The 131,701-nt window shown below is 35.2% G+C and overlaps 8 protein-coding genes and 1 pseudogene across 11 annotated transcripts; 4 read left to right on the top strand and 5 right to left on the bottom strand.

Annotated features, from left to right (window-relative positions):
* Positions 1–25,705: 25,705 nt before the first annotated feature.
* Positions 25,706–27,543, bottom strand: LOC131638472 (uncharacterized). Its single transcript, XM_058909030.1, has 3 exons — positions 26,719–27,543; positions 26,145–26,629; positions 25,706–26,072 (listed from the first exon to the last, which is right to left on the bottom strand). Exons 1-3 carry the CDS (start codon positions 27,541–27,543, stop codon positions 25,706–25,708), a joined length of 1,677 nt encoding a protein of 558 aa, XP_058765013.1.
* Positions 27,544–27,556: 13 nt separating this feature from the next.
* On the bottom strand, positions 27,557–28,714 carry LOC131638471 (uncharacterized). Its single transcript, XM_058909029.1, has 2 exons — positions 28,616–28,714; positions 27,557–28,404 (listed from the first exon to the last, which is right to left on the bottom strand). Exon 2 carries the CDS (start codon positions 28,397–28,399, stop codon positions 27,557–27,559), a length of 843 nt encoding a protein of 280 aa, XP_058765012.1. The 5' UTR covers positions 28,400–28,404; positions 28,616–28,714.
* A 1,464-nt stretch (positions 28,715–30,178) lies between these two features.
* LOC131638461 (uncharacterized) lies at positions 30,179–37,304 on the top strand. Of its 2 annotated transcripts, XR_009294676.1 has the most exons (12): positions 30,179–30,471; positions 30,576–30,638; positions 31,460–32,087; positions 32,190–32,369; positions 32,451–33,039; positions 33,282–33,710; positions 34,078–34,348; positions 35,062–35,114; positions 35,205–35,312; positions 35,397–36,626; positions 36,770–36,865; positions 36,967–37,304. XR_009294676.1 is itself a non-coding variant. In XM_058909022.1 (10 exons), exons 3-10 carry the CDS (start codon positions 31,476–31,478, stop codon positions 36,521–36,523), a joined length of 3,369 nt encoding a protein of 1,122 aa, XP_058765005.1. In that variant the 5' UTR covers positions 30,179–30,471; positions 30,576–30,638; positions 31,460–31,475; the 3' UTR covers positions 36,524–36,745. The 2 variants fall into 2 exon arrangements, 1 of the variants encoding a protein (XP_058765005.1); XM_058909022.1 differs by lacking the exons at positions 36,770–36,865; positions 36,967–37,304 and having other exon boundaries at positions 35,397–36,745.
* A 6,077-nt stretch (positions 37,305–43,381) lies between these two features.
* Positions 43,382–44,017, bottom strand: LOC131638469 (uncharacterized). Its single transcript, XM_058909028.1, has one exon. The coding sequence runs from the start codon at positions 44,015–44,017 to the stop codon at positions 43,382–43,384; it is 636 nt and encodes a 211-aa protein (XP_058765011.1).
* A 21,618-nt stretch (positions 44,018–65,635) lies between these two features.
* Positions 65,636–77,794, bottom strand: LOC131638468 (uncharacterized; annotated as a pseudogene).
* Positions 77,795–77,953: 159 nt separating this feature from the next.
* LOC131638467 (uncharacterized) lies at positions 77,954–93,223 on the top strand. The gene is made up of 15 exons (XM_058909027.1): positions 77,954–78,189; positions 82,970–84,945; positions 85,306–85,728; positions 86,671–86,852; positions 86,982–87,424; positions 88,044–88,096; positions 88,187–88,294; positions 88,368–90,079; positions 90,247–90,355; positions 90,780–90,957; positions 91,451–91,515; positions 91,591–91,706; positions 91,782–92,642; positions 92,773–92,869; positions 92,975–93,223. The coding sequence occupies exons 1-15, from the start codon at positions 77,954–77,956 to the stop codon at positions 92,989–92,991; spliced, it is 6,576 nt and encodes a 2,191-aa protein (XP_058765010.1). The 3' UTR covers positions 92,992–93,223.
* An 8,321-nt stretch (positions 93,224–101,544) lies between these two features.
* LOC131638458 (O-fucosyltransferase 29-like) lies at positions 101,545–106,318 on the bottom strand. Its single transcript, XM_058909019.1, has 9 exons — positions 105,912–106,318; positions 105,529–105,613; positions 104,288–104,364; positions 103,738–103,826; positions 103,448–103,637; positions 103,084–103,265; positions 102,669–102,771; positions 102,207–102,535; positions 101,545–102,095 (listed from the first exon to the last, which is right to left on the bottom strand). Exons 1-9 carry the CDS (start codon positions 106,119–106,121, stop codon positions 101,756–101,758), a joined length of 1,605 nt encoding a protein of 534 aa, XP_058765002.1. The 5' UTR covers positions 106,122–106,318; the 3' UTR covers positions 101,545–101,755.
* Positions 106,319–115,663: 9,345 nt separating this feature from the next.
* LOC131638449 (protein NONRESPONDING TO OXYLIPINS 2, mitochondrial-like) lies at positions 115,664–119,010 on the top strand. 3 transcript variants are annotated; one of them, XR_009294670.1, is made up of 4 exons: positions 116,058–116,089; positions 116,796–116,856; positions 118,450–118,489; positions 118,792–119,010. XR_009294670.1 is itself a non-coding variant. In XM_058909011.1 (2 exons), the coding sequence occupies exons 1-2, from the start codon at positions 115,766–115,768 to the stop codon at positions 118,815–118,817; spliced, it is 288 nt and encodes a 95-aa protein (XP_058764994.1). In that variant the 5' UTR covers positions 115,664–115,765; the 3' UTR covers positions 118,818–119,010. The 3 variants fall into 3 exon arrangements, 1 of the variants encoding a protein (XP_058764994.1); XM_058909011.1 differs by lacking the exons at positions 116,058–116,089; positions 116,796–116,856; positions 118,450–118,489 and adding an exon at positions 115,664–116,027; XR_009294671.1 differs by lacking the exons at positions 116,058–116,089; positions 118,450–118,489 and having other exon boundaries at positions 116,795–116,856.
* Positions 119,011–119,862: 852 nt separating this feature from the next.
* Positions 119,863–122,895, top strand: LOC131638448 (WAT1-related protein At5g47470-like). Its single transcript, XM_058909010.1, has 7 exons — positions 119,863–120,246; positions 120,340–120,405; positions 121,266–121,382; positions 121,468–121,714; positions 121,842–122,003; positions 122,098–122,252; positions 122,451–122,895. Exons 1-7 carry the CDS (start codon positions 120,056–120,058, stop codon positions 122,560–122,562), a joined length of 1,050 nt encoding a protein of 349 aa, XP_058764993.1. The 5' UTR covers positions 119,863–120,055; the 3' UTR covers positions 122,563–122,895.
* The last annotated feature ends 8,806 nt before the right edge of the window (positions 122,896–131,701 follow it).

Raw genomic sequence — 131,701 nt, 5'->3', positions numbered from 1 at the left:
GGAGAACGTGTCGAAAGTGGCATTCAAAATGGAAAAATTCAAATAGGTTCCTCCTCTGGTACTACAAAAAGGCCCATCAGCGGGAGAAGTGAGGTCAATGCAACACAAATTCAGAAAAGTCGCAAAAGTGAGCAGCATCAATCTGTAGGGGCAGTTCTGATCTCCGCATCTGCACCTCAAAAAGATCAACAGCCAAAATATACGCATCGACCAGATGCACCAAGAAAAAATTTCACCAGAATCAACATGTCAATCTCTCAGGCATTGCAGCACTTGCTAAAAGCAGATCTGATCACATTAAAAGGTCCTCCAAAGAATGTCAACACTTCCTCTCCGAATTATCGCCCTGATGCAACATGTGCCTATCACTCAAACTTTCCAGGACATGACGCAGATCACTGCTGGGCCTTGAAAAATAAAATACAAGATATGATAGATGTTGGGGAAATTGAGTTCGATCCTCCAGAAACTCCAAATGTCATCACCGCACCTATGCCAAAGCATGACAAAACTGTTAACGCTATCCTGGACACTATTTACATCTATGATGTGAACAAATTATCAACTCCACTCTGCGAAGTCAAAGGAAAGCTAATCCGAGCTGGTTACTTCCCAGGATGTGACCCCGACTGCTTTTACTGCTCCTGCCTGCCCAATGGTTGTGAAAATCTGAGGATGGGAATTCAAAAATGGATGGATCGCCGTATCATTATGTTTGAGAGGCTCCCTTCTATGGACGTGTTGTGCAAAGTCTTTACAAACGGGATGAGAATGGAGGATGCCTCAGTGATCTCCAGCTTACCATTCAAAATCTCTGCCAAGGCTCCATTCAAAATTTCTGCTACACTCAAAGTGGCATCAGTAGTCATTACTAGTCCAACTCCATTTCCATACTCCTCAGACAAAGCTGTCCCATGGGGATACGACACTAATGTTTATGTCCATGGAGTTAAGCAGGGTACCTCGACTGAAGAGGCCGCAAAGTTAACTACTCCAACTGTGGGTAATATTGTGGGTACCAGCAAGATCACGAGAAGTGGAAGAATCTTTTCACCAGAAATTTCTCCAAATGTTGCTGCTGGTCCAGTCCGAGTCCCAGTTCCTAATCAAGATAACAGCGCTCGAGGCAAAGAGCCACAAGTTGAACAAGTTCAAACCCCGGTGGAGATCACTGCTGAGGATCCATCAAAGCAAGAAATGGAGGAAATATTGAAAATCATCTGCAAGAGTGATTACAATATTGTTGAGCAACTGGGGCACACCGCTTCAAAAATCTCAATGCTATCCCTGCTAAAATATTCAGAAGCTCATGCCAAAGCTCTGATGAAGTTCCTTAAAGCTGCGCATGTGCCTCAAGAGATCTCAGTCGACCAATTTGAGAATTGTGTTGCCAATCTAACCGTGAACAATGGTCTCGGTTTCTCTGATGTGGAGAGAACTTTTGAGATGGCAGTCACTTCTTCCTTTTGGTAGTCGCAACATTGTGTCGTTCAGGAATTTATTGACTTCTCTTTTTTCATTTTTTTTGATGTCCCTAACTTTTGCCCGAACTGTCTATTTTGAGCTTACAGTCAGCGGGATGCCTTGATTTTTGCCTAAGTCATCTTTTGATTTTTGACTTAGCAGGCTTTTCTTTGTACATATGTTTTTTTTTCTTTTTTGAAAGATATTGACTGCCTCGCTTAATGATTGATGAACCATCGTTGGCTTTTGATTGACATCTCCAACACTCCTTTGATGTGCGCAGATGAACGTTTGTGATTGAAACCTTTGTTGAAAGGTGTACTGAATGATTCTCTTAAAATAGAATGCACAGCCAAATTAAACTGAGAACTACCCTGCCCCAGGTTATGATCAAGGGTTTTAATTAGTACAAGAAAGAACTTCTATTTCTTAGGCTCAAAGGGGTTGACGAGGGATTAACATCCTTATATCTCCACTGTTTAGGAATTGAACCAATGCCTGTACATCGTCAGCATAGTCCGCTCAAAAGCATACTGTATGAGGTTGCGGTATCGTTTTCGTCATCCTCCCTTAAAAGGTATACAACTTTAGCAGGGGTTGAGTATTATAAAACATATGCAAAGTAAAGATGCAGTTTAGATGAGTGGTAGCGAAATAATTTATTCAAGACAAACATATGCAATGTACTGATGATGATTATTAAGACAGATAATGTCTATCATAAGACGAATGTTTAAACAAACAGAAAAGAAATATGCAAATGAAAGTAAATCTAATGATCCAAAAGTTCGTCCGTCTAGACATCAATCAATCTTGTCATGACTAGGAATAGGAGCAGTGATCACCACGGGGGTTTCAGGAGGGTTGGATTTGATTTCTCCTTCATTGATCAGATCTTGAATCTTATTCTTTAAAGTCTAGCAATTGTTTGTGTAATGTCCAAGAATGTTGGAAAGGCACGCGCACCTCGCATTGGGATGATAGTCAGGAATGTAGGTGTTAGAATTCGTTGGCTCGGTTGCCCCGAGCGTCTAGATCATATGAGTGAATTGATTGTTGTGACTCAGTTGTCGTGATTTCATTATCGTGACTCAGTTGTCATGATTCCATTATCGTGACTCAGTTGTCGTGATTCCATTATCGTGACGCAGTTGTCGTGACTCAGTTGTCGTGATTCCATTATCGTGACTCAGTTGTCATGATTCCATTATCGTGACTCAGTTGTCGTGATTCCATTATCGTGACGCAGTTGTCGTGACTCAGTTGTCGTGACTTCATTGTCGTGGTCTTTTCTGATTTGAGTATCATGATTAAATCTTTAATGGCACGCTTCAACGGTCTACCATCCTTTACACCATAACCAGGATTGTTCGAATAATAAGCGCATCTCGCATTGTAATTGTACCCCAAGAATAGGAGTGCCTTTAATTCTTCTTGCCCCTTGGTAGGTTAAAGATCATCTCTTGGAATTGGTTGTTCTGTGCTTGGAGATTTTTGACTGATTGTTCAAGGTCCATGATGCTGAAATAAACAGCGAGGGAGGATGAGAGACCTATTGTAAGAAACCTGTTATGCGATGTTATGAATGCAAATGCAATATTTTCAAGGATCTTTAGGAATTTAGTTAGCAACTTTAGAAAATGATTTGGTTGCGTCTTTGTTTGAAGAACTCTGATTTTTGTCTTTGAACGTCCTTCTTCGAGAAATCAAGCTCACCATACCGAGTGGGTCATAGCCTCTAATTCGGGAACTTCTGAATCTGAAGGTACATGGCTAGAGGAAAATAAATCCTCTTGCCCCTTGATAGGTATGAGTCTCTGAGTTGGAAGGCATGTGGCTAGAAGAAAATGAATCCTCTTGCCCCTAGATAGGAATTCAGTCCTTGATAAAAGTACCTGAAATTGCACGCCCTAAATTCCTAAGATCCTTGAAAGGGTTAGTTAATTATGTTATGCTTATGATGTCATGATGTCATGATGTTATGCGAATGCAATTCATTAGGTATAGTGAAATAGTAAGGGTAAATAAGTCTTTTAACAAAACCTGCAAGGAAACAAAGGTTAGTATCAAACGCAAACAAGTCACACAAGTCACACAGTTTTGCCTTATGGTTAGGCTTGCACGTGGTCCAAAGGTATGTACCCTCCCCCTGAAGTTTAGTTGGTTCAAACCTGTCCTATATAAAGATCGGGTTCTAGGGAGCTCATATCATTGACCTTTCTCGAAGGCGCTTATCTCAGTTCGGCAATCGAATCACCAACCGAAAAGGTCCTGAAAGTCCAGTCCATATGAGTGTAGCTTCGAGTATCAACCAACTTCAGTCGGAACCAAAGCCAGCCATCTCGCTACTTTCTAAAAGGCCAAAGTCAAGTTCGACTAAGGTTCTAAGGGCGAATTAGTGCTTAATGACACCACGCGGCAGCCAAGCATTTCCTCAGGTCGGATCCCAAGGAACACCAGGACAAACCAATGTGTCACACTAACGATGGCCATCAGATCAACCACATCAGTATACGCTGTGCAGTCTCATTGATCTCATGCCATTTACCTAAGGTACTCAGATCCGGGTTAGGATCTTTCACACAACAAAATACCCAAAACAGCCCTGCAAAAATAAAGCAAACAAAGCAAACAATAGAAAACATTTAAGTGATTCCTAAACTTTAAGGTAACCCCTCTTTTATCGAATTTAGTCCCCAGCAGAGTCGCCAGTTCTGTAATACGGTGAACTGACTTTATTAATCGAAAAATGTCGCGGTTAAGCAAGAGTCGCCACCGACTTTTATTTTATCCAAATTAATTAGAAAGGCTAAAAGAACAGAAAAAGACCTTTTAAAAAGATTTTGAGTTCGGGGGGTAATTTATGCAAAGGGAAGGTGTAAGGCACCCTTTACATCCATGGTTTTCCATGGGCTCTTAATTGCTTTGCTCGTTTTGAAAAGAAATATAGAAGAAGAAGAAAAGTGGACTTTAGCTCGTAAATGAGCGTAGCCATTTTTGAAGAATTACGAGAAAGAATATAGAAAAGGTTTTAGAGCAAGACAAAGCAATTAGGGGCAATTACCTTATAGTTTGAAAATCAGTTCTTTTAGCCTTTCAGGGTGAAAGGGTCTATCCTTGCCATAAGAGGGCAGGAAGCCTTTCATTTGGAGGTAGAAGGGTCATCGCATTGTCGTTCGCCACAAGACTGACCCATGCCATAGAGAGACAGGTAGTCTAAGGGAAGGACCAGAATAGCCTTTTCGTAGGCAACCAGAGGATACCTCAGCCTTTTTCGTAGGCAACTTCCGAGGGTCGATGTCATATTAGTGAATCGAAGGCAGCATCATTAGGGACTTATGACCTTTATTTGTATCGAGGCCACATGGCTGAGGTATCCTCGTATTCGAGGGACATGGCTATTCTGCAAAAAACACAAGGCAACAGGCAACAAGGCAACGGGCAGCAAAGAGGTTACCCCAAAAGTGTGCGTTGGTGCAACAGCGGAGGAAAGGGAGATTGAAACCAGCGGGATAATAATACTATAGGTCTAACACGCAATAACATAAACAATAATAATGGGGGAAGGGAAATTGTAACCAGCGGAGGAAAGGGATATTGAAACCAGCGGGATAATAATACTATAGGTCTAACTCAAGTAATAATTAAGATCAGGGTTTAGGGTTACCGACTATTCGAAGCTTTGGCAATTGGCAAACCCTGAAAAGGTGGGAAAAAATAGAAACAAGAATAGGGTGAGTGCATTATTAATTCAGTAACAGGTATGGTTAACCCTAATCAAAAATATAAAGATAAAAGAAAAGAAAGTTGTATAAATAACTTAGCTTCGATTGATGAAGGTTGATAGTCGGAGGTTGCCTTGAGCATTGACTCGGATCCTCGGAGAATTGACAGAAGAATAAAATACAGTGAGTGTATGGCTAATTCAACGACAATTAAGGCTAACTCTAATTTGATGGAAGAAACAAAATAAAATAGAATGAATATTTACAATAAATATGAAATAGGACTTAACTTTTGATTGGCATGGCGCATGGCTGAAGGATTCTGGTTAACCCTGCGATCTTGTGTGGTTCCCCTGTGAAAGTGCATGGTAGAGATGCAGCTCTTGGACGTTAGATCTGAATTATTGAAGATCTCGTGGCGAGAGAGTGAGGATGAATTTGCGACTATCCACGAGAATAGATGAACAACTCATACGTACCTCGCAATAAACAAGAAAAAGTTAGTATATTTTTATAAAATAATACTATATAATTAAAATAATATGAATAGTAAAAAATTGACAAGAGATAACAAATGCTATAACCAAGATTAGTTTTAAAATTCTAATAACTAAACTAATTATCAAAAACTACATGGTTTATATAAATGTTTTTTTTATTTATTTTTATTTTGGGATATCTTGTTCAGTTACAAAATTAATGTATAAAAGCTAATAATGGTAAAGTATTTAGATGCAGTGTCGAGACCACTTCCGTCTCGTTGTAAACTACGCCCACGTGAATTCTTTAAAGGATTACAACCAGTACACAACACTATTACACTCTAAATCATATACTCCCTCCGTCTCATAATAAGTGTCCCATTTGAGTAATACGCGGTTTTTAAGAAAATGATTGGATGTGTTGGTTTTAGTAAAAAAGTTAATGTCATTTACTAGAATACCCCTATTAATAGTAGTTGAAAAACGTGAAAGTTAATAAATAGGGGTATAATAGTGGAAAAATAATAATGATTGATGCATTGGAATTGTAAATGGACAATTAATTTGAGACAAGAAAAAACTACAAATGGGACACTTATTATGAGACGGAGGGAGTACCATTGATAAATGACTAACCACATTAAAAAAACTAAGTAGAATATTATATAATGGTTAACATCATCAAAAAACCATATCATATGACATGCAGAGTTATATATACAAAGAAGGATTGAATCTTCACCATGTAAAATAAGGTGTGCGTGTGTGTGGTCTAGCGGTGAATCGCTTGGGTCTTGAGGGTGTGCTCCTCTCAAGGTCTCAGGTTCGAAACCCGCTAGGTCCAAATTGCTTATTAAAAAAAAAAAATGTAAAATAAGCAACTTTCGTTTTGACTTTTCCACCCTTGTCGTGGATGCTGTTGCGTTCGTGTTGATGATGTTCCGAGGTCGGTTTGATTTGATGGTGATGGCGAATAATAGCGTTGTTGTGTTGTTGTGAATCGATTGTCTGGATCTGCTGAAACTCGACGACGACGATTTCGCGGTGATGCTACTGAAACGAATGGTTCTGATTCCGTCGATTTCAAGTTGTGATCCATTATGAGTTTGAAGGCTTTTGCGCTGCGATCTTCAATCTTGTGCAGGTTCTGTTTGTGTTGCGAATGGGAGGGAGGGCCTCGTGAAGAGTCTGAGGTGAATTCAGACATGGTTCAAAATCGGATCTCCAACATTGATGCTTCCGTTTTTTTTTTGCAGTTGTTCCACCTTTATTTTATCTGTTATGAAAACAAAAGAGAGCAAATTGTTGTTGTTATAGTAAATATATGATATTGGACACGGTGGGTTTTGGATCGGAAGGGAGTTTGTGTTGGTTGTTAGTTCCGATTGTGAGTCGCGATTGTGAGGCTGCTTGTTGTTGTGCGATGATGACGCTGAGCGTTGATGACGATGGTGTGCACGTCGCCGCTAGCGGATCGGCTTGTTATCACTGTGGATCTGTTCGAATTAGTAATGTTGATGAAGTATTGATGCAGCGGTTTTACACTTCTCTGTTTTTCATTCCGCTTTTCTCTGAGGTTCTTTGTTGTTAGTAAATTGGATGGGTGATATTTGTTGCTATGGCTATGGACATGGCTCTGTGTAATCCAGGATTCATGTTGTTTGTAATAGTTGAATTGGTTCTAATTTTCCTTTGAAGTATGATTACGACGCTTCCATAGCTTGATGGTTTTTTGATAATAAAGGTTGGATTTGAAACTGTGGAGAATTTGACTTATAGTGAAGTGGTCAGGGTTGTTGTATCGTGATAGTGATGATTGATGGTAGTATTATGTGATAAAATTAGTATGGTTCATGTGAAAACAATGAAAGCTCTGCGTCTCGGTCTAAAGCTGGAGAAGATGCATATGGTTCATGTTATGTGATATGTTCTTGGTCTCAGTGTGAAAACCGTGGGACAATGTGAGTGAGTGGGAAGTTCTACACGTGAAAGAAGACAAACAATATGGAATAGGTTATGAACAGATGACTCCTCGTGTAGAAAAAAGATGGCAGGGGTTTTGTATGTGAATATTGTGTGGAATTTTGTGAAAGGGTTTTTGGATGTGTGAAGTTCAGAAAATAGGGTTAATTGTTGGTCTATTTATAACAAAAACTTTAGGTTTTTTCTAATGTCCTATTTGGGCTTTGGGTAATGGACCTTGAAAATTCTTCTGGCATTTGCACCTCACCTAAAAAAAGTAAATATAACAAAACTAGATAATATGAGTTAGTAATACTATCTTTTTAACATTCAATTCAAATTGAATTAAATTAAATTTTAAAAAGATTAGTAAAATAGGCATAAATCATTATTAATTGAGTAAAAATGCGCATGATGAACACATATACTTTTTGAATGAATGCAAAGATATGTTAATGTCTTAACGGAAAGATGCACATGAATGTAAAGTTTCAGTCAGTAAAAGTAAAATCAAGAGGGCAAATTTTGGGGTATGACATGGTGAAATACTCCGCTCCTCCGAGCTCACAAATTGCTATGGAGGACATTGTCCCAACTGGATGGGATGAACAGTACGATGACAATTTCGCTTTTGAAGAAGCCAGGGAAATACCAAATAACGAGGGTTGCTTTCTGTCAGCATACACTCCTCATCAGGATGCACAAGTCTCTATTCAAAACATCATCCCGACTGCATGGGACGACCTTATCGAGCACCTTGCTCAGCCAACAGAGATATCTCAGCCTGGGCTCTCGTATCCAGCAGAGTATATCCCTTATCCCGAAGGATCACCGGCTCATTTTCCCACTAATGAAATCAATGTTGTGGAAGATGAAGAAGACAACTGCAACTGGAACAGCTGGATACTCCCTGCTCACAACAGTGGATTGAACAACTGGAAAGCTGAGGATGTGATCTCCTTTGACCAGGAGTAAATGCCATTTCCTGTTTTCTTTGTGTATATTGTGCAAAGATAAAAATGGTTCCTGAACAATCGAACCATGAGCTTGAAAGCCGTGTGCCTTAGCACACTGGTCCTTCTATAAGGGCTTATCATATCATGATCATGTGCATTCAATAAAATCATGGGACGCTTGCATATTTAAATTTTGTGATCCTTTTTCTTTCTTTCTTCGCTTTCAAATAGCTATGTTTTTTCTTCACACACACTCACATAACTAACATGCAGATTCACATACACTCTGGATCCAGTCAACAATGATTCTGCTATTGCCCGTCATGACTTTGAAAGTTCGATCTACCAAACTGAGGACGAAAGTGAGGAAGATTGTGAAGTGCCAAGAGAACTTGCAAGGCTGCTAGAACAAGAAGACAAGGCCATACAGCCTCACGATGAGCCAATTGAGGTCATCAACTTGGGCAGCAACGAAGAAAAGAAAGAAGTCAAAATAGGGGCTGATTTAGAACACAGCATCAAGCAAAGACTGATTCAAATGCTGCGAGACTACGTCGAGATATTCGCCTGGTCCTATGAAGATATGCCAGGCCTTGACACGGACATTGTAGTTCTTCGCCTGCCAATCAAAGAAGGCAGCATTCCAGTCAAACAGAAACTACGACGGAGTAGGTCTGATATGTCAAAAAAGATCAAAGACGAGGTTGAAAAACAGTTCAATGCCGGATTCCTAAAAGTTGTAAGTTATCCTCCTTGGATAGCTAACATCGTGCCTGTACCTAAAAAAGACGGGAAAGTCAGAATGTGCGTGGACTACAGAGATCTGAACCGGGCAAGCCCCAAAGATGATTTCCCTTTACCACACATCGATGTACTGACTGACAATACCGCACAATGCAAGGTATTCTCCTTTATGGACGGATTCTCAGGGTACAATCAAATCAAGATGGCACATGGAAAAAACAACCTTCACAACACCCTGGGGAACCTTTTGTTACAAAGTAATGCCCTTTGGTTTGAAAAACGCAGGAGCAACCTATCAACGTGCAATGGTAGCGCTATTTCATGATATGATTCATCAAGAAATAGAGGTGTATGTCGATGACATGATTGCAAAATCCAACACCGAAGAAGAACATTTGGGTCATTTACACAAGTTGTTTGACAGACTCAAGAAATACAAGTTGCGACTGAACCCAAATAAGTGTACCTTTGGAGTAAGATCCGGCAAACTCTTAGGTTTCATCGTCAGCAGCAAAGGTATTGAGGTTGATCCCGCCAAGGTTAAAGCCATTCAAGAAATGCCTATACCTCGTACCGAGAAACAAGTCAGAGGATTCTTGGGACGTCTAAATTACATCGCCCGATTTATTGCCCACATGACTACTACTTGTGTGCCGATCTTCAAACTGTTGAAGAAAGATCAAGTGGAAAGGTGGAATGACAAATGTCAGTTAGCCTTTGACAAAATCAAATAATATCTCCAAAAACCTCCAATCTTGTTGCCACCTGTGGAAGGCAGACCTCTGATAATGTACCTAACGGTGTTAGAAGACTCAATGGGGTGTGTACTAGGACAACATGACGAATCCGGCCGAAAGGAGCACGCAATCTACTATCTTAGCAAAAAGCTTGCCGATTGTGAAACAAGATACTCACTACTCGAAAAAACTTGTTGTGCCTTAGCTTGGGCGGCTCGCCGACTAAGACAGTACATGCTAAATCACACCACTTTCCTAATCTCCAAGATGGATCCCATCAAATACGTGTTCGAAAAACCTGCTCTCTCTGGAAGAATAGTGTGGACCGTCCTTTCGGGCCATACCCCTCCGTGGGTGGGATACGTGAACTGACTCTTTTTTGTCGATCGGACGCTTTCGCGTCACTTTTGAAAAAGTTTACAGAGTCGCCACCGACCTTTTATTTTATCCAATGAAGGAAAGGTTTATAAAAGAAACAGAAAAAAGACCTTTGAGAGATTCTGGGTAAGGGGGTAGGTTATACAAAGGGAAGGTGTTAGCACCCTTTGTATCCATGGTTATCCATGGGCTCTTTAGTTTGCTTAGCTCATTTGCTTTACTTTTCAATTAATTCGGAATGCTTTACCTGTGTTTTTGAAATACCTTTGCAAATAGAATTTGTAATGATCCTTGTGCGGATATATACAAATGCTTGTTTATCTTTCGAAAGATGTTTTGAAAAGATCGTTAATTTTGTAATGATCCGTGTTTGGATGTATACAAAATATTGTCTTTTGGAAAATTCGTTTTAAAAAAACAACAGTGTATGAGAATTTTGTTTGTTTTGATTTTGAGCAAGCAAACTAGGAGGTCTACCCTGAGTTGTAAGGTCTTTATCCTTGTTCCCTTTAAAAATCTATCCTATCATCGGATATAAACAAAAGGTTCGATTTTGTACTCGAAACAGTAGAGATGTAACTTTGATTTTGAAAAGAGTGAAAAGGGATTACCCTAGGAGGTGCAAATGTGATTGTGATTGAATTCAGATATTTTATCTTTGGAGTTAGTGATCTAACGATTCAGTTTTATCTTTGACATACACGCAGTTTATAGGTGTGCTGGAAATTAAAATGCGGAAATGTAAAGTGCGGAAAGTAAATCTACGCTATTACATCGATTGTGCGGGAAATGTAAACTAGCCTATTTACATGAATTTGACATCCTATACATTTATCTAGGAATTTTAAATTGCAAGAAATAAAAGGCATATTTTTTTGGATTTTTATGATTTATTTTAAATATAATTAATGCATGATTAATTAATTTTAAAATAAAGAAAAGATGAAAAAATGATCAAACTTAGAAAATAAGTTTAGAATATGTACAAAATGTTTGTTAATTGATTTTAGAACAAAACTAATTTTTTTGGAATTTTTGAAATTGTTTTTGGATTTTTTAAGTTAATTAAAACATAATTATATAAATAATTACACAAATAATTAAGACTTAATGATAAAATTATCCTAAATATGTACAAAATTAGTTTATGATATATAAACAATATTTAACACAAAGAACAATTTTTTTATGATTTTTTGACTAATTAAAATAATTAATAAGCAAATATATAAATACATACTAATTAATTATGAAAAATATTGAAATTTTGAAGAAAAATAAAATATTTTTATTTCAGAAAATAATATATTATTTTAGAAGTTTAAAATATTTTTTGGGGAATTTTTTGAATTTTTAAACTATTTTTAATTAATTTATCAAAGAAATTAAAATAAAATAGAAAATAAAAAAGGATACTTATTCAGTGTGGAAGTTGACTGAGGGAGCATGGTGTAGCTGCGTGTGTGAGGCGTTGGATTGGAGATTGAATTGATCCAAGGGTTCAGATCTGAGGTCACATGAAGCACATGATTAAAGCAAGGCATGGGATTAGTGGGAGACCAAAGTCAGACTGGTCCCCACCCTCGCCTGCATGGACCAATGGAAACAGAGGAGAGAAGGTTGAAAAGTTGACTGACGAACCACGCTCGGACGCGTGGTCGTCTTCAACCTCCGTCCCATGCACTTTTTCAGACAGATAGCGGGGGTTTTTAACCCCCTCTATTTCACGATACAAAAACGTTATTTTCGGTAGCTTCCCAAACCTGCAAGAACACACGTTAGCAACATATGAAAACAACCCAGATCCACTAAACATGATGCCCTGAATCCAAATATGTCATTAGTTTCGTGGTTTGATGCTCATAGCTATAGGTTCGAAGATGTTAAAGTATGAACACTCATAAGCTTATGTTAATGGCATATGGCTATCCTCACGTGGGAGTTGGCATGTTAAGGCCCAGATCATTTGCATAGGACCTTATGAGCATGATAGGATGGTTGGTTAGCATTGAAATCAGTTGCATATACAAAAACGAAAATAAAATTCATATGTACATGAAGAGTATTATATGCTTTATACGACTCTCATGGGCCTGTGTTTAAAGTTCAATCTTACTCTATTATCTTTGAGAAGATGATTAGAATGCTTGGTTTGTATTAATATTGATTGGAAAATTGATTTTGAAAATTACAAAGTATGGAGATTTTTTTGAGAATTTTGAGAGGTTTGTGGCTATTCTCTTGCTATCTCTTCGTGTCCTCTTGTTGTGGAGGTATGCTACTCCTTTTATAGCCCAAAGGCTGCTTGGAAGTGAAGCAAGAAACTTGGTTGCCTTTGTTGAAAGTTTTGGTTCTTTAATAATAAAAAACTTTGAATTTTTGACCAAGCCTTGACTACATTCAATGCTCTTGCCTTGGGCATCAATCTTCTGCAGAAAATTGAAGACTTTGGAGGTGAGTCATGCTTGGAGATCAAGCCACCAATTATCCATGCAATTTTCCTTTAATTTTAATCTTAAAATAAGATAAAATTATGTCAAAAATGGATAATATAGATGTGGGTTTTGTATTGGTCGTGGGAGGCCCATAATATCATGGCAAAGATGTTTGGACCATAAAAACTTGGCATCTTTTGGAAAAAAAACATTTTTGAGCAATGTTGATTTCATGCATTTTCCCAAAATTTAGCCAACTTCAACAAGGTGTAAATCCTTCAATTTTTGTCATATGAAGGAGATCTTGCACTTTTTGGAAACCTCAAAGAGTCCTCTAACCAATGTCTTTGGTTTCATGTCAAAATGATTTTTGGTTCTCCTTGTGTGTCCTTTTGAAAAAAGTGTCTTTTTGTTGACTTTGAAAATGACCTGTAATGTCTTTGGCCATATTTTTCAAATGGTGAATGCAATGACCATGGGATCAATTGCATTTGAAAGATAATTGAATTTCCTTCAAAATGAGCTTTGGTTGGCATTTTTTGGATGTAGGATGAGAGAGTTATGATCAGTCAAAGTTGAGTTGACTTTTCAGGCAAAAACCCTAATTTTGAATCTTAGGGTTTTGTTGATTTTTGATCTTTCCTTGATGAATTGTGATCATCCAATGATCAAATGTTGAATCCTTTGACAAAATATGGACTTTGGCAAAAAATTTCATTTTTGACTGTCAGTTGACTTTTTTGGTCAAACGGGTCGTCTGTTGACTGTTTGAGCTGCTGACGGTGCGTCTGAGTGAATTGAAGTTTGAAAATTTGTATGATGGTACTTTGAGATGTATGGATGTATATGAAATCCATTTGAGCTCTCAAAACTTGTTGCTCCTGTTAAAACAAGAAAAACCCTGATTAGGGACTGTCTGTATAGGAGGCAGTTAAGCGTACCTGATTTTTGTGCAGTGTTGAGTTTCTGCTAATCATGTGATATTCAGAAGACTTCTAACACAAAAATCTTGGAAATTTGAATTGTGAATGATTGATTTGATTGATTGTACAAATCACTGTGAATTGTACTGTCTGCAGTTTGTCTGTCAACTGACTGTTCGTGTACTGAAGCAGCAGTTAAAGTGAAAAATCAACCGTCAAAGTTAATTTTCTTTTTTTTTTTTTTTTTGTTGTTATTTTTGTTTTTGTTTGGTGTGAAGCATGAAAATTTATTTACATGACTTGTTAGAAAACAGAAACATAATAAATAACTGATATTTACGGTATGCGGGCAAAATTACCGATAATAACCTGAAAATTGTTAAATGCACAGAAATAGAAATATTTGACTGGCAGAAACACACAAAATATTATCTTAGTAATTAAGCAATATTATGACAAATAGTACAACATTTAATACTGACAGTATAAATATTACATACTATTGAACAGTACGACGAATAGACGGTACGTTTAAGAAAATAAGAAACACGGCAAACTTTAGAAATGACGGTTGATGAACCATGCTATGATCAATAACATGTAGAGGATTGGGAATGCAACCATTGCAGGTCCACACTTCTCAGGACTGTGTAGGCAGAAGAAAGTCATGATCACCGTAGCAATGGTGATGACTGTAAGAAACAGTGTCTCTATCCATTTTGCCATTCTTGCTAGGAAAGAAGAAAGAAAATGGATGATGAAGTAGAAATTTGAAAGATGATTTAGAATTTGATGTGAGATTTGTGGGAAGAATGAGAGGTATTTATAGAATGGAAAGATGATAGAGACGTTGGGGAATGATGTGATTCCGTACAAAAGGAAATTTGAGTGGTAGTGAGATTTGAAAGAAAGTGTAAGGTATTGTTGGGAAAAGAGAGATGGATAGAATAAAGTTGAGATTTGAATTTGAAAGGATAGATTTGAAAAGATTTTGAAAATAATGGAATATAGCACAAAAGTTAGTGGGAAAACAAAAACAATTGTTACCAGTACAGTGTGAGTTTCCTGCTTTTGCGCCTGCAAAAAGATTTAACCCTGCATGAACTGTGTTAGTACTATTTATCTGTAAAATAAATAAATAGTATTTGTGAAGTAAAGAACAGTATTTGGCGTTTGCGTAAGAATAAATTCCACTGTAAGCCAAGTTACTGTGTAAGAAAAATTCTGAAAACCAAGTTCTTCATATGTCAGGATATTTTGAAAAAATCCATGTTTATATGAGACTCTTAATTTTCATATTGAAACTTTCCTGAAAAAAGAAGTGGGCAAATTTTGGGGTATAACAAATAGCGAGATGGCAAATGATCTTAACAGAATATGACATTCAATACACTTCACAAAAAGCAATCAAAGGAAGTGTGGTAGCTGATCATCTGGCTCATCAAGCAGTGGATGATTATCAAGCATTGAACTTTGACTTCCCAGACGAAGACATTATGCTAGTCAATGACTACAAACAACCAGGACCAGAAGAAGGACCCGAGCCAGGATCCCGGTGGACTATGGTTTTTGACGGAGCTTCTAATGCACTTGGCAATGGCATCGGAGCTGTGATCATTTCCCCCGCAGGAGGTCATACACCATTCACTGCCAGGTTATGCTTCAATTGCACTAACAATATAGCCGAATACGAAGCATGTATTCTGGGTCTTAAAGTTGCAATCGATCTAAGAATCAAATTCCTGGAAGTCTACGGAGACTCGGCCTTGGTAATTTACCAAGTCAAAGGGGAATGGGACACGAAGCACCCAAATCTAATTCCTTACAAAGAATATGTGCTGAGTTTGATTCCTTACTTCGAAGAAATCACTTTCGAACACATCCCACGCGAGGAAAATCAACTAGCTGATGCTTTAGCTACCATGTCATCCATGTTCAAAGTCAGGTGGGACAACGAGGCGCCTATGATCACCATTTACAGGCAAGATGAACCATCCTATTGCAATGAGATCAATACCGAGGGAACAGAAGAAAAACCATGGTTCCATGAAGTAAAAAGATATCTCGAAGCTCAGGAGTACCCTGAAGGGGCATCCATTAACGACAGAAAGTTTCTAAGGAGATTTGCTGCCAAATTCTTTCTAAGCAATGGAACCCTATACAAACGCAACCATGACTCAACTTTACTTCACTGTGTAAACAAGAAGGAAGCAGAACAGATCATGGAAGAAATACACAATGGTGCCTTCGGTACTCATTCCAGTGGACATACAATGGCTAAAAAGATCCTGAGAGCAGGTTATTACTGGTCTACCATGGAAACAGACTGCCATCATCACTCCCGAACATGTCACAAATGCCAGATATACGCTGACAAAGTACATGTACCTCCAGTTCCATTAAGCGTCCTGACGGCTCCTTGGCCTTTTGCAATGTGGGGTATTGATATGATTGGAGAAATCAAACCTACTGCCTCCAACGGACATCGCTTTATCCTGGTCGCTATTGACTACTTCACAAAGTGGGTAGAAGCAGCTTCATTTGCTTCTGTTACCAAGAATGTGGTGGCCCGGTTCATCAAATACAATCTCATTTGTCGGTACGGCATCCCTGAACGGATTATCACGGACAATGGCACAAATCTAAACAACAGAATGATTACTGAACTCTGCACACAGTTCAAGATCAAACATCATAATTCTTCTCCATATCGACCAAAGATGAACGGCACGGTGGAAGCTGCCAACAAGAACATCAAGAAAATCATACAAAAAATGACAGTAACCTACAAAGACTGGCATGAGATGTTACCTTTTGCTCTTCATGGTTATCGCACATCTGCGCGTACTTCAACAGGGGCAACTCCATTCTCCTTAGTCTATGTTATGGAGGCAGTTCTTCCAATTGAAATTCAGATTCCTTCCCTAAGGATTATGAAAGAAGCCAATCTAGACGAAGACGATTGGATTCAAACACGGTTGGACCAGATAAACTTGATTGATGAGAAAAGGCTGGCAGCTATTTGTCATGGTCAGCTATACCAAAAGCGTATGATCAAAGCCTTCAACAAAAAAGTCAAAAGTCAAGCATACCAAACTGGTGGCTTGGTTGTCAAACGCATCGTCTTACCACAAGGTGATCCCAGAGGCAAATGGACTCCCACCTACGAGGGACCATTCATAATCAAGAAAATATTCTCCGGCGGAGCCATGTTGCTTACCATCATGGATGGCGAGGATTTCCCACACCCTGTGAATGCTGACATAGTCAAAAAGTACTTCGCTTAAAAAGAAAAAAAACAAATCGCTAAGTTGAAAACCTGAAAGGGCAACTTAGGCCAAAAATGAGCGTCTCGGTGGATTGAAAACCCGAAAGGGCGGTCCAGGCAAAAATTAGAGACTAAACGAATACTATCCCGGTAGGCTGAAAACCTGAAAGGGCAGCCTAGGCAAAAGTTAGGGAATGAAGCATACAACTATGTTCCGTTCAACTGCCTACTCACCATCAAGATTCAACACCTCAAAGACACCGATCAGTCCAATCACTTTCTTCCAACAAGTGAGGGATGAGATGCTCGAAGACAGATTGGCAATAGCAGAATTGAAACTTGACTGGATTATTTTCACATAGCTATTTATCTTCATAAATATTTTCCAAAGCTTTCTGACAATTTCCTACTTCTAGGATTGTTGTCTCCCTGTGCGAATCAGCCTATCATGGCTCTTTTTCAAAAATCAATGCAGCTTAGGCTCAAAATCACTATTTTCACTTTTTCTGTTTTAAATACATAAACATCCCAATGATAATTTTGAATGAACATGTGCATTTGAATATGATTGATGTTTACCAGGAAAAACAGGAATAGCATTCAGGAAATGTCCCAATTATCTGGACATCATTCCATCAGAAGAAAATCCCCAAGAGAAACACATTTCTCAGCAAATTCCTCAAAAAGATTTTCTCTTCAAAAGAAGTCTTATCCCCCAGCAGGGTTGTTCCAGATTACTATCTTTAGAAGGTGTGATCCCCGCACCCGGACTTGGTCAGATAGTGCATCAGAGGATTATACATCTCCCTCATTCCCATTTGAAAGGGCATCAGAACTTCCAGCTACCTTTCATTCCCAAGTGATAGTCAAAGATCCTTCAACAGAGTACCGTGGTTCTCAAAGAATTTCCCCAGCCGAGGGTACTCAAACAAGACAAAAGATCATCAACAATCACAATATAGTCATATCCAGATGACTGACGGAAATTTATTTTCCCAAATAGAAGCTTGACATCACATTCATACATTCATGCATTCATACATTCATACATCATACATCATACATTCATACATTCATACATTCATACATCATACATCATACATCATGCATCATGCGCATATTCATACACAACATAACATGCCTATTTCTCCTTTAGCTCACATTACATGCATCATAAACATTGCATATCGCTAACTTGATTTTTTCAGGTAGACAGATATCTTCAACAAAGATATTCTCAATCACGTGCAGTATTCACCTGAGTTCCATGAACGATTCTCTCAGATATAATCAAGCCGAAGATTCATTCTGATCACTTATCAACTCAAAAACAAACATCACAGATCTAACATTGTTGATACCTCAGACGGTTCCAGAATGATCTAACATCGCAGATCTAAAGTTGATACCTCAGACGGTTCCAGAACGATCTAACATCACAGATCTAAGTTGATACCTCAGACGGTTCCAGAACGATCTAACATTGCAGATCTAACATTGTTGATACCTCAGACGGTTCCAGAACGATCTAACATCGCAGATCTAAATTTGATACCTCAGACGGTTCCAGAACGATCTAACATCACAGATCTAAGTTGATACCTTAGACGGTTCCAGAACGATCTAACATTACAGATCTAACATTGTTGATACCTCGGACGGTTCCAGAACGATCTAACATCGCAGATCTAAAGTTGATACCTCAGACGGTTCCAGAACGATCTAACATCACAGATCTAAGTTGATACCTCAGACGGTTCCAGAACGATCTAACATTGCAGATCTAAAGTTGATACCTCAGACGGTTCCAAAACGATCTAACGTTGCAGATCTAAAGTTGATACCTCAGACGGTTCCAGAACGATCTAACATCGAAGGTCTAAAGTCGATACCTCAGACGGTTCAAGAATGATCTAACACCAAAGATCTAAAGCTGATACCTCAAACGGTTCTACAATGATCAACTTTCGAAATCTAAAGCAGGAAAAACTTTGGACAAGTTCCGTAGCAATCATCCTCCTAGACTTAAAGCGGTAACCTTGGACGGTTCTGAAACAGTCAACACAAAGACTTTCAAATCCTTCATCAAGATATAATCAATGGATTCATTCTGATGAACAAACCCTCAACCCATTTACCAGGTGGCATCTGAAAGCCCATCTCAGGTAATGTTCCAATCTGCCAACAACATTTCGCAGACGACATTCAAATGCAACTTCCAACATCTCTTCTGATCAAGGTAAGTGCAAATTTTCAGGGCATCTAAATATTCAATCATCTTCTACCTTCAGATTTCAGACAATCTCTTCAGGTTTAAGAAGATTGAATAGGGGCAACTGTTATACCCCAAAATTTGCCCGCATCTTTTTTCAAGAAAACTCCAATCTGAAAATTAAGAGTCTCATATAATCATGGATTTTTTTCAACAAATATCCTGACATATGAAATACTTAGTTTTTAGAATTTTTTCTTATACAGTAATTTGGCTTGCAGTTGAATTTATTCTTACGCAAACGCCAAATACTGTTTATTACTTCACACATGCTATTTATTTATTTACAGATAAATAGTACTGACACAATTGGTACAGAGTTAAATCTTTTTGCAGGCGCAGAATCAGGAAACTCAGACTGTACTGGTAATAAGTAGATTATTATTATCTTTTGTTTCCCACTAATTTTTGTACTATATTCCATTATTTTCAAAAATCTTTTCAAATCTATTTTTCAAAAATCAAATCCTGACTTTATTCTCTACATCTCTCTTTTTCCCAACACTATCTACACTTTCTTTCAAATCTTACTTCCACTCAAATTTTCCTTTTGTACGGAATCACATCATTCCCCAACGTCTCTATCCTTCTTTCCACTCTATAAATACCTCTCATTTTTTCATAAAAATCTCACATCAAATTCTAATTCATCTCTCAAATTTCTACTTCATAATCCATCCTTTCTTCTTCCCCGACAAAATGGCGAAGCGGTGGGAAACGTGTTTTCTTATGGTCATCACCATTGCTACGGTGATCATGTCTTTCTTCTGTCTGCATAGCCCGGAACACTGTGGACCTGGGATGCTTATGCTCCCAATCATCTACATGTTACTATTTGTAGCATGGGTTATCAATCGTCATTCTTAAAATTTGCCGTATTTCTTATTTCTTAAATGTACCGTTTATTTGTACTGTTCAATATAGTATGTAATATTTGTACTGTCAGTATTAAATGTTGTACTATCTGTCATAATATTGCTTAATTACTCAGATAATATTTTATGTGTTTTCTGCCAGTCAAATATTCATTTTTCTGTGCATTAAATGATTTTCAGGGTTATTATCGGTAATTTTGCCCGCGTACAGTAAATATTAGTTATTTATTATGTCTGTGTTTTTTTAACAAGTCATGTAAATAAACTTTCATTGTTCACATAAAACAAAAACAAAAACAACAAAAAAGAAAATTAACTTTGACTGTTGATTTTTCACTCTAACTGCTACGTCAATATCTGAACAGTCAGTTGACAACCAAACTGCTGGCAGTACAATTCTCAGTGTTTTGTACCATCAATCAAATCAATCTTTCACAATTCAAAATTCCAAGATTTTTGTTCTAGAAGTCTTCTGAATATCACGCGATTAGCAGAGACTCAACACTGCACAAAAATCAGGTACGCTTAACTGTCTCCTACACAAACAGTCCCTGACTAGGGTTTTCTTGTTTTTACAGGAGAAACAAGCTTTTGAGACCTCAAATGGATTTCATGCACATCCATATATCTCAAAGTACCATCATACAAGTTTTCAAACTTCAATTCACTCAGACGCACCGTCAGCAGCTCAAACAGTCAACAGACGACCCGTTTGACAAAAAAAGTCAACAGACAGTCAAAAATGAAATTTTTTGTCAAAGTCCATATTTTGTCAAAGTATTCATCATTTGATCATTGGATGATCATAATTCATCAAGGAAAGATCAAAAATCAACAAAACCCTAAGATTCAAAATTAGGGTTTTTGCCTGAAAAGTCAACTCAACTTTGACTGGTCATAACTCTCTCATCCTTCATCCAAAAAATTCAAACCAAAGCTCATTTTGAAGGAAATTCAATTATCTTTCAAATGCAATTGATCCCATGGCCATTGCATTCACCATTTGAAAAATATGACCAAAGACATTACAGGTCATTTTCAAAGTCAACAAAAAGACACTTTTTTCAAAAGGACACACAAGGAGCATCAAAAATCATTTTGACATGAGACAAAAGGCATTGGTTAGAGGACTCTTTGAGGTTTCCAAAAAGTGCAAGATCTCCTTCATATGACAAAAATTGAGGGATTTACACCTTGTTGAAGTTGGCTAAATTTTGGGAAAATGCATGAAATCAACATTGCTCAAAAATGTATTTTTTCCAAATGGGGCCAAGTTTTCATGGTTCAAACATCATTTCCATAATATTATGGGCCTCCCAAGACCAAGACAAGGCCCACACCTTTTTTTTATCCATTTTTTGCTTAATTTTATCTTATTTTAAGATTAAATTAAAATAAAAATGAATGGATAATGGGTAGCTTACAATCCAAGCATGACTCACCCAAGGAATCTCTGATTTTCTGCAGAGAATTGAAGAGCAAGGCAAGAGCATTGAAGAGAAGAAGACTTGGTCAATAATTCAAAGGTTTTTAATATAATAAAATCAAGAATTCCACAAAGGCAACTAGATGCTTCTTGGCTTCAATTCTAAGCACAACATAGTCTATATAAAGGCTATAACACTTCACAATCAAAAGGGACAGAAATCAGAGCCATTCTTATGCTTGTACCATGCTTGTAACCACTTAAACTTTTCAAAGAAATTTCAAATTCGAATTTTTAATTTCAGTCAATTTCAATACAAACTAAGCATTCAAACATCATCTCTGAGCTTCACTGAAACTATTCCAATCAATTGCAAGTCTTAAACCTCACTGAATCGAGCTACACAGGTCACGATTTGCTCAAACTAAAACTAACTTGTATCTCATAACACAAGCATATCTAGCACGATGTAGACATATATTTGAACTTGGTGTGGTGTGTAGATCATTTCTGGAACTTTAATTGAGTTTTAGACGCTTACACACGAAGTTACCATTCTAGGGTTCATAATCTCAAAATTAGGGCTTTCTGAAATAGGCAAAATTAGAGGATCTAAGTGGTACCATTGAGTTCGTATGGATCAGACGAGTTGAATGGATAGGTCGCGCCAAATTTATTTTTAGGTTTACCCCTATTCGTTATTTTGCAGGTCTGAAGCTCATCAATTACAGCGCTCTTTTCATAAAAGCGCTGTAACAGGTCCTAGCGAGAGGTTGAAGATGATGAGGTGTCCCTACCTCATTGGACAGCCAGCGCGCGCGTTCTTTTGAATTTTCCACTAATCCAGTGCTTTGCAGGTGTATTGATGGCCATGTGTCTCAATATCTGAGCCTTCAGATTCACTTTCCAGCTCATCCAACGCACCTGACACGCCAGTCCATACCATGGACTCTCCAATCAACCACATCTGATTAGTATCCTTTTATTTTCTATTTTATTTTAATTTTCTTTGCAAAATTAATTAAAAATAGTTTTAAAAATCCAAAAAATACACAAAAAATATTTTTAGACTTCTAAAATAATATATTATATTCTGAAATAAAAATATTTTATTTTTCTTCAAAATTTCAATATTTTTCATAATTAATTAGTATATATTTATACATTTGCTTTTTAATTATTCTAACCAATCAAAAAATCATTAAAAAATTGTTCTTTATATAAAATATTGTTTATATATTATAAACTAATTTTGTACATATTTTGAATAATTTTCTCTTTGAGTTTTAATTATTTGTATAATTATGTATTAATTAGCTTAATCCATTTCAAATCAATTTCAAAAATTCCAAAAAAATTAGTTTTGTTTTAAAATTAATTGACAAATATTTTGTACATATTTTAAACTTAATTCCTAGGTTTAAATCTATTTTCATCTTTTTTCTTTATTTTAATTTAATTAATTATGCATTAATTATAATTAAAATCAATCATAAAAAATCCAAAAACATGCCTTTTATTTTTCTTGCAATTTAAATTCCTAGATAAATGTATAGGATGTCAAATTCATGTAAATAGGCTAGTTTACATTTCCTGCACAATCGATGTAATAGCGTAGATTTACTTTCCGCACTTTACATTTCCGCATTTTAATTTCCAGCAAATATAAACTGCGTGTATGTCAAAGATAAAATTGAACCATTAGATCACTAACTCCAAAAGATAAAATATCTGAATTCAAACACAAATCACATTTGCACCTCTTAAGGTAATCCCTTCACATTCTTTTCAAAATCAAAGTCAAAATTCCACTATTTTGAGTACAAAATCGAACCTTTTGTTTATATCCGGTGAAAGGATAGATTTTTAAAGGAAATAAGGATAAAGACCTTACAACTCAGGGTAGACCTCCTAGTTTGCTTGCTCAAATCAAAACAAACAAAATTCTCATACACTGTTGTTTTTCAAAACAAAACTTTCCAAAAAGACAATACTTTGTATACATCCAAACACGGATCATTACAAAGTTAACGTTCTTTTCAAAACATCTTTCGAAAGATAAACAAGCATTTTGTATACATCCGCACAAGGATCATTACAAATTCAATTTACAAAGGTATTTGAAACCACATATGAGCATTCTAAAGCAATTGAAAAGTAATCGAAAAACAAGTGAGCTAAGCAAACTTAAGAGCCCATGGATAACCATGGATACAAAGGGTGCTAACACCTTCCCTTTGTATAACCTACCCCCTTACCCATAATTTCTTAAAGGTCTTTTTTCTGTTTCTTTTATAAACCTTTCCTTAATTGGATAAAATAAAAGGTCGGTGGCGACTCTGTGAATTTTCAAAAATGCGAAAGCATAAGCGATAAAAAAGAGTCAGTTCACGTATCTCTCCCGCTCAGAGGTATGGCCCGAAAAAAAACGGAGGTCCACAACGTGGCACATGACATGGATCTTCTATTTCCTTCTCCCTTGTTCCCCCAAAATTTACCCTAGCCGCGTCCAGAATTGTGTTTAGGGATAACATCAATTGGTTTCTTCTTTCAATTCGTCCTCCATGAAACATCAAGTTAGGGATTTAGGGATAACATCAAGTTTCAATTCGTCCTCCATGAAACAGAAAAGCGAAGATAGTATGAAAACCAATTCTTTTACGGGGGAGATTCTTCCATGGAAACCAAGTTGTCACTGTGGAGATACAACTACTATTCGCAGGTCATCAACGTCGAAGAGTTATGGAAAATATTTTTGGGGTTGTTCTCATTTTAAGGTATGTTTGTATTTTCGGGGTTGTTCTCATTTTATCTCCATTGTTCATTTCCAACTGTCCTTTGTAAAATGCAGGGAACAAGGCAACCTGGGTGTGGCTTTTTTGAATGGTTTTATGAGGATGTTCAAGATGATAAAGGTCAAATTATAATGTCCAGATTGGAAAAGTTATCAAAAAAACTGGATGATGCAACAATGGAGATTGAAAAAGTAAAGCTGACAAATGAAGAATTAAGGAAGGAGATAAACAAGAATATAAAGTTGAAAAAAATCTGGATGTTGTTTGTTATTTTAGGTGCAGCATTTGTGATTATGATCATGATGAAATGAAATGCTTAATTTTCAGTTACAATTTTGTGAGAAATATTGTATTGTAATTCTTCATCTATTGTAATGTAATGTTTAAGCTATAATGAAGTGGGAATTTTTGTTAATTTCAGTTGTTAAGTTCAATCCAATTGTTGTAACATTGCAACACTTAGTTTCAGTTTAATTCTGTATTTACATTGCAAAAGTAACAGAAAAGAAGAATTGTTAAAGTAACACACTTAATTTCAGTCAATAGTGCCTTAACATTGCAAAAGCAACACAAAATACCATTACACAAATTGACTTTCAACATGAAAATAAGCAACACTTAAGATAACCTTATTCAACATGACATTAGCATTGCAAAAGCAACACAAAATACCATTACACAAAATTCAACCTTGTTCAACATGACACAAATTCAACCTAAGATACATAAGCATAACATTAGATGGTTCCTTAACATTGCAAAAGCAACACAAAATACCATTACACAAAATGACATCAGTACAAACTAAGATACATTAGCATAACATTAGACAGTCCTCCTAAATTTTTTTCTTGGGTGTTGTCCTATTGGTTGGTGTTGTTCTCCTTGTAGTTGGGCCAATCATATTCTTGGCAGCACTTAGTCTTGTAGTTGGTCCAGGGGGAACAAAAGGTGTTGTTGGTCTTCTAACACCCAACTTTGCTGGCCTCATAGTTGTCTTCTTGGATGATTGAGTAGATTTCTTGGATCCTTATGCAAATGCAGGCTGAGACAGGTTCACAGCAGGTTAAGACACAGTTTGAGACAAGTTCACAGTAGGTTGAGACACAGTTTGAGAAGCAGGCTGAGTTGCTTGAGTGTTTGGTGTCTGTTGAGTAACACTGACATCATGAGTACCTTGAGTACTCTGAGTAATCGTACATGTTATTTTTTTGTGTCCCGATTGCTTGCACCTTGAACACCTGATTGCCAATCCTATTCTCCTCATTTTTTGTCAGAACCATCTATCTCTCCTTGCTCCAAATTTCTCCTTTTCTTAGGCCTTCCAAGCATCCTCCTATACTTAGGAGGGAGCACATCTGGATATTCAGTTCTGACCCATAGATTTGATCCATTCAAAGGATAAATTATAGATGAATACACTTTCATGTACATTGACTTCCTATAATAGGCAGGGATGTATTCCTCAACCTTGAAGTTCCTACTTTTAATGCTAGCCAATGCATGAACACAGGGAAGTCCAGTTAATTCCCACCTCCTACAGGAGCACACACATTCCTTCAAATTCACAACAAATTTATCTGCAGGGTTTTCTACATGATGAACCTCAAATATGTGTTCAGCAGACATCCTACACAATAATAGTAAACTTAGAGACATAAGCATAATGATAAAGTAGAATATTACAATAGATAACTCATACCTCACAATCCATGAATTTGTGTAAGTACTCGTTCTATCAACCTTCTTTTTGATGTTAGGCAACACATCATCATCGGCCAATTTTTGAAACCTCATTCTATTTGTTGCCCATTTTTCCATACAATATGTCCTGATCTCCTCCACCGTGGTCACTAGGGGTTTGGACCTTGACTCAAGAATAATACTGTTGAAAGACTCAGACATGTTATTCACTACAGCATCACATTTATTAGTCCCTCTAAAATAAGATCTACTCCAAAATCTTGGAGGTGTCTTCATCATATGTAGGTATGCTTCTTCATTTATCAGCCTCATCCTCTTCATCTCTCTTTCCCAGGCCTGAGCATAAGTAGTCTTAGCAGCCCTCCAAATTATTTCCTTAAGTATCTTCCCAGAATATCTTTTCCTGAAATTGTTGTACAAGTGCCTGACACAGAATCTTTGCTCTACATTGGGCAACAGTTCATCCATGGCTGGCAATAATCCCTGCAAGGCAGTCAAAGTAATGGAAATCAAAAGTCTTAAATCAATAGAAACCATAATCAAATTAATAGAAATCAAAAGAAAGAAGTTACCTTTTGCTGGTCTGACATGAATGTGTATGTGAGGCACTCATTTTTTCCACCAAGGTCATCAATCAATAACTCCAAGAACCATGTCCAACTGTCCCTATTTTCTCCTTCTACCACTGCAAATGCTATAGGTAGCATTTGATCATTTGGATCCCTACCTATAGCAGCTAGTATTTGCCCTCCACATAGCCCCTTGAGAAAACAACCATCCAACCCTATTACATGCCTAGAAAACTTAAAACTTTGCTTACATGATGCAAGGCATATATACAACCTTTTGGAGTATGGAAAATGATTTTGTGAGCCTTCTTGAGATGGTTCAACACCAACCTTCACTGTGGAACATGGATTTGTTCTTAGCAATTCATGATAATAATCATAGATTCTAGTGTAATCCCCTAGGAATGATCCATCAACCATATCTCTTGCTTTAACCCTTGCCCTAATTGCTTTGGTTTTGTTCACACCTACATTCCATTTCTTTTGTGCCTTTGCCTCGATATCTTTGATTTTCATCCTAGGATTGATTTTTAAGGAGTTTTGTAACCTCTTGCTCAGCCACTTGGTAGTCATCATTTTCACATTATAATCCCTACTGCAACTATGTACATCATTCACCTTCCTTAATTGCCAAGTTGCTTCCCTTGAGGATTTGGCACAATAGGCTTCCCAATCACATCCATCCTTACACTTTACCCTCACTCTTACCTTATCATTTTTGGTAAACTTTAGGTTTCTTCCACTGTGAACATCATATGATGTGATTGCCTCTTTGAAATCATCCTTTGAACTAAAGTAGGAACCCACCTCCCATTTGAAATCAGCCATATTCTTTTGAATCTTAAACATAGGGATATGTTTTTTTTTGCACACCATGACTGTCATCACTGTCACACCCATTCACTAAACCTTCACTCTCACTACCACTCCCAATTTTAACACCCTCATCTCTGTCTTCATGTTGTTCAACTAGATTGTCCAATTCATCTTCATCTATATCTTCATAATTACCAGAAGAATCATTAAACTCAACATCAAGAGCACTGTCATATTTGTATTCACTATCATCACTACTCATGGAATCATCCACTTCACCACTATCAGAACTGTCATCTTTCTCATTTTCCATACAATCTTTCTCAGCCTCCAAAACAACATGTTCAGCCTCCAACACAACCTTCTCAGCCTCTAACACAACCTTCTCAGCCTCCAACACAACATTCTCATCCTCCAACTCAGCTTCATTAGAGTTACCATTTACTTCTTCATGCAACTTAGAAAGCATTTCTTCAACTACCCTCTCCTCCTCATTTCTTACATGCTCCTCAGTGACACCTTGCTCCTCAACTACAACATTTTCTAACCCTGTTGGATCTACAAACTCAGGCTGCCCAATTGTGTGTTTAATAAAAATGTCTACACCTAAATGAACCTTATACAAATCGGCTATTTCAAATGCTCCTGCATCATCAGTCAGTTGTTGCATCCCAAATGTTGGGTCTTTGTAATAGATTTTCTCAAAATCCCTATACCCTAAACACTTGAGTGAACCTGTCAGCTCAAAGTAACTCCATGTGTCAACATCTATTTTCAACTCAGAAACTTCCCCTCCTTCATAAACTCTAAGATCACCATCAACAAATTCACCACTATGGTGAATTGTGAGTACGATATAATCGTCCATTTCACCTAACATCATAAATATGCAAAACCCTAATTACTCAGATTAAATACATACATGCAATTAAACGATTTACAATGAAACCCTAATTTATCAGAAGTAAAAACATGGATTTGACGGATTTAGCAAAATAAAACCCTAAATTTCTAACACTGAAACATGGCAAAAACCCTTATTTCTACCACAATCAGGCAAGGCACATATCATGAACTTACTAACCTGATTGCAAAAGCTTTGAGGATGGCCTTCCTCACTGCACGACGATTCGCCTTCAACGTTTTTCTCTGCACCACGAGGTTTTTCTTCACAAAGGGTAAGTACTTCAAATGTTCAGAATGAAGTGTTTTGTTCCCAAATGTTAAGAATATAACATTTAAATGCCACGTAAGACAATCAAAATGCCACATATGCATTTAATTTGAATGGTCACTAACAGAGTCAGACGGAAGGACAAACGTGCTCCGTTTTTAAAACTTGAAGGATTGATTTGCACTTTTTAAAAGTTAAGGGACCAGAATGGACCCCGAGCTAAAGTTAGAGGACGAAAAAGGGTATTTTCCCTATATATATATATATATTTTATTTTTTATATTAATGAATTTATATCTGTTACAATTTAAAACAATCATACAGGATAATATTCTTATTAGATTTTTACATAATTACGTGACCCGTGCGGACGCACGGGTCCTTTACTAGTATATAGTAAAGTTTTTTAGAATTGTACCATTTGAGTAAAAATTGTATGAGTTTTAAAATGACGTGGCTCAATGGATCCCATAAAAATATTATTTTATTTAATATAAATAATATATATATATATATATATATATATATATATATATATATATATATATATATATATATATATATATATATATATATATATAAAGTTCTTTTGAAATGTATTATTGGAGTAAAAATTGTATGAATTTCAAAATGATGTAGCTTAACGGATCCCATAAAAAATAGAAAAATGAATAATACTATTAGAGGTGCTATTAGAAGGTTTCTTATTGCTAAAAGGACTACAAATCTCACCATTCTCCTCCTAAGATTTATATAATACTCCTTTTGGTCCTATTTATAAGAGACAATTCACTTTTTAGATACATTCAATAATTAATGTATCTGGACTACATATAGACCAAATACATTAATTTTTGAATGTATCTAAAAAGTCAAATGTCTCTTATAAATAGGACCGGAGGGAGTATTCATCATTTGTAGCTATAAGAAAACTATTTATGAGAAAAAAATTCTTAAAATTTAAAATAACTTGATTAAAATTTTATTAAGAGGAATTCTTGATGGACACGGACATAAAACCTTTTTCTTAGTCACAACCAATAGAAATAAGACAACTCATTATGAAGGAGAGAGAAAATTTAAGATTTATTTAAATTTTAATTTCTTTTTTAATTGGATTCATGAGTGGTTGTGATTATGAAGGAGAGAAAAAATTACAATTTTATTTTTTAATTAATTAAAATTTTATGATTGATTGTGTGTAAAACTATTTCTTAGAGTTGTGTCTACCTAAAAATTTCTCTTTTATTAATATTAAATATTTTTGGAAATTGTGCACGAACACGTACCACACCAACGTACGGGTATATACTTTAGTTTTTAAAAATCTGAAACGTACGGGTATATACTTTAGTTTTTAAAAATCTGAAGTACGGTATCCTCGGCCAATGAACGAGTGGGAAGTTGAAAAGTGAGTAAATTAGTAAGTATATTGAGTATTGTTTTTAAAAATGGGTATGCGAAGCATTCCCCTCCATATTTTCCTCTTTTTCTGATTTAACCTCGTCACTCTCCTCATTCACTCCGCAATTTTCCATTAAATTTGAGTCTCCTCGTTCTCTCGCGTGCGCCGTTTCTTTGTCTCTCTTCCAAAACTGATTGATCTCATTTACTGCTGCTATAAATCTCGATGGATTGCTCACTCTCTCTTTCTGTTGGTGCCATTTCCATTTCTACTTTTCTCTCACTACTCCATCTACCGCTCTTTCCCTTTCCTCGCCGGAACCCTAATTCGATCCGCCGGAACTCAAAAAACCACCGCCGAGGTATCATCCACCTTTTTACTATTCTGTTCTATTTTTTTAATCAAAATATTGTTTTTGTTTGAGTGGTTCATTTTACACTCGCAATGAATGAATTGTTGATGCAGTAGGTGATTGGAGAATAGGTGATAGATCAAAAGAAGCTGGATTTCTTTGCCGAACGGAGAGAGGTTGCATCTCTAGACTTAATTATTCCCATATTAACGTTGATGAAATGTCTAATCCTTTGGGGGCTGTTTGGGAGTTTGTTTTTAGAGAGTTTTGGAGGGGAAGTTTTTTAGGATTGCATCTATATCTTAAAATGTGTTTGATATTTTTTTTTTTAAATTTAAAAAACAATATGATTTTATATGCTAATGTAATACATTGTTTTTTAAAGTTTTTAAAAATATCACACACATTTTAAAGATATAGGCATAACCCTCCAAAACCTTTCCCTCCAAAACTCTCCAAAAATCAACTCCCAAATAACCCCTCTGTATACCCCTTAGTGTACTTACAAAGTAGGAATATAATTTTCATATGAGTAATAGGTAATTACGATTATTTTTGGAGAATATTCAATGTCCAAATCAGTTTTTTTGACACATCAACTGTAATTTATGATATTTTCTCACATTCAGTTGGAAATCTGTGAATGGAATCTATGTTTTATGCCACATTGTTAACAAACGAGATTATTCATCGAGAAAGAGAAAAGGAGGTTATAAGCCACCTGATAGCTGAAAAACTAGCCGATGGCTTAGCTTATTTAAGGAGAAAATATTCTTTTTAAAATTTTAAGGCATTACATGCACTACTTTCAAGATTATAGTATCATTTTTGTTTCCTTAATCATTGTCCAGGGGGCACTGTTTAGCATTTCCCAAGTGTAAATGATATAGACTAAATAACTTATTTAGGGGTCTTAATTGGTCTAATTTGCAATATGCTTAATTAGAATCTCTAAAGTTGCACGACTTTATTTTAATGTTGTTTTTCATGATTTCAGATCCATCCATCAAGCAATGGCAACCAAAGGATGTAACAAGCTACCGACTATTTTTTATCTAAACAAATCTCTTCAAGACATCATAGAGGAGGTCAAAAGAAGAAATATTTGTCTCTTTGACATACTACCAGTTGTTAAATCAGACTTGCTAGTTCCATTAGTGGAGGAACTATTAAGTTACTATGATCATGAGAAAAACCTTTTCGAAATCAACGGGCATAAACTTGCTGTTACTTTGGAAGACATTTTATACATAACTGGTTTGCCCATTCGGGGCAAACCAATTATGAAAGCTTCTAAAGAAAATGGGGCTTTCGAACGTGTTTTTGGAATCAACAACAAAAAGCCTTGCAGTATTAAGAGGCTGAAGGAGCTGGCAGGCAATTCAAATCTTGATATTGATACTAGAGTGAAGGCAGCTCTACTGGTGTTAATTGCCTGCGTTGTTATACCTACCGGTGACACGCACACTATAAGGGGAGATTTTGTCAGTTATGTTGAAAGACTTGAGGACGTTGACAACTATGCATGGGGAGCAGCTCTTCTCGCATTTTTGTACAGTGGTATTTGCAAATGGAAGGTTGGTAGGCAAAAAAGTGTAATCGATGGCAACCTTTGGGTTGTATTGGTAAGTTGACTTTTTTTTTTTTAATTAAATTGTAGAAAATGTTAAACCAATTTTGCCGTACTCAACTGCAGTTTAAGTTTTATGAAATTTTACCTTTTGCAGGCGTTTTTTCTTATCCGCATTCCAGACTTGGTAGAAGCTATTGATCTCAATCTAAACTTGGATGGGCAACAAGTACCTTTGCTGCTTCCAGTAGTGGAGGCGGTAAGCACAATTTCCCACAACCACAAACCCACTTACATAAGCAAAGTACAGAAAATGCTAGACACTCTTACTGAGGAGGTAAGTCAATTTTGTTGTTTTCTTCACCAATAGAATTTCAAAGGTACTGTACATAGTTTAACTTTTAATGGTTCTCATTAGCAAATATGTTGGAAGCCGTACAAATTAGATCTTCATCGTCCTATACTGAGGGATCAGGAAATGTACAAGCTGCTTCTGGCCCCAATTTGTTGTATGAGTGCCGTACATTACCATACACCTCATTATGTCCACAAGCAATTGGAAGAACTTGAGGTCGTAGATGTGAATAAGATAATGTGGAAACTACCCAAATGCAAGAAAAGAAAAGGAAATAGTGGACCGACTCCCCAAACGTTTTTATCTGATTTCGAGCTTCAACAATGGAATGAAGGGAGACTGGTAATCAACTATCTGCAGGGTCATGAAGATGATGGTATGGTTTATCAACCCGGGAGTCATGTAGAGAATGTTATGGTTGATAAACCTGAGGCTTCTAACGCTAGGGATGTATATTCCTTCATACATGTTGTTGATCTATCCGAGACAAGTATGGTTGATCAACCCAGGAGGAATGTAGAGAATGTTATGGATGATCAGCCCGATAGGCATGTAGGTATTGTTATGGTTCATCAACCCGAGACTTCTAACTCTAGGGATGTAGATTCTGAAGTACATGTTGATGATCAACCCGAGAAATCTATTCACGCAGGTATCCAATTTGAACCTCATCGAATTAGTATTATCTTCAATAGAAGATCATTGCTTCATATTTTTCTAACTTTTCAAACAAGCTTATTAATCTATCTTGTTTTAAGGTTTATTTTCAATGTTTCGTTGCATCTTATTTTTAAGGTTCAAATTATATGTTAGAAAGCTTAGGTGAATCACTACACCAATTTCACTCAATAAGATACTCAAATTTCTCTCTCTGGTTTATCATTTTCCTAACAGATGACCATGAGCTTAAGAGGATGAAGCATGTTGGCTCTGCTTCTGTTGATGAAAAGGAAGATTTTGAAGTCCAAATAGTTGAGGAAGCAGGCATTTCTTTTCCTGATGGGTTTTCTAAACTGGAAATTAATCCTTGTCCTGTTGCTGGAAATGAAAATACAAAAATATCCGACTATACTAGACAGTTATTATGGGAGACACACAACAGCTGTCTGCATGATCTGGATACTAGTGCTACTGAAAGTATTGATGAACCTCAAAAAATTCAAAGTGGTATGGTTGATCACGAGTGTACAAAAGAAGCTAGTGTGGTTGCTGTCCTATGTGAATCAATAGAGAAACAGGGTGATGAGGTTACTGTTTCTTCTATTAAGGATGATAAGGAGGCAATACAAGAGCATCATGACAAGCCATACTCGAAATTATCAGGTAATCATTAACATATACTTATGGTTCCTTTCCAATTTTGTAGTTTTTGTAGGTGTATTCAATTTTTAATGACTCTGTTTATTGAAAGTGCTTTGTGCACCTCTAAGAACTCATTGCCAACATGTAACTATTCTTGAATGTTAGAGCATCTCGTTACACATATTAAGCCTGCCACCTTATTTATGGTCTATGCATAGTGTCTGTGAATGAGGTTGTGGCATCTGATTCCTGATCAATTGTCTACTTTTTGAATTTTTCTTGTTTACTCTTGTTTCTGCTCAGTGTGTGCATATAACACATTAACTTCTGGGTGTAATATTGGAAAATGTTATAATTTATACTCCATCGTTTCATAAACGTACACCAGAACCTCCTAGAAATGGAAGCAAAGGTAAGACTCCCGCAAAACGGTCAGAAAAAGGGGATAGATCAACCAGTGTACCTCTGAGCCCATCATCTGGTTTCCAGCTGTTGCAATCCAACGAGGCACATCAGTATAGGAATATTGATTCCATCAGTACAAAGCCATTTTCAGATTTGAATGCCTCTGCTTCTCAGTCTGTTATGTTTCAACAGCCTTTTATGGATGTTCAGCAAGTACAGCTGCGTGCACAGATCTTTGTCTATGGAGCTTTGATGTGAGTTGGCTGTTATTTTCATTTGTAAATGTTATGGCTTCTTAGATGTGATGTTCAAGTGTGCTTATGAATATTATATTTTCATCCGTTCTCCACACTTATAACCCTTAGTGTTAAAAATGAGACCAGACTAGTCGATCCTACTGGTTGAACTAGGAATCAGTCAAGCATTCTGTTCCTAATTGATCTTAGATTCAGTCAAGCATTATGTTCCTAACTAATCTTAGAATTGGTGAGAACAATAAAAAAGCAAGCTTTTAATGTTTTTTCTTTCTTTTCTGTAATTTCTATTTTTATCTCATAATTTTAACTAATGTCTAGTGATAAAAAGACATTTTTATGGGGTTTAACTATTTTACCGTTCACTATAAATTTTCTTTGATATTAATTAACATTAAACTTTCTTATATTTTAATATTTTAATATTATTTACTATTATATAATATAGTGTGTGTATCTATGTGTCTGACTTCCGGACCATTGACCGATGAACTAATATTTTCAGCAGCAATGGGATTATTTTGCTGTTTTGGTGGAATTCTTTCAGTTCAATTTGGTGTGTTGAACCTTAGTCATTTTCTAAGATGTTCCCAACTTCTGATAACCGTTATCTGAATCCAATCCAAAGCCTGTTTGCATCTTTATGAGATAGGATTTTGTTTAGCCAGCATGATTACCAACCGTGTTTATCACTTTTCTTATTGTTATTGCAGTCAAGGCATAGTACCCGAGGAGGCTTATATGTTATTGGCTTTTGGCGGTTCAGGTTTTTGTCCCCCTCAAAATCATGATCTCTTTGCTTATTTTTTCTCTTGCTTGCAATAAAGTATTAAGCTCCTAGAAATTGTTTTGTTAGATGGTGGACGGAACTTTTGGGAGAAAGCCTGGTCTTCCTACTTGGAAAGGCAGCAGAGTCACAAGTCTAATTTAATTAATCCAGAAACACCACTGCAATTACTATCAGGTATGTTTATGATATGTACTTATATATGTGTTTAGATTTTCCGCTGGTTTCATCGTGTAACTATTGTGAGATGAGATCCTGCAGGTACTAGAACCCCTGATTTGGCAGTTAAGCAAAGTGAACTGCACGGAACAGGTATTTCTTCCCCTCTTGGCCTAGCAAGTAGCAAGGGCACTCCAACCATTGTAAACCCTTTCATTCACCTGTCATCTCCCCTTTGGAATCTACCGTCTCCCTCACAGGCATTTGTTTCATTGCATCCTAATCAAACTCCACCACTGAGAAACTTCCTTGGGTATAATACATCTATGATATCCCAATCCCCCCTTTTTGGACCACAAATTGCTTCTGCTAGTCCTCCACCTGATAACAGTTCCAATCTCTCTGCTTCTCCTCTGACTCTTGCTGATCGCCTCAAAAGTGGCTGGAATGTTGAGAAGAGGATTATGTCAGACGAGTCTCTTACAAAAATTGAGGAGGCAAAAGTAAATGCAAAGGAAGCTTCTGCTTCTGCACTGCAAGCAAAACTGATGTCTGATGAAGCATTGATCTTTTCTGGTCATGAGAGTTCTTGCGGAACCTATTTTACGAAGGGTACGAGTAACTTGAGAAAAACAACCCCTGCTTCCATCTTAAAGGGTGCAAGTGAAATCAATAAAATGTTCAATATTGATAAGAACATCAAGAATGAAAAGAACCCAGATGCACACAGATTGGCAAGGTCTGGTCTTCGTAAAGAAGTTCCAAAACATTATGTTGCAAGGGGGACAAGTAGGATTAATGATGGAAATGATTCAGATAAGACTGCAGTTTCTTTGATACCACATGCTTCAGGATCACGGGGATGGAAAAATAGTTCAATAAAGGACACCAAAGAAAAATTCGGAGCTGACTGCAAGCCCACTTCTAAGTCTGGAAAGCCACAGGTTTTGAGTAGAGTGATCCCATCAAAACAAAAACCGTTGTCAAAGTCTCGTAACCATGATTTGACATGTCGTACAGAAAGGACAAGGGACTCTTCAAGGCATGTCAATAATGCAACTCAGCGTGAAAATCAGATGGAGAGGGCATCCTATTCTGAATCTTCAGGAGCAAGAAAAACCTCAAATTCCTCACGTGCATCTTCAACTGATTCTCATCCCACCAAGAAGCCATTAGGGTCAAGAGTAAGTAAAGGAAAACTAGCACATGCTGATGGAAGGTGGGGGTAAACTTGAAGTGGCAAAGGACTTCAAAGGAAATCCTGTTAAATCAACCTCTGAAGTAGTTCTTGATCCTCGTAGATCAAATCGCAAGATCCAGCCAACATCAAGAGTAAGAATATGTTTGAGAACAACTAAAATTGATTGTTCTAAAGTTTTGCATCTGCTGATTTTATTTTATTTTCAAAATGATAAGAATGTGTAAAAACTTAGCCATTTATTTTGAGCCTGATGTTGTTGACTCTGGTTTGGCAGCTATAGAAAGGAATCCAGAGCTCATTAATTATCACAAGACTCCTTCGGGTCCACACGAAAAAGGTTATAAAAACTATAACCGGAATACTCCTTTGGGTAAGAATCTGTTTCTATAATTCTAGTCTCAGCTTTTCTCCTGCATTTGTAAGAGGGTGAGTCTATACTTAACATTTCAATTTAATGATTAACTTTGACAGGTAATAACCATGGTTTAATGAAGGCCGCAGTTGGTTGTCTCACATAATTTGCATAAATTTGTATATTATATATAATAGGGGACATAGCTAAGGGAATTCTTGCTATATATAAATTTGTAGGCTGGCTGGCTGTACATGGAATTTATCCATGTTGACTTATTTATAGAAGTTTGCTGATATATATCAAATGGTAACATAGTACTTCCTTGGGTATTATAGTACACAACTGTTTTTGCTCCCATTTTCTCCTTTGCCTATTGTCTGTGCTATAAATATAGGTTGGCAAAATCTGGGATAACAATTGCTGTGGCAATCATCAGCACTGTAAAAAAAGACTTAGTCACTATATTAATATTTATTGTTTTGTAGATTATATTTATAATTTATGAATCTTGTCTATATTTTGTTTTTTCTTTAAAGAAAAAGGCCTTTCTTTCTTGTTATTAGAAGTGGCCTTTCATTTTTGTTTGTTATTTTATGTTAGCTGTGACAAAAAGTAAAATGATTTTTTTTTACTCTCTCTTTCAAAGAAGAGCAAGAAAATGACATAAATCATGCATTGAAGGTTATTAGAAATGGTTTTGGTTATTGTACATGGATAATTAATCTTTTCAAATTAAAAAAATTAAGTAATTTAATGTTAGTTAGTTATAGAATATTAATTGTTAATGAATAAATGTATAATTTTTCCGCTTTAAAAAGTATAGAATGACCTTAGAGGCATAGAGAAACATTATTGTTTTTTTTAATTAAATAGCACACCTTAGAAAATTTATGTAAGGTGTTCACAAACGCCAAAAATTTTGTTGGAATTCATCTCTAGCAAATATTTTGTTAAGTTTCTTTAATTTATTTTCTTTTTAAATGATTTTTATAATATTATATATTTGGTTCAAATTTATTTTTGGTGGTTCTATTTTTTTACTTTAAGTTTATTAATTTAAAATTCAATTTTTTGGTTTTCTTATTTATCATGACAATTTTTTTTTGTCCCCTATCACTTTTGATTGACGTGTGTCTACCGGATTACTTGGTGTCACAAGTCACAACATTGATAGCATCTAGCAGGATTCGAACTCAAGACCTTGAGAGGAGCACACACCGCTAGACCAACCCTTAGGGGTTTTATCTTATTAAGTGAGATCAGCAAAATGAATCAACTGTTATCATGATATTTTATTCAAGACCATGTTATGTTCAAATTGTTAGATCTTGAAATCTTTTTAATAATTTCTCTTACAATTTTTCTAGGTCTACATCTATTTTTAATTGTTTGATCTCTCTCTCTCTCTCTCTCTCTCTCTCTCTCTCTCTCTCTCTCTCTCTCTCTCTCTCTCGCTCGCTCTCTCTCTCTCTCTCTCTCTCTCTCTCTCTCTCTCTCTCTCTCTCTCTCTCTCTCTCTCTCTCTCTCTCTCTCTCTCTCTCTCTCTCTCTCTCTCTCTCTCTCTCTCTCTCTCTCTCTCTCTCTCTCCAGTCCACTTATAATCTAAATTAAGCGTCTTAATCCCCCGGTAAGCTTTATGCTCAAGTTCTACCGGCAGGTGACACGATTTACCATAAACTAACTTAAATGGCGTGGTTCCTATTGGGATTTTATAAGCTGTCATATACGCCCACGGAGCTTCGTGTAGCTTTGAAGACCAATCTTTTCATGTAGCAACTGTTTTTTCTAAAATTTGTTTGATTTCTCAATTTGAGACCTCTACTTGTCCAATAGTTTGTGGATAATAGGGTGTTGCTACACGGTGTCGAACTCCATATTTCAAAAGAAGTTTTTCAAAGATTTTTTAGATAAAGTGGGAGCCTCCATTGCTAATTACCAATCTAGGCACGCCGAATCTAGGAAAAATTATGTTCTTGAAAAGCATGATTACTAATCGTGTGTCATTTGTAGGAGAGACTACTACCTCGATCCATACATAGTCTACAACAACTAGTATGTATTTGTTGCCAAAAGACGAAAGAAACGGTCCCATGAAATCTATTCCCCACACATCAAAGACTTTTATTTCTAGAATACCTTTCTGAGGCGTTTCGTCGCGTCTAGAGACGTTTTCAGTGCGTTGGCACTAATCGTATTTTATAACAGCGATATGGACATCTTTCCATAGAGTATGTCAAAAGAGGACATCTTGTAGGATCTTAGCACAAGTCTTTGAAGTGCTCGCATGTCCTCCATAGGGAGCGGAATGACAATGAGAAATTATATTCTCTATCTCATCTTCGGGGACACATCGACGGAAGATACCATCGGCTCCTCTTTTGAATAGAAGTGGTTCGTCCCAGTTATATTGTTTTACATCATGAAAGAATTTCTTCTTTTGTTGATAGGTTAGATATGGTGGTAACACTCCAGTGGCTAGGTAGTTGACAAAGTCAGTGTACCAAGGTAGCGTGGTTTTAGTATAAATTGCTTTCACAACCTCATTTGTTTCGGCGTCATTATATGTTAGAGAATGTTCGATCGAATTACTTTCTAACTGGGCTAAGAGTCTTTCATAGGGGAAATCGTCGTTAATCGGAACATTTTCAGGTTGGATACCTTCCATTCTTGATAGGTGATCAACTCTTGTAAGAGTAATAATCAATCTATGAAGTCTTGGTTAGGCATCTTTCTTACTTAACATGTATCTAATTGCGGCGTGATCGGTATAGATGATTATTTTTTCTCATACCAAGTAAGAACGAAATTTATCTAAAGCGAACATGACAGTTAAGAGTTCATTTTCTGTGGTGGCGTCGTTCATTTCCGCATGGTCTAAGGTTCTACTAGCATAGTAAATTGCATGAAGCTTTTTATCCTTTCGTTGTCCTAAGACTGCGCCTAGAACATAGTCACTTGCATCACACATTATTTTAAATGGTTGGTTCCAATTTGGAGGCTGCATAATAGGTGTTGAGATTAATGCTTGTTTAAGAGTTTGAAAGGCGTTCAAGCATTTTTCATCAAAGATGAATTCAGCGCCCTTCATTAACAGCTCAGTTAGTGGTTTGGTTATTTGAGAAAAATCTTAAATGAAACGTCGATAAAAATCGGCGTGTCCTAGAAAGCTTCGTATTTCTCTAGCAGTTTTCGGAGGTTGAAGGTTTTCTATAAATTCGATTTTTGCTATATCGACTTCAATCCCCCTATTAGACACAATGTGTTCAAGCACAATTCCTTGCCGTACCATGAAATGGCATTTTTCTCAATTTAGCATTAGATTGACACTTACGCATCGTTCGAGTAACATTTCAAGGTTCGACAGGCATCCTTCAAAGATCTCTCCACCGACAGGGAAATCGTCCTTAAAGACTTCCATCATGCCATCCAAAAAATCAGTGAATATCGCCATCATGCACCTTTGGAATGTTACTGGTGCGTTACAGAGTCCGAATGGCATTCGTCGGTAAGCGAATGTACCATAAGGACATGTGAAGGTAGTCTTTTCTTGGTCATCAGGGTGGATATGAATTTGGAAAATCCTGAGTAACCATCTAAATAGCATAAATGGGAACGTTTAGCCAGACGTTCAAGCATTTGATCTATGAAAGGTAAAGGAAAATGATCTTTACTGGTGGCTTTGTTTAACTTCCTATAGTCGATACACATTCTCCATCCAGTTTGAGTGTGTTGTGCTACAGTTTCGCCTTTTGCCTTGGTAATAACAATAACTCTTCCTTTCTTGGGTACAACATGTACGGGACTAACCCATTTACTATCGGATATTGGGTAAATAATTCCTACTTTTAATAGCTTTTGCACTTTTCTTTTGACTACATCACTTAGAATGGGGTTGATTCATCTCTGATGTTCTCTATAAGTCTTACAGTCTTCCTCCAGCATAATGCGATGCATACAGGTAGAAGGACTTATTCCTTTTAGATTTGAGATGTTATAATCTAAAGCGGTTGGGTATTTCCTTAGGACATTGAGTAGTTTTTTAGTTTCTATTTGTCCCAAATCAGCGTTGACTATGATAGGTCGTTCAAGTGCTTCGTCTAGGAATTCATACCTTAGACAAACACATGTTTGGAAATATTACTATTATGTTTGGAAATATACAAACATGTTTTATAACATACATATACAAATTCAGTTTTAAATCTATTATATATGAACAAAATAAAAAATAAAAATAAAAACTGTTTTTATTAAATATATCATATACATATACATATTTTGTTTTCATTATATATATATATATATATATATATATATATATATATATATATATATATATATATATATATATATATATATATATATATATATATATATATATATATATATATATATATATATATATATATATATATATATATATAACACATATAAAAATTCTTTCTAAAATATATAAATATAATATATATTCTATTTTTTTTTTAAATATAGTATAATATTACTCATTATAATAAATAATATATATAATAAAAATTAAAAATTAAAACTTTATAATATATAACTATTATATTAGTTTTGAATATATTAAATTTGTTTAAGTTATAATAATCTATTTTTTAAAGTGAGAACTTTATAATATATATCTATATTATATTCTTAAAAATGAAAACTTTATAATATATATAACTATTATATTCGTTTTAAAATTATATTAATATTTATAATAATTTATTTTATATATTGTAAAATATTAAAAAAAATCGTTTTAATAATAATAATAATATATAATAATTTTAATAATAGTTTTAATATATCAGTTTTTTTCTAATAGTTTTAAAAGTATTAATAAAAGATATATTTAATTTTTGTTTTTATTTTATTTACTATATTCTGTTTTATTTATAAAATAACCTAATTAAAAAATAACCTAATAAATCTATTAATCTATACAAAAAACAAAAATCTATTAAAAATATCTTAATACATCTATTAAAAACAATCACATTATAATCTATAATAAAACTTATCTCTTTAAAATCTATACAAAAATAATCTAATAAATCTATTAAAAATATACTACATTAGAAAAAAATAACTTACCTCTTCTTCAATCTACTCCTCCTTCTTCAATCTACTCCACCTTCTTCAATCTACTAAATCTATACAAAAAAAATCAAAAATTAAAAACAGAATATAGAATGAAATTATAAGACAATACTGATGCAACCTTAATTACCTTTGATATAAGAAAAATATTTGGATTGAATTAGTATTGCAGTTGGATTTTGGAAGAGAAGGTTTGGATTTTTGGTTTTGGGAGAGAAGGTTCTGCATAATTGAAACGAAAATGGTTTCTTTTGTTCTGATGAATGGTGGTGGAGTGAAGTGAATTGCTTACATTAATACACAATGTAGCGACGTGAATTTAACCTCGCTATTTGCCACGTGATAAACACGTCGCAATAAGAAAACGGTAACATTTAATTAATGTCTCTGCCATAAATTATGTCACCTAGTCATTTCAGTGTAACATTGTGTTTTCCTTTTAAATGTTGCGACGTGTTTGTAACGTCACAACTGAATTTTTTAAAATTTGAATCTTCCCCCATGTGAATGTTATAGCTTTTTAAATTTTAATTTATAAATTTAATGTAGCGACGTGTATCCCATGTCGCAACTTTATTCACGTAACCCAATGCCTGACTTCTGATCAGGGCTGGTGAACAGCATGTGCAAGCTGTGCAATGGCACAGGGCCTCTCCATTAATGAGGCCTATTTTTTAGTGTTATCTATTATTTAAAAAAAAAAACTAGGTAATATAGTAATACATAATAGAAATTATATTGTATATGCTTAATATGTTTGTTATTTAAAGTTTTTTACCCATATCTCGTTATGACAATTCTCTAAATGATATTAGATTGTATATTATTCTTTGACAACAAATAATATTAAAATAGTAGTAACTTAGAACAGTATGAGGACGTGTGACAAAATTGATGATAATCATTCATCAATGAAACAGGATTTTTTTAGAAAAGATATTAAACATATATTACTCAACAACACTTTGTATCATAAAATTAAGACACGAGTTAAACAAATTAAACTCAATAAATTAAGATAAGTTAAACAAATTCAGACAACAAAAACTCAACAAATTAAAAATGTTTTTTGAAAAAAATCCAATACATACCGAAAATAAAATTGATTAAAGTAAAAATAACTATAACTGAATTTATTTTTGATTAATATAAAATTATATTTTTTATCTGTCATTTTTAATTATTATAATTGTATGTATTTTTATAATTTAGGCCCATTTTTAAAATAGAACGGGGCCTCCAAATTGATTGAGCCGGCCCTGCTTCTGATTACTTTATGGCTATAAAGTTATTTAAAATTTAAAAACAGGTTGCAATGTGTTTTTCATGTCGCTACAGGCAATAATGAGCCACGTGTTTTCCACGTTGCTAAAATATGTCGCTGGGGAGAGGATTTCTTGTAGTGTTTGGGTAGTGTTTTAAGTTCTACAACATGTTTCTTAGGGCAAGGAATATATGATCAGGAGTTAATGTTAGGCATTCACTTAAATTGTCATCTTGGTACTCCTCACGCCAATTATCGTCATCGAAGATAGGTGGTATTGGAATTTTCAACACTTCAGAATAGGTATTTTGTTGTTTCTCCATTTCTTTAACGCAATCATCAATAACATATAAGAAACAACATGAATCATCTATAGCAGGTGCTTTGAAGAATTGGGAGAGGATAAACTCTACCTTTTCTTCACCAACCTCAAAAGTTAGTTTTCCTTTCTTCACGTCTATAATGGCTCCAGCGGTGGCCAAGAATGGACTACCTAAAATAATAGGGATGTTGGAGTCTTCCATAATATCCATTATTATGATGTCGGTAGGAATATAGAATTTTCCTATGCAGACAGGAACATTTTCAAGCATACCTACGGGAAACTTAACAGAACGGTCAGCTAGTTGCAAAGACATTTTTGTTGGTCTTAGTTCACCTAGTTTGAGTTTCTCGCAAATGGATAAGGGCATTAAACTAACACTTGCTCCTGAATCACATAGGGATTTGTCTATGACAAAATTTCTAATTACACATGGTATGGAAAAAATACCAGGGTCTTTTAGTTTAGGAGGCATGTTGTTTTGGATTATAGCACTACACTCAGCGGTTAGCATAGCAATTTCGTAATCTACGATCTTTTTCTTATTAGACAGAATATCTTTAAGGAACTTAGATTACGAGGGCATTTATGTAATGGCTTCTGTGAAATGTATAATAACGTTTATTGTTTCAGAAGTTCTACAAATTTCTTGAATTGCCCTTCATTTTAAAATTTAGCGAGTCTTTGAGGATATGGAATTGGTGGTTTGTATGGTGGTGGAGGTACATAAGGTTTCACTTTTTCTGATGCCTCTTTACTCTTGTCTTCCTTTTCACTTTCAGGTTGTCCTTTCTCCTTCTCAGTTTCTTTAACTGGTTTTTGATATATGGTCGGATTTTGAAGTCTCGGGTCAACTGGTCCATCTAATGCAGCTCCACTTCGATGTGTAATAGCATTAGCGTGTCCTTTAGGATTTGGTTGTGGCTGTCAAGGAAAAGTACCAGCAGGTGCAACAGTACTCGCTTGTTGTTGTGCCACTTGAGAAATTTGATTCTCTAACATTTTGTTGTGGGTTGCTAGGGCGTCTACCTTTTTTGCTAATTGCTTTAATTGTTCACCAGTGTGAACATTTTTATTAAGGAACTCCTTATTCTGTTGACCTTGAGTAGCAATAAAGTTCTCCATTATGATCTCGAGGTTAGACTTCCTAAGAACGTTAGGAACATTTGCAACGGGTTTTTGATACCCTGGCGATACAGCAGGTGCTTGGCCAAGTGCGAATAAAGCGTTGTTGTTCTTGTACAAGAAATTAGGGTGGTTCTTGCACGTTACAATGTGTGTGCCGAGGGGCACACTTGACATCTGTGCCGGACAAGGTAGGGGCTATGCACCTGTGTCGGGCGGCACAGTACTCTTTGTTGCAAATTAAGTAGACACTTCTACTACTTTAGCAAAAGTGTAATCTTTTAGCCATTTTCTTCCTATTTCTTCCTCTTATCTAATTAAAGCCTAGACAAATGTAATTACCTGAAAACACACTGAAAATACCAAAGTGAAGCAACATAATAGATGAAAACGGTAAATTAATTCATTTAAATTAAGCCTAATACGCAGTATATTTTCGTGTTATCATTTATCTCAAAATCTCACAATGTTAGAAAACACATTCTTCCATTAATGATTTAAAAACTCACAAATTACTTGTTCTTTCTTTTGTTAAAAGAGTTTGAATCCTTAGTGAACACTAGCTAACGATTTATTTCATCTTCTATCTCATCGGTTTCATTGTTGCATAGATTTGAATCTCATCTTATAAGATTCATGATTGATTGAGGAGATTCGTTATGAATTTAACATTTCTTCGAAGATTAATTTGTTTACGATTTTCGAGGATTACAAGATTATGTGGTTTTGAATATGGTTGGGACAATTCCAAAGAAAAAAATAAGGATATTCTTCTCTCAATGTAGACCTTGGTAGTACTACATGGAACTCTACATATGAGGTAAGAGTTTTTTTCAATCTCTAGACAGTCCAACGCTCAAGATACTGACGGAAGTTTGTGGAAATTGCCACAAACCTAGACTTAGGAGCAGATTGTTGGATCTAGAAGGTTCAAGAAGCAAATTTGAGAAAATATTTTGCATAGAGTTCAGTTTGTGAAACTGTGTACAAGTCAAGATCTAAAACAAAGAATTTTATCTTTTTAGCATTTATTTTTGGATAAGTGATTGTACGAACTCTTGTAATATTGTTACAAATTATTTTGGAAGACCAACAAATTTTCAGTAGAAAGCCATTGGAGATATGATTAAACACAAAGTGAGGATGAACTTGCCTAGCCACTATAAACCCTGGTGTACATTTCTCTCTCTCTCTCTCTCTCTCTCTCTCTCTCTCTCTATATATATATATATATATATATATATATATATATATATATATATATATATATATATATATATATATATATATATATATATATACATATATATATATATATCACACATACACACGCACGAATTTAAATTTGTAGTTGATCACATGATTAGGTTACTTTTACTATTTTCTAGAATCACATGTTGATATGATTTATCTTATTGTAAGTAGTAGGTTTTATCAGAACCAACATTTCTAGTCTGTCTTATTATGGATTAAGTCATAATACTTTGATTGTTGAATCTTATGTGTATTGAAAGTTATTCAATAACACTTTTTCGTGAAAGTGAACAATTGTGAAATAAAATTATTTTGTATATTATGGTGAAATTCAATAGTTCATCTTATATGTATTGTAAACTGTTTGAGTAAACTGATATAACTTCCAATCGATAAGCATAAACTCTTTTACGCAAACTTTGCTTTTATCGGACAAAGCATTTTGAAAATGAAACTCTGATTAAAACATTTTTCAAATTACTATTCTATTTCATGTTCTCACCCAACATTTATCTCTGCTACACTTGTTTTATTCTCGTATTGATTCTAAACCGCCAAACATTATGTCTCGTACAACATCGTAGGTCTTGTTGCACTATAATAAAATTTTCCTTTCATCTTGAGCAATACCTTTGTGTCACATAAAACCCCTGAAGTTCTCCTCCATTTTAGCCACCGAACTTAAATCTGATGATTTATATCCCTTTCTATTTCTATATCATTTTGTAGGATGGTCCCAATATAATTAAAACACATGACTTGTAGAATGATATGGTCTCCTGCTTTCACATTTAGGTTAGAAATGATTATCATTTTTTTGAACTTACATTCCATATACTCTATTTTACTTATGCTAAGGCAAAACCCAAGTGTTTCTAAAGGTCAACTCCAAGTCTCCATCATCTTAAAGTCATCCTTTAACTCACAAGTAAAACAATATCATCTGCAAAAAGCTTGCTTCTCGGTGCTAGCTCTTGGATGTGGTATGTCAGTACATCCAAAATTAAAGTAAAAAGGTAGGAGCTTATGGTTAAACCCTTATACAAACATATTGTAATAAGCAAAAGGTTTTTCTTCCCACCTTGTTTCAGCACACTAGTTGATGGACTTGAATATTCGATGATGACAATCAAATGAAATATAACCAAAACCTCATCTCAAGCTACTCAAGCAAGTGTCTACCAAATAGAAAGTACCTGGAATTGTCTTGAAGCTCTAAAGAAGCCCTCCTAATTTAGTAGTGAGTGAACAATTTGTAAAGCATAAGGGCTTTATCATAAAAGCGCGTGGCTAAAGCACACACACTAAAATATTATTCAAATTGTTGTTATCCAAGAAAATATTTTCAAAAACATATTGAAGTTGTGCCAGATGAATTAGGGACTGTCAAAATAGCTATAGGAGAAATTTTGACTTATCTAATTAATTAGCAGTTTTGTCTAATCAATTAGCTTTGCTCAAACTTGAGCCCCAAGAAATTTGGACAACACCTTAACGATTATATATATTTTCTTACCTGTTATAAACTTATAATTGATTAAATTTCAAATTTCTAGTCGATTGTAAACAAGTTCCAGTCGATAAAATTGCCATAAAATACATTTATTGGAAATTCTTTTTTGAGCGAACCTTTAGCCTATAAAATCGGTACCTTACCTCATTTCATATCATCCAGAATCTTGTTTTGACACACCTCTCTCTCTCTCTCTCTCTCTCTCTCTCTCTCTCTCTAAAAGTTATATTCTTCACTTTCTCTCACAATTATTTTAGCTTAAGCGCTTTTATGAGAAAAATCCTTTTGTGAGTGAGTTATAAGTGAAATTATGGAAAGATAAAATTGTAATATTCACGAAGGTTTTATTTTATACCTTGGTTGAATAATATCCAATTAGGGATTTTTGTTTGGGTTAAAAGCTAAACTCGTAAAAGCTTTGGTTTAGAGATTGTGTGATTCAGTTCTAGTTTAGGTTTGAGATAAGCCCGATATAAAATTTCATTGGTTCTTGGTCATCCCAGTATTAAAACCAAGATAGGTTCAAGTTCGGCCCGGTATTAAATGCTTGGTAGGTTCGAGATCAGTCTGGTATTAAAATCTCGCAGGTTATTGATTATCCCGTGTAAAATCAATGTATAAGGTTCGTAAGCTCAACCCGTGTAAAAACTTGCAAGGTTTGCAAAACTTGAAGACTATCTGCTTTAAGGTTCTTGTTTATGGAGAAAGGACTAGTTGCCTTGATTCACTGTTTGGAAGAGAAAACTCTAACTGCCATATTCTAAGTCTTGTGTTATTTGGTTGAGATGAATCATAATTTCCTTGTATAAGGGGGGGTCATAATTCTTTCCTACAAAAAGCTTATAGACAAGATCTTGTAATATTGTTACAAATCATATTGGAAGACCAACAATTTTTTTAGTAGAAAGCCATTGAAGATATGATTAAACATAAAGTGAGGATGAACTTGCCTAACCACTATAAATCCTGGTGTACATTTCTCTCTCTCTCTCTCCCCTCTCTCTCTCTCTCTCACACACACACACGAGCATTTAAATTTGTAGTTGATCGCATGATTAGGTTATTTTTACTATTTTCTAGAATCGCATGTTGATATGATTTATCTTATTGTAGATAGTGATTCGTTGTGTAAGTAGTAGGTTTTGTTAGAACTTACATTTCTATTTTGTCTTAGTGTGGATTAAGTCATAAGACTTTGATTGTAGAATCTTAACTGTATTGAAAGTTATTCAATAACAATTTTCCATGAAAGTGAACAATTGTGATATAAAATTATTTTGTATATTATGGTGAAATTCAATAGTTCATCATATATGTATTGTAAATTGTTTGAGTAAACTAATATAACTTCCAATCGATAAGCATAAACTCTTTTACACAAACTTTGTTTTTGCCACACAAAACATTTTGAAAACGAAACTCTAATTAAAACATTTTTCAAATTACTATTTTACTCCATGTTCTCACCCAACAGTTATCTCTGCTACATTCATTTTATTCTTGTATTGATTCTAAACTGCCAAATATTATGTCTCGTACAACATCGTAGGTCTTGTTGCACTCTAATAAAATTTTCCCTTCATCTTGAGCGGTACCTTGGTGTAACATAAAACCTCTGAAGTTCTCCTCCATTATAGCCACCCAACTTAAATCTGATGATTTATATCACTTTCTATTTCTTCAACATTTTGTATGATGGTCCCAATATAATTAAACCACATGACTTGTAGAATGATATGGTCTCTAACTTTCACATTTAGGTTATAAATGCTTCTCATTTTGTTAAACTTACACGCCATATACTCTATTTTACTTATGCTTAGGCAAAACTCATGTGTTTCTAAAGGTTAACTCTAAGTCTCCATTCTCTCAAAGTCATCCTTTGACTCTCAAGTAAAACAATATCATCTGCAAAAAGCATGCTTATCAGTGCTAGCTCTTGGATGTGTTCAGTCAGTACATCCAAAATTAAAGTAAAAAAGTAGGAGCTTATGGTTAAACCTTTATACAAATATATTGTAATAGGTAAAATGTTTATCTTTCCACCTTGTGTTTGCACACTAGTCGAAACTCCTTCATGTGGAACCTTGTTTTGCAGGTGATATGCTTTCAACAAGGATATTTTTTCATGATGACAATTATTGTCTTCTGACAAGTCGAGCATAAACAATTAAGCGAATAAAGATGCAAACCTAAGTATTAGGCTTTGATGGACTTGAATATCCGATGATGACAAACAAATGAAATATAACCAAGTTACTACAAAAGATAAAGTGCCTGAAATTGTTTTGAAGCTCTAAAGAAGCCCTCCTAATTTATTAGTGAGTGAACAATTTGTAAAGCATAGGGGCTTTATCATAAAAGCGCGTGGCTAAAGCACGCACACTAAAATATTTTTCAAACTGTTGTTATCCAAGAAAATATTTTCAAAAATATATTGAAGTTGTGCCAGATGAATTAGGGACTAAAGTTAAGTGTGATAAAATAATATTTAGCCAAATTTTAAGTGTATTAAATATCATCTTGTAGTTATAAGTGTTAGAGATAATTATAATTTAGAACATATAAGGTAAATGAACACATAAAAAATAGAATATGAGTATGGGGTTTTTAGACCTCCACTGAATATAAAAGAATATTTTCATTAGGAGTCTCAGACTTCCATTAAATATAAAAGTTAATAACTGCAAATGGGGTTATAAACCTCCACTAAGATATAAAAGTTAGTAACAGCATATGGTGGTTTTTAAACCTCCACTAAAATATAAAAGTTAGTAACAACATATGGTAATTTTAAACCTCCACTAAATATAAAAGTTAGTAACAGCATATGGTGGTTTTTAAACCTCCACTACATATAAAAGTTAGTAATTGCATAAATATAAATGTTAGTAATTGCATATGGGGTTTTATACCTCCACACAAAATTTATAATAAAAATAGTCAGACTTATTATAGAGCACTTGACAAGTTGTCAGTTTTCTATAACAATGAGTAAAGTAGTAACGATAATGAATAGCCACTTTAGTTATAAATCACTTGACTGGTTGCCAGTTTTCTATAATCGGGGCAGATGAAAATATTAATAAGATTAAAGAGTTAAGTATAAAATATATACCTAGTGTACTGGAAACTTCTGATAGAACGACCATGCTCATAACGTGTTAAGAAAACTGAATACAGAGAGATAAGATAGTAGAGACTGAATACAGAGAGATACCGTGCTCATAATGGTTTTTGTGTGTGACATTACATATACCAAGGAGTGGTATTTATAGAGCTAGAACTTCACTACTATTAAATATAATGATACATGCTACTATGCAAAGTTTGAAAATTTTGTAGATAAAAGATATCCACTATTCACAATATATTTCAAAATAGTAATAATAATAATTACTCCCTCCATTCCTATATATAAGCACAAAATTTATATTTCACACATACCAATAAACTTCATTAAAACTCAAAGAATTATTTTACTTCTATAAAAATTAGTTACGTATTGACAGAAATACCCTTTACTATTAATTAAAAAAAGTATTTATAATAATTATCAGCCACCCTAATAATAGCTGTCTGAATTAATTGGTGGTGTTTACAACACCATATTTTCATCTCTCTTACGTGTTTCCCAAAAAAAAATTCTCCTGCTTCTTTCAAAAAGTTTGCCAAATTTTTCGTTTTGCCGCCTTATGTGTTCTTTAAATTGAAAACTAAAATGAAGTTATTTTCTTCAATTATGAATATGCCTCTAAATCTTGATTTAAACAAATCTCCTAAAGAAATTTTGGCTGATGAAAGTAGTACAGCTTCCATGAATTATTCTTCAAGTTTGATTATGGATAACAACCAAGAAAATCTGAATGTTTTTCATGATGACAACAGAACAACTTCTATGAATCATTCTCCAAACATGGAAATGAATTACAACCAAACACCTTCAAACTTTATTGAAGATGGAAATGTAGCAGCTTTCATGAGCTATTCTTCAAACTAGGAGATGGATTACAACACAACAAATCAAGAATTGCTTGATGATTATAACATGTACCCTCCTTCAAATATGAATGATTTATTTTCCGATGAAGATGATAGCGGAGAAGATGAAGAAAGCGCTCAGATTATATCTCAAGAAGGTATATCAATTTTTAGAATTTTTTACGTTATTTTTCTAAAAGTTATTGGTTTGTTTATGTAAAAGATTTTGTTTGTTATTTTTTTGTAAGATTTGATAATATCTCAAATTATTTATTCTAATTGAAGCGTTGATTTGTTTCACATTATTGCTTGTTTCTTTATATAAAATTTATGTTTTCTTCCAATTTTATAGTTGCATATTTGTTTCTTTATATAAATGTCACGTTTTTTTATTCAAGTTTTTGTTTCCTTATACAAAATCTTTTAATTAAATTAATTTTGTTTGATTTATTTTTAGAAGGAAGCACCAATATTGATGAGACACATTCATCGGGAAAAAACCTCATTTCCTTAACAATAATCAAAGAAAATTAATTTCAGAATTATTGATGCATTCAAGTTTTGATGGAAAACTTGAAAGAGGGACGGTTAAAAAGGTGACTACTTCATTTTCAGTATCTATAGATGTTATCTATCGGCTTTGGAGACAACTATGTGAAACGGGAGATGTTTTTCATAAGAAAACAAAATATTGTGGGAGAAAAAAAGTTGAGATTGATTATGAGAAAATGTGTGACATTCCATTATCTATGCGTAGAAATCTTCTATCTTTATCTTGTGCGTTGGGCATTAGCAAGACATCGTTGTTTAGATATGTAAAAGAAGGAGTTTTGCGTCGTCATTCAAGCGCATTAAAACCACACTTGAAAGATGATAATATGAAAGAACGGCTTAATTTTGTTTATCTATGCTTGAGGAAAGTAGCATTCCTCATGATACAAAGTTTAAGTCTATGCACAACGTAGTGCATATTGACGAAAAATGGTTTTACATATCTAAGAAATCTACAAACTATTATCTTCTTGCATATGAGGCTGACCCATATCGTACGTGTAAAAACAAAAATTACATTGGTAAAGTCATGTTTTTAGCTGCAGTTGCTAGGCCTAGATTTGACAATGAAGGTAACGAGATATTTTCAGGAAAAATAGGTGTGTTTCCTCTTGTCAATAAAGTACCGGCAAGAAGGTCCAGTGTTAATTGAGCAGCAGGGACACTTGAAACCAAACCGATAACTTCCATCAATAAAGAGATTAGTCGAATGTTTTTGATTAATAAGGTTCTGCCGGCCATCAAAGAAAAATGGTCATGAGAACAAGCTTCAGAAACAATTTACATACAACAAGATAATGCACCTTCCCATGTCTCTATGGATGATGAAGAATTTTGTCGAGTAGCTTCGGAAGGTGGTTTTGATATCCGTTTAACTTGTCAACCTCCGAATTCTCCTGACTTGAATGTTTTGGATCTGGGTTTTTTTAATGCCATTCAGTCTTTGCAACAAATGGAAGTGACTAATTCAATTGATGAGCTTATGCAGGCCGTGCAGAAATCTTATGACAATTTTTCTAGCAAAGCTTCAAACAAAATTTTTCTCACACTTCAATCGTGTATGATTGAAATCATGAAGGTCAAAGGATCCAATAATTATAAAATTCCTCATGTAAAGAAAGATGTCATGTTTCATCAAGGAAGACTACCTGTTGAACTAAAATGTGATGGTGAACTAGTTCACGAAGTTATGGAGTATTTAGAGAATTAGATTGTTGAATTACTTTGGCATACTAGGTTGTTGAATTACTTTAGTAATGTCTTAGCTTGCTATAGTTTGATATTTATGGAATAACTTTGTCATTGCTATTGATGTAAAATTAAAGTTAATCACATTGAAACAAAGTTATCCATATTAATACAAACTTGCTTTTGTCTTCGTGTACCATTTCCAAAACCTCGTTTTTTTTCAATTCCTTTGGTAAAATATAGGATTATATTATGGACATCATAATCTAAATGTCTTTGATAAAAATATTGAATTATAATGAACTTTATATAATGAACCTCATATTCTAAAGTGCATGCAACGTAAGAAAAAGAAAAACATCACCAGAGAGCTAAAAGTAATAATGGTTATGGTGTTGAATGAATAATTATTCTTTAACATCAAATGAGTATTTGTAATAACATTCAAATATTCAACATTAACACAAAGACAAAATAGCATCAACACATGGAGACCATTCATAACAAGAAATATGAAGACATTAAAAATAGGAGAAACAACTTTCCTTAGAACATGAGACAATACAATCCAAAATGAAGACACTAAAAATAGGAGAAAGAACTTTCCTTATAACAAGAAACATGCAGACACTAAAAACAGACGTGAGATATTGGATCGAACTCTAGTATGGTCGAAGGGTAGCTTCTTTGTTCGACAGTTCGACAGGGTTAAGCATGACGTCGAAGGTTGCTCACATGCTGGTGTCGAAGTGTGCATGCTGTAGTCGAAGATGGGTCGAGCATGCAGGTGTCGAAGATGCTAGGGTTGTTAGCATGTTAAATTAGGTTTTAGTGTTTAAACCCTGATTTGTTAAGTTAGCTTGTTTATTAAGTTGGCTTGTGTAATGGGCCTTGCTGAAAAAGCCCATTAGTTAGTACGTTAGGTTTTATTATAAATAGCATACTAGTCTCTCATCATTGCTAAGCTGCAAATCCTAATTTAGGGTGAGAGAGGTTATTTGTTATTCTTGTAAACTTGTAATCTTGTTTTAAGAGAAAGTAAAAGAATAACAGTTATAATCAATTCTTGTGTTCTTCTTATCTTCCCTAATTCCCTATTATACTTTGTTCTTGACATCGTTTTTCACAACAAATTGGTTCGGTGAGCGTGGAGAAGATGCCTTCAACAAAGTATGAGATTGAAAAGTTCTCCGGAGTGAATGATTTCGGTCTGTGGCGCTTGAAGATGAAAGCCCTACTGGTTCACCAGGGTTGCTTGGAAGCGTTGAAGGGAGAGGCAGCCATGAATGCAAAATTGACGGCAGCGGAGAAGACGAATATGATCGAGAAAGCACACATCGCAATTTTGTTGAGCCTTGGTGATAAGGTTCTCCGGCAGGTATCAAAGGAGACGACAGCATCAGGGTTATGGGTGAAACTTGAAAGTTTGTATATGACCAAATCGCTGGTAAATCGACTCTACCTGAAGCAAGCTTTGTATTCACTCAAGATGATTGAAGACAAAGTGTTGGCTGAGCAGTTGGATATGTTCAACAAGCTGATTCTTGATCTTGAAAATATCGATGTAAAGATTGATGATGAAGATCAAGCGCTGTTACTATTGTGCTTTTTGCCTTGATCACATGCTCACTTCAAAGAAACTCTCTTGTATGGAAGGGAGTCCCTGACGTTTGAAGAAGTTCAATCAGACTTGTATTCTAAGGACTTGAATGAACGAAAGGAGCATAAACCTTCGACTATTGGTGAAGGTTTGGCCGTTAAAGGAAAATTCTTGCGAAAGAATGGTAAGTTCGACAAGAAGGGCAAAAGCCAGTCGAAGTCTTATAGTGGCGAAGCATCTGGCATTCGATGCTATCATTGTAAGAAGGAGGGTCACACAAGAAAAGTGTGCCCTGAACGCCTGAAAGATCATGGAGGTAAGGATAATGGAAACGCTGCCATTATTCAAGATGATTTCGAATCATCTGATGTTCTTGTGGTTTCAAGCAGTGACTCTAGGAAGGAGTGGATTATGGATTCAGGTTGCACTTAGCACATGACTCCAAACAAAGACTTGTTCGAGGAATTATGTGATCAAGATGGTGGATCAGTATTGCTGGGAAACAATAAGGCTTGCAAGATTGCAGGTGTTGGATCTGTGAGGTTCAAACTCCATGATGAGTCAATAAGGTTGTTGACTGAAGTCAGGTATGTTCCTGATTTGAAGAGAAATCTACTTTCTCTTGGTGAATTCGACAAGAAAGGATATGTTTTCCAAGGAGAGAAAAATGTCCTAAGAGTTATGAAGGGGTCGAAGGAAGTCTTGAGAGGCGTGATGAAACAAGGCTTGTATACCCTTGAGGCTGAAGTTGTAAGTGGTTCGACAAACGTTGCATCCACGAAACCATTGTCGAAGACAGAAATATGGCACATGAGATTGGGCCATGTCAGTGAAAGGGGTCTGGTCGAATTAGGGAAACAAAATCTACTTGGTGGAGACAAAGTCGAAAAGCTGAAGTTTTGTGAACCCTGTGTACTTGGAAAATCTTGCAGAGTGAAGTTCAACAAAGGCAAACAAAGAATACATGGATCCCTTGATTACATTCATGCTGATCTTTGGGGGCCTGCAAGGTGTCCATCACATTCAAGAGCAAGGTATTTTATATCCATAGTAGATGATTATTCCAGAAAATTATGGGTATTCATCCAGAAGACTAAGGATGAAACTTTTGAGAATTTCAAAAGTTGGAAGACTCTGGTTGAAAATCAGACTGGCAGAAAGGTCCAGAGGTTGAGAACCGACAATGGCCTTGAATTTTGCAATGAGGCATTCGACAGTTTTTGTGCTGCCTCTGGTATTGCAAGGCACAGAACTACTGCAGGTACTCCACAGCAAAATGGTTTGGCTGAAAGGTTTAATCGAACTATTTTGGAGAGAGTCAGATGTATGTTGACTAGTGCTGGGTTAAAGAAGGTGTTCTGGGCTGAGGCTGTTTCGACAGCAACATATCTGATTAACAGATGTCCTTCGAAAGTGTTAGATATGAAGACACCTGAAGAAGTTTGGTCGGGACATCCACCAGATCTCGACAAACTGAGAGTATTTGGCTGTGTAGCCTATGCTCACATTAGGCAAGACAAGGTCGAACCTAGAGCTCTGAAATGCATGTTCATGGGATACCCTGAAGGAGTCAAAGCTTATAGGCTATGGTGCCTAGAGCTAGGTCACAGGAGGTGTATCACCAGTCGAGATGTAGTTTTCAATGAAGCTGAAATGGCTTTTAAGAAAATTGATAATGTTAATCGAAGTACAGAAACATCTGACGAAGAGCTGAAACAGGTAGAGATTCCTGTTGAGGTGGAGCATGTTGATGCTGAATTGCATATCCCTGATGAAGTCGAAGAAGCAGAAGATGCTGAGGAAGTTGAGGAAACTGACGATGACTACCTATTGTCGAGAGATAGGTCGAGAAGAGTCATCAAGGCACCTCAGAGACTTGGGTATGCAGATCTTATAGCTTATGCCTTAATCTCTGCAAGTGAAGTTTTAGATGAAGAACCTAGAGACTACAAGGAAGTTATGAGGAGTCGAAATAAGACTGAATGGCTGAAGGCCATGGATGATGAGATGAAATCTCTTCGTGATAATCACACTTGGGAACTGATCAAGAAACCTGTTGGGGCAAGGTTAGTCAGCTGTAAATGGATTTTCAAAGTTAAGGAAGGAATTGAAGGAGTGACGTCGAAAAGATACAAAGCAAGGTTAGTTGCAAGGGGTTTCACTCAGAAAGAAGGTGTCGACTTCAATGATGTGTTTTCTCTTGTTTTGAAGCATAGGTCCATTCGAATGTTGCTTGCCATGGTGGCACAGTTCGATCTTGAACTGGAACAGATGGATGTGAAAACTGCGTTCTTGTATGGTGATCTAGATGAAACGATCCTGATGAGGCAACCTGAAGGGTATGTCGAAAAGGGGAAGGAATATTGTGTGTGCAAGTTAAAGAGATCTTTGTATGGGCTGAAACAATCTCCTTGACAGTGGAATAGGAAATTCGACAAGTTCATGGCACACATAAGTTTCATTAGAAGTCAGTTCGACCACTGCGTTTACTTTAGATTTCGACCTGGTAATTCATTTGTTATTTTGTTGCTTTATGTGGATGATATTCTCATAGCAAGCAACAATGTTGAAGATGTGACGAGGGTGAAGGCTGAACTCAATAAGGAGTTCAATATGAAGGATTTGGGAGCTGCTTCCAGGATTCTTGGAATTGACATTCAAAGAGATAGAAAGAAGTCGAAGTTCTTGGAATTGGCATATCTACGAAAGATTCTCGAAAAGTTTGGTATGTCGAATTCGAAGCCAGTTGTGACTCCAATATACCCTCAATTCAAGCTGAGTATTGATCAGTGTCCCAGTACTGATGTTGAAAGAGCCTATATGAATAGCATTCCGTATGCTAATATAGTTGGTTCTTTGATGTATGCTATGGTCTGTACTAGACCCGACATAGCATATGCAGTAAGTCTTGTAAGCAGGTACATGGCGAATCCTGGAAAGGCTCATTGGCAAGCATTGAAGTGGATTTTAAGGTACATAAATGGGTCTCAGAACAGAGTCCTAATTTATGGTGGAGCCTTGGGTGAAGATAGTAAAGCAGTAATAGAAGGATATGTCGACTCTGATTATGCAGGTTGTATGGATTCTAGAAAATCTATTTCTGGATATGTTTTCACTATGTTTGGCACTGCAATTAGTTGGAAAGCAACACTTCAGAAGGTTGTTGCTCTATCAACCAATGAAGCGGAGTATATTGCCCTAACTGAAGCTGTGAAAGAAGCATTGTGGCTTGAAGGATTTGCGAAGGAGCTGAAACTTCAAGGTCGAGGTATCACTGTTAAATGTGATAGTCAGAGTGCAATACACCTGTCGAAGAATTCAGTCTATCATGAGCGAACTAAGCATATTGATGTGAGGCTGCATTTCGTTAGAGGAGTAATCGAGCGTGGAGAAGTCCAAGTGCTGAAGGTTTTGACTGAAGACAATGCTGCTGATATGATCACCAAGACATTGCCGAGTTGCAAGTTTTTCCACTGTATGCAGTTGCTAGTTTGTTCCCTTGATGTAGTAGAGTTAGATCCAAGGTGGAGATTTGTGAGATATTGGATTGAACTCTAGTATGGGCGAAGGGTAGCTTCTTTGTTCGACAGTTCGACAGTTCGACAGGGTTAAGCATGACGTCGAAGGTTGCTCACATGCTGGTGTCGAAGTGTGCATGCTGTAGTTGAAGATGGGTCGAGCATGCAGGTGTCGAAGATGTTAGGGTTGTTAGCATGTTAAATTAGGTTTTAGTGTTTAAACCCTAATTTGTTAAGTTAGCTAGCTTGTTTATTAAGTTGGCTTGTGTAATGGGCCTTGCTGAAAAAGCCCATTAGTTAGTATGTTAGGTTTTATTATAAATAGCATACTAGTCTCTCATCATTGCTAAGCTGCAAATCCTAATTTAGGGTGAGAGAGATTATTTGTTATTCTTGTAAACTTGTAATCTTGTTTTAAGAGAAAGTAAAAGAATAACAGTTATAATCAATTCTTGTGTTCTTCTTATCTTCCCTAATTCCCTATTATACTTTGTTCTTGACATCGTTTTTCACAACAACAGAAAAATAAGCACTTGTTCTCCATACAACCCAAAATGATGAACATGAGACAAAATCTTAATCAGAAACTCTAAGATGAATACTAATATTTTCCTTTCATTTTTGAGATACGCCTAATACAAAGTGTATAATAAAATCTTTAACATGTCATAAACCTCTTTTCCCAACTCTTCATTCTCTAAGTCAAAGACTAGCCCCTCATCTGGAAATTTATTCAGATCCAAAACAGCTTTGTTGAGGTCAAAAATTGCTCTCTCAAAAGGTTGAACAACTTGGTTACTCACACTTGAATTCTTTTCATCTTCAGAGCATGCATTCATTGAGTACACAACTTCATTAGGGGGGTTGTTAAGATCAAACTGTTGCATATACTTGTCTATGTTTGCAGCACCTTCATCCTTCAAGTCATCATCAAAGCCTAGATCAAATGAAGGACCATTGAAGAGCTATTGTGAAACATCCATTTTTAATACTCCTATCAAAATAGATTTCGTACGGTAAATATTCTTAAAGAAGTGAATGAGTATAAAATGAGGGAGTAGTTACTTTTATATATAATCATGTGACCTTTGGTATATCCTACTACCAGTATTACTACGTATCCAAGCTACTACTATTATTGCCACTAAAGTGGCTTTTCCACTAAAAGGCATTGAAAATTGTATAAATAATTAATGTTATTGAAACAATAAAAACTAATGAGTAATGAAGGGCATTATTGGTAAAATAATATTATATATAATTAATGAGGGGTGCTAACACACTCTCTTTTGAACACTCTCTCAAACACTCACTTTTTTATTGATTTAATCATGTGTAGGCCCCTCACTTTGAAAATAGATCCCATATAAAATAGTAGGCCCCACACATATTTCAACCAATAAAAGAGGAAGTGTTTGAGAAAGTGTTCGAAAGAGAGTGTTGTTAGCATTTCTCATAATTAATATAGCCAGATTTGCTTATATTAAAGAACAAAAGGTATTGCAATTTTTTGCTTATATATAGGAATGGAGGGAGTACTTATTATTATAACATAAAGTAAAAATTGTATCAATAGTTGTTTGTGGTGTAGATATGGTTATCAAATAGAGGTTTTGGTGTTTTATTTTAGGCAATGAAGTAGTAGGTTAATTGGTGGTTGTTATTATTTATTTCTTTAATTAATGTGTAACTGGATAGAGGTGGTAAGTTGAATACAACTCTATCTTGATAGAGGACTAATGTGATGGTTTAGTGAAAAAAATATTATTTAATTGATTTTAAAAAGAAAAAAAATACAATGAAGTAATAGAATTAGTGGGAGGTGATTTAATAAATTATTATTAAATTAAAAATAAATTTTGTAAAAAAAAATTAAAAATAAGTTGGAAACAGTAATATTAGATATTTTAAGATTTATTGAATTTTTTTATTATTTATTTATGAGATTTGGAGATAGTATTTAATCTCACTGAGATACGGATCAATAATATCACTAACTTGAACGTTAAACATGTATACTCAAATGTTACTAAAATATAAAAAATTATAATGTTTTAGCATCATCATTTTGCTTTGAAAAATATTTAAAATATGGAAATGACTTTTAAAAGTGGATTAATTTAATTTTATTCTAAATAATTATGAAAATAGAAAATATATAAATACTACTAATAAAAGATAGCTTTTATTAAATAATTAAAAAAGTAAATGAGTATAAAAATTTAGTGAAAGAAATAAGTTGTTACTCAATAATTCAAAATTATAATAAATGAATATAATAATTTAGTTGGAAAATATTATTTTATATAAAATGAACATATGAATTATTATATTAAAATATTGTAGGTAAAAAGGTAGTATGGACATATAGAGCATACATAATGGAAATTGATGGGAGAAGTGATGGTTAGTAATACTAAGAAATTAGTATCAGTCTTATAAAAATATGTTCATTAAAAAGAATTAACAAAATTAATATTGAAAATCAAGAAATTAATATTATTTTTAAATTTTATGTCAATAAATAGTGTGAAAATAAAAATGAGTGTTAATCTTATAAAAATATGTGAATTAAAAAAATCTAACAAAATTAATATTATAAATTAATAAACTAATATTATTTTTAGCTCCAAATTATATCGGTCACACTATTTCTACTTTATAATACCTAATTAAATAATAATAATGTCTGGCATACATAAATTAAGTATACTACTGATTATAAATATTTTAAACATGGTTAGACTTAAAACTAAAAATCACATACATAAATTTCACAAATAAAAAATGATTAATTTTATTTCTATCTTATAATACCTAATTTAATAATAACAATGTGCATGATAGATATAAAAAAAATTAATATAAATAAAAAAGAAGAAATGAACTCAAAAATTAAATAATCAAACAAAAGTTAAAAATAGTCGGATAAGAGATATCATAATGATAATGCAACAAAAGTAAGTACAGTAAAAACTCTTTAAATTAATAATGTTAGGACCGGAGAAATTTATTAATTTAGAGAGTTATTAATTTATCGATAAATTAATAATTATTAATTTATCGATAAATTAATAATTATTAATTTAAAGAGTTCTTAAGTAATTATACTGTACATGTTAAACAAAAAGGAAAATTAGTCTATGCCTCTTAGAATTACGTTGCAGCGAACCTTGGGACTCAAGGTGAATTAGTAACTACTGTGTTCATATCCATTGGAAATCAATAATGACTTTTGAAGTATAATAAATGTAAACAAGAGGAACAAATGTGTTCAATGTATTCTTAAAGGAAAACAAACAACTATTGAATCATATTTCAATATAGTGTAATATATTTTTTTTAGTTTCTATGAATTATTAATTTAAGATTTTCTTGGGACCGGAAATTATAAAGGGATCTCCCGAAAATTTATTATCTTATTATTTTATCGAGTTTTTTAATTTTTTACATTGGCCCAAGTCAGGATTGGACAAATTTATTATTTTAGAGAGTTTATTAATTTACCGAGTATTAATATAGAGAGTTTCTACTGTAGTAAGTACAACCAAGAGTAAGTGTTCAACACTTACTCCAAATCATAACCATTGATTTTCATTAATCTAACGGTTTTAATTAAAATCTTAATCTAGTTATTTTTGGAAATATTTTTCTTTATAAAATTTTAATTAAAACCGTTGGATTAATGATAATCAATGGTTATGATTTGGAGTAAGTGTTGTACACTTACTCTTGGAGTCAATATAACTCTCCTCATATATATATATATATATATATATATATATATATATATATATATATATATATATATATATATATATATATATATATATATATATATATATATATATATATATAATCCTTCAACTTCTCTCCTCCAAAACTTCCCGCCAAAATTTCTACCAATTATAATTAATTCAATTAAAATAAAATAATTTTAAAAAAATAGTTTAAGTAAAATAATTAACATCCCACTAACTCAAAACTACCCACCAACTCACATCATTATAATTTAAATTATTATTAATTAATTAAAAACAATTATTAACATTCCTCATTACTCAACTTCCCACTCACACCACAAAAAATGTATTTCCACTAATAATAACAAAAATAATAATTAACCCATTACTCACAATTATTAACCCATTACTTAAATTTTCTATTAACTCACATCATCAAACTTTAAATTATTAAATTAAGAGAAAATTACTTCTCAAATTAAATTAAAAAATAAATATTTCTCATAAATAGATGAAATATCTAAAATCACATTTTAAGAATAACTATTCAAACAAAATCTTTATTTGAAGTTTTTATAAAAAGTTTCTTTGTAATTTTTTTTCTTCATAAAATTATGTAACACTATAAAAATCTTTTTTTAAAAAGCAAAACAAACGGGCCCTTTTTTTTTCAATCTATGAAATCATTTTCGATAACTATTGAATTTGATTATTTAAAATTTTAACTTTTCTATTGTTGTTATGGTTATTTTCCAATCTTTGAATTTTAGGACTTTTTAACTAGCACTGCAATGACACAGTTGCATTCGGTTTTATTATGTAATTTTGGGATAATCACTCATATTGAATAATTTTAATTTAGTTTAGGTTTATGTTTAGAAATTCATGGTTTTATCATTTACTTTGCAGGAAAAAAGAAAATATCTTGTTCTGAAAGAGATTCCAGAAAGTGGAGTTACTGAACTTAAATTCATGGTTCTATGACCAAGGTGTAATGTTTGAATTAACTCTAAATCTTGTTATTTCTTTGTAAGTTGGATTAATTTTTATTATTTTATTTGTACTGGCATTATGTAGTTTCTATTGACGAATTAGTTCAAATTTAAATATATAACAAGAGGTTATTCGTCTAAAATAGACTAGAAAACTAGGGGACATGTTAAAAATGAAGTTTAGTTTAGTACTTAGAATAAATCCATGTGAAATCGAAACCGTCCGAATTGATTTCATTATGTTACAATTTCTTACTAAATAGCTTAGAATAATGAAATGACTCAATAATATACTAGGTGTTGAGACCCACAAGTTATGTTGAAACTTGGTGCTGGTGTTGATGCTTGTGGAGGTTGAACTGGTGAGAGTTGCGCTGAGGTGGTTGTGGAGTAGAAGAGGGTGATAGTTATTAGTAGTTGTAGAATTGGAGAAGAGAAAATAAATTGTTGTTTCTTCATTGTTGAATGTGTTAAGATGAGATTAATGCGTGTGACACTTTGAAATTACTACTCGATAGCAGTTTATTTGTGTCTTGGTGTGAGGAATGAAGAATAAAGGATCGGATTTTATTGAGGATGTTAATAGGTGTAAGGTTAGTTTAGTTGGAAAGAAAATTGGAAGTTATAACTTTTTCATCATATCATATCATATGATTGATCAATTGTTTGTTAGAGAGGAGATTTGACAGTGGAGTTATATAACTATTAAAGAGATATATAAGTATATTAAAATGTGTATGCATGAGTTATTTGGCTTTCATCACATCATAGAGTTATGATATCAATTATTTGATGCTGAGGATATATGAAAATATGGTAGGAAAGTGGGCTTTTGATCTGTTAGAGGTTGAGGATTTCCATCTGCCAGAAAGAAGAGGAAATAATTAGATTATAATTTATCTTCCCAATGTCAGATAAAGATTTCTTAACTGTGAAGCACATACCCCCTAAAATTAAGCGTGAACGGTTTTGGATACGTGTCGTTATCCAACACTTGAAAATGACACTTACAACACATGTTGGAAAAGTCAAACAAGTGTCGGAAAAATCAGACAAGTGTTTAAAAAAAAATCTTTGTTTCGACACTGAGTTATATCAGTATCCGGCCCCGTATGACACTCACACCACATGTATCGGACAATTCACACAATTGTTTCAAACAAAGTTTGTTTTTTTCTTTGCTTGAAGACACTTTTATACAATTATTTTTTAACAAACCTACAAACATAGAAGCAATGTTTCGATAAAGAATTAAAAACGTTAATTTTGACTGAAATATTTTAACTCTTATAATAATAAATGTATAAAAGAAATTCAAATACTACCATATGTATGTAGTTGTTGCAGCTTCAGTGTCCTATATTTTTTACATTATTAATGTTGAAGTGTCCATGTCATGTCGTCGTGTCATGTCCAATTATTTGTGTTGAAATCTATGCTTTATTGTTTGTTAATAAGGACTGAGGAGCTAAGAAGCAAACGTTAGACCTACCATACTCTCATATTAGTTTATACTGTTTTTGAAGCTAACAATAGAAATCAAATTCACTGTGCAATTAGTTTATACTGTATTTGATGCTAAAACAATAGAAATCCAAACAATATGCTGGAAGAGTTTCCATTATGGAACCATTTTTCGGCCAAAGAAATCGGAATAATTCCAATGAGGAAGAGTGTCTATTGTGTCCATTAATTGAACTTTAAACTTTTTGATGATTTTAGGTGGTTAGATTGAAAAGTGTATTTATTGTTCTTTTTAACTATAGAATTTGAGATTGTGTTATTAACTTGAGAATTTGAATTAGTATCAATTTTTTCTAAAGGTTAAAGAATGATAAGTCATCTATTTTATGTTCATGTGTGCCCACTGATATGGGTTGTGCATATCTATTAATGCTTACAAACTAAGCTATCACACAAGAATGTTATAGAAACTGGGGACGTAGGACTGCAAACTGTTTTAGCCAAATGGCCTAAGCTTGTATGCATATCTAACAAAAATAAGAAAACTAATAACTTATCTAAATATATAAAAAGCGGGATCACCGTCTTCATGTAAAAGTACAAGCCAATAAAAAGGGAACAATCAGTTCCAGAATATCAATATTTTGGTTCCAGCAATAGGAGATGCTGACAATATTGTGTAGCTTAATTAGATTTTCTAGATAGCTTATATGTTACACCAGAGATCACTAATTTTCAAATGATTAAGTTTTGTTTGTATTATAGTTCTTTAGATTGACAATGCTAGTTAGGAATAAGGAAGTTATTATGTTCTTTGCACTTTACTTATTATTTGTTCTGGAGTACCAACACTTAAGTTTGTTACTTTTTCATGTGGTGCAGACAATAAACGCGACACGAGTGACGATTGTAAAGTAGACATTCAATTCATAAATATTACAAATTATGTAGCAAGCATGAATAACGACAAAGATGCTAATGATGTTGAAGTGAGCAATGGTAGTTATGAGGATAATGAAGAAGGGAAATAGGACTTGATCCGTCATCATCTATTCATTGGCGCTTTAAATTTTTATCTTTGACCATACATGAGTAGAAAAAGCACATGCATTACTTTTTGTTGTGTTCCTATAGTACAAAAAAATGGGTAAGGATGATATTACCTATAGAAACAAAAAGTGATGTGAATAGAAGCAACAAATTATTGGTTCACTTTGAAGGGCTTTCTCAACTAGCTCAGCCTGCTCCTTATGGTAAACCTTGAGGAAACCAGTAGCTGTGGCTGCAGACAGAGCACGACCAACATATTTGATATCATCATAACGTCCCCTACCTAATGACTTTGTCGAGGTTATAAATTGTGGTAAAACATAAGTGTATCCACTCATGTTCATTGGTTCTTCTTGACACCAAACAACTTCGCGTTTAGCACAAACAAAACAAAGTAAAAATATTTAGCACAAAAGACTTAACATGATTAATATTGAGTCATAAAAAATTCAATGATTCTTAAGAACGGTTTGAACAGACATACTTGGATATCGTTTGAGTTCTCATCGGACAATATCATAAGGGAAAGGACAAATTTGTTCCACCCTACATATTGCAACATCTTTTGCATGTACCTTTGTTCGTTTATCATCAAGTTCGTAGTAAACCTGAGATGAATGTAAGACATTGATGATCATAAGAAGCATATTTAGAAAACAACGAGTTTAACAGATGAACAGCCAGTTCCAATGAGTATCAAACCTTTTGAGAACATAATATTGAGCATTTGATACCCTCCTTGACATTTGCGTGGTTGGTTTGGTCTTTTAGGAGGCACTTAAATCTGGTTCCTTGTGTTGTCAAAGCTTGGATGTCCTTGAACATCATCAAACTCAGATAAATTTGATCTGCAAACCTTATTGCAAATTAGATTCTTAAGGGATATTACAATGAGAGGTTAATGGAATTCTCTATGTAATGAGAAATTTACGGAATTCTCTATGTATCTGCGACAAAACAAAAAACAACTATGAGAAAATTTGACGATACATTACAACTTCAAGTGAAAAATCTAATATTAATTGATTATTATACTAATTACAAACATGCTGCTGTAAAACATGGAAATTTTTTTCTTGCGTTGTGACAATCACAATATGTCAATTACATTCTTGAACTTGTTTTTGTAGAGTAGGAACCATCTCAGGAATAATATAAGGATGATCATCAGCCATCTGCAAAGAAAGCAGTGTTGCACCCCAAAATTTGCCCTCTTTCTCTATGCTATAAGTTATGGATGGCGTTTATTTCGCCAGTCAAAAATTGAAGAAAATAATAAAAGGGTTTCTCATCTTTGTTCAAGTTTGTTTCAATCGATTCTTCGGTGTGCATTGAAATGTGAAATAGGATTGGTTCATAGACTTCTTCTTCAAGTTACAGGTTTGTCTACATAGAATGACTGGATTTCATGTTAAGAGGTGTTTCTATGTCTCAATCCTTATCTCCATTAAAGAGGTCCTCAAAGCATCATGGTTATGTTAAAGTCATCTATTGAGGAAGACATTTTGTCAAAGCATGATATATGACCTGAAGATTCATTACAATTGAGACATCAATGTTCTTTTAAATTGATCGATTGATTGAAGTTCAAGTCACTTACGGTTCGAAAATTGAAGACAAGTTTTCATTAAATAAAAGATTCGAATTTATTGGTGAGTACTTGATGCCACGAGTGCAAATTATTCGAGACCATACAAACGTACATGTTTGTCAAGAAAATTTGGAAGTTCAAAACAAGTGTTATTTTTACTACAAGATTCAAGTCCATACAATATTCATATACTCATTTCAAATCCCTTTATCATTTATCAAACTCCAAGTCTAATCCATGTCATACATTACATACAGTCCAAAGCAAAATACAATTAAAACAACTCAAGCATTTGTGTACAGTTTGCGGTCCTAATGCTGCAGCACCAAGCATGACTTCAATAAACCAAACCGTTACACAAGATCAAACCGGAAAATTCTACACTATTAAGAAAACCGATCCTGCATCACATAATAAATTGAACCGGTCCGTTCACCAGATTTGTCAAAAAAAGGAAACGCTGCAATACCAAGAGAAACCAACTGCACTTCGCAGCTGCAAATAAACTGATACCGGTTCGAAAATTAACCAGCAGCACAAGGAAGAAAAATCAGACCCAAAGATATCACAGAAACAAAAGAAAAGAGGCATAACAGAATGAAAAAAAAAAAGGAAGGAAGAAGAAGAACGTAACAACCTGTAACAAAAAAGGCTATCAATCTTTTCTCCCATCTTTATCATCTTCATCATCTCTGTTCTTCATCATCTTCAAGAAAACTCCATCGTTCTTCTTCAACCTTCAATGGCAAGAACACTCTTCAATCTTCAATTCAATCACCAGAAAATATAACAGAAAAGAAAAAAGATCTTCTTCATTCTTCGATCGCTCTTCTCCACAAACAAAAAGATCTGTAACAGAAAAATCATGAGAATTCGACCAACCTTTCCAATGGAATCGATTCAACAGAAATGAGAAGAAGATATTTAACAGAAAAGATCAGAGAACAAACCTGATAACTGAATCGTAACAATCTCTTCGGAACTTCAACACTCTCTGAAGCTTCCAATCATCATCGCTCAAGAAATTCCAGGGAGAGGCTCTTGAACCTTCACTCTTGGATAATTCTCTTTTGCTCTGAAGCTTTATCTTCAATCTGAAGAACTCTAATCATCTCAGTCCCTCACAAATCCTGCAGAAAATCACAGTTAGAGAACAACCTTCAACATTCTCGATTCATCGGAAAATTACCGAAAACCTTGAGTCAACAATCTTTGAACGTGATTCAATCTTCTCAGCATCATCTTTCACAAACACTTCACGTTCATCATCAACTTCCGATAAGCTTCAATCTGTAAACAAGATCATCTTCATCTCGCATTGAATCACCTTATTTCTGCGCAACGCATCATCTTCTCCGCCGCGTCTGTGCGTCAACAACTTTGCATCGTGTTCATCATCACCGTTCTCGCAGAATCAATATCTTCAATTTCTGCAAATCTCATCAAACCACGATTCAACTATCATAACATCATCATCACCAATGGCAAAAACGCAGAAACGAAGAGGGAGAGATGAGAGACCAAATCGAAACCGAATCAAAATCGAGCGAGAGAGAGAAGCGACGAAGAGCTGATTGAGACGGAGAGAGCGTGATTTGAGTGCTCAGACGGGAGAAGGTTGATCGGGGAAGAACTCCGCTCGCCGTCGCCACTTCGTGAGAGAGTGGAGTTCCGCCGCGGCCATGGGAGAAGAAGAGAGATGAAGTTCAAGCGTTGCTTCTCACGTAAATCCCTAATCCCTTTTTAGCTCTCCTTTTGATTAATGCGTAATTAAGTGACAGTAATTGAGATTAATTTGAATTGAATGAGTAGTAAATCTTGTTCAGTAGGTTAATCGTTTGATAAGAATAGAAGTACAAAATCGGATTTAACCTAATGAACTAATTGAACCATATAAAATCTGAATTCTGATCATGTTCATTGGGCCATGCCTTGTCCATACGAGAAAATTATACCCTGTACCCCTACGTTTATCCCAATACCCCGACAATTTTTTAAAAATTCCAATTTTATCCTTTTTTACTTTTAATTTTTAATTTTTTTTTTATTTTTTCATTGTTACTGTTTGTACGGACGGTAAGGAGAGAAAGGAAGATTGTTACGTCGTCTGAACCGGATAACCAGACATGCAGTTTTCCGGTTTGTTTTTTTAAAACTTTCATCAACCGGATATCCCATGGATGGGTATTCCGGTTTGTTTTATTTCAACTTTTACCAACCGGATATCCCATGTATGGGTATTCCGGTTTGTTAAATTTCAAGTTTTCCCAACCGGATATCCCCTTTGTGGGTATTCCGGTTCTTGTTTTTTTTAATTTTTTCCTTTTTTTTTTAAATTACTTTAATTTTAACTTTTTATTTTTTTTTTAATTATATATGAAACTAAATTAATTATATATATATATATATATATATATATATATATATATTTATGTGTGGATCCTCCTTTGAAGAAATGCGATGTAACTCAAACATGTGTGGATACAACTGATGTTTTTGTAACTGGTCAAAAATTTGCTACAAGAGAAGAGGCGATAAGTTGGATTAAGGACGTTGGAATCAGGAATAAAGTAACAGTTATAATAGCTCGTTCAGATATCAAAACAGGCAAGCGAGGAAGAAGTGATAAATTAATATTTGGTTGTGATAGAGGTGGAAAATACAAAAAAACAGATAGCGAAACCCAAAGTGCTAGTAAGAGATGTGGTTGTCCTTTCAAAATTAGGTCAACACCGTCGAAAGATGGTTCTGGATGGAAGATCGATGTAAAATGCGGAGTACACAACCACGGCTTACCTGATAGATTTGAAGGTCATGCTTTCGTAAGTCGACTAAATACAGATGATAAGCAACATATTGTTGATTTGACAAAACGCCATGTTCCACCAAGACACATATTATTGTCATTGCAAGAGCGTGACCCGGAGAATGTCACTCGGATCACGCAAATATACAAACATAAGAGTAAGATACAAAAAGACATAAGGGGTCCTAGAACAGAAATGCAACAATTGCTCAAGTTGGTTGAAGAATCAGGTTATGTTTACTGGAGTAGGAAAAAGGATGAGTCAGAAGTTGTGAGAGATATTTTTTGGGCACATCCAGAATCAGTGAAGTTGTTGAATATGTTTCCTATTGTATTGATTATGGACTGCACATACAAGACAAACAAGTACAGGCAACCGTTGTTTGAAATAGTTGGTATGACATCAACTAAATTAACATTTGCTGTTGCATTTGCCTATATGGAATCTGAGCAGACAGAGACTTTTTGTTGGGTATTGGATAAGTTGAAACAGTTGTTTATCAAGCAGGATAATTGTCCTCAAGTAATCTTGACTGATAGAGATCTTGCTTTAATGAAAGCCATTGAAACAATATTTCCAAAGACAGCTAATTTGCTTTGCCGATTTCACATCAAAAAAAACGTGAAATCAAAGTGTAAGGAACATGTTGTGGATGATATGCGAGAAACAGTGGAGAAAATGTGGTTTGAACTGATAAAGGCTAGTGATGAGATGGAGTACCATCAACGGTTGAAACAACTTGAGGATGCATGTGTTGACTCCAAAGGTTTTATTGATTATGTGAATGACACGTGGTTGACACCGCACAGACATCGATTTGTTGAAGCATGGATCAATCAAGTGTTACATTTGGGCAACACAACAACAAATAGGTATGTTTATGTGATTTTATCGACATTGTTTCTTTATATTAATATTACAGATAATTAGTTGTTTTTTTTAATTTAAAGGGTGGAGTCTGCGCATTGGAAACTTAAGCAAATGTTAGAGAATAGCTTAGGTGATTTATGCAAATGTTGGGAGGCTATGAATGACAACATCAAGATACAAGTGGGCAACATTAGAGCTTCATTTCAGAAGAGTTTTTATGAAGTTGAGCATGCACATACTAGTCCTTTTTATTCAAATTTGCGTGGTTCAGTATCAAGAGCTGCATTGAGGCAGATTGCTGAAGAGTGGTTGAGGATTGACATGGTGGGTACCGATACGCAAAAGTGCGGATGTACTCATAGAAAAGTACATGGGTTACCATGTGCTTGTGAGTTAGGGAGATATACATTGAGTGGTGATGCGATACCAATTGAGGCTATTCATATTCATTGGAGGAAACTAAGTATGGAAGGGAATCAAGATATAGATGCAGATGATGGATCAGAAATAGACATGACAAATGCAATCGATGAAATTTGGAAAATGTGGAGGTCATTAGATGTTGTCGGAAAAAGAGCATTAAAAAGCAGAGTGTGTGAGATTGCTTATCCAACTACAACAAAGATGTGTCCACCGCCTGAAAAAATTAAAACCAAAGGAGGGGTTAAGAAAAAAGGGAAGAGACCTGTGGGATATGATGTTTATCGTGATCCTTCAGGATATGAGTATGTTGATCAATCACATTTGAGTTCTCAAAAATCTTCAAAGAGGTTATATTCACAACTATCTCAAACCTCAAAAAATAGAGAATTTGATAAATACATTGTACAATTTCCAGATTACATCAGACCATTTATTGATGACATTGTTGATGTAATGGATGATGGAAATTGTGGTTTTAGAGCCATTGCATCTTTGCATGGTTATGGCACAGATGGATGGTCAATGGTTCGTCGGGATTTGGAGAAAGAGATTATAGGTCCTAGAAGCAAGTTGTATGAGGATTTATTTGGTCAACGCCTTCCAACAGTGAGATCATCGTTGGTGATAGAAAATTTAGGTCAACAACCACCAAATAAATGGATGACGTTACCTGAGTTGGGCTATGTAATAGCTAATCGGTATAATGTTGTTCTCGTCTCTTTAGGTCACCTTAGTTTGAGTTACTTTCCTATGACGAGTGCACATTCACCTAATGCATCCATTTACTGTATCGGCTTTGTCAATGGAAATCATTGGGTTCAGGTAGTTAGAAACACATTTTTCGTACATTCAATCCCTATTCGTGTTTTTCTGATATTTATTTTATGTGCAGGTAAACATGAATGAAGGATTCCCGTTGCCACCTGTCACAACTGATTGGACGAAATATCGCACAAAAGATGCAACTTCTTGGATGGTAGGATTTGTCGGGCGGTTACAACATTGGCAACGGCTAATGCCTATACTACCAAAACATGTCAGCTTAGATTGATTTTATGATATTACAACATTAGTACTATTGGATTTTAATATGTTGCCAAATGGATTATAAATAATTAATCTCAAACTATAAGTCTTATAATAACACAGACGTCTACAAGTCTCATAACAATACATAAGTCTCAAACTAAAACATAAATATAAACATAAAATGTGACATCAATCAGACTCATGGTCATAAGTAATTGGACCTTCCCTAGGTAATGGTCCGCCCTGTGCAAGTCTGAGTGCTCTAAATATCTCCAGAAACTGTTCGTCTTCAGGAACAGCCTGATGACGCTGTAAGTAATGATGAAGCTCATGAGATATATATGATAATCTCGGGTCTGACGGTCCTTCGTCATAGACAGGCACTGGTACCTCCATCGGCTGATCACCTCTTGGTGCTCTCAATATAGGATGTGACACCGTATAATACCACGCCAAATAATCATCGTCTGTCTCATATGGTATGGTGGCAAACGCAGCTGGGGGATCATCGTGGGATCGGGTCACCTGCAACACACTCTGCCTATATGTAGCCCACTCAACATCCACATCAAGTGTGTCTACATTAGGAGGAACAGTCGGTATGTACTGTCTGTATCCAAACTGACGCAAGCATCTGTCAGGTAAATATAGAACTACAGTACCAAACCACTTCAAACCACCCCGATACAAACAGATATCATCAAAAGGACGGTGCACCCGATGATCCTCAAAAGGGCGCCAGGCAATATCGTGAGGAGTCAACTGATCTAACATAGCTCGGATGTCAGCCACTTTTTGCGTCCCCTGCCTATATTCCCATTTCATCGCCCTAGCCATCGGACTATCAATGCCAAATAACCCAGAAGTACCTCTCTTTCCAACAGTTGGAAAGTACTCATGAATCCAACACTGAAACAAAAGTAAAAGTTACTATTATAAATTAAACTAAATTATAATAAACTAAATTAAACTAAAATATTAGATATTAAGTATAATTAAATAATAAGTAAAATTTTAAACCTGAAGAAGAGAGGCATAACCGCCAAGCTGCTTGCATGAGTAAAATGAGGCATCCCCTAAGTATCTATACAGAGTAACCAGTGCAGCTGCCCCCCAGCAATAGCTTCCACAATTATCCAAATCTCTCAAAAGTGGAAGATATTTTGCCTCGACAAGAGTAAACGTCTTGTCGGCAAGAATGGTACAACCTAATAGCAACATCATGTATGCTCTCATAGCGCCTGTAAAGTTATCCGCAGCTCTTTGTTGCTCAAAAACTTGCTTCAACCAATCTAATTTATAGTAAGGACCCCTTACAGCAGAAGCCTCCTCAGTTGCATCACTCAGTGAAACACCAAACAACTCAACAGCTAGATGGATGGCATCATAATCGGTGACAACAACATCGGGGTCAACCAGCTGGCCCCTAATCGGTACATGAAGAAGACAAGAAACATCGTCTAGCGTGATGGTCATCTCGCCGAACGACATATGAAATGACGATGTTTCAGGATGCTATCTCTCAACAAAAGCAGATAATAGATGCGTATCTACCCTCGACAAACTAGTATGCTGCAAAGATGAAAGGCCAGATGCAACTAACCAATTTTCCATCTGCCTTGGGAGCATTGCCGGAACCCATCCTATTAATTTGCTGCCATGTGCAGCAACCTTTAAGGTCGGCTTTGGTCGTCTCTCCTGAAAATAATTTGTAATATATGTTAATATATAAGTACATGTAATTTAAAAAAACATTTAAGAAAATATTTACGTACCTCGCCCAACCATAAATGATATGCAACGTGCCTCTGATATCTAACCAATAATGATGTATCCGTAGGTCCTCCGGGAAATGCCGGATGCTGCGGATCAACCTCAGGAGCAGCTCCCTCGCCATCAGCCTCTCGACGTTGTCTTCCTCTTTGACGCATTCCGTCGATCGCACCTCCTCTTCTTCGAACCACTAAAAAACAAAAAATAAAATAGTTAACAATTAAATAAAATGATATTAAAAAAAAACAAAAAAAAAAACAAAAAAAAACAAAAAAAAAAGGAACCGGATACCCAAAGACTGGGTTATCCGGCTAAGGTCCAGAAGAACCGGAAATCCACTTGTTGGGTTATCCGGCTGAGACAAAATGAATCGGAAACCCCATCAATGGGTTATCCGGCTATGTAAAAGAAAAAAAAATGAACCGGAAACCCCATAGCTGGGTTATCCGGCTGAGATATTTTTTAAAAAAACTTACTTTTTCCAAGTCTGTTGAACCGGAACTCTGATGGCTGGGTTATCCGGTTTTGGGCAAGAAAATTCCAAAACGTGAAAATGAGTGAAAAAGTGAAAATTTGGGTAATTTTCACTATTTATACAGGGGTAATTTTGTCCTAAATTTTTTTTGGTAGGGGTATTGGGATAAAAGCAGGGGTACAGGGTATAATTTTCTCCATACGATATGCTAGCCACACCCTAGTTTCGGCCCAATCACACTCTTTTTGCTGCAGAATTTGAAACCATAAAACATCCCTCTTGGGCCTCTCACACAAATTTAATACTCATACACTCCTGGCCCGATGCACTCTTTTTTTTGGCATAAATTTCTGAATAAAAATCACCCTAGGCCTCAGCTATAAACCTGCGCCTGAATTCACAACCATACCCCTGGTTTCAGACTCTCACCCCCTTGTGTGCATAAGTTTTCTATTTTAGATTAGTTTATTTTCTATCTCTTTTAGTAAGATAAATCATTGATATTTTTGTTATATTTTGATATGATAATAGAATATAAAATCCTGGAGTTTTTGTTAATTTTTAGATGATAAAAATAATCAAAAACATGTATTATTTTCTTGTTAGAATTTAATTGTTTTTTGTACATAGTTTTGTTCCATTACTTTTAGATAAAAATGCCATAATAAACAATTTAATTTTGTTAGATTTTATTTTAGAATTACTTAGAATCTTTTGCTAGTATTTTCTATAGTGTGTTTCCTTGTTACTACTGATTTGTTTGTTGAGATGTGCGAGGTACTTCGAGAGAGTCTTCGATTGCGATTCGACTTGCTTCGTGTTCCACTTTACTTGTGGGACACGAATTCGCTTCCGATGCGACTTGATTTGCCTCGTGTTCCACTTTATTTGTGGGACACGAACGTATTTCCGATCGATTCATCTGATCTCTCATTCATTGAGATGTATATTCCTGTATTGTCTGGCTTGTGTTTCTCTTGCAGGTTGCTTGTGTGGTTATGCTCGACGCGTACCACATGTCGCTCGTGATTGATTTTCACGATGATGCATTTCGACTTTGCTTGATGTTGGCTTACGCGAAGTACTCCGGACTTCTTTGCTTACACTTGCTAGCTCATTACGGATTTGCTATCCGTTCGGTATTGTCTCCTTGTCCCTTTTACCACTTTGCGCATCATCCTATAACATGAGAAGTAGGACTTAGACATGCATCTGGCCAAGCCCTCGAAAGAGGCTCTGTTTTTGTTGGTGTGTTTATATTTGTGCTTTGCGGCAGGGAGTCACGGTGTAATAAGTCCTATATGGCACTCCGTTAAGTCCTCATGGAAGGCACGCGGAAAGGGTTAGCAATCAACCCCCGCCCAGTCTCATCGAGTCTGTTCAGTATGCGCACGCTACGCGTGGCTCGCTTCCGAACCAACACAAGATCATGTTATCGAGTATGTCAGGGAAAGGGTTCATGCAGCCGGACCCCCGCCTTTCCTATAGCTCGCGTCGCCCGACGTTGATGCTCGGTGTACGCACGCACCGTTTTCCTTTCAGATCCGTGACGGCTTGGTTGCTGAGGGGGGTCCGCCCTCTTGTCTATGGCCGATCATTTTCGCGAGGTCTAATGCTTGGTTGACTTGGGTTGAGCTGCTCCCCTTGGCTATGGCGGGACCGCTTTTCTACCATTCGGTCAGTACCGTTGGTTTGTTTGCTTTACGAGCGGATGCTCGTTTGTGTGATATTCTTGTGTGTTTCCCCTTTTCCTCGTAGGTTGCTAGTTTAGCTTAGACTCGTACCCTTTGTATGATAACATTAGGTAGCAAGCTTTCCCCCTTAGCTTAGGTCTTCCTCATGCCTTCTTTAAAACACAAACCACACTCTTTGATTTTCTTTTTCTTAAGAGCTTGTTATTTCCGCTCTATTCCCAAGCATAAGTCTCCAAAGGTCGAGCAGCGGAGTGTGAATGTAACTCGTTCACCTAAAAAACACAAAACAAACCAAAATTAGTTAGCCGAGCTACGGTAGCTCTGATTCTGCAAAACAGATACGTAGGCAGCGGGGTAGGGCCCGTGCGAGCACAATCCTTTCTTTTCCCTACATTCTGCATTCATTTTAGCCTAGATTAGCGTAGACTTATTGCACACCCATAGTTTTAGACACAAGCGTGGATACCATCGAGTACGATGGGCGCGAGGGGTGCTAACACCTTGTCCTCGCGTAACCGACTCCCTTACCCTTTTTCTCTGGTCGTGAGACCGTTGTTTTGTTTTGTGGTTTGCTGGCATCCCCTTCCTTTTCAGGATAAATATGTTAGTGGCGACCCTGTTAATTTTCGCGGTAGCGACAAGCAGCAGATACGCCATTTAATTATTGCATCGCGCTGTAACATTGAGAGATCAAAAATGAATGTAGAAAGAAAAAATGCTTTAAAGAAGTTTGAGGAAATCAAAACATAGAATTTTAGTATAGCACCTAAAGAAAGCGTTCCAATCTCTCACTTGAATGTTCCGGGCCTTGGCCATCTTAACCATGTGGAAGTAACACAACAAGCCCCGCCGGACGGAGCCACTTAGACTCACCATAACTCAAGACATTGTCGAATATGACTTGAGCACCATTAGCAAAATCGCCAAATTGTGCCTCCCAAATCAATAACACGTTAGGAATTTCCTTTGAGTAACCCAATTCTAGTCCAAGAATACCAAACTCAGAAAGTGAGCTACACAGCATATCAAATGTTACTTGGTTTTGAATTCATTTTTCAAATGTTCAAGGAAGAAAATTACCTATTGCTAACAGTGAACATCTCTTCATTTATGTTTATTATAACATGGTCTAGGGGCAATATCTTTTCCAACAGTTTTCAAAATTTCCAATTTCACCCTGCACAAGATTGATCACAGATTTCAACTGTTATACCACAAACCAAAATACTCAAACAACATTAACATTAAATTTACTATACCCAGTGTTCCGGATACGTGAAACCTGCTCAGGTGACTTGAAACCAGACCAATACGCTGGAAGCCAGTCTCTCCTTTTCGGAACATAATCTTTGCTCGCCAAAAACTCATCATTTAGAATTGATACCTTATTGTGTGTCTTACCAATGTCTTCTTTAGTTAAATCTCCTAATTCCAAAAGTTTTGTCTACTAAATCCCAAATACTGAAGGATGATTCCGAACGACATATACATGGCCCAGAAAATTGAAACTCTGAGTAACTTATGGAAGCAATGTATATGTCGTTGGTAGCACCCGACACTTGAATTGGCTTGGTAAAAAGGCATTGTTGGTTGTCGTGTGGTGTAGCCATATTGTTGGGTGCTACAATCAAGTGAGAATTGCGTGATTATTGAGTCGCTTGGGTCGTATTCCTTATCTAGGCTCATGTCGGGGCTAGGATGGAATATGGAGAGGCCCGACTCGTGGCATTGGGAGTATTGACTTTGTTGTTGTTGTTGGGTGTAGCCATATGGTTGTTGTTGGTAAAGAGTTTGATAATCTGTTTGGTAAGGGTATAGATATTGGTGTTCGGAGGTCGGATGGTGTTGGTACTGAATTTGGTATGAGCATTGTTGACTTTGTTGGCTTGGTTGGTTTTGTTGGTGTTGATGACTTTATTGGCGTTGTTAGGGTGGTTGTTAGTTGTGTAATTGTTGGTGAGGGTCGTGCAAGTAGTACGGGTCATACACACACATTTCAGGGATTGTAACCGATCTATACCAACTCATGTATTTTTCAGTTGGATGCATTGGAAATGGGGAAATAGGGAACCGAAGAACAAATCGACGGCGTTCCTTCCACATCTGACAAAATTCGGGTGCAAATGATTTCCAATCTTAGACATCCCATTGGTGATTCACTATTTTGATATGACATTCGCCCAAATCAGTTGGGGGAATCGGAATCTCTCCACGCATGCCAAATTAGAGTTTCACATGGTCAGTCTGGTGCATCTCCTATAAAACTGCATAGGAAAAAAGAATACAATATATTATTTGGAATATCGTTGGTAATACATATATGATTCATAAAAAGTTTAGTGGTTATACATCTTGAGGTCGCAGGTGATCCAAAAGTTGTCGATACAACAAAATATTCTCCCTCGGGTTCTTGCTGTATTCCAACCTTATACCACAAAACCTTAAACGAAAAAAGTGGGAACATGTTATTTCTAATTTTTTTCTAGAAAAGAGCGAGAAAATTAAAATAGAGTTATAAACTTACATTGTTGCATAAGGGAATGTGCAGTTGTCGTCGTTTGCAGGGGTGAGTGTGGGCATTCTCCACCAACCCTATACTTGGAGTAAGAACGTGCATCTACAAAACATGCAAGTATTGTTTTTGGCGTTCTTATAGAGAGATTGATACAACATTGCCAAAACGGCGGACCCCCAGCTATACTTTTTAATCTTATTAATATTGTCAAACAAACTTAAATAAAAAAATTGATAGTGTTACCTGTCGACTCTGGAAATAAGCGGTTACCAAACAATTTTTTGGAGGGTTAATAGTAGTTCACCCCCCTGTAATGTTAGCGAATTTTGCTTTTCCCCCCTCCCTACCTTTTGGCAACGATTTTTTCAAAAAAAACGTTGCCAAAACCTGCCTTTGGCAACGGTGGGGGGTAAACCGAAACACGCTCATATTACAGGGGGTAAACTACTATTAACCCTTTTTTGGAAGAATAAGAAATTATATATATTTCCAAAAAGAATATTTACATAGTGACCCAGAGGGTCCAACTAGGCTCCAAGAGCACCAAACAAAACAAAAACCTCACAAAAGGAGAGGAGCAATCCTCCCTCTATATTCAGGTTTCCTCCACATCCTATTGACTATACTATCTATGATCTCACTATACACATTCTTGCCATTAGTATTGCTATCATTTTTCCTATATATTTTCTCATCCATATACAGCCAACATCTATAAACAGTTTCAGAGAAACCAGTTTTCAACAAGCTAGTACTCCAGTCCTTCTTCTTACTCTTGTGCTCCAACCAAGCGATCTATTGATCCCATCTCTGAGGCATATGATCTATTTGCATCCACTTCAGAATCTCCTGCCAAATGGTGCTCATTTCTCTGCATTCAAACAATAAATGCTGCAAACTCTCATCACCTCTACAAAACACACACGCAACATTATCCAGAATTTCAAAACGAGCTAACCGATCCTTAGTTGCAAATCTTCAATGGCATGCCATCCATGTCGTGAAAATGGATCGAGGACGAGCTTCATTACCATACATGATTTTCCTCCAAGTGACTGGTTGTGTGTTACTGCAGAGTCCATGATAAAACTTCTTCTTGCAGAATTTTCCCTCATTTACAGCATCATGCCAGATTCCCAACTCTTGAGCCTCGTGCCTTTGATTAAGAACTGCCCGCAGAATCCACGAGCATGTGGTACCAATTGTTGCAGTCAATTGGTGCCCTTTTAGAGTTTACTTCCTTGCCAGTCCATAAAAATGTTCGACACATGCTCTCCATTTTCTTGGTAACTCCTTTAGGTATGGGAATACAATGTAGCCAGTAATTAGCAGTGCTGAAAATTACACTATTAATCAACTGCAACCTTCCTGCATAGCTAAGCATCTGAGCTGACCAGTGGTTGATTTTCTTCCCAATTTTCTCTACCAACATTGAACATTGATTATTAGTTAGTCTCTTACTCTCCAAAGGGATCCCTAGGTACTTAAAAGGTAAGCATCCTACATCAAACCCAATGATAAGAGTATTATGAGGTTACCAAACAATATCATAAGATAACACTTTGTTTTAAGGAAAATTTTGTCCTCGGTTGAATTCTCATCCAACTTAATAAACTCATAATACTCTTTAAAGGTCTTAATATTGATACCTTGACCCCTCGAATTCTGGTCCGCCTCAATCATATCTACCCCCAGTACCTTATCACATAGTTCATTTGCATGTTGGGCACTCTCATTAATTAACAACCTTCCCATCAATCAGAAGACCAAACAACATGTAAACATCCTCCAGAGTGATTGTACACTTACCTATTGAAAGATGAAATTGGCTTAGAAGATTTCTTTACTATTATAGTTTTTTTTAATTAATCGATTTAATTGGTTTAGATCAATCTCAATTTGTTTTGTCCGTCTCATTTTTTTTCCAATCTAGTCTAGTTATTAGAAAAAAGGCTAAATTACCTCTAGGGTCCTTTAAGTTATTTAATTGTAACGATTTGGTCCTTTATCTTATTTTTGCTACAAATAAGTCCTTTAAGTTACCAAACATCTTCAACGTTACCCTTCCTCACAGATTCCGTTCCAAAACGGATGATGTGTTACTAACGTTGCTGAGGTGTCCGTTAACGTTGCTGACACAAAATTTTTATTTAATTATTTTAAAGATGCTGACATGGAATATTTTTATTTAATTATTTTAAAGATTTATTTCAAATATTTAAAATGAAAATTTTGGGCCTTTAGCCCATCAATTGCAAAGTTACTTCATTCTAGTCCATAATTTTTTTAATCATCTAGTTTGTTTAATCAATATATACACCTGATTTTTCTATACACAAAACGATGTGGAACTAAATGGAAACTGATTTTCCCCTCCATGAATAATTATGCAGTAGCTAATTGGTATGCTCTTTCTTTCCAACAATAACACCCTTACAAGACCAACAACATACAATTACAACATTAATACTTACAACATTAATACAAGAACAAGATTATGATGATCATAATACTTATACTACTACTGATCATATTCATCATCAACAGCTACAATTAGAAAATAGCAATAACAGTAATACTCACAATTTCTTTGGTTTGCAAAATATCATGAGTATGGATTCTACTTCCATGGATAATAGTTCTGGTTCAAATTATGTTGTTTATGACAACTAGTCCAATTCCATCTCCATCATGTGCGCCCATGGTTGCTTTTCCTACACAAAATAAACTGTTTATGATACTCCCTAAATGTTTTGTGTGTGATAGGATCCCTAATGCGAAGGTGGACTCAAAGGGACAATCTGAATGTGTGTTGTTTAAGCCTATATTGTGGAGAGTTTGTGTTAAGATAAATAGAGAAGGAAAAAAATAGGAACATACATATGGTTAGGAGTGATAAGAGGAAAATGCATATGTATAAAACTCACCAAGTTTAGTTTATCACTTGAAGAGAATTGATTAAATGCATGCATAGCATGAGGCAGCTCTAGCAGAGCAACTGGGTCACACGAACCTTTTTTCGGAAGCATTGTCATGAAGAGATTTCTCGAAATCAACTCGTAATACACATGCGTGAACCATTAACAAATTCTGTGCTAGACCGTAAAAGATGCTTGGTATTGAAAAACCGCCACTGGATCCTCTAATCATTTTCACAACATACTTGTGTCGGGATTCATGAAGATATATACATGCATAAAAAGAAGCATTCAAATCGTCTAGGCCAAAGATGAAAAATTGTTGATTCGTGATGATGATAACGATCTGCAAGATAAGAAGAAGGAAGCAGGAAGCAAATTGCCACAACCATATATTTCATTTAGTCCCACATCGTTTTATGTATAGAAAAGTTTGGTGTATATATTGATTAAACAAACTAGAATATTTAAAAGGTTCTGGTCTGAAATAAAGTAGCTTTGGCTATGAATAGGCTAAAGGCCTAAAAATTTTAAAATAAATTTTTAAAATAATTAAATAAAAAAATTCTATGTCAGCGTTGCCAAAGGCAGGTTGCCAAGGCAGGTTTTGGCAACGTTTTTTTTGAAAAAACCGTTGCCAAAAGGTAGGGAGGAGGCAAAAACAAAATTCGCTAACATTACAGGGGGTAAATTACTATTAACCCTCTTTAAAATGATTAAATAAAAAAAACTTGTGTGCGGCGAGTGGATGTACGAGGAAATGAACCCTGCCTTTATAATTTGGACACCTGTTTACACGTTTTCCCTATGTTGAAAAAGGCCAAAATTCGAAATAAATGAATCTATTCTTATCAAAATAAATATAAATTCCACTTGGAACTCGGAACAAGTACCCACACACTCTCTCTTTCCGTTCTGTCATTTCCATTTCTACTTTTCTCTCACTTCTCTACTCCATCTACCGCCCTTTCCCTTTCCTCGCCGGAACCCTAATTCCATCCGCCGGAACTCAATAAACCACCGCCGAGGTATCATCCACCTTTTCACTATTCTATTATTTTTTTCAATCAAAATTTTGTTTGAATGTTCACTTTACGCTCACAATGAACTAGTTGTTGATGCAGTAGATGATTGAAGAATAGGTGAAACCGAAAGAAGCTGGATTTCCTCGCCGAATGGAGGGAGGTAGCATCTCTAGACTTTATTATTCTGGTACTTTCATGTCCAACTTTTTTTTGGTTTTGGATATAGGGTTCTCACAGTGTAATACAATACAATTCTATTTTTGATAGTGTGTGTTTATGAAAGTTTCTGATAGCGTTTCTCTAGTCTGATTCACTTGTATGTTTAAGGGATACACTCATGGATTATGATGACAATGACTATCAAAGCCAGAATCTCAATTTAGCTGGTGAAGGGAGTACCAAATTTCCTCCAGTTTTAAGACCATATGCTCTCCCCAAGTTTGATTATGATGAAAGCCTCCAAGGTCATTTAAGGTTTGATAGTTTGGTTGATACTGAAGTTTTCCTTGGCATTGAAAGTAACGCAGATAATCAGTGGATTGACGCGTACTCCCGGGTAAGTAGTGGCGTAGAGTTCAATTCAACTGAAGCTGAAACTTGCTCTATATCAAGGCATAATAATGTTTGGTCTGAGGCGACTTCCTCGGAATCTGTTGAGATGCTACTAAAATCTGTTGGACAGGAGGAATTTGTCCCTAGAGAAGGTGTTATACAGGAATCAGATGCCTGTGATGAACTTGCATGCTTAGTCAACCAAATGGATCCCTCTCTGAAAGCTGATGAGAAAATTGAGTTTAAAGATGATGTTGCTGATACACAGCCGCCTAGTTGTATTCATGAAAACGTATCCGGATCAAAAGAGGATGTAGAAATGGAGCAGTCTCTGGCCGGAATTTCCCAAGGCCGTGAAAGCGAACCATCAATAGATGGAAGTTTAAATAATATGGAACCACCTGATATGCAACGTCATATTGACTTACCCGAGTCTGGGGGGATTCTCTTCACTGATGGTAAATATGATGATACAAACCAAATGAAAGTTGAAACTCCCGCTGATACTTTTCTCCATGAAAAAACTAATGATAAGTCATCTGTGTCTGTGGCGACGACTAATATGAATGAGGCATCTACAGTGAATATCCCTTCTACTTGTGAAGTGTTAAAAATTCAAAATACGCTAAATCAAATAGTTGGTACCGGTGATGACAACCAAAGTTCTTTACAAACACAAACTAGTAAGCTGGATTTGGAGTCTTGCGTGAAGAACGGAAATTTTGATGTTGACACTCAAACTTTAGATATCAGCGCGGTTGAGGGTGAATCAAATCAGTCTGATAATCCACTTTGTTTAATCCACGGAGAAGACACTTTGGAATGTGTGAGTGTAGTTGAAGGCCTTGCGACTGGGATAGGTACTTCAGAGAAATCCTTGAACACTGTATCTAATGATATTTCTAACCTGCAGAAAACAGAAAGAGGAAGTGAAGATGCATGTTTTAGAGATTTTTCCCTGAGAAATGCTAATATAGACACATTATTGATTAAAGATTCTGTGGCGGGTGATCAATCTGCACCAATTACAAGCAATACTCCAAAGATTGCAATAAAAGATGATTCTAGTTCTGAAGGGGAAGATGCATGTTTTAAAGATTTATCTCAAGGGAATGCAAATAAAGGTGCTTTATTGGTTAAAGGTCCTCTGATGGATGATCAATCTCCACTAAGTACAAGTGACACACCAAAGATTGCCGTAGAAGATGATTCTAGTTCTGAGGGGCATAGAATTGAGGTCAGTAGTTCTGATTGTGGAACTTGTCCTAATTATCATCTGAATACGGTTACAATTGAGAAGACACTTGTCGAGAGCAATGTTTCTAAGGAAAAAGAGTTGTTAAACATTGGTAACCAGATGGATACAGATGATTTGTCAAGTAAGGCAGATGCATCTATGTTTGCTGTGGTGGATAAAAAGACTTTTGTAGTTAGCGAAGGCAATAGTGATGACAGAGCAAGTTTTTTCAGTTCCAATACAGTGGTTTCTACTAAGTCTTGTATTTTGGGTGAGACAACTCCAATGTGTGAAAACAACAAATCTAACAAGCAGGGTGATCATAAATTTTTTTGTCAAGCCATTTCTGTCAGTGGCCAAGGGAGTGAAAAGGCTCCTTTTGATTTGAGCACAGTTCATTGTGATGTTGATCAATCTCATCTTGCTGACGGGGGAGTTTGTTCATCATCTCTTGGTGCATGTAGCGTGGAAACCTCCACAGTGTCAGTTGATGTCATGCCCATCAATAGTTCAGGTATATTTCAAATTAGAAAATATCTATCTTGTTTTAGGGTTTATCTTCAATGTTTTTTTGCATCTTATTTTTCAGGTTCAAAATATTTGTTAGAAAGTATTTATTCAACATCCTGAAAGACAGTATATGTTGTACCTCCTAGCAGAATTGTGTATTGCGTGCTTAATAACTAGTCTGTAGTAAGTTACTAGTAATATAATATGCTGATTGGCATATTCTGACACTATATTGAGCTTCTTAAGGCTTGACCTATAAATAAGTAATCTGCGTACCTTACTGAAAGCTTAGGTGAATCATTGCATCAGTTTCACTCCACAAGATACTCAGATTTCTCTCTCTGGTTTATCATTTTCCTTACAGATGTTCACGAGCTTAAAAGGATGAAGCATGTTGACTCTGCTTCTGTTGATGAAAAGGAAGACTTTGAAGCCCAAATAGTTGAGGAAGCAGGCATTTCTCTCCCTGTTGGGTTTTCTAAACTGGAAGTTGATCCTTGTACTGTTGCTGGAAACGACAATAAAAAAAAATCCGACAATACTGGTCACATATCATGGGAGGCAGACAACAGCTCTCTGCATATTCTGGATACTAGTGCTACTGAAAGTATTGGTGAACCTCAAGAAATACAAAGCGTTGATCACGAGTGCACAAAAGAGTCTAGTGTGGTTGCTGTTCTATGTGAACCAATAAAGAAACAGGGCAATGAGGTTACTGTTTCTTTTATTAAGGATGATAAAGAGGCAATACAAGAGCATCATGACAAGCCATACTCGAAATTATCAGGTAATCTTTAATATATTCTTGTGATTCCTTTCCAATTTTATAGTTTTTTTTTAGGTGTAATCAGTTGTTAATGACTGTTTACTGATAGTGCTTTGTGCACCTTTAAGAACACAATGTCAACATGTAACTATTCTTGAATGTTAGAGCATCTTGTTACACATATTAAGCCTGACACCTTATTTATGGTTAGTGCATGTGAATGTGGTTGTAGCATCTTATTCCCGATCAATTGTCGACCTTTTGATTTGCTCTTGATTTTTCTTGTTTACTCTTGTTTCTGCTTGCTGTATGCATATAACATATTAACTTCTGGGTGTAACATTGGAAAATGTTATAATTTATACCCCCTCCTCCTTTTTTATTGGGATTTTTTTTTACCAAAATACTAAGAAGTTGTTTTACAATACCAATGAATCATTAATGTTATTTTTCCTAGTATTATATTTTGGGAAATGCTAACAAGTGTCCTGGGGCACTCTTTAAGTAATTAAAGTGGTAAATTTTTATAAAAATGCATGTATTCAATGCATTGAAAATGCATTTGAAATTGAAATATTAACTTTTGTAAAGAATATTTTCTTTATTTAGTATCCTTAAAGAGTGCCCCAGGGGCACTTGTTAGCATGACCCTTATACTTTTAAGTATTTATTACTCTATCCTTTTTCAACTCTTAAAATTTATCTTTCCCATATCATTAAGGAAGGGCAATTTTGTAAAATCCTTCATAATTTATCTCTTTTCATACAACAATCATTACATTTCTTAATACCCGTGAAACTATCAAAACGCCTTATAATAAAAAGCAGAGATATAGTATGTTTGAGAATGACCCCCATGACCCATCTCATGTTAGTACAATTGTTGAAAATATAGTATGTTTGAATTTGAACCATGTGCTGAATTGTTTATACTTGATCCTCACAATGAGTTGCATACTGAAGGTTGTTCTGCCAATCCTCCGTATAATAAGCATGATGTATCTAAAGATGGGAGAAGTGTAGTTCCTGATGTAGGTCTTGTGGCAAATTCGTCCAAAAAAGACGTTACAGATTGGACCCCAATAGGAGCAAAAGCTGGTGCGAGGGGTCCCTTTCCTGTTATTGTAGCCAACAAAGACTCGGTGGTAATCCGTGTTACTTTTCCATTATTTACAGCTTATTGAAAAATTCATTGTAAAATACATTTTGTATTTTTCATTATGAATTGATCTAGTTGACTTATTTTATTCTTTTTTCTCCTCTTATTTTTAAAGGTTGTAGCAGAATCTCCGCTGGCTTCTGAATTAGGTACTCCCAAACCGAATGTAGCTAGACTTGTATCTCATGGAAGTCCACTAATACCTGATGGTGATTTAGCACAAAGTGTTTCTAAAGGTACACCTGAACATAAAACCAGGCGAACACCTAATAAGACTGCTGGAAAGGAATCATCTAGAAAAGGAAGCAAAGGAAAGACTCCAGCAAAACGGTCAGAAAAAGGGGACAGATCAACCAGTGTACCTCTGAGCCCATCCTCTGGTTTCCAGCTGATGCAATCCAACGAGGCACATCAGTATAGGAAAATTGATTCCATCAGTACAAAGCCATTTTCAGATTTGAATACCTCTGCTTCTCCGTCTGTTATGTTTCAACAGCCTTTTATGGATGTTCAACAAGTACAGCTACGTGCACAGATCTTTGTATATGGAGCTTTGATGTGAGTTCTAATGTTGGCTGTTATTTTCATTTAAATGTTATGGTTACTTAGATATGATGTGCAAGTGTGCTTATGAATATTATATTTTCATCCGTTCCCCTACACACTTATAGCCCTCGGTGTTAAAAATTGGACCAGACTAGTTGATCCTACAAGTTGAACTAGGAATCAGTCAAGCATTCTGTTCCAAACTGATCTTAGAATCAGTAAAGCATTCTGTTCCTAACCGATCTTAGAATCGTTGAGAACTATAAAAAGTTCAGCTGTAAGATTGTTTTTTCTTTCTCTTCTGTAATTTTTATTTTTATCTCAAAATTTTAACTAATGTCTGGTAAAAATAGCCATTATTATGGGTTTTACTATTTTACCATTTACTATTGATTTTCTTTGATTTTAATTTAAAATTAAACTCTTATATTTTAATATTACTTACTACGATTTGGTGTTGAACCTTAGTTATCTTCTATGGTGTTCCCAACTTCTAATAACTGTTATCTGAATCCAAAGCCTGTTTGCGTCTTTATGTGATAGGATTTTGTTTAGGCAGCATGAGTTGTGCTATACTCACCAGTATGATGATCAATTGTGCTGATCATTTTTCTTATTGATGTTGCTGCAGTCAAGGCATAGTACCTGAGGAGGCCTATATGTTATCGGCTTTTGGCGGTGCAGGTTTTTGCCCCCCTCAAAACCATGATCTCTTTACTTATTTTTTTTCTTGCTTGCAACAAAGTATTAAGCTCCTAGAAATTGTTTATTTAGATGGTGGACGGAACTTTTGGGAGAAAGCCTGGTCTTCCTGCTTGGAAAGGCAGCGGAGCCATAAGTCTCATCCAACTAACTCAGACACACCACTGCAATCACTATCTGGTATATTTATAATATGTACTTACATATGTGTTTAGATTTCCCTCTGGTCTCACATCGTGTAACTATTTTGCAGGTACTAGAACCGCTGATTTGGCAGTTAAGCAAAGCGAACTGCAAGGAAAGGGTATCACCCCCCCTCTTGGCCTAGCCAGTAGCATGAGCACTCCAACCATTGTAAACCCTTTCATTCCCCTGTCATCTCCCCTTTGGAGTTTACCGTCTCCCTCACAGGCACTTGTTTCATTGCATCCTAATCAAACTCCACCACTGAGAAACTTCCTTGGGCATAATACATCTAGGATATCCCAATCCCCCCTTCGTGGACCATGGGTTGCTTCTTCTACTCCTGCTCTTGATAACAGTTCCTATCTCTCTGCATCACCTGTCACAGATACAATTAAATCCAGTTCAATCAAAGGAACTTCTGCACCTTCTTCCTCTAGCATTAAGAATGTCCCTCCTAATCTGCAAGCTTCTAATGTAGGTCTACAAAATGTATTTCTGCAAACTACTCCTCTGTTTAATACAAGCAATGCGACTGTATCATCTGCCCGACAATCTTGTGATCCGAAGTCCAAAAAAAGGAAAAAGGTTACAACAGAGTCTGAGGATCTCGGCCATAAGAGTATGCATTTGCAGTCACACCTAGTATCAACTCCTATTGTCAGCAACCATATATCTCCTGCTAACGCCACTGAACCCCCTGTTGTGAATGTGCCAGTAACTACTGTTGAAAAATCAGTTGAGTCTGTATCTCCTCTATCTCTGGCTGATCGCCTCAAAGGTGGCTGGAATATTGAGAAAAGGATTATGTCAGATGAGTCTCTTACAAAAATTGAGGAGGCAAGGATAAATGCAGAAGAAGCTTCTACTCTTTCTGCCGCTGCGGTGAATCATAGCATGGAGATATGGAAACAGTTGGATAAGCAAAAAAATTCTGGATTGGCTTCAGATATTGAGGCCAAATTAGCTTCTGCAGCAGTTGCAGCTGCAGCAGCTGCGGCTGTTGCAAAGGCAGCAGCTGCAGCTGCCAATGTTGCGTCAAATGCTGCACTGCAAGCAAAACTGATGGCTGATGAAGCATTGATCTTTTCTGGTCATGAGAGTTCTTGCAGAACTTATTTTTCCGAGGGTATGAGTAACATGGGAAAAGCAACCCCTGCTTCCATCTTAAAGGGTGCAAGTGGAATCAATAGCTCTAGTTCTATTATCGGTGCTGCAAAGGAGGCTTCAAGAAGGAGAGTGGAAGCTGCTTCATTTGCCAGAAAACGAGCTGAAAATGTGGATGCTATTGTGAAGGCTGCTGAGCTGGCAGCAGAAGCTGTTTCACAGGCTGGCAGGATTGTTACAATGGGTGATCCTTTGTCATTAAGTGACTTGGTAGAAGCTGGTCCAGAGGGTTATTGGAAAGCATTCCAAGAGTCTTCTCAGCAAGTTGGGTTATTTAAAGCCACGGGTAGAGGTCCGATGAATGTTGACAATATAGACAGACCAGAAACCTCTCAAATATCTAACAGAGATACCTCATCTATGGAAATGGGGAAGCGGATTGCCGCGATTGAGGAGTCACCCTTTCAGAAGGTGCATAATGAGACGTCACTGGACCATATGAGATCAGTTGATGAAAATAGTTCAAATGGATCAAGGGGCCGCAGGGTTTCTAATTTAGTCAATCCCATTGACGTGCTTCCCGAATCTGTGACTGAATTACAGGTTTCTTTGACTGACGGTAATGGACCCGAAAATCTGGAGAAGAATAGCATAAAAGAGGGCTCACATGTAGAGGTTGTTTTAATAAACTTTTTCCTTTCTTTTAGTGATTGAGTTAATGTAGTTAGATTCATGACTGCTGATTTTTTTGGGTTATTTGTACAACTTTGGTGATTATTAGGTTCTACCGTTCTGGTTTTTAGTATCCATTCTTGGCTAACTGAAGCAATTGTATGTATCAGGTTTTTAAAGATGGAAAGGGATTTAAAGCAGCATGGTTCACAGCCAATTTATTAAGTATGAAAGATGGTAAAGCATATGTATGCTACAACAGGCTTGTAGCTGATGAAGGTTGGTCAAACTTATGCATACTTGTTCATTGATGAGAATGAAATACATTAATTACTATTTGATCAATAAGACAAACTACATGGTTTTGTTTTCTGATTTTTAAAATTTGCAAGAGTCAATGTTGGGCTTTGTGTGCACTTCAACTCAGGAATCCTCTATAATACTACATCTGAATGTAAAAGTTCATAGACAAGATCTTATAACTCATTTTGATATTTTTTGAAGATTGTTTTGTCGTAGGTTTAGTCCATAAATTCACAATTGAGGTTTTGAATTTAAATCAAGCATGTTGGATATAACTTGTTTTATAAAATTATCAGTATGATGCTCGTCACTGGTCATTTCAAATGAAGATTTTATATAATTGTGTAATATAGGCAGCACTCTTTCGATGTGAATAAGAAGAAAAATCATTGTTTCAAAGGTGCAGGGCCTTTAAAGGAATGGGTTTCACTTGAAGATGAGGGAGATAAACCCCCTAGAATACGTGCTGCTCATTCTCTTGCCAGTTTTCATAATGAAGGGACAAGGAAGAGACAGAGAGCAGCTATGGTGGATTATTGGTCCATTGGCGATAAAGTTGATGCTTGGATACAAGAAAGGTATATTTTTTGTTTTTATATTCTATGCTAGAAAGATAACGTGTTGTTTCAATGAATGACTGCAAGATAGAAACTGACCCTTATACTCCATAATTTTATCTCCTTGGCCTTAATCTAACATTTACACCGGATGTGATTTAGTTCCAATTTTTTGTTGGGATGGGTAACTGTGTTTTTTTTAAAGGGAAAGTGGTAATCGTGAAATGTTTTTGATACATATTACCCACCATTCTGGGTGATATTTAGATAAGACAAATAAATCAGATCTTTTATTGCACACACTAAAAGGTTTTGCTGATTTGACTCATCCTATTTATTAGCTTTTGTCTCACATAAACTTCATAGCTGCAAAGCTTGACCAATTAATAACGGTCTTGCTGCTTGGTTTTGCACCTTAGCTGTGTATTTCCTTTTATAATAATGATGTATTTCGTATATTACGTCTATATTTTGATATAGCAGTTACCTCTAATTTAGCTATTTTTGTTATTAGTTGGCGAGAAGGAATTATTGCAGAAAGGAATAAGAAAGATAAAACATATACTGTCCAATTCCCAGGTATTGAAGTTATCTAACTAGCCATTAATTTTAACCGGCTTCTTGGAAATACATAATCTATTTGGTTTTCTGCAGCAAGTGGAGAAAAATTAGTTGTTGAAGCTTGGTATCTCCGTTCATCCCTCATTTGGAATGATGGGAATTGGGTTGAGTCTCCTAATGTGGGAGCAAATGACAGTCCCACCAATGAGGTACTTTGTTTGCAAACTCTGACGTTTTAACTTGATGCAGTGCCTTCTGTACTGAACTGTGCATTTTGATTGCAGGGTGTTGCACCGCGCGAAAAACGGACTAAGTTAGGAAGTCCTGCACAAGAACTTGTAAAGGGAAAAGACAAGACCTTAAAAGGCACTTATGCTTCAGAATCAGCTAATCCCAGTGAATTGAGATTACTTAATTTGAATGAAGATCATAAAGTGTTCAATGTTGGTAAGAACATCAAGAATGAAAAGAACTCAGATGCACACAGATTGGCAAGGTCTGGTCTTCAAAAAGAAGGACCAAAAGTGATCTTCGGAGTTCCTAAACAGGGGAAGAAAAAGAAATTTATGGAAGTAAGCAAACATTATGTTGCAGGGGGGACAAGTAGGATTATTGATGGAAACGATTCAGATAAGATTGCAGATTCTTTGATGCCACATGCTTCAAGATCAAGCGGATGGAAAAATAGTTCAATAAAAGACACCAAAGAAAAATTAGGAGCTGACTGCAAGCCCACTTCTAAGTCTGGAAAGCCACAGGTTTTGGGTAGAGTGATCCCATCAAAACAAAAACCTTTGTCAAGCTCTCGTAACCATGATTTGACAAGTCGTACAGAAAGGACAAGGGATTCTTCAAGTCACGTCAACAATGCTTCTCAGCGTGAAAATCAGAGGGAAAGGGCATCCTATTCTGAAACCTCAGGAGCAAGACAAACCTCAAATTCCTCACGTGCATCTTCAACCGATTCTCATCCCACTAAGAAGCCACCCACATCAAGAGTAAGTAAAGGAAAACAAGCACATGCTGAAGGAAGGTGGGGTAAAGTTGAAGTGGAAAAGGCTGTGAAAGGAAATCCGGTTAAATCAACCTCTGAAGAAGTTCTTGAGCCTCGTAGATCGAATCGCAAGATCCAGCCAACATCTAGAGTAAGAATATGTTTGACATCAACTTAAATTGATTGTTTTAAAGTTTTGCATCTATTGATTTTATTTTATTTTCAAAATTTTAACAAATTTAGCCATTTATTTTGAGCCTGATGTTGTTCTGGTTTGGCAGCTATTGGAAGGAATCCAGAGCTCATTAATTATCTCAAAGACTCCCTCGGGTCCACACGAAAAAGGTTATAAAAACCAGAACCGGAATACTCCTAGGGGTAAGATTCTGTTTCTATAATTCTACTCAGCTATTCTCATGCATCTGTAGCAGCAGGGTGAGTCTATATACTTAACAATTTCAATTTATTGATTAACTTTGACAGGTAATAACCATAGTTGAATGAAGGCTGCGATTGTATGATTCACATAAGTTGCATAAATTTGTATATTATATATAATAGGGGACATATCTATGGGAATTCTTGCTTTATTTTTGGTTTTAGACAGACTAGTCAGAGTAGCTGTTTATATTGATTTATTCATGTCTCGGCGAATGGCACTGTAGGCTGTACACGGAATTTATCCATGTTTATTTATAGACGTTTGCTGATATATCAAATGGTAGCATAATACTTCCTTGGGTATTATTAACTAGTACAGCGGATTTTGCTCCCATTTTTTCTCCTTTGCCTATTGTCTGCACATTAAATCAATATAGGTTGGCAAAATTTGGGATAACAATTGCGGTGACAATCATCAGCTCTATAAAGAAAAGATTTAGTCAATATATTAATATTTATTGTTTTGTAGATTATATTTATAATTTATGAATCTTGCCAATATTTTGTTTCATCTTTAAAGAAAAAGGCGCATCTGGGTTATTAGAGGAAGAAAATGACATAAATCATACATTGAAGATGATAAGGTTATTAGAAATGGTTTTGGTTATTGTACATGAATAATTAATCTTTTCAAAATTTAAAAATAATGTAATCTCTTATAAACTTAAAGTAGTAAATTTAAAGTACATATAGAATGTTATGTATTTGTATATTATTAATGAATAAATGTCTAATTTTCCCCTTTAAAAAGTGAAGAATGACCTTTAGAGTTACATTATTGTTTTTTTAATTAAAAATTACACATTAGAAAATTTATGTAACAAGCTTTAGCTAGAAAAACGTATTCAAATCACAACAAAAATTTAATCTTTTTTTACTGAAATAACAAGTAATTTGATGGGGTAAAGGAAGTAATTTGATGGGGTAAAGGAAGAAGTGATTGGCTTTAATGGTGTATGGAGAAACATGAGGAGAAGATCAAGGGCGTTAGTGGGTGTGGAGGATGAAGATTTAGAAAAAGGGGAAAAAATAAAAAGATTTGCATTGGCAAAGAAAAAGAAAAACAAGGTTAATGGGTGTGGAGGATGGAGTTTAGAAAAAGGGGAAAAATAAAGAGAGATTTGCATTGGCAAGGAAGAACAACAACAAGGTTATGCATCGATGGAAGAAAAGTGCGTTGATTCATTCACACTATTGTTTTTGATGTTCATAAAATCTATTTATTTTATTGTAATAAATTGATCCTTTATAGTTTATATATTTTTTCGCTACAAGTTAATCTATTTCACAAACTCCGTTTCAAAAAAGCGAAGCGACACTAATGGTGCTGATGTGTCACTTAACATAGATCAGAGACCATCATTAGATAATATAATAATTTTTTCATAATTTTTTAATGCACAAAAGTATTTTTTAACTAATTAAAATGCACGCAAAAAGAAGAAATTAAAGAAAAATAGCAAAATAGAAAATAAAATTCTCAAAAAATTACACAAAATGTAAAATGAGAAGAAATATTTTTAGGAATTTTTTCATAAATTTTGGACAAAAACATATTTAATATGAATTTTAGTAGTTAAAAACGAATTAAAATAAAATTGATAGAACAAAATATAGAAAAAAAAAGGACAACGCTGCAGACTAGTGTTTTCTTTGTTTTTTATTTATTTATAAATTTAGACTTAATTTTGTTTATTATGTTTTTTATTCAACAACCAATAACCTTTATCATATTAATATTAAATGACGCCGGCTACATGAATTAACTTTTGACGTGATGTTTATTCAAGATCGTGTTTCTATCCAAATCGTCAATCTTAGAATTTTTTTCAATAACTTCTCTTATAACTATAAATTATTTGATTTTTCTCTATCTAATCTACTCTCTTTACCGCATAATATACATGTTCAAGCCACTTAAGTTTATTTTTCATCATCCTTTCTACTATACTATATGTTACTCCAACACTCTTTCTAATATTATCATTTTTAATCTTATGTCTAGTGTTATAACACATACAACTCATCATCCTTATTTCTACTACACTTACTTTATTCTCGTACCGATTCTTAACCGTATGACATTCTATCCCGTACAACATCGTAGGTTTACTAATGTTGATAAAATTGCCTATAAAATTTTGGAAGGTTTTCTCTATTTTGTGGAAGTGGGCGTAAGAATTACTAAGGGGTATTTTTTAGGCATAATTAGTCACGAAGTCACTTAACTTAATTTAATGTTTCACTTTAATCCCTTATCTAAAAAACGTTACATGTTAGTCCCCTTAAAAACACTTATTAGTTCCTTAACATATCCTCGAACAAGATTAGACGGTTTAGTGGGTCAGATACTGGTGGTGAAAAAAACATTTTTGTTAGTCAAATTGGCCCTTTCCATTAAATTTTGTGAAAAAAGGTTAACTGATGAAGATGTGGCATGAAAACGATGTAATTGGTAAAAATCTGAGATGTATTATAAAATGGAGTTTCTACTTTTCTCGTTTCTAGGTCATGCAATCATCTTCTTTCTTTTCCCTTTTTTTCTAGGGTTTGTTCAACATCTTCTTCATGTTTCATATTCCTTTCTTTTGTTGCGTTAAATTCATCTTTCTTCTATTGCTGCATTTTTTAGGGTTTGTACACCATCTCTTTCAACAATCATCTTCTTCAATTGTTCTCTTCACTGTCAAAGAATTCAAGCAGTACTTCAATGTCAAACAATCAAAATTTTGAGACAATTAGATATGTAATTTGTAGAAACAATAGAAGGAAATGTTTTTGTCAAGAGGAATGTGTGCTTCATACTGTGAGTGATATGAACAATTTGAAATATGGAAAAAAGTTTGTGAGTTGTAGAAATTACTGAAATCACATGGAAAATGTTTATAATTTCTTCAAGTGGTTAGATGATGAAATTGTTCATGAAAGAGATTTTAAAATTGAAAGGAAAAAGAAGAAAATTTTGAAATTGAAGAAAGAAATTCTCTACACAAGTGGATGGTTGAAAATGTCAATAGTGGTTTTTTGAGTTTCGCATTGAATCTTGTGATTTTAACATTATATTTCAAATCAAGATTCATATCAGAGAACCATACAAAATTTCAGAACATTTGAAACTATCATTAACAGACTGTATTCATTAAACCAGAAATTCATATAATAACATGTTATTAAACTAGATTGTCACAAGGTGTCATTAACAGACAATACAAAATAAACCAAAATACATAAAGTGTCATTAACAGACACAACAAAATAAACCAAAATGACATTAGATAAGGTGTTCAAACTTTAAAGACAATACTATAAACAATACTGGAAACAGAAATGATAACCATAGTTATAGTTGGCTTAAAACTTATCTTGACCCCTTTTGAAGTATTTTTCTTCTTCTTTGAAGGAGGTTGACTTTAGAGTGTAAAATCAGTATGTGCTATTTAATTTAGGAATTTTGGTGTTTCTTGACTTTATGGTGTAGAATCAACTGGTGTCGATTGATAAGGAGGTGCTGATGTTGCCTGACTTGTTGGTGTAGAACCATTTGGCGCTGATTAATTTAAGGGTGCTTGTGCTGCCTGACTTGAAGGTGCAGAGTCGCTTGGTGTTGGCACTAGTAATTTTCATTTAGCCTTGTTGTGACCATCTATATGGAACCTATTGCATTTAATTTCAAATATTGTCTGCTTCACCTAGGTATAATCTTTAAGACTTTAACTATTTCTCCAGCTTCTCTGTTTTTTTTTCTTGGACCTATCAGGTTGTCTTTATATGGGTGGTGATTGAAGATCAACAAAATATATTTTGATCCACAAAATTTTCCCATTGACTGAATAAATCACTGCTTCATTGCAAGTCTCATACCATTCCTTTTTATAACACTTAGACACGAAATCATCAATTTTTAAGTGTTGATTTTTCATTCATGAAATTGCATGATAAGATGGTATAGGAAATTCTATCAGCATCCATCTTCCATAAAAGTATCCATTTCTTAATAGATCAACTGTGTATTTTTCTTTATTATATGACATATGCCTAACTTCGTAGTTATATTCACATGCACACCTGTATAACATGTTGAAATCACAAATTAACTCACAACCTAGTTGTAAACTAGTACATACGTTACAAAGCTTTATAATTGAACATTTACCTAACAATCTGGTGGTTTGCTTTTTGTGACTCCTTTGCTAACCTCTTTTAGATATTGTGTAGAATGCTACCTTCCTACTTGGAAATATTCCGCGTATTTGACTTCCACCTAAGCATAAGATAAAGTCTTATTTCTTCAAGCATAATGACAATAGGCTTGGATCTCGCAATTACAAACACTGAGTTGAATGTCTCTGACATGTTATTCACCAAAGTGTCACATCTTGGAGTTGTATTGAACCTTGATTTACTCCAGTACCTTGGTGGAATTTTTATTAGGTGCTTGAATGCCTTATCATTAACATCCTTATTTTCAAGCATAACATTTCCCCAAGAATATACATAGATAGTAGTTGCAGTCTTCCACTTTAGTTCTTTTAGTTTAATACCTGGAAACTTCTTCCTAAAGTTATTGTATAATTGTCTAGAAACACACAATGGCGTAAATTTAGTAACACATAATATGTAGAGGGACTAAAGTGAAACCTATAACATAGTTAAGGGTCAGAATTGAATACTATAACATAATTAAGTGATTTATCCAGAGAAAATATTACCTAACACAGACTCTTTGGTCAACCCCCGAGAGCATCTCCTTAAGTGGTGGCAGGAGTCTCTGTAATTCAGTTAAAACATAGACATCAATAAAACATCAAACATATTAAAAAAGAAAATTTCTTTAAATAGAAAAGTAATTGAAAAAGAAAACACACCTTTTATTGATCACTTATGAATGTGTATGTATTACATAACCTGACACCTCCTAAATAAGCTATCAACAATTCTAGAAACCAGCTCCATGAATCCTTGATTTCACCATCCACAACAACAAATGCTATTGGAAACATTTGACCATTTGGATCCCTACCAATGGTTGCTAGTATTTGTCCTTCATAATAGCCCTTTAAGAAACACCCATATAGTCCTATAATGGGTCACCACTTGAAAAAATTATCTCTGCAAGCTTTACAATATATATACATCCTCTGAAAGTGTGGATTCAACAGTCTCTCAGGATGTTCAATGCTTTCCCCCTTCACCTTGAAATGGTTGAGTTTTATTTTTTACATTTGACATAGGGTTTACCCTTAATAGTTCATGACCATAATCATAAATTCTTGTATATTGTTCTCTAAATTAACAATCCACAATATCCACAACTAGTATCTTGGCTCTACATGCAAATGTCTTGTTTATACCAACATTCCATTTTTGATGAGTCTTCTCCATTATATATGTTAACTTCAGACTTGAGTTTTCTCTTACATTAGTTTGTGTCTTTTTACCTAACTATTTGAAAGTAAGGAACTTAACCTTATAATCTCTACTACATGTACACTTCTCAACTATTTTTTTTCAATTTCCAAGTTTCTTCTTGTGGTATTCTTGCATTGTAATCCTCCCATGGACAATCTACCTTGCATATCATTCTTATCTCTTATTATCATTTTTCTTAAATTTCATATTTCTTCTAGAATGAATAACATATGTTCTCAGCTCCTCTTTAAAATCCTCATTTGTAGCAAAATAGATGCCTACTTCCCACTTGTAATTTTCCATTCATTTGGGAATCTTGAAGGTTTGAAAATCAGCCTTTGAAATATTTTCCTCCTCGGTGTCATACTCATTAGGTATGTCATCACTATCATACTCATTAATGTCACTCAATCCATTCAAATTCTCCTTTGGCACATCATCTACATTCACACTATCATGCAAACAACTCACTTCACCACTATATTCAGCCTGCCTACTTTGTTTACATGGTCTCTCTACCTTGCCTTTTCCTTTACCCTTTCTCCTTCCCTTTAGCTTTTCCATTACCCTTTAGATTTACCTTTTGATTTCCCTTTTTATTTTGCCTTGATCCTCATAATTTCCTCTTCTAACATTTCTTCAATTAAAATCTCTTCAACAATACCAATATCATCCTCTGAACCCTCAAAGTTTACATCCAAAGCATTATCTTCACTAGCACCACATATTTCCTAATTACTGCCAAGTCCCTCATCAAGTTTCTGGTTTTAGTCAAGCCCTTCATCCAATTCCACTCCCTAATTGATGTCAATTCCAACATCTTCCTCCTAGTTGAACTCAAAAGCACCATCTTCTTCCTAGTTACAAAACTAGTGTTACTTTATTTTTGAACAAACGTGTTTCAACAATAACAAAGTATAATAATAAATTCCAAATAACCAAAAAAGTCATGTCAAATAAATACATCCAACTAGATAATCATGTCTGCATTAGTTAACGTTTTTTCACAAAATTTAATAGAAATGACCAAATAAAGTAACGAAAGTGTTTTTAAGAGACTATCATATAAAGTTATTTAATTAAGGGACTGGAGTGAAACATGAAATAAAATTAAAAGACTAAAACATGTATTAGTCCTATTTTATAGGTGCCGCTTTATGAAGATGTCAAAATAAGTGAAAGTTATGGAATATAATAATAATAACATAAACGTGAAATTAGAAAAGTAATAGAAGTCATTGATCACATGATAATTAGAATTGTTTAAGTATAGCCAACTCATCAAATAGGTTGATGTGAAACCTTTCATTGCATTTAGGGGTGGGAACTGGGAATAGGTCAGACCAACTAACGGGGCCTACGACCTAGTCTACATAGGTCAAGGTCAGATAATGTTTTTTTTTTTAAATAGAAGGTTTAGACTCTTTTATAAGCTTATTTAGTTAAAAAGGCTAGGTCTCCTGAAAGAAAAAAAAAAGCCTTTTAAACCAATCAGACCCACCTATATAAATAAATATGAATAATTTTATTATTATAATTATATTGTATTTTGTACTTTGAATTAAAATATAAAAATAAAACTCGATTATTTTGAAGAACTTATTAGAATATGCTGAAAACATTTTATGAATTTTGTCACAAGTTATTTTCATAAGTTTTCCTAAACAAATAGTCTCACAATACTTATGCTAATAGGTAAGCTCAGATAAATTAATGCAAACAAACTTTAGTACCATTGATGTTTTAGTTTCTTAGTCTATAAAAACATTAATTGAATTGTTTATTAACATATGTTAAAATAAAATAGACTTTTATATAGGCTAACAGGTCAATCAGATTTTCATTAAAGGCTAGACTTAAGTTAAAAAATAAGCCTATGATAAGTAACATGTTAGACTTAGATTTGGCAAAGACTAATTCGTTTCCTGCTATTCTCACCTCTAATAATTGATAGTAAGTTGATTAGTTGTCGAAGTGTTAGAGTTTTTATTTGAATGTTTGGTTTTAATAAGTAAATTAGTGTACTTAACCTTATTTAGGTCTTTATTTGATTTAATATACCATATGAAACCATAGAGAAATGACCCAAATATCACTTTAGAGCAAAATAACTATTTTACTCCTGTGTCTTTAAATTCCACTAATTGATGAACTGAACGGATTTTCAACTAGTATTTTAGATTGGAGATTGCATAAACAAATTTTTTGAAGAAAAATACTTTAAATTTTTTTTACATAAATAACTTTTATAAAATATTATATTATATAGTTATCCTTTTATGACCTTTTTTATATTAAATTATAAAAAATCACTGAAAACTCAAAACTACTTAAATTTTTTTACAAAAATTATTTTTGAAATATATTAATTTTAAAAATACTGTGATTTTGATTTATTAAAATCTTTATTAAAATTTTGCAATTTTGAATATTTAAGTTATTAAGTGTCAAGATTACTCTTTTAATTAATAAAAAATGAGTTAAAATAATTTTATTATTTTAAAAAAGTCATAAATATTTTTTTTAAAAATACAAAGATTTTTTTTAAGGTTTAATGGATATGCATTGACCGTCTAAAATAGAAAATAGTTTTACACAGATAAAAAAATCAACAGTCTGCCACATCATTAAAAGAATGAGATTAATTGATCAGTCATGCTATGCTTACACCGTTTTTTTCACACACCGTATATACACCTTATATATTCTGCAAAAGCATTTCTCTTAGCACATAAATCAAGACATAAAATATTATTAAAAAAATAAAAAAGTATGCAATGTAGGTATAAATGTACGGTGTGGTGTTAAAATTGGTGTACACTTATCAATTCTGTTAATTGATACATCCTATTGGTGTAAATTTTCTTACACAATAATCAGTGCATCACAACCACTCATATATGTTTAAAACTGCTTTACACCATCTGTATATATGTTTTACACCATCTGTATATATCAATTAAATTTTAAAATAAAAGTGTGATGCGGCGGAATACATAATCGGGATTGCTCACCCCTTTTCTCTTTTTTTTTTTTTTTTTTAAAGTTTTAATAAATAAATGAGCCCTTAAATTTTTTAAGAGAACCTTCATTTTCTAGCCGGGCCTGATATTTTAAGTCAGCAGGCAATCCGTTTTAAAACGGTAAACAACTTGATAGAAAACAACAATTTTGTCGAAAAAACATGTTACCAATAACCGAGCTCACAATGGAAAAAAAGATATATATCTATTAACATTTGTAAGGTGTTGATGTCATCTACGTACTTTTCCCCTATACATTGATCTATATCGAGCCATCACAACATGAAAGAACAAGATTTTCATCATGGCCATGTAACAGCTCAATATTACCACCAACTTTAAAGGCACCAAAGTTGCTCTTTCAATTCTCAATCTCATCATCATCATAGTGTCATGTTATCTCACTAGGCTTTGGTAGCTCAAAATTTTCTTCATTTCCGCTATTCATTTCAGAGTCAGCCCCCGTTGTCATATTTCTCAACGCGAGTTTAGGCGGGTGAATTCCATCTTCACTCAGTTTATCTATAAACGGTTTCTCACAGACACAAGCGCTTGGATATTCATGAAACTCTCGTCCAGGTTTCATCTCGTCTGGCTCTCCCATGAATCCCCTCTGACATGCCTTCACCTTTCCGGAAAACGTTTCCCAGTCCATCTCATGCCTTGACATGAGCAACGCGCTAAGCTTCTTTGCATTTGGTCTAATGGTTCTTTTGTGACCCATGTATCGTCTGTTACATAGAAGAGGAAATCAGTTTTCCGTTAATGAACAATATTCAGATTAGTTTTTGAAGCAAGGAAGAATAAAATCATGACATCAGAGTAAACTTATATATTCTTACCTTTGACCAGCAAGAATCTTGGCCATGTTACCATTGTTGTTAGCAACAAATACATTACTTTCTTCACAAACAATGTAATCGATAGCAGCAAGGCGGGAAGAAAATGAAAGAAAAGGTTTCAGCTCGTCTTCAACAAGCATCTCCTTTGTATAGACGTTGGGAAAAAGTTCTCTAAGAGGTTGCATGGTTTCATCCCCGCCATATATTTCCCCAGACGCAACATATAAGTATGTGTCATTTGTAAAACCAAGTGCTCGCAGCATCAAACCCACTTCGTGAGGAGTAAGAGGACATTTCCCACGCTTTCGCTCTTCATCAGGGCTCAAATCCTGTATTATCACATGAGGTAACCACTCAATCACTTGATATCAGCAAGGAAACAACTAAGTTTGGAGCTTGTCTGTTTCAGTTTATTTAGAATGTTCGTTTAAGATTTTGACAAACATAGGAATGTAGTCTTACAGGCAGTGTTGTCCATCTTTTTCTGATTTCACCAAGCTCTTGTTTTTCTTTTTCACCCCCACCAAAATAACAACCTGAAAATGCCAGCATATCTGGCTCAAACCTGTGCCATAAATCATTATGGAATATGAGAATCCAAACAATGGCCACAATTGAAACCTTCTATCTACTATTAAGTTGCGTAAAAAGTTTGACATTTTCAAATTGTTTAAATGATCAATTAATTTCAGACAATGATGAAGTTGTGAAAACGGGAACACAAATCAACCAATTAAGACAAATCAAAAGATTTAAAGGATGGGAACATATATGGACAGCAAGTTTGTCATTAGGAAATAGTAGAGATCAACTCACACCACTTTGCCATTTATTGAAGTTGAATTTAAATTTCATATAGCAGGTTTATTGAACAAACCTCAAATGAACTGCTATGTAACGGGTTGCCATTTTTTGCATTCTCATTACAATTTTTTGACCAATTTTCCGTATAGGTTTTGTAAATCTCAAAGCATGATAATTAACTCGGCAACGAAGTTTTTGCAGCTCATCATCGAGGTCATTGGCAAGTCTATAGTCAAACTTTGTCAATTGAAGAACCTGCAAAATATCCCAAAAAATCTGTTACCACCACAGCTGAATTCAGAAAGGACTTATCCAAACAGATGTTAACAAGCTATTAGGCGTTTCATCGTTCGTGGCAGTCATTTAAAGAAACAAAACATCTTCCAGTGAAAATAATCACAAAATTTCAAATATTAGATCATAACATGCAGCCTTACCCGTCGTCTCAAGAGTATTGGCAAAGCTTGGTCAAGATAATATTCAGGATCTGATTTCCTAGGGACACGCATTGTATAAGGGGGTTTCTCCATTGATCGCATGATCTTATCAGGAACTCTTTTAACAATAGTAACATCTTTTGCAAGATAAGTAATGAACCAATTAACATCGAAAATATTGGCAAAGTCACTGTATTAAAAAAATATATTGTTTATCAAATGAACTATTGTTAACTAGATTCAAAGTAATTATAATATGAGTAAAGACTACGAAATGATATGTAAATTACCTGTCATCTTTCCAAAAAGAATTATGATCTAATTCAGGTACAACTAGCGTAGCATTAAGAATCCGGGCAACGACAACAGCGTCAGTTATCTGTAGGCACGAACATGATTGTCATTTCCATTAAAATAATATTATCTTTAATCAATAATTTGTTTTTGTTGAGTTTGTGATTTCTGCGTGTCTAAATCAGATCACACTAGGCTGTTTATAATAGGATTATAATAAATGATAGTTGATGCAATTTCTCAATCTAAGCCTAATCACTGATAACATGCAACGAAAGAATAATAACATGTGACTAGTTCCATCAATTATCATCGTGAATTTGAAAAGAACTTGATCAAACTAGCCTCAGATTCTTCAAAACCAACTGAAAAGGAGCAAATGTGCTAACACAAAATCATCTCTGCTCTTTTCATGATTTTGATCGGTAGGACAGCAACCGTCTAAGACCACCAGATACATTAATCATTTCCATCCATGAACATGTAATCGATAATTGCACCAAAGTAGGGACTAATGGCATATTATAAAACTAATATCCTACTTACCCCGGTTCTTTGTTGGTTCAGTCCTCCACTTGCTGCAATAAGCAAGTAGCCATTTGACATGCGCTCACGTATAGCAGCTGCATTATCCAATTACCATAATGAGATAGAAAGTGACATGTAGAAAAATTAAATGATTCATTCCGAAATTAACGAATTGTCTAGAGGTAAAACAAAGTATAAGATGGAACACTTAAATTTCTCAGTCATCTGATGGAAGGGGCCATGAAAGCCTCTTACAATACAACTGGGACAATTATACACACACTATAATTTGAAAAGGAGCATTCATTAATCAAGACATAATAGATGAGTGTTTAAGGAGTAAGGACAACTCCATGCACTTGAACTTATACATGTGTGCTTAAGAGAGAAAAAAGAAGACAGTTTAGCATCCTAGGGTTAGGAAAAGAGGAAGAATTTTCAAATTTTTTTGAAAAGTCTAGCAATGTTACAAGTTATCTGAATTTGTTTAATATCCATAAAAAGTACCATACTATACCATATACAAGGGAAGCAAAACATCATGCCTAAAGTGGTTTTTTAAAACTGTCGATGTAGACTCACATCTATCTATTGCTAGCCAAAAAATCTATCACTATATGGTAATAGAATAGAGCCGTTGAGGTCAAAGAGGGGTTCTAAAGTAGACAGCATTAGTATATCAAGGGCTTATTTAGTTGAGGAAAGCAATTTCTGCTTTGATTTCCCATTTTTACTTATAAAAACAAAAATGTCACGCACTATAAAACTGACAATGTAAGTTTTAAATACCACATAACACCAAAGCATTGAGACATTATCTTAATCATAAGCAAGGTGAACATTACTAGAAAGATCTTATTTAGATCACGATAAAGGGAGGCGAAGGGTGGAAAAAATTCTCCTGAAGCTAACAAACCTCGGAGCAAATTTGACTGATCTCTACTTAATCTACTGACGCAATCTAACCTAAAGCATTGGAGAAATATCGATAACAGAATTGTACATACCGAAACATTATAGGACATACATGTCAATGGTACCAATTTTAGTTACAACAACAACCAAGCCTTATCCCACTATGTGGGGTTGGCTACATGGATCATTCTGCCATAATGCTCTATCCAGGACCATACTTATATCCAAATCGTTAATCACAAGATATTTCTTACGAACTACTCTTATAATTTTACTAGGTAAATTTTACTTAGCGTTAGCAAAAACAAAACACAAGGAGTTAGTTAGTTAGTTAATTAACTTACGCGAAAAATTCCGTCCCCTTTCTTTACATCCATAGTAGTATTTAGAATATTGTGATTTCCAAATATCAATTGGCGCGTGACCATCCTACAAAAAAACATTCATGATGTAAAAATTAACAGGGAATCATATTGATTAAAAAAGATAAATACATTATGCTATACATAGCGCTTACGAATAATTAACTACCTAACTAAGTAACTATCTACTATAACCACTAGCTAGGAATTGTAACTAACTCCCTAATCAATCAATATTTATGTTAATTACACTATATGTTTAGTACCCTTAGAATCACAGACACCAGACACGACACCGACGCTTAAATTTACAAAAATACATCATGTTATGTGATGCAATGCATAAAAGGGAAAAGAAGACTAACCGATGAAGAAAAGAAAGAGCGGTGAACGAATCGTTGAGAGTACCACTCAACGTGAGAAACAACGTGACCTGTTAAGAGGGAAATTAAACCCAAACCGAAAAGCATGAAGCCGCAAATGAGGGACCAAGGGATGGATCTCGAACAGAAGACGTGTTTGGTGTTAGGGTGAGTGTGGTTCATCGATAACAACCACGACTTCACCACACCCATTGGGGTTTGGGTTACAAAATCAAAACCAAAATCTTCATCTAAAACCCCATTCAAGAATGGTGAAGATATTAGAGAGTGACGCGCGAGTTTAGAATAGAATCGGATTTGCGAGGTGAGTTGGTTAATTTGCTGTTAGTGAAAACAGAGAACGTAGGAAAATGATTGAAAATCAAAGAATCCAGCGTATAGATCTTACTATTAATATTTCCTATGGCTTCATTACATATAGATTCTATTTTATTGTATTGCTACATTTTTTTTCTTTATTTAATTGAAATCAATTCATATAAAAGGGATTTTTTATTTATTTATGAAAAATCTAAAAAATATTTACTTACACTCAAATTTATTTAAATGCTTAAATTGTTATAGTTCATATAAAAAAGAAGTTTGTAAACATATATGAATATGTTAAATCTTGATGAAAAATTATTGATTAACTGATCTCCCTCTAAGAGAGACTGTGATTATAAATACATAGCCAAATAGTTTATTTGATTGGATTCACATTTTATATATCAAAATATTAAATGCTTTGTTGAGTTACATTTCGCAGGCAATATGACCTACATATTGTACTCACGTAAAGTATATTTGGTGCCAACCTTGGGACCAGATAAACCTGACTCAGACAACATTTTCACTTGATATTTTTCCCAATCCACCTTTCGTTCCACTATGGTAGGGGTTGGAGTCATCAAAATAATGATGGTCGAGATGCCATAACGGAAATACATGTCTTTATGGAAGAGTTATGTGGCTAAAGCAATGCTCTGCAAAACATCATTTTGAACCATCGACGACAACAATCTAAGGACGACAAGCCATAAGATATAAAAGACCTAGATCCTCATCTCCTCTCCCTTGACATCTTGGACGCCCTGATCCTATAGTTTTTTAAGTCGCCCTTGTTGGTGACCAAAGACGGAAAAAGTGACCAGCATGAGCATGCGGCTGCCACATACTCCTTAAAATATAAGCTTCTTTCTAGGATTCTGAAAGAGGTGGTCTTGCGTTGGTACATGAACCTAGTGAAGTTATTGATGACTAACTATCAACACCATTCTCTTTTCCCACCAACATGTGCCTTATTTCTCTAACTATTGATACTTCTGTTCAAGACATTTTGATTTATTTCTCATTTTCAATTCCATATTTTCATTTTATTTAATATGTTGTTTTAGTATGGATATTGTTTTGATAGCCTTAATTGTTTGGTAAATTCAAGATCTAGAAACTTATTTGGTTATTTTTTGGAAGTTGTTTTATTATGGAACCATAATTAATCGGAGAATCCGTGATTGTGGTAAAGGACGGTGGATTGGAGACTAAGATGCAGAGGAGGAGAGGCTAACCTACAAGGCTAGCACTCAAATGCTCAAGTCAATAAGTGAAGGAGAAGAGTGAATTAAATTTAAATTTGAAATTGTGTACCTAAAATTCTTCTCTTGTGTCCTTTATATAATGGAACGATTATAACAACTTGTTATCCTTTAAGCGTGGGATGCAGGGAGCTATTAGATGTATCATGGCCTTCGATCACCTGTATTATTCCCATAGGGTAGTTCCCATATGGTGCAAGCAATTCGAACAAACCATTGTTACTTTCGGGTGGTCGACCGATGGCCATTTTGGTCGGCCCAAAATAGTTACACCCCAAACCCTTGTCTCTGTATGACAATGCAAGAGTTTTTCGTACTTTCCTCATTCGTAGATCATTCTTTTAGCTTAAGTGGAAAACCAAGAAAAGACGTTATTGTTTCTTTGGAATTTGCGCCTTTAATACGCCTCATGCTTCAAATGTCTTTTTTATGGATTCCCTCATAATGACTTTCGCTGATTGGAACACTTGAGTGTCTCATTAACATGATCTAGACGGTTGGTAAGGTTTATCCATTTTAGTAGTTTATCAAACGAGTTTCTAGGAGTCAGTTTCACATTTCTCTGAGCGGTTCTATTTTCTTCAGTGTTGCTTGCATTTTTTACAATGCTTTTCTTTTATGTGCTAGAATAAGGTAGTTCTTATCATGAGTAAAAAATGAGAAGAAGATACTTATGAATCCTTGGTTTACCTTGTCTCTTCATCAACTATTTCTATCTTTACTTGAGAGGGTGGTCTTGATAGAGCCTTCTTTGAGGTTGGTCCACCTTCGAGTTGGGGTGTCTAGACCCTTGGTGAAAATGAGATAATCTATAACAAGTATGGAATATGTGACATTCCTTTCTACGGATGTACCTTTTTGATCTTGGGTTTTCGATTTCCTTTTTACAACTTTAATATAAAAGTTCTGAATCACTTGATGAGTTCCCTTTGCAGTTGCATCCTAGGAGTTAGGCGTATGTTAAAGTTTTCCAGTACTAGTGTTAATATCAAAATGGAAAACCATATATGTTCCTTTTCTTCCACCTCTTCAGAGTACAACATAGTCTCGCATCGTAGGTGCGAGGTCATGGTTTGGTTAATTTGGTGCCAGTTGTTCGTAGTTCCAGGACGATTTTTGAGAGTTTGAATCATTTAGAAAATTAATTCCTTTTGGTTATTCCCCTTTACAAGAAAGCTCATGTGAATCTTTGCACTGTAGAGACTGGAGCGGGAGTGTTAGTTTATCAAGGGCCATCTCTTGATGTGGATTGAATTGCCCGTCTACAAGGAGAACAACTTGCCTCATGAGGATCTTTACCTAAAATTACGGTTGATGGGCTTCGTTAAAGAGTTGGGTTATTTTAGGGAGTTACTCCTAGAGAGGAAAGCTTCACAAAAGCATTTAGAATGACTTATCGAAATCCGCCTGCTGATGGATGCTTGCACTAAGAAAGAGAGGAAGGTCTCCTTTGGTTAATTTTCATATGTACTTTTCCTCCTCGTTGTTAATTCAGTTATTTACAATTTTCTTACTTTAGTAATCATTATTTGTATATTCAACAAAGGATGGAGAAACTATCTTCCTACTAAGGCAGGGAATCCGACCAACTCAGGTGACAGTGGGTCCTTCAAAAACTTCATGACTGGTCAAGGCTCCTTCCTCTTTAGGGCATACCGGAGGTACTTTAAATGATTCTTAGAGGTCGTCGTACGTGGTGAGTCCTCAAGCTTTTGCGGAATTTCCAAGGACGAGTTCCCGTGCTCCAAAAGAACATCAAAGATCTACATCTAAATAGGATTGTTCTTCTCTAGCCAACTTGATTGGGCAAGATCTTGAGAAGGAACTATAAACTCTGGTGTATTATACCCGACACACTTCAACTGTTCTGGATATTGGTGGCGTCAGCCGTTGGGATATCTTCTTGTTTGCCCAACGATGCAGGGGGAAACAACAACTAGAGGAAAATGTTTATAGCTTGACACTCAAGCTGAATACGTACCTGCAAGAAATATAGAAGGCTTCTTCTTCTTTTATCAAGGTAGATGATGTTGCTTCTCTTATCAGGGTAACTGATGCTTTAAATGTCCTCAATCTTCCCGACTCTCTAGTTAACTAAGTAACTTTTTTGGTAAAGGGTGCAATAAGGAATGATAAAGATCTAGCTTATGCCTTGACTACTTTATCGTCTACCCGGACATCCCTTTATGCGGTTTAGGGAGATCTATAAGCCCTTCGTCTTGAGAATTCCTCAATGGCTTTAATTTTATCTGAGTCATCTGTTGCTAGTATCGCAATTGTTTCAGATTCTTTTGAGAATGACTTATAGCAAGTGGATCATTTTCACCATCCTCTGCGTGTTTCGAGAGAGTAGATTAGGCCGAACCAGATTCATTAAAGATGTGAATATCGTCTCCCTTCGAGATTAATAATCTGTTTTTTTAACATCAAGTCTAGTAAAGTATAATTGAAATGAAATAGATGTGGTTTTGTTTTTACTTATTTAAGGTATACATGTTGATCATGAGTACATTGATCCAGGTTCCGTGTGAACTTACAAGGTCTTCCCTCGAAGTTTATTGGATGTTTATAGGGTCGTGCCCGACCAAAGTTCAGTACCCCTCCTCCTATGCGTCACACAATGGGGTTTTGATTACTCTGGCCGCACGCTCGTGGAATTTGCGATATCATCCTAAAGTATTTATGTTGGGGCTTCGATCCCTTCAGTCGTACCACGAAATCTTCATTACCTTACACAATCACAATGAAAATAGATATTTCAAAATTTGCAATTTCTTTATTAACAATTGGGAGTTCATCATACACTTGTGAGAAAACATAATCAGGTGGACTAGTAGCTGTTTATTCTTCATGTTTTCCATCTCTTTGATTTAGTCACTTATGAAAGGCCAAATGTTCATGCTTTTGAGATGAACGGTTAGGTATGCTACATTAATTTCCATGACCTTACTCTCTCATTGGTCCTGATAGAGTGCTTGATATGTCCTTTTGGCTCCTTCAAGATCATCATTTATTATGACCGATTTGCCATGAAGGTTGTGATATTTAGGCATATGGTGGACTAGTGAGGCAACAACGTATAGGGCAGTTATGAAGGGTCTTTCGAGAATACAATTTTAAACACTTTTTCTAAGGGACCATAAGGAACTTTGAGCTTACGATTTAGATGTCCCTTCCCTATTCTGTATATATCGTCAAGTCGACACACCCCCACGTTCGGGTTATCGTGTTGTTAAATGCCTGTAAGTCTGACCCCTCGTACAACCACAAATTCCCCTCTCGATGCCCATCTTCTCAAACAGTTTATAGTTCATTATGTTACATGAGCTTCCACTATTGATCACAATTTAGGAGAAGTCGAGATGCCCGACCGTAGCACTTATGACTAAAGGGAATATTACATTTAGGCTTCCCTTGATTTTCTCGTAGTCTTGGAACTTAAGCGTTAGTCTGCCAGGGATCTTGGTCGATGTGCCTTCATCCTTCTTATGGACGGCCATCATTTATGCAATTTTTCACTACATCGTCCCCTTGGAAGAGATATTCTTCTGGGACGTTCCTTCGGTGATGGAGATAATGAGTTAGCGCTTCTCTTTGCTTGCTTCCTTATCCTTGCCGCTGGTCCCATCTCTACTGGTCATGACGTATGCAACTTTCAAGGGGGACTTGCTCTTAGGTGACTACTCTCTCTCTCTCTCTCTCTCTCTCTCTCTCTCTCTCTCTCTGCGTGTGTGTCTGTCTCTATCTTTGTCTCTATCTCCCTCTCTCTCTGTATGTCTGTCTCTTTCTCTGATATCCCTTGACATGCTCTTATAAATAACCTTTCTTTATCAATCCTTCGATTGAATCATTCAGTTGGATGCAATCATTGATGTGTGGTCCTGAACCTTATGGAAGCGGTAGTATTTTGTATTATCCATTATAGATGAATCTCTAATGAGGAATGGGTTTATAATTCCTCCCTTTTGGAACACCGTGTTGGCACACTCCTGGTAAATACTCTCTTGTGATGCATACAAAGAAGTGTACTTATCATATCGACCATGGATCCCACAGTCAGATTCATCTTTCCTCCAATGAGAGTCTTTCTCGGTTGAGCGGCCGAAATGTGCATCGACAACGCCCAGGTTGTCGAACCGGGTGTTAAGCTTCTCCTTCAGGTTGATGAAAGAAGGTGGTCGGTGATGGTTGTTCGGGTCCAGGCGAATTAGGGTGTTTTTTTGGTAGTTTTGAGTTCAGGGAGTATTTTGCTAATTTTTATGTAATTTTTTACATTAGTGACCTTTCAAGTTACCTTTGGGTTTATTCTGAGTCAAACTATCAGCCTTTGGGATTAGTGGAACTATCACTCATGAGGGTTACCCTTTAGGAACCTTTAGAAATTTTTAGAGTAATTTTTTGGAGTATTAGAGATTGATAATTAAAATTGTTGAAAGTAATTACTTTGTTGTGATTAATAATCCGATGGGATTATAGTGGTGGCCTGATTATTGACAAATGTTTGGTTCGTATATGGAACCCTTTTCAGAGAATGATGTTAAAACGACTTTTGGTGACTATTGAGTTGCATGCTTGTTTGTCTACATTATCTTGCATGCATATATCTTCGAGATAGGTAGGACTTTGATACAGTGAATGCTCAGATTCATTTGGTGGAATCGTTGGTTCAGGTGAGGGACCAGAGGTGGGTCTTAGATTCATTTGAAATTAACTCCATGAATATATCATGTTTAACTTGTTTTTTTATTTATTATTGATTCATTGAAATTAATTGATGTTTTTTTTTACTTTGATTGTTATAGGATTGACCATCGGTGAAGATGCCTACCCACTGTGGGAAGTTGAAGAGGTTCTTAGATGGCCCAATGCTTGAGGAGCTCAGGGCGATTGTTAAAGATTGAGGTCTCCTTATATTGGTGGACTATTCCCTAACCATGCTCGACGATCAACTATTGATAACCTCTGTTGAACGATGATATAAGGTGATATCTTTCTTCTATCTTTTATCTGGTGAGATAACAATTACCTTGGATGATGTCTCATCTTTATTCCATCTTCCCTGCTAGATAATGTCTTCACTACTCTTCTGATTAGCTAGCAGCTTACATGTATTTATGCTATACAGGACCTAGGAGTTACTAAATAACAGGGATAAAGGAGTTTAAGGCTAATAGGGGTGCTTAATTTTGCAGATATTGGCTCCAAGATAGGTATGGAAATCTGGAATAACAGTTTATGTACGAGGCCGCCAATAGGGTATACATGCTACATCTTGTAGGATGTACTATGTTGACGGATACGTCTCATGTATATATTGATGCTAAGTACATAAGGTGGTTTAGTAACATTTACCATGTCGGTTGGGCATGAAGGTGTGATGCACGGACTATTCTATATTATGCACTTGGAGAGGCGACTGTCTTTGAGACTATGCTGCTTGCCAATTATATGAGTTTATTTCTTGGATAAAAAATACTTTTCATTATTAATTTAGGTCATATTTATGACATTTCAAGATATGCATATGTTCATGTGCAGTGTTGGATATACAAACATTTCCCCTCCATTTTAGAGAGGCAAGTTCTTCCTACCACTACAAACTCCACATGGACTAAGAGTTTAGGTATGTCTAGGACATCTTACGACCAGTCCCTACTATTCCATCTGAGGGCATTAATAGATGGATTATTAGCAATGTTAGCAGCTTTACCCGTAGAGATCGTGCAGTGAGGGTTCAATTCTCTGTGCAGTGTGTGGATGGGTACTTGGAGTGGTACCTGATCAATGCATTTTGATGCACGTTCTTCCATGTTTGTACTCAAGCATTTCCTCGATTTATTTTAATTATTTTTATGTTTTAATATGTTTTTACAATTTATTTTATTTTTGCACTTATTTGTTTTTCGTATTAATTTTTCCAGCATTAGCAGCCTGCACGAATAAATTCATAACTGGAAGCTTGGAGTATCGGATTGAAGCGTGCTACTAGTCGTTGGAAAGCTAAGAAAAAGATCTACGACTTTTGTTCAGAAGTCAGAAGCTAATTCGGACTCTAACAAGGCCAGAAAACTCGTTGAAGCTGCTGCATTATTTTTGTATCTTATTTGGGTTAGTTGTATTGGGCCTGGATCGTACATTTGACCCGGTTAAGTTGTGAAACGGGTTTGGTTGTTTTTACCTAGGTTAGGCAGCCGAATACACTGTTCACAAAATTCACTATTCACGAAACACTATTCACGAAATATTTTGGAAGCTTGTACGAATTCATGGAGAACTAAACATCCAGGGTCGTTCTACTGTAATTGCGTTTCTAACGCTTTGAGGTTTTTGCTTTACCAATTCAATTTGTTTCTCTTTCAATCCTGTTGCTTGAATTTTATTTGCTTAATCTAATTTTCATTGGAACAGTTTTGATTAAATTCGTTGATTACATCCTAATCCTTGATCGCTTTTGACGTAGCTTTTTCGTTAAATCGCGTATGCAAAATCGTGTTTGCTTAATTCATGATTATTTTTAATCCGTTTGCTTTATTCGGATATTAGGTGTGTTAATCTATATTATATCTTTTGCGCTTGTTAATCGATATAGTGATCCGAATAGAGAACGAAGCCGCTTAGGGAATTGGTGAGGTAGAACCCAATGATTAGCCGAAACGTGAAACATTAGTTCGACTTATTTTCATAAACAACTTATTTTTAGAATCACTTATTTTAAGCACTTTTTGTTAATCAGAAACCAACCCCCCCAATTCGATTTCAGTTAGTAATAACTAAGAATCCTTGAGAGACGATATTCGAGTTAAATTGTCGCTGTACTAGTTTTTGAAAAACTACTCGTTTTGATCCGCGCGCGACAGCGGATCAGTACCTTACTGGTTCACACCCCCACATCATCTCATATGTTGAGCATGAAGATGCTGTTGGACCTTATGATGGGGGACCTTCTGATGACGTTCCACCGCCTCTACCACCTCCGCATGGTGTGGATGACCAACAATGTCTGCAGATGATAGCAATTATTATGGGTAACCTCTTGGGTTTGTCAAATCCAGATGGTGAGGTTTATACTTTGGCACCGCAGGCAACACACATAACCTGTGGAGAGACCATATAAACACTATTTTTTGTATTATTTGCATATTATGTGTATTATAACTCAAAAATTTGTACTATAGAATTTATTAGATAATGTTTCGCCGTTTTCATTACTACAATATGAACATAACACATTACGATTAACTTAACTTAACACATAAAATTACATAAGTTAATTATAATAAATAAGAAAGACTTAGACATTACTAGATGATTCTGGATATTTCAACACCTTGATTATGTTATCAAAAGTATAAAAATTGTCGCATCAAACTCGATCGGTCCCTATTTTAGCCTGCAGTGATATGTTTTTCACACAACCTTCAAATCTTCACCACTCTCCAACTCAATATGGTCGTATTTTATCCTTCCACCAGTATCAATCAATGGTGCCGAAATTTGATCTTACTCACATTTCTGTTCTCAATATTGGATAACATAGTATTCATTTTGGATATCAGAAGAGTGGGACATGTGGTCTCATATGGGAGCCCAAAATCAATGGGAGATTTCACCCTGTTAAAGTACACACACGCCATAAACGAATCTTGAGGCATTTTAAGATGTTTTTTTAACAACACATGATCCTTATTTATACAAGTTTAGATTTATTCTGGACTATACACAACTATCGGTTCAATCATAATCGTACAAAACTGTCGACAAAATCTCAACCGTCGAAATTACACTACCGGATTTTTTGCAGTTCCTCTAAAAATATGGTAAATACATGAGGTTTTTAAAAAACCATTGATTTTACACTACTGAATTTTTCAAGATTTTGCAATAAAATCCGATACAACATGATGTTTTTTTAAACAACGGATAAGTTTTTTCACACACCGATTTTTTAAAAATCGGTATAAATGCATACCCAGCTTTTGACATATATATCAATTTTTTAGTTATACAGGATATTTTATTTTTTCTAGCTAATTATTCTTGTGCATTTTTTTTTTTAAAATTTTGTCAAGAATAAAACGGGTATTATCGAAAATTGGGTGGTGCAGGTTAAATTTAGAGTGTGTTAAGTAAAAATTCTCTTTTAGAGGCCCATCCCAACAGAAGGCCCATTGTACCCCAAAGTTTGGTTAATCCCACGAAAAACTGAAAACCCTAAACCCTAATTCTCGCTGTTCCAATTCTTCCGATCCGATCTCACAATCTATGGCTTCAGCGTGCAGTAGAATTGCTCAAAGAGCGTCAATTTCATCCATCAAATCAGCTATCAAATCCAACATTCGCTCCTCATCTATTCCCAAACCAACATCCACCACTTCTTCTCCGCTTCGCCGATCCTTTTCATCCAGAATTGCACCGGAACTTGGATGCGTGCAGTCGATGTTGCCGCTTCACAGTGCGGTTGCGGTGTCTAGAATGATGTCACGCCTCAGCATAACTTCGAGGAACTGTCAATCGCTTTCTCAGGGTACACTCTGCTGCACCTCTCCCGGCCTCTAATACTTTGTTTTTCAAAATTATTCATACTCTGTGAGTAGCTTCCTTGCTTCTTGCATTTAACCCTTTCTATAAAGTTTTCATTGATTTTCCGCATTTCAATAAGCTTTTCAAGTTAACAAAAAAGATTATTGTTTGTTTAATTTAGTGGTAATTGCATTGGTATATTACACCTTGTTAAGATTGTGTGACGTTTGTCCTATTGATGATGTGTAGTGTTATCAGTAGTTACATAAAGTAATTGTAGCTAATTTACGAAAATTAAAAGTATAAGAATTTAGACCAAACACTTAAATAAACTCGGTTTCGGTATCATTTAGTGATTATTATAGCATTAACACTTATCATAGAAGTTTAGTGTATAAGCTATTGGACTTAATGTATTAGCGATTAGTCAGAAGAATATTGCTCTGTTTTTTGAATTTTCATTGACTTGCATTGCACATGAAGACTTTGTGAATCCAATGGAAGCTCTGTTGATTGAGACAGAGCATAGTCTCAATCATTGGCACTTACCCGATAGTATTTCAAAATGTGTATAAGATTGTTTTTGACTCTGACTGTGGTCTTTTAGCCTCCTTGTGTTTTTAGAATGAGGGTGTTGTTTGGGGCATAGGTAGGTTGGTTTTGTGGGAAAAGAATAAAACTATTTGGAGGTCATTAGTAGAAAAGTGAGAGACTAAAAGTTCTCTAACAGGGAATTTAGATGTCAACTAACTGTAAAATTTGGTTCCTGCAGGCACATAGTTAATTGGGAGTATGCGGGACCAGCCATTTAAGGCCTACTGCTTCATTACCAAGTACGAAACTATTAGTGTTCTTTAAAGTTTTAATATTTAATTTAGTAATTTCTTCGGCAATATTAGAATGGAGCTTCCATTTCTGTTATCTTAAGAAGAAATTCTTTTGGTGGCTTCACCAGTTGGACATTGGAATAGATTTTTCCATAGGACACAGGGGGTTCTCTTTCTTTGCTTAAGAAATATAAAGAGGGGGTAAAATAGTAAGGGAAATGAAATTGTTGAAGTTTATGTACGTTAATCCTATTGTTATTAGATGGTGGCCGTTGCCGCATGGAGTTGAAGTTTTTGCATGCTGCCCCGTGTGGCCATGGTGGAAATAGCTCTGAAAACATGTTAAAAGAAAAAAGAAAAAATGGGGTAGCAGATCCAACTCAATAGAAAAAGTGGGGTAGCAGATCCAACTTGCTTACTCACTCATACATCTTTTTCTATCTCTTACCTCGTGCTTTTGGCTTCCCTCCCCCCTCTCACTAGTGGTGCATCTTTGATAGATGACCCATATTCTCTCTGGGATATCCTATCTCTCTCTGGAAGCTACCTTTTCTCTTTCTTTCTCTGTCCTTTTTTTGTTCTGTAATTCCTTATTGCTCGAGTCTCAATTCCTCTCTTTTCTTCATATCTCTTTATTCTATCTGTCTATCCCTCTCAATATTTTTTTTCTCGCTATTGCTCTGTTTTGTAAATAGTGACTTTCTAAGTCTTTGTTTTGTGAGCAGAATATCCTCTATGTGCTCTCTTTCCAGTCTTTATTCTGTGCTTCTGTCCTCTGTTTGTTGGTTACATATTTTTTCCTTAAACTCTGCAGTTTTAGTGTTCTTTTTTGCGTGTGTATTATACTTATATTTGTAGTATTTATATAATGATTCCATCTTATGATCCAATGCCTTACATGGTATTGTTATAGCTGATTTTTGGCTTCCCATCATGAAACCAATCTGCGATTAATGTCTAGATTCATTGGGAATTATTTTTTACTCTATACTCCCTTCTTTTGATATTTCTCAAAGAAGAGTCCAAGTAATTTGCTTCCTGTCACTATGTTTTGCTCACTGGTTCTTCTTTATATGTACACATTTTGTTCTGCATAATTAGTCTGGCATGATGAGCTGGAGATTCACTAACATCTTTAAAATAGCCATATTATTTAAGGCTTTTGCCAGTGAGTTGTCTGGTTACATCTTTTTTCTTAAATACTACCTAACATAAACAAATGGACGACGATGTAAAATAGTTGAGCTTATAAATACTCATTTTTGTTTGGTGTGGGATTAATGTTTTTTTATTTGATATAATGTATATAATGGTTAAACTTGAGAAATAAGAAAATAGTCCGAACTTGAATATATGGTATATAATATTTGCCAAAGGTTTCCTTGTGGGATATATCATGAAAAACAAAGGAAAAGCTTTGCAGTGATACGTAGGGAAGCTGAAACTAGGAGTATTGATTTAGAATTTGAATGGATCTGTTACGAGTTACAACAGCCTACTGGACTATTCAAACTCAATTTATTTCTAAGTTATAATATGTTAAATGATTCTTTATCCTAAGTAAGTATAACATGATAACGTAACTGTTACTTTCGCCAGATGCAATTGATGGAACGTGAGACATGCTTGCTGGTTTAAGGTGGGATATTTTGTTTTCACCCTCTGAAGAACTCTTTGAGAAATCCCAACAGCTGTTTCATAGTTCGTGTTCAAACATGTGTTTAACAATATGTTTTTCTTAAGCAAATTGTATGATTGGCATATTAATGTAGCTTATAGTTATTAGTTTACACATAAACCACCATAGTTTTTCCTTATATGATGGCATCATTGTAACTGACTTGAATATAATTTTTTTGTTCAGTAGTCTATGGCTATTTGCTTTATTTAGGGTTTCTACAGAAGCATGTTACTAATTGAGCCTTTGTTTATTTGTTATAGAGCTTGGTCTATCGGTTCCAAGGTGACTTACTAGAAGAAAAGATTGAAGAAAGTTTTTTAGGTTTGTAAGGATGGATTTGTAATCGTTTTGTTACATTGTTGCCCAGAAAGTGGGTATACTTGCTGTAATTCTTTCAGGCTTAGAAAATGGTTTGTTCTGTTGAATAAAAAAATAGAAGCCTTAATTGATATATTTATTCATACATTCATACACATAAATAGTATGATAGCGTTTGCAAATCTACATTTACAATTACAACTATTATACTCCCTACAAACGGGTTTGCCTATTAAACTGATTTCTCCAGTTTTTAGAAGTTCATCTAGAAATCATATCACCCGAAAGGGAAAATTGAGTTGAAAAAATTGTTTTTTTTTTAAGAAAATAAAAAATTGGTTTTGAGAGAAACCGTTTTTAAAAAAAAATTGGTTTTTATAAGAAATTAGTTTTTTTTAAAAACTAGTTTTTATGAGAAACCGATTTAGAACTGAACCAATCTATATGTAAACTGATTTTAAAAAAATTAACCTATTTTAAAGAAATAATTTTAAGATCCAAATTATATTTGAATTTGGTTTATTCTTAACTATTCCCACCACCTACTACCTATAACACAAGCAATGCCATATTTAGTTAGACTACCTCTCAACTCAACTAGTATATCAGTATTAATGCACCTTAAATTGCGTGCACATATGCAATTTATTTAATCTCAATTTCATGAATAAATTGCGTGCACATATACTTGATCTCAATTCCATAATTACAACAAAACAGAAAATAATTAAATTAAATTTATCACAAAAGTGAAAAAGAAAAACAAAATAGGATAGATAATCTTTCTCTCTATTTTCAAGGAATAATATCTAGATTTAGATATTGTAAAGACAAAGTTTACGGCTAACTAATCCCCACTATTTATAGACATGTTCTAAGAATTAAACAATTTGAATAAAAAAAACATGGTTAGGTAAGGAATTGTAGCATGTATCTGAGATTCTGAATAGAGACAAAACAAAAACAAAAAATAGTTTTTCCTTAAAGCGGTTGGAAAGACAAAGACTGGTTGATAGAAACATGAATGACAGTTCACTTCTTCTAACTTTGTTTTCATACACGTCTCATCTTCAATAGCGGTTATCATCATTTCCAATATCATGATGCTTCACGCATCCATATAATAACTATTAATATAACATTTTTCTTGTTTTTCAAAATCATGAATTATGATGAGAGGATTATAGAGAGAATTGAAATTTGAGGATGGTGAATTCAGGGATAATTGAAGATGTGATTATAATTGGAGGGTTGATTGGTGTACAATTTGTTTATGCTGGAAATGCTATGCTCATGAGTTATCTTATGTCCTTGGGTCTTCAATCTTTTACCATTGTCATTTTCACTGCCTTTGCGACATTTATTCTTCTCCTTCCTTTTGTTCTTTATTTTGAAAGGTATTATTTTTTTTTCTTTTTTTGTGATGGGTTATGGAAAAGTTTTGAACTTTGATGATGATTTTTATTTGGGTATGTTTGTTTCTATTGCAGGAGTAAATGGCCTAAGAGAATTAGTTTCAAGTTGTTTTTAAAGTTTCTTCTTCTTGCTCTTGGAGGGTAAGAAAATCTTATTACTATTATGTGTTTTTAGTTTAATGTTCTTAGCCTTTGGGTTTTGCTTTCACTCTTGTTCTTTTTGATTAATTTATTTTGTTAAAAGAAAAATGGTGGTTTGGAATTTTTTTTTTTTGAAATTGTAGAATCTTAAAGTTGCATACCTAATGCAAATGTTGAAGAACTTCACAAGAGACTAATTTGAGTTTTTATTTATTTATTTGGGGTCGGATTCATTATCATGGATTTTAGGGAAAACTTTGATCCCTAGAATCTCTCACAAATGTTGAAGAACACAAGAGATTAATTTTAGATTTTTTTGGCGGATTCATTATCATGGATTTTAGAGAAATCTTTCATCCCTAGAATTTCTCACAAATGTTGTAGAGCTCAAAAGACTAATTTTAGATTTTTTTTGGTGGCAGAATTATTACCATGATTTGTGCTAATCTTAGAGAGGCAAAACAAGTTTTGCCCACCAAACATGTTCGTTTTGTCTGGATTTTTTATAAGACGGGTCAAAGTTTTAGATTCATACCTCTAATATGTCCGTCCCGCCCTGTTTATTTGCGGGTGTAGACATTAATAAGGTTTTTTCAAGTTTTAGCATTTATGGGTGTAAGACCCGCGTGCCCGCCTTTATTTTTTTGCAGGGCGGTCAAAGATTTTGTTTTTTCGCGACATTCATATTTGTTTGCCACCCTAATCGTACCATATTCCTAAGAAGAGGGTTATTTAAATGAAAGGATGGTATTAATTGAAAGAATTTTAGAGTAAAAAAAATCACATGACATTTATGTATGTAGAAGAACACTAGAATCCATGTTGTTAATTTGATCATTGGTATTGATGATCTTATGCAGTGTAACTTTGTTCCAATCTTTATTCCTTAAAGGAATCAATCTAACCTCAGCCGCAATGGGAACAGCCATGCCAAACCTTGCCCCAGGGTTTATCTTCATCATCGCATGGATTTTTCGGTAACACTATTTTCGCAAGACTAATTTCTAACCGATGTAACTAATTCGTAACTAAATTTTACATATATAATATAATACAATGCAGGTTGGAAAAAGTAGACTTAAACTGCACATTTAGTAGAGTAAAAATAATTGGCACATTGCTTTGTGTCTTAGGAGCATTCACAATGAGCTTAATGCAAAGTATCTCAACTCCTATACCAATGGAAAAGTTAAAACTCCAATTAACTCTTCCATCACCCCCAATTGTAATGTTCGACAGAGACAAGATCATTGGTTGCCTGTATCTCTTGGTTTCAATCCTCCTTCTCTCAAGCACAGTTGTCTTACAGGTAAAGTTTTTTAGTCTTCAGTCAGTTCAGTCTACAAATGCAGTCTGACGCAGACTGCATTTAAAGACCGACTGAACGGACTATTTGTTCAAAATGTGTTGTTTATAAAAATTTGTGTTTGTTGCAGGCATTTACGTTAGGAGAATTTCCCGCGCCAATGTCATTGTGTGCAATAACATCATTTTTGGGGGGTGTGATTACAACAGCAGCTCAATTAATTGAATATCATGAAATCAAAACCGGGTATCCATTAGTTAGTGTTGGTGACATGATTGGTTATTCTGTTCTGGTAATTTTCAACTAGTGTTAAATTTTATAATATTGTGAATTACTAGTACATTGGTTGTTTGATATTAAATGATGGCTGAATTGAAAATTCACAGTCAGGTGCAGTAACTGGAATATGCTTAAGCATCAGTGCTTGGGCACTTGAGAAGAGAGGGCCAGTTTTGGTATCCATGTTCAGTCCTGTTGGCACTGTTTGCTCTGTCATTTTCTCTATTGTTACTTTAGGAGATAGTACCGTTAATATTGGAAGGTACTTTCATATCATTCCAAACTATTTTTTTACTTTGACACGGACACACCGACATATATGTAATAATTTGAAAAATAAATAAATTTAATATAATCACATCACGTGTCGATTTTGCGTTGGTGTCAAACACTGACACATCATTGCTCAGAGATCTCGATGCTACACAGTTAACTTAAAAATGCTTGATTTGCATTGCAGCATAGCAGGGATGTTCCTCATGTTCACTGGACTCTACTTTGTGCTTTGGGCCAAAGGGAAAGAGGATTGTATAGAGATTGAGTTTGATGCAGAGAAGCCTCTCTTAAGTTGATTTCTTTTTTCAAAATTAATGTCAAAACAATATTGTGTAAATTATGTGTATGTTTTGACAAGTTAGTGTGTAATTGTTAACTATAGGTTTTGAGATAGAGTAATGTATTATATAGGAGAGGTATTTTTTTAGGCAAGGAGATTAATTAGTTATGAACTGTAGGTTTTGGGATAGAGTGATGTATTATATCCTCATAATTAAGAGGGCATGATGAAAACAAAACAAGTGGATCATTTGAGGGTGAGAAGAAGGAATAGTTGAGATAGAAAATTGAACTCAAGAAAAAATAATTATGAAGAAAAAATGTATAATATTTTAATCTTATTCTTCTTATATACTATGTTCCCGAACAACAATATTGATAATCTTTCCGGTGCGGGCCGGAAGAGGTCGCAGTATATAAATATTTTTCTGTTAAATTGTGGATCCATTTCCTTTGATCTGAAGTGCCCTTTTATAGCCTCTTCAAGGATCAAGGAGCATTATGGAGACCATCAAGTGTCTTGATGGCCCATCAAAGGTACTCTCTTGTCTGGGAATGAATATCAATGTCATTGAAGACCATCAAGTGCCTAGATGGCTTATCAAAGACATGGTCCCTTGTCTAGGAATGAGTATCAATGCCATTGAAGACCTTGTTGTCCTTGCTGACTACCTGTTAAGTCTCTGGTTCCCATTCGGGGTGAGACCTCGGACGGGTTGAGGTATCATGTTTTAGGAAAATCTCGGGTCAGTATTTGGAAAGTGATGTTCGGAGGATCCTGGTTTGTCCTAGATCTCGGTAGGTAGGTCCCTTCCCGACTTCTGAAATTCGATTTGTACTTAGTGCTTGATACTCATTCTCGGAAGGTTGAGATGGTTCTGATTCCGAGCAAGAGGAGGTCCTATCCCGGTTTCTTAAATCCAAGATGTGCATAGTCCTCCAAGCATGAGGTCTGCAAGGGCGAGATGCTTAAGCCTGCAATTTTGGCGGGATTTTTAGAATAACCTTTGGCAAGTTAAACTAGTCTAATTGATTCTATACCCATTAATGGGCACGGTCATCAGCAACAAACCTGTAAGGTTTTTGGGTTTTAGTCGAGGATATCACCTCATTTCCCAAGGATGTCCTCTATTTTTGTTTGTTTTTTATCAAGTTAGGCATATTGTCCTAACTAGAGTTGTTGACCCCAATGGAGATCTTGGACTTTTTGTAGCTTTCCGTCTATTCTAGATGTCGCCCCAGTGGATGCCCTTTTGTAGTTTTTCAATCGAGTATAGCCAACGCCCTTAGTGGAGATCTTGGGTTAAATCACAGAGAGTTGCTATGGGTTTATGTGACGGGGGGTCACAGAGAGTCGCTTGGGTTTGTGTGCGATGCCCCCAATGGAGGTCTTCTTGTAGATAGGGTCGCGACAAGTCGAAGAGCTTAGATAAGTTTGCGGCAGATGTTCAGGGCGTCATGATAGACGTTGATGTGATGAGGCCGAAGAGCTTTCATAAGTTTGCGGCAAACGTTCAGAGCGCTTTGATGGGCGTTGACGTGGTCGGAGATCTTTTGCGGCAGAGGTTCATAACGCTTTGATGGGCGTTGACGTGGTCAGAGATCTTTTAAAAGTTCGCGACAGACATTCAGAGCGCTTTAATGGGTGTTAACATGGTCGAAGAGCTTTTAAAAGTTCGCGGTAGACGTTCAGAGCACTTTGATAGGCGTTGACGTGATAGGGTCGGAGAGCTTTTACAAGCTCGCGGTGGACAATTAGAGCGCTTTAATGGGTGTTGACATGATGCCCCTAGTAGAGGTCTTGGGTTTGGTTACCTACAATATGGTTTTTATTAAATCTATGAGTCAAACTATAAGGAGATTAATAGCTCATACGTTGGAGATGATGCATATTTGTTGATGATAGGACCTATGGACCTGCGCAATTTCAGAGGTAGGTCTTGCACGACTCTATTGTAGCGTGGATTCTCCCACTTCAGCTGTAGCTTTCTTTTCTTGCCTATCTATGTGCAAGTTAGAAAGAGAGAGCGCCTCCTCCCCACGCAGGGGAAATGAGTGACACCTATTATTTACAATGAATTTCAAAGAGTTCTTTACGGAATCACAAAACAGACTAGTAATTAGCTCGCTATGTCCACATCAACAAATTATAACATAACTTGTATATGTCTAACTTCCTGTTATTATCGGCGACCTCGCTTAATCAATCTTTGCTTTCAAGATTATCTGTGAGTGGTGTAGTTTGATTCATTTTTCCTTTTTATGAGGGACTTGTTGACTTTCAGCGTTTTGTGTTGCTACTCGGTCCATCCTTTATAATTACGACCCTGCTTAAATGTTTATAGACATGTTGTGTGATCAAACTTGTACACCCAATTAGCGCGCCAAATATATTTGGGAGTTGTTTAAAGGAAAAGTTCCCGTAATCGTATCCTTACTTCTCTTCCTATGTATTTTCCATAGTCACCTACGACTTTCTGCTTAGGGAACAAAAAACAATCCTCCATTAGTTATAGTTACATAGACTATCAACAATTATTGCGTGATCTGTAGGTACATATGCTTATATTCAAATAAAACCCCTTTAACATTATCAAAATAAGGCTAGGATCATAAACCTGTCCAGTGATACTTTATGATGCTCTATGCACTCACAAGCAGCTGGTACAGTGGAAGTTTAGGCTCGTATCTACCGCTATATTATAATGCTATTACTTAATTATTATACCTCAATTCTTATCCAACTACAAAAAATATGGTGATCACCCAATCCCCCAATTTTAATGAGACTTCATATTGTACGCTTAAAAATTAAAAGATTTCAATGAGACTTCCTAAGCTGCAGACACCCCATTTTTAAATTAATCATTTTATCGAATTATTTGTGAATTATTACAAATTGAAAATTTCTTAACCAACCTCCTAATCTTCTTGGTCACCTCTGGCGAATTTACAAAAATACCCCTTGTCTTGGAAGTTCATTTCCGTAAACGTACTTTTATTGGAAAAAAAGGTGTTTTCGGAAATGAATCTCCGAAAAGGTGAATATTTTAATGAAAAATATTGATTTCGGAGATGCATCTCCGAAATAAGGTTAATTTTCAGAAAATTGGTGAATTCGGAAGTTCATCTCCGAATTCACCCCCCTTGGAGGAATTCGGAAATGCACTTCCGAAATAAGGTCTGGACAGAAGAAAAATAACAAACAAGAACGATTCGCTTTATTTAATCGGATGAAGACGATGGAGGAGACGCTGCAACAGGTTAGAAAGTCCCGATCCTCTAGAAATCCATACCACATTGTAACTTACCAACATAATATACAACAAAAAAAAACTTATGAGCAAACTATACTTACATCATAGTGGTGTAGATCCTTATCAGCCACTCGCAACTGAAAATGATTAGCACGAACTTGAATTTTCCTTCCCAATTGACCGTAACCAGGTCGGTTAGGGAACCTAACCGCCTTCTGAGACGACGGAGCCGACTCTAGAGTAGCCTTCTGTTTAACTTCGGCAGTCAGGCTCTCGATGGAAATCAGAGCCGAACTCAAGGAAGCAACCGGCGCTGCGACAGATGGAACAAACGGTGCTGAAACAGATGGACGAACAATCGGAGCTGCAACAACAGATGGAGGAGAGGTAACCGGGGCCGGAGCATATGACGGAGGAGGTGGATGTCCGGAGGAAGAAGAAACGGAGGTACGTCCACCGCGAGAGCCACGACCACCACCACCACGGCCTGATCCTGCAGCATTGACGGATGATTGTTAAGAATGTGCAGGAGATGGTTGACTCCGGCGATTTTCGGGATGATTTCCTCCACCGCGGCGAGACATTGTGATGAAAGCAGTAACAAGAGATAGAAAACGTTAAAGCAAAGAAGAAGACTTAGGATCGAAAATGATTTGGGATATTTTGAAAGAAAAATGGGTGAGAAGCTTTTAAATAGGAAAGTGTTTAGAAGTTAACCGTCTAAGTAACAAAATGGAATTAACGCGTGGCTGTGGAGCTTCCCAATTTTTGTTACGTATTAGGACAAAGATCGTTTGAGTTCTTAATTAACGATAAGAATGACTCATGTAATGGTGAATATTTACTATCATTTATTTGATATATTTATCATTTTTTCCAAAATCCACTTTATTACTACTATTGCATTATTTTGGAATACAAAAAATTAAATAGTAGATATAAATATTTAGAGTGCTATATTTTTAAAAAGAAACGGCGCTGCAACAGGTGGACGAACAACCGGAGCTGCAACATATGTAGGAGTAGGAGGAGGAAGAACCGGCGGTACGTCCACCGCGAGAGCCACGGCCACCACAACCACGGCCTGATCCTGCAGCATTGACGGATGATTGTTGAGAATGTGCAGGAGATGCTTGACTCCGGCAATTTTCGGGATGGTTTCCTCGACCGCGGCGAGAAATTGTGATGAAAGCGGTTACAAGAGAGAGAAAATGTGTGAGTAGAGGAAAAGAGTAAGGATCAAAAATGATTTTGGATGTGATTGGAAGAAAAATGGGTGAGAGAGCAGGCTTTTAAGTAGGAAAGTGTTACCACATTTCTTAGAAGGTAACCGTCTGAGAGTGGTGGGGGAGAAAGAAAAGGCACTTCGAAATTTCAAATCCGGTTGATTATAATTTTTGTCCTGTAATGGTTTTCTTACCTGATTGTAAAAAATAAATGAATTTTGATGCATTTCGGAAATGCATCTCCGAAAACACCAATTTTTTGGTGTTTTCGGAGATGCATTTCTGAAATCTAAAAAAATCTAAAAAAAAATAACTTCGGAGATGAATCTCCGAAGCAGGGGTAAGTTGGGAATTTTGCTGGGGGTGACCCCCATAGGGAGGTGGGTAAAGAAAAAATCTTACAAATTATATGTCTTGTGGTGTGTTTTGAATTATTGATGGGTTGAGTTAAGTAAAATAAGTAGGTGGTATATATAGAAATTAGCAAAATATTTTAGAATTACTTTTAGTGATTAAATAATAAGAGTATTTTATTTAATTAAGTGAATATATTGGAATATTAAAATAATAATGAAAATAAAGTGTGGAGAGGAATTAAGGGTAAGCTGGTAAATTGTGAAGATAAGTTGAAGGTAATAAAGAAAAAACATGATTAGGGAGAATATATTATTATAAAAAAAAAGAGTGGGAACAGGAATCAGTTTTACATAATATGTGAAAAGTTGGAAGAGAGAAAAGAAGCGTTAGGGCAAGAGGAAGGAGAAGAAGGATTTAGGAGAAATCAAAGATTCCTTTATCTTTTCTAGAAAACCACATAAGGAGAAGATGTGCTTCTCTAATGGGTGTTAAAGCACGAGGGGTAAATGGCGGAACCCTTAGGTTTTGTTTGTGAGTTTGGAGTGGAGAGCAAGGGCAGACTTTCGAAAACGAAATTTTTAAAAAAAATTTGATATTTTTTGAAAAAATGATTTTGTTTAGAATGATAAACGAGTCATTATCATTACTACATTTTTAATTTTCATAATACCATAACAACCTAAAAGATATTTGAAAAGTTTATGTAAACCCTCAAAAACTCTCCTTCAATACAATTTTTGAGTCCCCCCAATTTTATGGTGTTTTTGGTGTTATGAATAAAATCAAACCCTCCAAAACCTTCATACCCAAAATCTTTTTATTGTTTTCACCTAATTCTTTCTATTTTCCAAAGCCCTCCCATCCCTTCTCTTCCAAACTCGCAAACAAAGCCTAAAGCTCCTTAGGATTGAGTGTTTTGATTCATAATTCTAAATTCTGATGCTATGATGGTTGTTATACGATGAATTTCGTGTGTCTTGTATGTGTGTAATTTTCTATTTTGATGATTGAACCCATATTCACCATTGTTGCAATTTTGAAGGTTTTAGGCATAACCTTAAATTAGTGATTTGATGATCTAATGATGTTAAAATTGTGAATTAACTCGAGATAATTAGAGTATTGCATAGATTGTAATTTTCTGAGCATATATATTTTTACGGAATCGAAATCGGAGGTTTGGAAGGCCTCCAACAATTAAAAATGCAAAATATTATGGAAACCATCAAATGTCTTGATAACTCATCAAAGGTACACTAATTTGTTTGAGAAGGAGTATCAATGGAATTTAAGACCATCAAGTTCCTTGATGGCTCATCAAAGACATGTTCTTTTGTCTGTGAATGAGTATCAATGCCATTCAAGACCTTGTCGTTGTCTTTGCTGATTATCCGACCTTTAAGTCTCCGGTTTCCATCCGAGGTGAGACCTTCGGACGGGTTGAGGTATGGTGTTTTAGGAAAACCTTAGGTCAGTGTCTGGAAAGTGATATTCTGAGGATCCCAGTTTGTCCTAGATCTTGGTAGGCAGGTCCCTTCCCGACTTCTAAAATCTGAAACGTACATAGTCCCCCAAGTGTGAGGCCCCTTACTCTTCTTCTCAACTTGAAAATTCTATTTTGATAGGTTTTTGGTCCAATCTTCTCCTTTCTCTATCTGACTGGAGAACCTTATCCTCTACCTGAGCCAATAGCAGTCGAGAGTCATTGACCGAATTCTTGAAGCATAGTGTTCTTGGTGCCTTTCTGAAAGATTTTGTTGTTATTGATTATTGTTTTTGGTGTCGGGATCTAGCTTGGTCACTTTCTGATGTGGTAGTGTTGGTTTGTTTATTTGATCTAGTGGTTTGTATGTTTGTTTTGTTGGTTTTGTCGGTTAGGTTTAGCTGTCTTAGTTATTATAGTTAGTTATAGATAGTTATTAATTAGTTAATTTTTTACAAGTTAGTTAAAATTTGTTAGTTGATCATCATTCTTAAAAGTGTATTATGTATTTATTGTACCGATCAATCTTTTCATTGAATTAATACAAAACAATTCAATTATCTCTTGTATTTTTTTAGTTTAACCATGTTTTTCAACAGTTTTCCACAATATTTTAAAAACCAGACCGATCATCAAATCAGTGAGGGTAATGAGTCACTGATTTATTTGTCGAACCACTAGGTCACTAGTTAAACCACATGACTAGACCTGCTTAAATTAGATAGCTCGGTTGAATAAACCAGCCTCTATAACAAAACTATATAGTTATTAAACTGATTGAAACAGATGATCCAGTCTCTAAAAAATCATAATTTCAAAAGTTCATTCTTTAAATGAAAATTCTATACACAGTCATCACACATAACAAAATAGTACAAAATACAAATCCAAATAAATTTTGAACAAAGTCTAATTGCAATATAAATTGAATACCAAAATAACTATAATGTCTAATAAATTAAATTCTAATGAGTGAAAATTGTTTCAAATAAGTTTTAAACAAAATCTAATTATATTTTAATTTTTTTTAAAAAAATCATCAAAATGTTGTTGTTTTATCGGAAAAAAGCAAGCATTTAAACCTCCAATTTTCTAAAATCGTTAATCCGTTGGTTTTTATTGGTTTTGGTCAATTCTGACTGATTCAATAGCTTATCTGATCCAGCAATCAGATCAGACCGATGATCCCACCAGTTCCTGGTTCTACCGACTAAATATGATCTGATTTTTAAAATACCGATTTTTTTCTTTATTTTAATTTTTTTAGTTTATAAAAAAATATATACTTAAGTCACTGTTGGAAAGATCATAAACAGTTCCCAAGTCTAATCTCAAGAATCAAATGGATGAAATGACAATGCTTTATGACCCTATTTAGTGAATGTTGAATTGACTTATTAACCATAAATAATGTAAATTAATATGGCAACCATAATTTAGCAGCATTGGCTTTGAAGTGCTGCCTAACATTCAAATACCTGCCCTCCTTGTCATTAATTACTTCAAACCCACCAATTAATCACCAACAATTCGTTCACCGGTCTTAGAAATATCATGTATATTTTGGTACAATTGTTGAATTTTATCACATGTACCACTTCATGCAACTTGACTCAACATTTATTATAAATTAGATATCGCAATCGTAAAGATTAATTCTTCAAATCAAGGAACTACAACATAATTAAAAAAAAAAAAACTCTGACTCAAAAAATTTAATACTATTATGTTCAAGGTTAGATCAAGCACCGAACCTCTAATTAAATTAGAAGAAATATTTACGATTTCATTTAAGTGCTCTTGGTTAACATTTATAGTATACTTATTTTTTTAATTATATTTATCGATATTTTTCAAGCAACAGGTTTAACCTATTATTAATTGATTTATTTTAATTTAAATTCAAGTAACAAGTTTAAGTGGAGGTCCAACTATCATTTTCCAGTCACGATCTTGGAAGACTGGTGAAAATTGTGGAATGCTAAAGTCACAATGATTTTCAATTGCTTGCTTCTTCCTTTTGTAATGGGAGACTATTAATTTTCTAGTCAAAAGTTTGTTTTTATAAAGATTTAACATTTTGTTATTGTTGTTGCATTTTGGGTTGTGTTTTGTAGGTAGAATCCTTTTATATAGGTTGGTTGCAGTTCCACCAGACAAGGAGAGCAAAAGGGATCGACCTGTCTTGTGTTGTAGGCCATTTTATATTATCTTGACACATGCTTCTTAAATGAAAATTTCTTTAGCCACCTCCCTATGGGGGTCACCCCCAGCGAAAATTCCAAAATACCCCTGCTTCGGAAATGAACTTCCGAAGCGCTTTTTTTAAAATTTTTTTTTCACAATTCGGAAGTTCATCTCCGAAAACACCTCATGGGGGGTGTCTTCGGAGATGAACTTCCGAAAACACCTCATGGGTGAATTCGGAAGTTCATTTCCGAATTATGCAGAAACTGTGTTTTTTTTTTTATGTTTTTTCTTAAACAGCCTCGCATTTTAATTAAACGCAAACGCCAAATAAAATAAGCGACATATAAACAGAAAATACTAATGCGATAAATAAAATCCAAATAATATATACAAGCCGAACCAAATAGTAATAGTGTGCGCAATATACAATCCGAAAAAAAAAAATAAACCCGACCACTACTGGGTGTGCCTAACCCTCTCACCCTGAGCCCTCCTCTGCCGCCTGTACCGCGCCGCACGGCCCGCATCAGTGACGATCGCCTCCATCACGGCGAATGCATCTGGACCGCCCTGAAGAACGATACCCCGATCCAAGGCGTCCCGCCCAAGCATCTCTATTCGCTGGCAGATCGGCAGGAGATCA

The sequence above is a fragment of the Vicia villosa genome, unplaced genomic scaffold, assembly GCF_029867415.1.
Source record: "Vicia villosa cultivar HV-30 ecotype Madison, WI unplaced genomic scaffold, Vvil1.0 ctg.002318F_1_1, whole genome shotgun sequence".
In the NCBI taxonomy this organism is placed as follows: Eukaryota; Viridiplantae; Streptophyta; class Magnoliopsida; order Fabales; family Fabaceae; genus Vicia; species Vicia villosa.
Note: the sequence above shows the minus strand (reverse complement) of the source record. Positions and strands in the feature narration are given on the sequence as shown.

Excerpts from the sequence above, each read along its gene's own strand:
- LOC131638472 (XM_058909030.1), bottom strand. The coding sequence starts at position 27,543 with ATGGCTGATTTCAAATGGGAGGTGGGTTCCTACTTTAGTTCAAAGGAT. Across the intron at positions 26,630-26,718 it reads TCATGTCAGACCAGCAAAAG|GGATTATTGCCAGCCATGGA; the intron begins GTAACTTCTTTC and ends ACTGCCTTGCAG. Across the intron at positions 26,073-26,144 it reads ACAAATTCATGGATTGTGAG|GATGTCTGCTGAACACATAT; the intron begins GTATGAGTTATC and ends ATTATTGTGTAG.
- LOC131638471 (XM_058909029.1), bottom strand. The coding sequence starts at position 28,399 with ATGGACGATTATATCGTACTCACAATTCACCATAGTGGTGAATTTGTT.
- LOC131638461 (XM_058909022.1), top strand. The coding sequence starts at position 31,476 with ATGGCAACCAAAGGATGTAACAAGCTACCGACTATTTTTTATCTAAAC. Across the intron at positions 32,370-32,450 it reads TAGACACTCTTACTGAGGAG|CAAATATGTTGGAAGCCGTA; the intron begins GTAAGTCAATTT and ends GGTTCTCATTAG. Across the intron at positions 34,349-35,061 it reads TTTGTCTATGGAGCTTTGAT|TCAAGGCATAGTACCCGAGG; the intron begins GTGAGTTGGCTG and ends TTGTTATTGCAG.
- LOC131638469 (XM_058909028.1), bottom strand. The coding sequence starts at position 44,017 with ATGCCTCCTAAACTAAAAGACCCTGGTATTTTTTCCATACCATGTGTA.
- LOC131638467 (XM_058909027.1), top strand. The coding sequence starts at position 77,954 with ATGGTTGTTGTTGGTAAAGAGTTTGATAATCTGTTTGGTAAGGGTATA. Across the intron at positions 84,946-85,305 it reads CATGCCCATCAATAGTTCAG|ATGTTCACGAGCTTAAAAGG; the intron begins GTATATTTCAAA and ends TTTTCCTTACAG. Across the intron at positions 86,853-86,981 it reads TAGCCAACAAAGACTCGGTG|GTTGTAGCAGAATCTCCGCT; the intron begins GTAATCCGTGTT and ends TTATTTTTAAAG.
- LOC131638458 (XM_058909019.1), bottom strand. The coding sequence starts at position 106,121 with ATGGGTGTGGTGAAGTCGTGGTTGTTATCGATGAACCACACTCACCCT. Across the intron at positions 103,266-103,447 it reads CAATACTCTTGAGACGACGG|GTTCTTCAATTGACAAAGTT; the intron begins GTAAGGCTGCAT and ends GATATTTTGCAG. Across the intron at positions 102,772-103,083 it reads TACATAGCAGTTCATTTGAG|GTTTGAGCCAGATATGCTGG; the intron begins GTTTGTTCAATA and ends TTTATGGCACAG.
- LOC131638449 (XM_058909011.1), top strand. The coding sequence starts at position 115,766 with ATGGCTTCAGCGTGCAGTAGAATTGCTCAAAGAGCGTCAATTTCATCC. Across the intron at positions 116,028-118,791 it reads CTGTCAATCGCTTTCTCAGG|AGCTTGGTCTATCGGTTCCA; the intron begins GTACACTCTGCT and ends TATTTGTTATAG.
- LOC131638448 (XM_058909010.1), top strand. The coding sequence starts at position 120,056 with ATGGTGAATTCAGGGATAATTGAAGATGTGATTATAATTGGAGGGTTG. Across the intron at positions 120,406-121,265 it reads CTTCTTCTTGCTCTTGGAGG|TGTAACTTTGTTCCAATCTT; the intron begins GTAAGAAAATCT and ends GATCTTATGCAG. Across the intron at positions 122,004-122,097 it reads TGATTGGTTATTCTGTTCTG|TCAGGTGCAGTAACTGGAAT; the intron begins GTAATTTTCAAC and ends GAAAATTCACAG.